Source organism: Nothobranchius furzeri, chromosome 13 (assembly GCF_043380555.1).
Source record: "Nothobranchius furzeri strain GRZ-AD chromosome 13, NfurGRZ-RIMD1, whole genome shotgun sequence".
Taxonomy (NCBI): Eukaryota; Metazoa; Chordata; class Actinopteri; order Cyprinodontiformes; family Nothobranchiidae; genus Nothobranchius; species Nothobranchius furzeri.
Genome location: NC_091753.1, coordinates 65,789,931 through 65,916,275, shown reverse-complemented (window position 1 = coordinate 65,916,275; position 126,345 = coordinate 65,789,931). Strand labels below are relative to the sequence as shown.

Genomic DNA, 126,345 nt, shown 5'->3' with positions numbered 1-126,345 from the left:
TATGAACGCTTGTTTCGGACTGGTGGGTAAAGTTAGATTAGCTGTCTCATTAAATACCTGAAAGAGGAGTGCCCTAAGCAGCTCCCAGAAGTGTCTGCAGAAATGAGCTTTTAACCCATCCGGACCAGGGGATTTGTGTAGTTTTAAACTCATTACTGCCTTGTCCAGTTCATCCATTTCAGTGTCTTTTTCACAGCTGTCCCTAAATTGGTTTTCAATCTCAGTTCATGCTCAGCAGCAGTTTGGGACAAACTTTGGACTCAGAGCTAAGGTCCAATGGTTTGGTAAAGGAGGCATGTGCTGGGGTGGTGTCCTTCCCAGGTTTTACTCTGAGGCATGGACGTAATTTTGGGGGGGGGGGGGGGGGGGGACAGGGGGGACATGTCCCCCCCACTTTTTCCAAAGTCAAGTTTTGACCCCTGCACCTTTTACCATCCAAAACCAACATTACGCTATATTAAATTGACACTGGTTGAGCTCTAGGACCAAGCGGAAAACAAACGTTTGTGTTGAAGCCTGTTTCCCATTAGAGCATACTGTAAAGATTACCCACCCCACCCACCCCCCCTCCCGTGTCCCCCTCACTTCTAAAGGGAAAATTACGTCCATGGCTCCCACACACGGTCCTCCAGATATTCTGGTCGTCCACGCTGATATGAACTTCTGGCTAGCTACAGAGGAACTAGCTTTGCAGAAACACAAAAACGGTGTCTGTCTGCATCAAAACCTGACAAGTTTCGTCAGATTCAGCCCTTTGAGGAACCAAGTGTCTTTTTCAAGACTGTGGACACCAGTGGAGGTTTAACATCCATCTCCAGCAAAAACTCCTCTGTTTTACGGGCTAATCGACAAGACCAAAGATATAAAACGCTGGCAAGGTACCGAGGAATTTCCTTAGTGGAGAAAAGACAGATGTCCTCTGTCCAACTCCAGGATACTCCTCGCATTCAGCTGTTGGGGAGAAGAAAGCGTTCGAGTGACGGAGGTCACCAGAACTCTGATTTCCCCAGCGCTGCTAAAAGGCCGAGGCTGTAAGAAGGCACACCTCAGCAGAAACGTCCCACTATGATCCGCCTCAAAGGTCGTAGGAAAGGGACGGATTCAGGACCCAAAAGTGTCTCCGAACCCCCCAAAACTGCATCTACCATCAAGTCTGAGCAGCCTCGAACCCCAGTAATCTGGATTATTGGATCCAGTTACATCAGACGGGGTGAAGAGGCGGCTCAGAAGCAGTTTGGGACATTTTTATTTGTATTTTTTAGTGGTCGAAGGTTACAATAATAGCTTACTGCCTATTTGTTATTATTTCTCTTCAAATTATTCTGGTGAGTGCTGGTGCTGCACTAACTAGTTAATTTCCCCACTGAGGGATCAATAAAGTCTCTTCTATTCTATTCTATTCTATATTAACAATAGCTTTCTGCTATGATTAATAATGTATCTTCCTTCAGTGCATGTAACAACTTTCAATTCAAGTTTATTTATAAAGCGCCAAATCACGACAAGAGTCGTCTCAAGGCACTTCACATAATAAACATTCCAATTCAGGTCAGTTCATTAAGCCAATCAGAAATAATGTTTCCTATATAAGGAACCCAGCAAATTGCATCAAATCACTGACTAGTGTCAGTGACTATACAGCAATCCTCATACTAAGTAAGCATAAAGCGACAGTGGAGAGGAAAACTCCCTTTTAACAGGAAGAAACCTCCAGAGAATCCTGGCTCAGTATAAGCAGCCATCCTCCACGACTCACTGGGGATCGAGAAGACAGAACAGGCACACACACACACACACACACACACACACACACACACACACACACACACACACACACGCACGCACGCACGCACGCACACACTCACAAAGACTAGTAATGTGTCTATAGTTATATTGTGATGTCTTAGTAAATATTCTATTTGGCGAGAGATAAACTTTATTGTATTTATCCTAGTGGATCTATAATTAAACAGATAAACTAGTATTAGCACATCCAACGTCAAGGAAGGCAAAAAGTTATCAGGAGCGGGATAATGTTTTAGTGGTTAGCAGCAGTGTGCTAGTCGATGGCCCCCTCCATGAGGCCACCGCAGCTCAGCAGAACATCGTTGTAGCTTCTTCTGGGGAGAAAAACACTTACAGAGAAAATAAAGTTAACAGCTGAAATTGCAGAAAATAATACTGTTAAAGAGCAGATTGTAGAAGAAAGTAGTAGAGTGTGAAAAGTGGTCAGTGTATCCTCCAGCAGTCTAAGCCTATAGCAGCATAACTACAGAGATAACTCAGGATAATCTATCCTATTTAGATGGAGGCATGTTGGAGTCAGGACAAGGGAGAGCCGTCTTTACCGACTGTACACTCCTCCTCCCTCTACTCCCCCACTTGTCCAGATTTAGGCTAACATCAGATCTTAACCACAGGCCCTATCAAATAAAAATGTTTTAAGCCTATTCTTAAAAGTAGACAAAGTGTCTGCCTCACGGACTAAGGCTGGGAGCTGGTTCCACAGGAGAGGAGCCTGATAACTAAAAGATCTGCCTCCCATCCTATTTTTAGATATTCTGGGAACCACCAGTAGACCTGCAGTCTGAGAGTGAAGTGCTCGGTTAGGAACATATGGAACAATCAGATCATTGATGTATGATGGAGCTTGATTATTAAGAGCTTTATATGTGAGAAGAAGGATCTTAAAATCTATTCTGAATTTAACAGGTAACCAATGTTGGGAAGATAAGACAGGAGAGATATGATCTCTCTTTTTAATTCTCATCAGAACTCTAGCTGCAGTATTTTGGACAAGCTGAAGACTTTTAACTACATTCTGTGGACTTCCTGAGAGTAATGAATTACAGTAATCCAGTCTTGATGTAATAAATGCATGAACGAGTTTTTCAGCATCACTCCTGGAAAGGATGCTTCTAATCTTAGCAATATTCCGAAGGTGGAAAAAGGAAATCCTACAAACCTGTTTAACCTGGGATTTGAATGACATGTCCTGGTCAAAGATAACACCAAGGTTCCTTACTTTGTTCTCGGAGATTAATGTAATGCCATTCAGGTCAGGTGATTGGCTAAGCAATTTCCTTTTCTGGATTTCTGGTCCAAAGATGAGAACTTCTGTCTTGTCTTGATTTAAAAGCAAAAAGTTTAGAGTCATCCAATTTTTTATGTCCTCAAGACAAGCCTGCAATCTACCCAACCGATTAGGTTCATCAGGGTTAATGGATAAATATAACAGTATCGTCAGCATAACGGACGTTTATCCCATGCTGTCTAATGATTTTACCAATTGGGAGCATATATATAGTAAAAAGAATTGGTCCAAGCACTGAGCCCTGTGGTACTCCGCAAGTAACCCTGGAGTATGAAGACGATTTGTCATGTACATTTACAAAATGAAATCTGTCAGACAGGTAGGATTTAAACCAGCCTAACGCTGTTCCTTTGATCCCTACAACATGTTCAAGTCTTTCTAAAAGAACATTGTGATCAACTGTGTCAAAGGCAGCACTGAGATCTAACAAGACTAGAACAGACACAAGATTCTTATCTGAGGCCATGAGAATATCATTTGTAACTCTCACTAACGCAGTTTCAGTGCTGTGATACTCTCTAAAACCAGACTGAAATTCCTCAAACAGAGCATTAGTGTTTAAATGCTCACATACTTGGATGGCCACTATTTTCTCCAGGACTTTGGATAAAAATGGAAGGTTAGATATTGGTCTATAATTCATTGGGCCATCTGGATCCAGAGAAGGCTTCTTACGTGAAGGTTTGATTACGTCGTCGTCGTCGTCTTCCTCCGCTTATCCGGGTCCGGGTCGCGGGGGTAGCATCCCAACTAGGGAGCTCCAGGCCGTCCTCTCCCCGGCCTTGTCCACCAGCTCCTCCGGCAGGACCCCAAGGCGTTCCCGGACCAGAATGGAGATGTAACCTCTCCAACGTGTCCTGGGTCGACCCGGGGGCCTTCTGCCAGCAGGACATGCCCGAAACACCTCCCCGGAGAGGCGTCCAGGAGGCATCCTGACCAGATGCCCAAACCACCTCAACTGGCTCCTTTCGATCCGGAGGAGCAGCGGTTCTACTCCGAGTCCCTCCCGAATGTCCGCGCTCCTCACCCTATCTCTAAGGCTGAGCCCGGCCACCCTACGGAGGAAACTCATTTCGGCCGCTTGTATCCGCGATCTCGTTCTTTCGGTCATTACCCAAAGCTCATGACCATAGGTGAGGATTGGGACGTAGATCGACCGGTAAATCGAGAGCCTGGCTTTCTGGCTCAGCTCCCTCTTCCCCACGACAGATCGGCTCAGCGTCCGCATCACTGCAGACGCCGAACCAATTCGCCTGTCGATCTTCCGATCCCTCCTACCCTCACTCGTGAACAAGACCCCGAGATACTTAAACTCCTCCACTTGAGGTAGGACCTCTCCCCCGACCCGGAGGTGGCAAGCCACCCTTTTCCGGTCGAGAACCATGGTCTGGTAAGGTTTGATTACAGCAACCTTAAAATCTTGTGGTACATACCCATTTACTAAGGATAGATTGATTATATTTAGAATGGGGGCAGTAACCAAAGGAAATGCTTCTTTAAATAATTTGGTTGGGATTGGATCCAAAATGCAAGTTGAAGGTTTAGATGTGATAGTGTAAAGATGGTGCCGGTGTGCGTGGCTTGCCGTCTGTCACTACCAGTGTTATGTTTGTTTGTTTTGATTTTATTGACTATTGTAGGAAATGCCAACTCTCTCTTGGTATATGATCGCCTAACCCTACTGGATCTCCGACCTTCTGCCAAAGGCTGGTTAAAATGGAACCAAACTGGACATAAAACTCTGCCCCCGCTAATATCGGAGATCTCGGCTCACCTGTGCCGTGTTCCAGATCCACCACTCCGGCATAAGTGCCATCGCCGGGGTCGCCGGGCCGGCTTCCTGGTGAAGCTGAAAGCTTCTTTAGGGTATTCTCACAAGCCCTTGTTTAGAAAACAAGGAGCGGTGCCAAACCTCCGCTTCTCTCGGCGATCGTTGGATCCTGTCTGTGCCTGGCTAGTACCTGTCTTCAGCCTGGATGGGACGTCCCAGTCCCGAAAACCCTGCTCTCCTCGTCCCCGCTGGCGTGGTGTGAATCCGCGAAACCTGCGGCCTCTGTGTCGGGCTTCTAGCGACAGGGACCCGCCGCTTACCGCCAGGTTTGGCCTGGTAAATGCTAGGTCTCTAACGAATAAAACATTTATTTTGAAGGATTTTTTTACTTCCCGAGGACTGGATTTTCTCTGTGTCTGCAAGACGTGGCTGAGCGCCGGTGAGTGCGGCATCTTCTCAGATCTTCTACCTGGCGATTGCTGCTATTTTAATTCCCCGCGTATGTTGGGCCGAGGAGGAGGAATAGCCACTATCTTTAAAAGTCATTTTAGATGTAAACAGCTACCAGCCCCGTCGCTTACCAGCTTTGAACTGTCTGTGTTTGAGCTGGGCTGCTTTCACACAGTGTTGTGTGCGGTGGTTTATCGGCCTCCTAAATACAATAAGGACTTTGTGGATGATTTTGCTGACTTTTTGGCTGAATTCATGCCAAAATATGATCGTATTCTTATTGTTGGGGATTTTAATATTCACGTGTGTTGTCCTGATATGCCTATGGCGAAGGGCTTTTTAAACCTCATTGATTTGTTTAATCTGGTGCAATGTGTGGCAGGTCCCACACATGAACATGGACACACACTTGATCTTGTTTTATCTCATGGCTTCCCTAGTTTTAACATAGAGATTTGTGATGCTGTGTTTTCTGACCACAGTCCTGTGATGTTTGAAGTTCCTCTTGTATGTGCCTCAGTTAAACCTCGCGCTGTTGCTCTGCGCAGACGTGTTTTTAACTCCTCCACTGCTGAACACTTTTTAACAGTCTTTGACCAGATTTGTTGGATCCCTGATTTTTTATGCAGCCAGACTGAGGAACTGAGCTCTTGGTTTGATTCCACCTGTCGGACTGCTTTGGACACTGTGGCTCCTTTAAAAACCAGGCGGCCTAAAACTAAATCTGAGCCTTGGCTGAACGAAATGACCCGAGCTGTCAGACGCGACTGCCGTCGAGCTGAGCGCAAATGGAAAAAGGACAAACTACAGGTGTCATTTCAGATGCTGAAGGACTGTTGGCGTCAATATCAAAGAACTGTGAAAGAGGCCAAAAGAAAACACTTATCGGACATTATTTTGTCTAACTGCCACAACCCGTGTGTTTTATTTAAAACTATTAACTCTGTTCTTAGTGCACCATATGCTGACTGTATCGAGCCCTCATTAGAAGCCTGTGAAAATTTGTTACTCTTCTTTATTGAGAAGGTCTCCTCCACAAGGGCTCAAATCTGTCCTTGTGCTCATGACCCCTCAGTCGTTGTTTCCTCCTCTACTGTCTTTGACAGGTTTGAACCTGTGACTCTGTCATGTCTACAGGAGACTGTTGGTCATCTTAAGCCTGCAGGGTCTCCAAATGATGCTGTTCCTCCTCGACTTTTAAAAGAGGTGTTACCTACAGTTGATCCTTTGGTTCTTGAGCTGGTAAACCATAGTCTGATGTCAGGCGTTGTCCATAAAGATTTTAAGCATGCAGTAGTCAAACCTCTGATTAAAAAACCTGCTCTTGATCTGCAGGATCTTGCGAATTACAGGCTTATCTCAAACTACCTTTTCTCTCTAAAATTCTTGAAAAGGTAGTTTATAGCCAAATATTGGCCTTCCTGGAAAAGCAAAATGTATTAGAGGTTTTCCAATCTGGTTTTAAACCCTTTCACAGCGCTAAATCAGCCCTTTTAAAAGTTTTTAATGACATATTTTTAGCAATGGATGCTGGGGACTGTGTTGTTCTTGTGCTTTTAGATTTGACAGCTGCTTTTGATACTGTGGATCATGCCGTTTTATTATCTCGTTTAGAGCACTGGGTGGGCATTAGCGGCACAGCTCTGGAGTGGTTCAGGTCCTATTTGGAGGGGCGAACATTTTGTGTCAGTCTCGGTGACTATGTGTCGTCCTCCGCTCCTCTCTTGTGTGGTATCCCGCAGGGCTCAGTTCTAGGCCCCCTCCTCTTCTCTTTGTATCTTCTTCCTCTCGGTTCTATATTGAGAAAGCATGGCATTGCCTTCCACTTGTATGCTGACGACTGTCAGATCTATGTCCCTCTAAAGAAAAAAGGTAGAAACCTCATACAGCCTTTACTTCAGTGTCTTGACGACATAAAGGCTTGGATGTCTGTGAACTTTTTTAAATTCAATGATAAAAAGACTGAGGTGATGATTTTTGGTAGTCCTACTGAGACCCCCAATGTGTTTGTAGATTCCTTGAGACAGTGATCCACGCTTTTGTAACCACTCGGCTGGATTACTGTAACGCACTCTACATTGGGGTCAGTGCATCATGTATTAGTCACCTACAGAGGGTGCAAAATGCTCGTCTTTTAACTGGCACTCGAAAGTTTGAGCACATTTCCCCTGTTTTAGCTTCACTTCACTGGCTGCCCATTTCTTTTAGGATTCATTTTAAAATCCTTTTGTTTGCTTTTAAAGGTCTTCATGGCCTCGCCCCCTCTTATCTCTCTGACCTGATACAGCCTTACACTCCCTCCCGCTCTCTCAGGTCTGCTGATCAGCTGCTCTTGATTGTACCCAGGACTGAGCGTAAACTTAGAGGAGATTGCGCTTTTGCTGTTGCAGCTCCAAAACTGTGGAACAAACTTCCATTAGAGATAAGACAGGCCAGTATCTTATCTGTTTTTAAGGCACTCCTGAAAACCCACCTCTTTACCCTGGCTTTTGATACCTTGGGAGATGTTGGTTTCTATTTTTTAATTTATTTTAGCTGTTTTAGGTGATTCAATGCGGTTTTATCAAGTTTTTATTTTTTAATATAGGGCTATTTTAATTTTATGTATCATGTGTTTTATTTATTTATTTATCTTTGCTGTTTTCTGTTTAGTCAATTGTTTTAATGTATTTTCTGTACAGCACTTTGTTCCTGTGCTGGGTCTTTTAAAGTGCTTTATAAATAAAACTGGATTGGATTGGATTGGAGATGAAACTATTATTTTTGATAACTCTGAAAGCTCAACTGGATCAAAACAGTTCAAGCACAGATGAGGTTCTACAGTCACCTCTGATGCTGCCTCACTTACTGAGGAAGAAGAGATCGCATTAGGGAGGATGCTAAAGATTTTGTTTCTAATAGAATTAATTTTACTTGTAAAAAATCCCATGAAGTCATTGCTGCTGAGGGCTAAGGGAATAGATGGCTCAGAGCTATGATTCTGTGTAAGTTTAGCAACTGTACTGAAAAGAAATGTAGGATTATACTTATTCTCCTCAATTAGTGCTGAGAAATAAGCAGTTCTAGTTTGTTGAAGCTTATTTTTATAAAGCACAAGACTATTTTTCCAGGATAGGTAGGCCTCCTCATGGTACGTAGAGTGCCATGTTCTCTCCAATTTCCTAGAATTTTGGGGTGGTTTTTGATTTTTTAAAAATTCATAAACAAGTTGACTCATGAGTCAAGTAGTTTTCATACCTCCAGATTTTAACTCAAGTTAAGCTCAGCTTTCAGCAGATGAGTCCAACAGGTTCCAGCTGAGAGCTGTTTTTATGTTTTGGTAACAATGACCAGCACAAATCATCACTTTGGAAAAGTCACACCGGGTAATCTAGAAATCTGATGGAGGACATGCAAGTGAAACTGGAAAAATGTAAATATTGTGTAAAAGTCCATCTATTTCAGTAATTCAACTCAGACTGAGAGACCAGGAGCGAGCCACCCCGATTATGTTGCCATGACATGTCGAGATGTGCAGCAAAACATGAAGTTAGGGGTCACGCTGACGTCACTCAGAAGACTCAGATGATTCAAAAGTAAGTAAGTAAATAAAAACATAAAATGAATAAATAATAAATTCAATCAAAATAACCCCTACCCACCCACTATCTCTCTCCCATGCTTATTTCTCAGTGTGGTCTCAGGGAGCTGCTACAGAACTCCATCAGTCAGTCCATCACGGGGACACGGGGACAGTCTAAGATCTTCTAGTCGTGGGCTGGTGTAGAAACTCCCACACCCGTTTTTCACACAACAGGAGATGTTTTAGAGCACTGGTCCCAGGTGGATGAATAGAATAAAACATTAATGTCAGAGTCAAGGCCCGCGGGCCAGATGCGGCCCGCGGAGCATTTTCATGTGGCCCGCGAGATAAATATCAAAAATATATTAAAACTGGCCCGCTGGCCGATTTTACCGCAAATACTACAACTCCCATGATGCTTTGCGGCGTCAGTGCGGAGCCGACGAAGCCCCCTCCTTTGTATTTTTTCAGCGCCTGCTGCCGGTGTCTGCAGCTCCGCTGTCTCGGACAAACTACACTCCTCTCACTCAGCGCCGAGTTCACTCAGCTATTTTCTGACATTGAAGCCCAGAAATGGAGATTCTAGCCGCTCAGTAACGTGTTCACGACTGACAGAGAAAGTTTTCCAACTAACGTCCAGACAGAGCTGATTTAACTCCAGTGACACGCTCAAACCAGCACGGCTCTGTGGCTGCTGTCGTGTTTCCTCCCCGACACACAACAACGTGGTCAAGCTGCTCAGACATGTTCATCAGCACAAACCTATGTGAGCACCTGTTGTCATCTAATGTTGTCATTATTATGATGAAGATGAACAAAACAACAGGAGTCTCCTCCTCAGCTCAGATCATCCCCATGATGCAGGTATCTGGCTGGAACAGGTGAGCATCACAGTAAACCAGTGGAGCAAACTGAGCTTTAAATATGTTGGTTTTATGCTCTTTTTCTGCTCCAAAACATGAAAGTTAACAGGTGAGATGTTGCATTTTCATTTAAGATGAAATGATATTTTTATTTTGTTGATGGCCCGTGAGAAAAGATTTAACCTACAGTAAACAGGAAGTGAGCCAATATTCTCCAAAACTGAACGGGGCAGCATGGAGCTCTACGGCATGCACCCAACACTACACCATAGTAGAAGTAGAAATGACTGTTTACAACATGGCATTCCAGCATTTTTAACAGCGTTCTCGTCTTTTCCGACAGTGCGAGCTATTTTTCTCCAAGAATTATTTACAACAACATGTTGATCACGGTGATCTCTGAGAGCTGAATCATACAAATGTCTGTATTTATGAAACTCTGCCATACTAGTTCTTGCCGGTCCGCCATGTTTTTCCGCGTCCGTCCGCGTGGTTAGAAATTTTCCGAGGTGTGCATTGCGGAAATCTTGGGCCGTGCGGAGACGCGGTGGAGGGGCGTGGTTGTTAAAATGACGCAAAATGACGCAACTTTTCCGCGCGGAGCCGTGCGGACCTCGCGGACGCGTCAAGCATAAACCAACCTTTATAGGGCAGGAGACAGGCCTCTGTACAAATCACTCAGGAACACGTTGAACAAGGAGATCAGAGCTGCTAAAATTAAGTATGCAGCAAAGCTGAAAAACCAGTTTACAGCCAACAACTCCACATCACTGTGGAGAAACATTCAGCACATTACCAACTACAGGAGACCATCCTTCATTTCTGATGCTAACATGGTTTGGTGTTTTTTTTGTTTTTTTTTTTTTTTTGGTGACTTGTACCATTTTGTTTGTTTTAATGTAGGTTTTGTGTTAGATTTAGTAAACAAGTAAAACTTACTTGTATAAAGGGGTAGGGACATATAAGTTCCCACTTCAGCCTACTCCTTTTCAAACAGAGAAGAAAGCCCTTTTCAGACAGACATTCTGGAACATTTGCGGACAATTCAATCCGGTTTTTAACCGGAACTGTGTTTTCAGACACACCACTTTTGTACCGCAACTTGTCCTTTCGGCTGCGTTCACACAGCAGGGAAAAGTTCCAGATGTCTGACGGCGGCGGGGGGAGAATCGGACTTATGTTAAGAAGAAGAAGAAGAAAATATCATTTCTATAGCGCCTCTCAAGATAAAAATCACGAGGCGCTTAAGCATAATTCTGCGCACACGAAGACGCATAAGAGTCCTGGATGATGAAGCTCATTGGTTAAAGGAATCACTGAAGCGGTGTGAAGCGCTCCGTCGCGCGTCTAGACGGTACCGTAGGAGGCGAGCTGCCGTGGTTCGCCGCATGCTACAGCAGCGGGCTATATAGGTGCGCACAGCGTCCCCCGGTCCCCTCCTCCTCCCCCTCCCTCTTGTCCGGAACTTTACCTCACCAGTCTGAAGCAGCCATCCTGTCCGTAACAAGTCCGGACTTGTTACTAGGGGCTTCGTCCGGATAAATTCCGGAACACGTTATCCGGATGTTTGTATTCAGACAGAAAGGTCTTACGGACAGATTCCGGAACATTTCCGTTTTTCATGGCCTGTCTGAAGGGGGCCGAAGGGATGATGATATGTATTTTTTCTGTTTGTGGTATTTAAAAAAAAATATGTATGTTTTCTTTGTTTGAAATAAACTAAACTAAACTAATCATGGCCTTGCTGAGGAGCTAAATGGCTTTTACTGTCGCTTTGAGGAAAGGAATGTCACACCCCTCCTCCACTCCAGCATAGCGGCAGCCGCCACCCCTCACCTGGACACTCTTACTCCTCTTTCCTCTAAATCACAAGCTGCGTTCCTTGTGAAGGAAGAGGATGTCTGCAACATCTTTAGGAGACAGATCGTACGGAAGGCACCAGGCCCAGATGGAGTAACTCCTTCCTGCCTCAGGACCTGTGCTGTCCAACTAGCACCTGTCTTCACAACGATATTCAACAGATCGCTGGAGCTGTGTGAGGTTCCACCATGCTTCAAAAGCTCCACTATCATCCCAGTACCGAAGAAATCCTCCCCTACCGAATTGAATGACTACAGACCCGTGGCTTTGACATCAGTAGTCATGAAGTCCTTTGAGCGCTTGGTGCTGTCCCATCTTAAAAGCACCACAGGCCACCAGCTGGATCCCCTGCAGTTTGCCTATAGGGCAAACAGGTCAGTGGATGATGCAATTAACATGGGGCTGCACTTCATCCTGGAACATCTTGATCAACCAAGGACCTACGCAAGGATATTGTTTGTGGATTTTAGCTCTGCTTTTAACTCTGTTATACCAGAAATCCTCACCTCAAAGCTTTCTCAGCTCACTGTTTACCCTGCCATGTGTCAGTGGATTTCCAGCTTCCTGACAAATAGGAGCCAGCATGTGCGGTTGAACAACGTTACGTCTGGCACAAGGTTGATCAGCACCGGTACACCACAGGGGTGTGTCCTTTCTCCACTGCTCTTTTCATTGTACACCAATGACTGCACCTCTAATGACTCAGCTGTAAAAATCCTGAAATTTGCAGATGACACCACTGTCATTGGGCTCGTCCAGGATGGTGATGAGTCTGCTTATCAGCGAGAAGTTGAGAGGCTGGTGGTCTGGTGTAGTCAGCACAATCTTGAGCTTAACACCCTTAAGACTGTGGAGATGGTCGTGGATTTTAGGAAGCTTCCCACAGTGCTGCCCCCCCTCACAATATCCAACAGCCCAGTGTCAATGGTGGACTCATTCAAGTTCTTGGGAACTATCATTTCCAGGGATCTGAAGTGGGAAACAAACATCAACTCCATCCTCAAAAAGGCTCAGCAGAGGATGTATTTCTTATGGCAACTAAGGAAGTACGGCCTACCACAAGAGCTGCTGATCATCTTCCACACTGCTGCAGTCGAATCCATACTTTGCTCATCCATCACTGTCTGGTTTGGGTCAGCCACAAAAATGGACAAATGCAGACTACAGCGTATTATTAAAACAGCAGGAAAAATCATTGGTGCCCAACTGCCCTCTGTCCAGGAACTGTACATCAGCAGGACCAGGAAAAAGGCAGTGAATATTGTCCAAGATGCCACACATCCTGCATCTACTCTCTTCCATCTCCTCCCATCTGGCAGACGCGATAGATCGCTGTACAAAAAAACTACCAGACACAAGAACAGTTTCTTTCCTTCAGCCATTTCTCTCCTGAATCTGTAGATTCTTTTACCGTCCTTTTACTATAGTTTTTAATACTTATTCAGTATGCTTATGGATATGTGTGTGTGTGTGTGTGTGTGTGTGTGTGTGTGTGTGTGTGTGTGTGTGTGTGTGTGTGTGTGTGTGTGTGTGTGTGTGTGTGTGTGTGTGCGTGCGTGTGTGGGTATGTATATATGTGTGTGTGTAAGTGAACATGTGTGTAGGTATACATTTTCTTATGTGTTTTAGGTATTTTTATTCTCATTTATTGTGGTTGTTGTATGTTTTAGAGAGCGAACATCTATCGAAGACAAATTCCTTGTAAATGTAATTTTACTTGGCCAATAAATCTGAAATCTTAATTTCATCTATGGTGCCTTAAGATTTATTGTGAAGCACTGTCAGTTTTTTAAATCCTGTACAAATAAATTTTAACACACGTGTCTCACTCCATGCTGCACGTGCTTGCGTCTGACTGGGCGCCATTAATGAGCAGTGAAAATGCAGACAGCGCCTCGCTGACCAGTGCGAGCCAGGGAGAGGAGATGTCAGAGATGGTTTTTACAACAGCGTGATGAAGATGTTAGGTTCATGGGTGTAATTTTAATTAGATCAAAACTGGTTTTCCAATCCAATTTTATTTATAAAGCGCATTCACAAGGCATTACAACCAAACAAGGCGCTGTACACTAAAAATGTTGGTTAATTAAACAGGCGTTATATAAACATGTCGAACACAGATAAAAGATAAAGAGGAAATACAACAAAATTCCCAAAAATAACAGCTAAAAATCATTAAGACACAGGGTGAAGTAAAAATAGGAAAAAATCTGTTTTATTACAGATGTTTCGTTTTCTTTCAGAACCATTAGAATAATGTCAACATTTTAGGTGCAGTACCAGCAAACAGCCACAAGAGGGGGCGACATTGGTCCAACAGACGGTTTACATTTACCTGTATGTAACTCTCCAAGCAGGGAGAGGAAGAGTGGGTTGATGATGAAGAGCATCTCCACAAGGGGGCGCCAAAATGTAGTAACCCAGAAAAGATCTAAACGTTCTGACCAAACCACATCTTCCTAATTTAGAAGGAAATCAAGCAAATAAATAAGAAATGTTAAAACACACAACAGTGATCAGAGTGAAAATAACTCTCCTGCTGGTGTTTTTCTGAAACTTGAAGCGATTTACTCTGACTGGCTGATTTGAGGATATCTGATGAAACATTTCATCAGCTCCATCAGGGTTTCGACTCGTTTCAGGAGCAGCTGAATACATCCTGGTGTTTGTATCTCTGGACTTTCTCAGCTCCCCGGGTTCCGTTCCCAGTCCTCCCAGTGCCTTAACTCACTGGTCCAGTTGACTGCATCATGGTTTATACCCGCCTGCTGCTGCGTTCCCCTGAAAGTTTTTTTTAATCATTAAACACAAAATCAGTTTTAACAGAATCACAGCAAAATGACCCAAAAGTCTCCTAAAGGGGGTCTGAGCCGAGCTTTTCAAAGCCGTGAAACTCTAAACTCAGCTTCCACAAAAGATGCTTTTATTGTTCATCATGATGAAAAGACTTTCAGAGCTTGGAAGAGGATCCAGCTCAGCCCGCTGTTCAGCTGGGGAAGAGAGGACGACTGGATCCCCCAGGGATCTGGTCCAGCACCACATGGTGTCCTCTGCCATTGAGTCTGTCACACCATCTGTTGACCTTCAGCCTCACAGCTGATGGTTTTGGATCCAGACGTCCTCCCTCCTGTTGGAGCGTCTGAAGCTGATCTGGAGTCAGCAGACTGAGGTGTGATGAAGAGGATGATGGATCCGCTCTTTTCTTTTCAAAAAGGGTTTTTCTGATTTAAATTGTTTATTTCTAAAGCCCCTCACCACCCCCAGTCAAGAAGGCACAAGGTGTGCAAGAGAAGAAAGACCAATAAGAAGAAACACTAAAACATGAAAGTGATCTAAAGCTTTGATCTTAGGGAGGGATGTGGCCTGCCTGGTCTCTGATGGGAGTCAGGTCCACAGCCAAGGACCAGAAAAAGCACCATCAGCCCTGGTCTTGCGTCTGGACACAGGCGCCACTAACAGGTCCATCAGAACTGAGCGTAGAGGTCTAGGAGGGACGTGATGGGTCACAAGTAAAGCTGAATATGGTGGCGCTGATCCAGATAAGAACCAGCATCTCACTGGTAACCAGTCCAGGGCAGCCAGGAGTGGGGGAACTGTGAAAACTAACCAAATAAGTAAGAAAAGTTCTCTTCTGATTCCGGATGAACCTAGTTGTACTTTCTATCATCCCTGATGTGAGAGCAGGGACGGATCGTGTCCCTGAACAGCCTCTGGAGCTAACGGCTAGTTTAAATCCAGCCCAGACCACGGAGCTGCTGCCAGCAGCAACAACAGCTGTCAGCTTTTACTGTCAGTCTCAGACTTTGAAGTTCGCAGTCAGGATCTGTCCAGCAGCTTTGATCCCGCTCCTGTTTCCTTCCACTTTCACACCCAGGTCCTCCTCTCCGCTGCCTCCTGAGCTCAGTAATCTAATTACTTTTACTCTTTTAATAACATAAAATGACCGAAATCCCGAACATGTGCTGCTCATGAGACGTAAAGGATTAGATTTTAGTAGAGTGCTTGTTTTTATTTCAGCAGCCTGCATTTGAGTTGACCCCCGTGTGAGGGGGGCCACTGAGCAGCCAGAGCCCCCCCGCAAAAAAGGATCTCACAGGAACCCGCTAACAGTATGAGACCGAGGTGAGACTGACGGAGAGCACACGGTTCAGCAGAGCAGAAAAAGGTCATTTTAATCTTCGATGATTCTAAATCAGCACAAAAATCTAGGAAACTAAGTCTTACCAGCCCAGAGCGCTTTAGTTTTCATTTATCCAACAAAGACATTTCTAAACACATCAGGAGCCTAAAGCTTTAACCAACTACAAGAACATGTTTATATTAATCAGAGGTGAGCCTCTCGTGTGCTAAAAAAGAGCTTTTCCAGATTCAGTCACACACAAAACAAGTGTTAAACCAATTCTCTGTGTCCATCGTTGGGTTGGAAGTGTTGGGTGGGGGGAGGCTTTCATCCTCCAGGTGTGAAAGAAGTCTGAGGAGAGGACTCAACGGTGGGAGGTGGGGGGGTGGGTCCGGGCTGGAGCGGACCACAGCCAGGGCCCGGGAAGCTCAGCCAAACAGTTTCATGATGTCCAGAGGAACCCAGGCTGTGTTTGGGTCACATGGTCGTGGACTCTGATGTCCCTCAGACTGGATTTGGTCCCTTCATGTTTCAGTTGGAGTCTGTGTGGAGTCCAGAGGTTCTGAGTCAGTGCAAGTCATCAGCTTTCCAAACTGGATCAAGTCCAGGAAGACTGGAGAAGTAGGAGTGTCTCTTTCTGAAAGAAGTCCTTGGATCTATCCACTAAAAGTCCACAGGTCCACCCGGCTGTGTGGAGACCTCAGTCCTACCACGGCCTCCACATGAACTGAGGGTAGGTGATGGTGGGAACCCCCACCACTGCCCTGCTCTCAGCTCCCTCCACAGAGCTCTGGTTGTGCTCTCCGTCCGTCTCGTCTAAGTCGGAGCACAAGTCCTCACTGAAGGAGGTGGACAGGGCCGGAGACAGTGCCGAGGCCTCGCCACTGGACGAGCGCCTCTCATCCGGAGAGGCTGAGCAGCTGCCAGAAGAGTCCGTGATCAGGTCCATCAGCATGTCCTGCAGGTGGTCCTCGTTGAGGGGCATGCTCTCAAGCAGGTGGTTGAGGAGCTCGGCGGCCACGGCTGCATCGATGCCCGGGCAGCTGGACACGAACATGTGGACCTCGTGCATGCACTGGATGTAGCCGGCTGCAAACCGCTCGCTGGCTTCCCGGTTCTGGATCTCAGTCTCTGTGGGAGGACAGACGCAGTCAGCCATGTCCACCTGAGACAGCAGATGTGCTCCTTTAACCCTGACAGGCCGACCTTAGCCTCCTTACCTGACTAAAGCGTCGACATGTTCAAAAAAGGAGATTTATGAGTAAAAATGAAACATTATTACCTCCATCTTAAACTTCATAATAATAATAATAATGACTTTTTCTTGATGTGAACTCGTGAAAACGAGTTTTTACAAATGTGAGTGAAACATCACAGATCAAGAGGTCGTGACCCTCTGAGTTAAGACCCCTTTAACCTTTCTGCTGAAAACACAGATTTTTGCACTAAATGCAGAACCTGAAATGTCTAAAACAGAAAACGGGTTTATGGAAATAATCCAAGGCTGGTTCGACATCAGTGTGATGTCACGTTTGAAATCTGTTTAAACTTTAAAGGAGCAAGTAACATGTTTGATGATGCTCCATGTCTCCTGGACTGAGGTGACCTCCTGTCCAGCTGTCCCGGTCCCAGGAGCCACTCAGAGTAAATCTGACCTTGGGTTCGGTTCTTCAGGATGTCCTCCACTCTTTTCACTGTCATCTCCAGAACTTCAGCGTTCTCAACCTTTGAATGAAGCTGTGGAAAAGATCAGGTGCGGCATTAGCAGATCCGTGGAGGATCCAGGGTCAGAACCAGGATCTGGGGGTATACTCACGTGTGTGTCTGCCAATAAGCTGCGCAGCTCCAGCAAACTCTCATTGATGCGAGCCCGTCTCTTCTTCTCCACCAGAGGCTTCCTGGTCTGCGGGGACAGAAACAGCTGGTGAGAGGCAGCACTGACACTTCCTCCATCCTGTTCTTTAAAGGATCGTTTCATCCGGACCAAAAACGTCCCAGACTTGCATCCATAGAGACGCAGCGGGACGCGCGTCTCCATCCGTCCATCTGTACCTTCCTGTCTGCTTTCTGGATCCCGTAATGGGACTCGTCCTCCTCCAGGCAAAGTCCGCCGTTGCTGGGCCGAGCAGAGGGGGCCATGACGGTCGGACCTCGGGATTCTCCGGGAGCTCAGCTGGCAAACGGAACCGGTTCCGTTTTGTTCCCAAATAAAGATGAGAATGGATGAAGCGGCAGGCGAGGCGCTGTGCGGTTATTGTAAGATCCAAGGGGGTGTGGGTGCAGCGCTGGGGGGGCTGCTGGGAGCTTTTATAGCGGCTCATTAACATGTGAAAGCAGGCCGAGGCGCTGGCGCGGGGCGCCACCGGAGCGCACACGGCCGGAGCCAATCAGCGCTCGGTTCCTTTGTCCCCGGGTCTGACCCGGTCTGAGCCCAGAGCAACTGGACCGGCTTTAATCACACAAAAGTGTTTTAGAGGCTTTTCTCTGCGATCAGCTGCTGGAGGAAGAACGCGAACCAATGTCCCCGAGTCAGAACTCGTCTGACCTCCGGCATCGTTTAACCAGGTAACACGCGGACGAACTTCTGGTTAAGCCTTTGTTCCAATAATAATAAATCAGATGTGCTGGGACCCACCCCCTCCCCCAGCCTCAGCAGCTTTTTTCCGGCTGCAGGCGGATGTAACGCGATGCCTTCAGCCGGCAGCTGCTCCCGGCGGCCCCTCCGCTCAGCCCAGCCAGCCGGGGGCGTTAAGGGCCCTTCTCCAAAGAAAGCGACAGGTGTTTGCCCCCCCCCCCCCCCCCCCCCCGCGTGGGGAACGGGGTCGATGATCACCAACAGAATTCCTCTCAACTGTTTAGGAAAAATACGTGTGTGTGTGCGCGCGCGTGCGTGCACCGCTGCAGAGCTCCAGGTAGGGACGCGATGCGTTTTTACTCGCGCGTACTTCCAAGAACCAAAGGCTTCCCAAAAGAAGGAAAAGCTGCAGATCTTTGAAGTGCAGTTCTTTGTTTTTGGCACCTCGTGACTGGTTTATAGTGGGTGGAGTGGGGAGAGAGAGCAGCTGTCTCGCTTTTGTTGGAGCTCCTCTGAGGGACCAGGCGTCCCCTCACGTCTCTCCCTCCTCCGTCTGGGACTGAAAACAACGTTAAACCAGAGATGAATGAGTCTTAACAACTCGCAGCCAGCCTGGAGACTCTTTCTTCATTTCTTTGGACAATCGAATTAATTCCAAATGTTGCAACAGAAAAGCGAACGAGACCCGTTCTTGTCACACATAATTATTCCAACATCTTTAATTCATGCAGCCTTTTGATCAAGTTCTCCCAGGTTTTTACACCAAAGGTCACTGAGGTCGGGTGCAGATAACCACTCAGAGACCTGTTGTTCCATTTAACTCTAAACAGGAAGGACTCTTGGGACTAAACATCTCATTTACAGGGGACTCATCATCTGATGGTCACACTTCAGTAAAAATAAAGAACTAAATGTAGAGGCGATTAAAGCTCTTCAGACTCATCTTCTTGATTGTGTCATATTTCCTCTGAAACCCTCTCCTGCCTGCTTTCTGCTGACATCATTATTTTCTTTGACTGTTTTGCTTCTGCTCTGTATTTTTGGCCTCTGTCATTCAAAGCTGGAGGGGGTCATCTTGCTTCATTTGATCTGATTATGTGGAGAACATTTAATTCAACATCCACAGGTGATGCACACACCGTCATGCTGGGGGAGGTGGAGACCCGGAAACATCCTCCTTCACTCAGTTAACTTCATAGTTAACCCCCGTCCCTGGTTTCTAGGGCAACAGTGTCTCCACGCTCACATCAAGCGCTCCAAGCACGGTGTCCTTCAGCTGAGTTGTTGATCCTGAGTGGGGTAATTCTTTCTATTCTTTCTCCGTCAAAATTAATGGTCAAATACGGGAACTATCCGGTCAACACAAGCCTTGCTTTTAACTGTTTTGTTTTCTTTTGAAAATTGTTGGAAAGAGATCAAATTTAACTTGATTAACACCAGAGCCAGTGCGCTGTTATCTCTGTGACGGTAAACGAGGGAAAAACAAATTGATCGGATCCTGCACGTCTTTTAACACATTGGTCAGGATTGACGCACTTTGTTTTCATTTAGTTGGTTAAAAAAAAGTCAGGCTCGGGTCGGGCCAGAGACTCCTGAAAACCTTTTCGGACCGGGTCGGGCTGGGCCTCCGCCCCCTCGGGCCGGGCCGGACACGGGCTCAGATTTTAGGCCCGTGCAGGGCTCTACCACTCACCCTCTTGGGCCGTTGTTATTCTGCTCTGGATATCACCCCGGCTCATTCCTCTCCATACCCCACCTAAACTTCCGCACCATAAGTCCCTTCTTCAAACATCCCTCTCTGATTTACAATACTCACCTCTGTTTTCCCCTAGACACCGCTTCCCATTTCCTCCATCTGCTGGACCTCCAGTGCACCCTTAGTTCTCCTTTTTAAAAAATAAAGAATTTTTTTTCCCCTTTAACAAGTCTCCGTCTCTGATTCTGCATGTCTTGGGTTAGACATTTACCCCAGAACATGACAATAATGACTGGTACGATGTAACTGTCCCAGAAATGAAAGCGTTTATTGCCTTTCAGTTCTGCATGGGGCTTGTGGAAAAGCCTGAGATTGAGGATTATATATATAAAACAATTATAAACAAAATAAACCAAAGAATGGATGAGTGAAATGTGTTCATGACGCTGAAGCACCAAAAACAGTGTTCTTGATTGATACGCAGTAAACACAAAATACCAATAAAGTAATAAATATTATATATATACATACATAGTTATATATGTCAACATAGGAATATATGTATATATGTATCATAAACAATAACAACACTAAGAAAATAAGACAAAAACATAACAAAACACATATCTGCAAATGTGATGCAATCCAATATGGCTGCCACCTGATGGCGTCACAATATGCAAATTATGTGAGTGAATTTGTTCCCATCACAAAATTTGGCTCATACTGAAGATTTTTCTAATTTACAATATACCTCTCTCTCTCCAACCAGATTTAAGCTACAAGTTATTTAAATAGTGATATAAAAAAACTCATATTTTACTGAAAAAACTGTGGCGCCTAAAGGGTTAACATCAAGAAAAGAGAATGAGTCAAGTTTTAAAAGTTTAAAGATTTATTACTAAACAAATTAAACAAGACTAACTTTAAACACTAGGTGTATAGTGTAACTAAGGTGAAGTAAGACTGAGAAGGGTGTATGTGTGAAATGTTCAGAACCAGCAGATCCGGAGAAACGATTAGTTCTGATGGGAGTGAAGATGATGTTTCGCGCTAAGCTTTGGTTTGGAGATTTATAACACACATTAAGACGCCATTCTGCCGGCCTACGTACCCTTGGCGGAAGTCCCCTTTAGATCAGGAATGTCGAGGTTCAGCTCATCAACATATATACCGGACAATTCATTTCCATAGGCTCCAATAACACATTTTTGTGCTAAAATGGGAGGTGGCCACCACCGCCATTTTGACCGTGTCACAGGTTCCGTCAAGCCCAGACAATTCCATAAAAGGGAAGAGAGGAGGAGCTGAGGGTGGGGCTGTAAGGCTGGGATCAACTGACGACACCCGGTCGAACTAGTTACATCCTAACCTGAAGCTAACCCAAAGCTAATGCGGAGGTGGGAGCTAAGCTAACGGAGGTAGCAACCTAGCTACAACCGGAGTTAACTGTGCACAACACCAGAGCTTCTGAGTCAGAGATACGCCGGGCTGACCGCTGGGTAAAACCGGGTGAAACACAGAGGTCTCCGAGAGCTCCACAAGCCGGCAGCCGCACAACAGACAAGCGCCGCTGCGCAGAGCTGCCGCTGCGCAGAGCTGCCGCTGGTGAGAACCGGGTGGAAAGGTTTCCATCCCAGAGCTCCACAAGCCGTCAGCCCGCCGCAGCACACAGAGGCCGCGATCAGACAGATGTGCCGAGCTGCGGGGAGAAGTGGCGTATTTTGGCGGTTCTGGCTTGCCATAAGAACCAGCCGTCAGCCCGCCACAGCACACAGAAGCCGCGGTCAGACAGCGATGCGCCAAGCTGCTGGGAGAACCAGCCGTCAGCCTGCGCAGCTAACAGAAGTCGCGATCAGACAGAGATGGACCGGGCTGCGGGGAGAAACAGCCGGCATTCCGGGTGGAAAACATCGGTCTCCCGAGAGCTCCACAAGCTGATAGTGGGAACCCAGCTCCACCAACATGTTATATTTCAAGTGCAGCATTATATTAAATGCACTGGGTTTTACCCTATTACATTTAAATTTCATGGTTAAACAGTACATGTTAAAATCTAAGCTCAGCTCGGCAGTGACCTAAAATACATAAATATAATTTTACTTACCAAAAAAAATGAAGTGGAGACTCCTTGGACGCTCTATTAGTGCAATTAATGCCACAGCAAGTAATTTTGTCCAACAGTTGCACAAATAATATCCAAACAAGAATACACAAACACAGAGACTCAAAATCCCGGAGCAGTTTCCAAGCCAGGCCGAGGCGAGAGACAGCAGGAGCGATTTGTGGCAGCGGCAGCACGAGTGGCACATGCAGTGGCAGCTCTGACCCTGGGTGGTGCCACGGCTTTTAGTGGCACCTGCCACTGCTGCCACAGACAGGGCCAGATTAAGACTTCGTTGTACCCTGGGCAACAATATTAAAGGGCCTCATCATCACGACCCAAGGATCACCATAATATGGTCACATACAGAATATTTTACTGTAATATGCAGTAAATATACTCAATACTTGAATACCTGACATCACGTAACCCACTCAGGGTAACCTTTGACCCACCTCGTGTGTACTGACCAATGAGGAGAGGGTCTTAACTTGAGGCCCTCTCTTCATTGGTCAGTCTGCATGAGACTGACTCTCAACCGCTCTCAACTGACGTTCAGTCGTAGGCAGCGAAGCGTCTCTGTGCAGCGCAAAAGCCCGGGTGGACAGTTTGTTTAATACAGGGTGATCATATTTCCATTTCCAAACAAGAGGACAGGGGATCTGTGCCTATGACGTCACACTATGGCAACGCTACACAAACCATGTTGGGACCCATTTTTTGTAAGAACTAAATTAATATCAGATTCTGCCAATTAAAGGGCTCCAAAACAATTCATATATAAATATTTAGCATATTTATTGCAAAATCTCATTTTTCTGCTTGAGTGCTGCAACAAGGTTTTATTAATAATAAATTATTATACCTTTTGTTTTACTACAGCATCGGTAAGCTTCCTGTGCACAGATTATTAAGGATGCTTGTTTCAGCTGTGAGATTAGACGATAGGATCAATGAAAAAATAAGTTGTCACACACTCCATGGAAACTTTCAGAGAATCCACAAATAGTGGCTTTCACATGGTTTTGTTACTTTTTGCAAGTTCAGAAAAGCAGCAGATGAGACAGCATGTCTGATAATTTAGTTTTTCATCTGATAATATTAGAACATGTCAGTGATGTCTGAGGGGCTTTTATGAACACTGTATAACTAATACTCCTGGACAGGGTATGAATTACACAGAGGCTTCTGGGGTGGGGGGAGGGGGGTTCTGTTTTGCCTTGGCCCCCAAAATGTCTTGAAACGGCCCTGGGTGTGTGACTGAGTTTTGAAGGTGATCTGAATTGTATCAGATGTATAAACATTACATGTATATAACTTGTTTTATACAGGTAAAAACGTGTAGTGGAGATAAATCTACCTACATTTTACTTTTTGTTTTGTTTTCTTGTTTTTATTGAACTATTTCCTGTCCTGTCTGTCTCTCGTCTTCCTGCATCTCCTCTAAACTCTCCAGAAAAAACTGCTGCCTGGATTCTTACTTTTTCACCTCATCAGTTACTTCTGAGCAGATCAAAGGGATCTCCTGACCGCAAAGCGGAGAGCGCGTTTCGATGCTGCGTCAGTGAGGTGAAATCACCGCAGCACAGGTGATGAGCTCCGCAGTAGCAGAGCGCTTCAGGCGCAAATAAGACAGAAAATAGAGAACATGAGCGGACACGAACGATCGTGTGTTAATTATTGTTTTTTGGTTGCGCCACTTTGAGAATGGACCGTGCGCTGGACGCTGCCTGGAGTGCTGCGCTACAACGATCAGCGCTCTGCTGCTCTCTGTGCTCTCTGCTCAAAAGAGTCCATAAATGATGTAATATAGGTAGAAAAGGTTTTTTCCGGCTCTCCTGTATGTGTAGGATAAACAGCTCCGCCATAATTCGATCCCTGCTCCTGGATGAAAAGCCGGACATTTTCATCAATACAAGAACCCCCAGTCAGGACGTCCCGGACAGAGAGAGAAAAGTGGACATGTCCGGGGAAAACAGGACGGCCACCCTAGTTTAATATAAAGCGGGAGATTACAGATACAGTACTTTGCTCGTGCCCTTGCTGCCCAGGGCCCTTTAGAGTTCGTGGGCACTGGACAATTGCCCAGTTGCCCATATGGTTAATCCGGCCTTGGCCACAGAACCTGCCACGGCTGCCACGGTACCTGCGGCTGCCACAGGCTGTAGTGACCTCAGTAATTGCAGCACTTATTGCATCATCGGCCTCATTATGTCAACGTTTTTTTTTTTACTTTATTAACAAAACCAAAGCACAAGGCTGTCACCGAAAATATTTGAAATGTAATGTAATGCAATCAGAAGCGTTATTTATTTTTTACATCATTTTTATTGCTCCCCCAGACGAATCCGTGGCAGCTCTAGTCACAAGCATCTGGCTGCAGTTGAAGACCGGCGTTGGGTCACCGGCCTCCGGTACGGAGTCAGGAAGCAGTGGAGCACCAGAGGCAGATGGAGAGCGCCAGAGCAGTTCTGAATTTCTGAAATAATTTATGACAACTGCTACCAATGTGGATTGTAGAATAAAAAGAGAAAAACTGTTAGTTTTCTCTGTATTGTCAGTGCAATCGGGGCAGATATCGTCATCTGCCGGCTTAAAATGGGTATTGCAGTACATTTTTAACTTTTTTTTTAAACTTTATTTCAATCTGGTTTTCACATACATTCAGTTTACAATGTAACCTACATTCAACGTACTGAAGAATAAGCAAATACAAATGACCTCAGTTGAGGAAAATAAAAATTGCATTTAGAACTTGCAACAATTACCGCATGACACTACACCATAAAATAAATTATGATGCAAACTAATAATAAAATAAAAATAAAATATCATCAACAAACAAAAAATGTTCAGAGGTTGATATTTCAGTTTGATTCATTGGACTGTAATTTAAAGGAAGACGAAGACGAAGACTGTAATTTAAAGAACAAGAAACTCAGACATTGTTTCGTACAACTCAGTTATAGATTGGTTATTTTCTGATAATACTTTTAGAGATGTTATAAATTGTTTTATTTCATTTTTAAAATGGTTAATGTTAGGCTTGCTGTTTTTCCATTTAGTTTTATGTGTTTGGTATTTTCCCATGATGAAAATAATGTTCACCATTTTGGATATCTTTTTTGGCAGAGCATCCATGTAGATCAACACTTTAGATTTGTTAAGCCATACATCATTTCTCTCAATATTTAATAATCGATAAACATCCTCCCAAAAACCAGTTGTTACTGAATACGAGAAGAAAAGGTGCTCAATAGTTTCACATTCTGTCATACAAAAGACACACTGGTTCACTTCAAAATTAAATCTTTTTCTTAATGTTTCTGCAGCAGGATTGATATTATGTATTATTTTGAATTGAATTTCTTTCAACTTGGGTGCAATTGGCCATTTAAGATAGCTGCAATATGGCTTTATTAATGTAGTTTCCTTTCCTGTGATTTTTATTTTCTTTGATTTGTCAATATCATAGAATAACTATGTTTAACATACTTCCAATTACTTTGTTATTACATTTTTGTTCACCTAATTTAAATTTGCCAATTTTCAACTCCGGAAGTTTAATCACCACATTTGAATTAAGCAAGGTATTTTTAAACATGAATTTTAAGGGAAGTGGAAGCTCTACTGATTTGATTAAACTCTAACGGAGCACTTAAAATTAAATTTTTCGACAAAACATTCAAATTGTAACAAATTGCCATTTTTATCCATCAAATCTGTCACATAAACAATCTTTTTGTCATACCATTCTTTTTTTAATATAATCTTCCTATCCATGCTTTCGTTCTTTTTTTAAACACAGAAACAGTTTTGTTTACCTGTCGAAAGCATGGATTTACAAAGACACAGCAAGAACACACCTAAGATAATCTTCCTATTAATTTATAAATTTATAATTTAGCTTTATAAATAAAGCTTTTTTTTTATTACAATGGCTCTATTATTCCACAAGGTAGAGCTGTGTGGTGTAAAGTTGTGGCTGAATATCATTTTCCAGTAGAGCAGTATTTGTTTATGGAAGTCAGATAGTTTGATTGGTAATTTAGATATTTCAAAGTCACATTTTAACAGGAATTCTAATCCTCCAACCTTTTGGAAAATATATTTTCGTATGTGGAACCATATAGAATGTGGTTGTCTTAAAAAAGCTTTTATCCAGTTTAGCTTAAGTACACCAATCATGGCTTCAAAATCAGCAGCCTTTAGTCCACCATGTTCATAGTCTTTTACCATCACAGACTTTTTAAGGTAGTGTGTCTTGTTCCTCCATATAAAATTAAAAATGATCGAGTTAACTTTTTTTTATCAATTGGGGGGGAACATAAAGAGACTGACAAGGATAGATTAATTTTGATAAGCCCTCTGCTTTTGTTAATAAGATTCTGCCAATCATAGAAAGATCTCTCATGAGCCAGTGGTTGAGAGATCTTGTCATACCATCTATTTTATTCTTTATGTTTAGTTCTTCATTCTTATTTCTGTCTTTGGACAATATTAAACCTAGGTATTGTACTTCAGTTTTGACAGGAATGGAGCCTATATTTATCTCAACACATGGATGAAGAGATAGTATTTCACATTTTTTTAAGTTCAGACATAATCCTGAGACTTTAGAAAAGATTGATATTATATCTAATGCTTTTTCAATTAATGATTTGTCTTATAAGAAGATTACTGTGTCATCTGCAAATTGACTTATTTTAAATTCATAATCAAACATAGTGATTCCTTTAATTTGAGGGTGGTTTATAATTAGGTGTGCTAGCATTTGTGTACATAAAATGAATAATTTTGGCGAAATAGGGCAACCTTGTCTAATACCACGTGAAATCTTAATTTTTGGTGTTATCCCAGGGTTGAGCGAGATGTAACTATGGATATCATTATAAAACATTTTTATAATCTTACAGGAACCTTTTCCAAATCCGAGTTTTTTAAGCACTGTGAACATAAATTCATGTTCCACTGTGTCAAAGGCTTTAAAAAAGTCTATGAACAGTACGAGGTTATCTGGATGTGTGAACGAACGGTAATCAATCATATCTAATATCCGTCGAATGTGATTTTGAATATATCTTCCCTTAATAAAGGCTGATTGGTACTCTCCGATAAGTTTTCCAATTACATGTTTGAAACGATTTGCACTAAAGCCAGAAGTTTATAATCGTTACATAATAAGGTTATAGGTCGCCAGTTATCTAGTTTCAGTGGGTCTTTGTGTGATTTTGGTAGTAGGGTTATTAATCCTGTTTTCATAGTGGGGGACAAACATCCTGTTGTAATACATTCCAAAAACGCATTATATAGCAGCTTTTTTATGTCTGCCCAAAAATGTTTTAGAAATTCAGTTGTTAACCCATCTATCCCTGGTGATTTCTCATTTTTCATTTGTTTTAATGCATTTTCAATTTCTATTTCAGATAATTCTTCTTCCAGTATGTGCTTATCTTCAATGTCCACATTTATTATATCTTCATCAATTATTTCAAGTAGAAGGTCACAGTCTGATTTGTTGAATTTTGATTTATATAAGTGGCAATAGAAGAAAGAGATTTCTTCTTGGATTAAGTTCTGGTTCTCAATTATGTTATCATTCGTCCTAAATTTACTTATTTTTTCTTAGTTTGTCTTTGCTTTTCAAGTCCAAAGAAATATGTTGAATTCTTTTCACCCTTTTCAATCCATCTAGCTCGTGATCTAACATTAGGCTCCATTTGCCTTTTTTATATACATGTCATCTAATTGGGATTGCAGGGACTTTAATTTAGTAACATTATCTGAGGATAGTTGTGTACTAATTGTTATTGAATTAATTTCATCCATTACATCTTTTAGTTTTCTTTTTCTTAAAGTTGCCAATTTTTTTCCTTTGTCTATTGCTATTTGTTTGGCTTTAAACTTGAACCATTCCCCTTTACTGGCACTGTTCATATCCAGCATTTTAAGAAGAAGAAGAAGAAGAAAATATCATTTCTATAGCGCCTCTCAAGATAAAAATCACGAGGCGCTTCACAAAAACAAAAACAAAAAATATAAAAATTGTAAAAATATAAAAAAGCATTTCGAAAATGTTTAAAAATATATTTAAAATGAGCAAGAATAAGCAATTGGGATTTAAAAGAAAAAATGTTAAGAAAGAGAGAGAGTGAATAGGAAAGAGGGAAATCAGTGGATCCTGAGGAAGGTGGAATAGGTGGGGAGAGCAGAATAAAGAGAGAGAGGTGAAGAAGGTCATACAAAAGCCAGCTTGAACAAGTGAGTCTTCAGCTGCTTTTTAAAGGAGACCACTGAGTCCACTGATCTCAGGCTCAGGGGGAGAGAGGTCCAGAGTCTGGGGGCCACAGCAGCAAATGATCTGTCACCTTTGGTCTTTAGCCTGGTGCTGCACAACCAGTAGGCTTTGATCACTGGACCTCATGGACCTGCTGGGGTGTAGGGACTAAGAAGATCACCAATGTAAGATGGCTCTTGTCCATGTAAGGCCCTATAGACCAGAACCAGGATCTTGAAATGAACCCTGAAGTTGACTGGCAGCCAGTGAAGCTGGAGGAGAAGTGGGGTGATGTGGGTGTGTTTGGAGGACTTGGTCAGAAGCCGAGCACAGGCGTTCTGAACCAACTGTAGACGGTTCAGAGAGGTTCTGCTCAGACACGTGAAAAGAGAGTTACAGTAGTCTAAGCGTAAGGAGATGAAGGTATGGAGAACAGTCTCAAGTTCAGAGCGAGACAGAATGGGACTCAGCTTAGCAATGTTCCTGAGATGGAAGAAGGAAGAGCGAATAAGAGAACTGACATGAGAATCCAGGGTGAGAGCTGGGTCAAAGGTCACACCAAGATTCCTGACAGAAGGTTTGGTGTGGGAAGCAAGCTGACCAAGAGAGTCTCTGACTTTGGGAACCAGCTTGTCTGGGGCACAGATGAGGATCTCAGTCTTATCTTCATTCAGCTGTAGAAAGCTCCCAGCCATCCAGGTTTTGATAGAGTCTAAGCAGGTGTGTAACAGCTGCAGCTTAGACATCTCATGGGGCTTTAAGGAGATGTACAGTTGGATGTCATCTGCATAAAGATGGTAGGAGATTCCTGTGAAGGAGCTCAGGATGTGCTGAAGAGGAAGCAGATACAGGAAGAGCAGAGGCCCCAGCACAGAACCTTGTGGGACACCATGGGTAAGAGAGGTGGTGGAGGACCTAAACTTGGAGACGGCCACAGAAAAGGAGCGCTCAGAGAGATAAGAGGAGAACCACTCAAGAGCAGTTCCTGATAGGCCTACCCAGTCTCTCAGCCTCTCCAGTAGCAAATGATGGTCAACAGTGTCAAAGGCTGCAGTCAGGTCCAGCAGGACCAGAACAGAACTGTCTCCTGCATCACTGTGGGTAAGAAGGTCATTAGAGACCCTAAGAAGAGCTGTTTCAGTAGAATGAGCTCTACGAAAACCTGACTGGAAGCTATCATAGATGTTATGTTCATCAAGAGCAGCTGTGAGTTGTTTAGCCACAACCTTTTCCAAGATCTTGGAGATGAACGGAAGTTTAGAGATGGGTCTGAAGCTGCTATGGAGAGAGGGGTTGAGACTTTGTTTTTTAAGAAGCGGGTGGATTACAGCGTTCTTAAAGTAAGCAGGGACCTGACCAGAAACCAGAGAAGCATTAATTATAGAAAGCACGCTGGGACCGATGGACTGAAAAGCACTTTTAAACAAAGATGAGGGTAAGATGTGGAGGGGGCATGCAGAGGTCTTCATAGAGTTAACTAGTTTGGTTAGCTCAGGCAAAGAAACAGGAGCAAAGCTGTCTAGGATGATGGGCCTGGTTGGAGTCGGGAGAGGCAGCGATAAGGCTGAAGGAGAGATGCTAGATCTTACCTTATTGACTTTGTCCAGAAAGAAAGACAGAAAGTTCTCACAGTCTGCAACAGAGTGGATGGAGGCTGTAGGAGAGGCAGGAGAGACGATGCTGCAGATGGTGTTCAACAGCACCTTGGGGTTCCCTTTGCTCTGGGACACCAGGTTGGAGAAATAGGAAACCCTAGCGTCTCTGACTGCAGAGTTAAAGGATGTCAGAAGATCCTTTAGGTGCAGCAGATGGACGTGGAGATGGGTTTTCTTCCACAAACGCTCAATTTTTCTGCATTGGCGCTTCAGGCTGCGAAGGCTGTCATTAAACCAGGGAGTAGGGTTCACTGCAGGAACTGATCTGGTTCTGACAGGACAGATGTTGTCCAGAATGGAGAGGCAGTGCTCGTTAAACTGAGAAGTTAAGGAATCTGGGTCATTATCAGAAGAACAGGGTGGATAAAAAGCAGCAGAAAAATTGCTAGCTGTGCTCTCATTAAGAAAACGAGAACTAACCAGACGGCGAACAGGAAGTGGGGACGCAGAAACTGACAAGTTAAAGAAAATGCAATGGTGATCTGAAATATAAACATCCTCAGGGCAAACACTGTCAGCATTTAGACTCAGGGTAAAAACAAGGTCTAGAGTGTGCCCCCTGGTGTGTGTGGGGCCAGAAACATGCTGGGTAAAGCTGAAGGAGTCCATAAGGCTGGAGAAATTCATGGCAAAGAGATCGGAGGGATCATCAACGTGGATGTTAAAGTCACCAACAATCACCAGTCTGGACAGCTTCACAGTGGAGGATATAAAGTCACTAAACTCCTGAAGAACTGTTTGGACCTGGTGGATGATAAACCACTTCACAGTAGAACGGGTCTGTACGCCCGACTTTAATCAGCTGCAGTTCAAAGGAAGCAAAGTGACCAGAGGTTGTAGAGCTACATGGAAGATGGTCTCTGAAAACAACAGCTAGGCCTCCACCACGACCAGAACCCCGGGGCTGGCTAAGAAAAGAATAACCACTCGGGCAGAGTTCAATCAGACCAGAATAGTCAGATGTTTGCTGCCAAACTTCAGTCAGAAACATAAAATCCAGGTTTTTAGAGAGAATTGGATCATTGAGCAGGAAGGACTTATTGTTAACAGAGCAGGTATTTAATAGAGCCATGCTGAGTGAGGTGGAGGAATCAGAAAGTACAGAAACAGCTGGAGTTAGTGGATGTAAATTAGCAGGGTTAGATCCACGGTGTTTGTAAAAACCACTTATGGAGGGAACAGGAGGAGAAACCACTGAGGAATGAGGATAAACCGACCTTAAAAAACTTGGACGGATGAACCGCGCCGCAAAACGGCCTGGCGGGAATGCGGAAGTGGCGCTCAGGTCACCAAACAAAGGACAAGAAGCTAGAAGATTGTGCCGATGTTTACCAGATAAACCACGCTTTAAGAGAAGTCTTATTCTCACCTGGATTCCTGCTCGTTTACCTCTTTTCCTCTGACGTTTTCCCGGAACCGGACAAACATCGCTAGAGGTGCGCAGCTCTGGATCGTCGATTGGTTCCGGGCCGGTACGCCGCTCAGGTAAACAAACAGGATGGTAAATACTCGGTGCATCTTGGGTGATCGTGAACGAACGGAAGGACAAAAGAGTCTGGCGATCATAGGAGATGGTAGCAGTGACACTACTGAAGAAGATCGCAGGCAGGAACAAGGTGGAAAAGAGGAGGTTAGTGGAGAAAAGTTTGAAAAAGTGGCCGGTGACTGCGGCTAAGCCAAGCACAGGCGCCATCTTGCTGACCAGAAGTGGGTGGGTGGGTGGCACCTCCGATATAAGAGATTTAATCTGATTACAAAAATCATCATTTTGTAGTAGATCATTATTGAACTTCCGTATAGGGGAAGACTTAAATTGTTGCTTAGATGTTCTAATATCAAGACTGATCATGCAATGGTCCGTTAGCTGGGAGGCTGTTATTTTACAATCTGAAATGTCATTGCATATCTCATGTGATATCAGCCAGTAATCTAATCTTGAACACTGGCCATTTCCTGCCGAATTATACCATGTATACTGAACTGATGTTGGGTTTTGTGTTCTCCAATAATCAATAATATGTGTTTTTGTGCATAAGGATAGTATAGTGTCACTATAAATAGGTTGGGAATTTCTATGAGGCATTCGGTCTAACCACGAATCTGGGGCTATATTATGGTCCCCTCCCAATATTACGTTCTCTGTATTATACGTTACTTTCCATTCATTTATTTTTTGGCTTAGTTTTGAATAGAAGTTTTCATTAATTTCTTGGTTGTTATATCCATACACACACGTCAAAATATAACGTTTATCATTACACTCCACTAACACCATTAACCAGTCTCCTTTGTGATCAATTATGTTCCCTGAAAATCTATTGAATAAAATCATGACTCCTGCTGAGTGTGATGTTCCATGTACAAAGATGACGTAATCTCACATTTTAAACAACTTGGAAGTGAAAAGGCTGTTTCTTTCAGTCGGCTGATTTAAACCTTAAAAGGCTTGCAATTTAATTAAACGCTTTCCATCAACAAGTATTATAGGCTATTATAGGAAATGATATACAAACATATTTTATACAAACATATTTTAGTCCTCACAATACCCCTACATATTAAATAAATAATAACAAGCTTGTGAAAAGAATGTGGTTATGTTATACACAGAAATTATAGTATTTCAAACTTTCTTTTCTAGATTCAACGTGAATCACACAAGGCAGTAAGCTTATCAACGTCGGTCTTCAACCCGGAAGTGTCTGTGGATCTTCCACTAGAGCTGCCACAGATTTGTCTGGGGGAGCAATAAAAATGATGGAAATGCATTAACGCTTCTGATTGCATTACACTGTATATGCATGGAGTGACTGGGAAATGTATTTGTAAACCGCTTGAAATATGCTCTTGGGGCTTGGTAACCACTAGAGGGGTGAGGTCGCCCTCTAGTGGTTACGTTCCGTGTTGCCGTTACAGCCAGCGGCCACGGGGGGGGCGCCACTGCCCGCTACAGGGACCGAGTGACACAAGCCAGGCAGGCAGCCTCCGCAAGAACCAGGAGGTAACAGGGAGCGCACATTCATCAACAGTTCTAGATATAAGGGGAGGCGACGAGCGAGCAAAACAAAGCAGATCTTGTTCCAAAGACCACCTAAGCTGCCACTTGCAGTCTTAATCATTTTGGAGGAAAACAATAGAAGTACAGTTCGCAAGGTATTATTCTCTCTGTGTGTGTGTGTGTGTGTGTGTGTGTGTTAATGCACTGAATGTAATTAGAAGCGTGTCTTTCTCTACTGGAGGTGAATCTGGCCTGCCGATGGGCAGGCCGGGCTAGCGTCAGGCTAAGGTAGCAAACTCACCTTACGGGTTTTCCGTCGTCATTTAATATTGGTCATTTATAGGATGATAGAGTGGTTATAAAATGTTCGTAAACAAGAGGCCCTGTCGTGGCGTCGTGTGTGTCGAAATCAGACTTTCAGAAGCTAACAGCAGTAGCATTGTGTTTGCTAGGTACTGATTGAGGGCCACGTTAGCTTCCAAACAAGTTATGCTAAACAGTAAAAGCAACTAAACCTGTTATTTAGTCAATTGTGTTAGCATTACAGTGACCTAGCACCACCACAGAGCAGACGTGGGGTTTTAGCTTCAGGTAGTTCCTGTAAAACGAGACAAATGGCGTACCTGTCAGTAACGCTATGAGCCAGGTGCTCAGCTGGAGATTTCAGTGGCTGTGGATTTGTGTCGGAGCAGTTTTTTTTTAGTTGGAGGTGGTGGAGAACCTGCAGCTGTCAGGGGTGAAAAAGTTCAGGCAGGGCTAACTTCATCTGGCGTTCCACCGGTGTGATGCTAAAATGAAGGTGTGTGTGTGTGTGTGTGTGTGTGTGTGTGTGTGTGTGTGTCAGAAGGCTGAACAATAACCTGTAGAATAAATAAAGTCATCATGCTAGAGCAGCTTCTCTGCGGTGGACCACACCAGCTTCTGCCACAATAAATAATAATAATAATAAATAACATTTTAATTTCCTTTCTGAACTATTTCTGTTGATAGTTTTGATGTTTAAATCTGTTAGGTTGTTACTGACAGCAGCTACGTTTAAGTTTCACTTCCTGTTTGTGACTGAATGCTGCTGCAGCATGGAGGTGTAGTTCTCAGTCATCCTGGACGTGATCATCCTGAGAGTTTTAGCTGAAAACAGCTGGACGTTTCTGGATATGTTGGAGATATTTAGCCTCTCATCCAGTGGCGGCTCCAGAAATGTTTTTCTGCAGGTGCTATGAAGGAGCAAGTCTTTTTATTGAGGGTGCTATGAAGGAAGTGGTCATGCGTACCTATAGCTCTCTAAAACACCTTCAACACTAGCAGATACACATGCGTGCACAACACCTGAAACAATCATTAATAAACATCATAAACATATGAACAATCACTGACTTTTCCATGAAATCATAAACACACACAGCCACACAGAAAACCATCTATAGTGTTGCAAGGTTGGCTAACGTTAGTGTTAGCATTTCCAGCGGCCAAACCCTGGACTGCTGCGGCGGTTGAGGGTTGACTCTCTTCATCCAGATCCGAAGGTTTTTGGGGGTCTGAGATCACTTCCAAACATTCATTCATTTCTGACTGAACCCGTGGAAATGTGGGCAACAAACCCGATCCATCTTACCACTAGCTCTACCTTTCACTCGTTCACAGGTGGAAAATGAGGTCAAAGGTTAACATCAATTTCCCTTTTTGGTTGAAGTTTTTACTATCTATATGATAATTTACTGATTATTTTTGTTTTGTATGTTAAATATTATCACATCCACACGTTAAATTAAAATTAAATTGTAAAAAAAAATCTAATATTTACTTGGGGGTGCAATCAGGGGCGCAGATAGGATTTTCAAACTGGGGGGGCAAAGTTCCAATGTACCCTCCCCCAAACACACACACACACACACACACACACACACACACACACACACACACACACACACACACACACACACACAAACTATTCAATTCAAGTTTATTTATATAGCGCCAAATCACGACAAGAGTCGTCTCAAGGCACTTCACATAATAAACATTCCAATTCAGGCCAGTTCATTAAGCCAATCAGAAATAATGTTTCCTATATAAGGAACCCAGCAAATTGCATCAAGTCACTGACTAGTATCAGTGACTATACAGCAATCCTCATACTAAGCAAGCATAAAGCGACAGTGGAGAGGAAAACTCCCTTTCAACAGGAAGAAACCTCCAGAGAATCCTGGCTCAGTATAAGCAGCCATCCTCCACGACTCACTGGGGATCGAGAAGACACACACACACACACACACACACACACACACACACACACACACACACACACACACACACACACACACACACACACACACACACACACACACACACACACACACACACACACACACACACACACACACACACACACCAAGTAGTGTTTCTATGGTTACATTGTGATTTCTTAGTAAATATTCTATTTGGTGAGAGATAAACTTTATAGTATTTATCCTAGTGAATCTATAATTAAACGGGTAAACTAGTAGTAGCACATCCAATGTCAAGGAAAGCAAAAAGTTATTATCAGGAGAGGGAGAAAGTTTTAGTGGTTAGCAGCAGTGTGCTAGATGATGGCCCCCTCCATGAGGCCCCCGCAGCTCAGCAGAACATCGTTGTAGCTTCTTCTGGGGAGAAAAACACTTACAGAGAAAAATAAAGTTAACAGCTGAAATTGCAGAATATAATACAGTTAAAGAGCAGATTGTAGAAGAAAGTAGTCGAGTATGAAAAGTGGTCAGTGTATCCTCCAGCAGTCTAAGCCTATAGCAGCATAACTACAGAGATAACTCAGGATAATCTATCCTATTTAGATATAGGCATGTTGGAGGCAGGGCAAGGGAGAGCCGTCTTTACCGACTGTACACTCCACCTCCCTCTACTCCCCCACTTGTCCAGATTTAGGCTAACATCAGATTTTAACCATAGGCCCTATCAAATAAAAATGTTTTAAGCCTAGTCTTAAAAGTAGACAAGGTATCTGCCTCACGGACTAAGGCTGGGAGCTGGTTCCACAGGAGAGGAGCCTGATAACTTAAAGATCTGCCTCCCATCCTATTTTTAGATATTCTGGGAACCACCAGTTGACCTGCAGTCTGAGAACTATTGCAAGCGCCTTAACTAGAGCTCAGTCAGTTTGTGTAATTTCCTCCATGGTTTACGTAAAAACTAACACTTTTATATGCGTGTTGGAAGCCGTTATGCAACAAAGCTCTGCCTGATCAACACTATAAATGATAAATGATCCACACTTGTATAGCGCCTCTCAGAGTAAGGACTCCAAAGTCCTTTACACTACAGTGTATCATTCATCCATTCACACACACATTCACACACTGATGGTGATGAGCTACCATGTAGCCACAACTGCCCTGGGGCGCACTGACAGAGGCGCCCCACTATTTAATTCAGTCGTTTGTTATTCTTCCAATCCATTACTAACCAAAACCTCATGCTTTATGCAAAACATGAAATGATTTTCAGCATACCAATCTTTACAGAAAACATAAAAGCCCTAAAAAACTGCACATAAAATATATTTAAAAAACAAAATTCACTTATCACTTAGAGCAGTTGTTCCCAAATTTTTCTGCCTGACCAACAGATGTTCCTTCATATTTTTACGTTATTAATAAATTTTCATTATTTTTGGAAAGTTTTTATTTACTAATAAATATATAAATCTCTTTTAAAATTTTATATTTGACCTTTTTTATGATTATGTGGCACACTTGACTTCCATATTAACGCATCGGCATCTGCCTCTTTTTTACGACTTTTTTTTTTTACATTGTCGCTACATCTGTCACGTTAGCGGTGTTTTCCCATCATTTCTACATCCACCACGTCCCAGAGAAGGTTAAACCAACATCAAACCCAAAGTTTGGAGCTTGTAAACTCCACACACCTCTCGTGCAGCACCAGCTGTCTGATGCTGCAGCAGCATCAACCTTCCCGGCTGGATGAGTGAATTTCTTCATCAGAGTCAATATTCTGCTTCATAATCAGAGTCAGTCACGACCAGACAAAGTGATCAGTCAACAAAGACCAGACCTGCTGGCAAATATACGTTTTATCGAATATCTGCGCTCTTCATGCTTCTCCTCCTCTACCCGACTGGGAGTCTCTCAGCGGGAGGCGATTTTCAAACTCTAAAAACTCCCAAACTTTGCTCAGCCTGAAGGTTCCACATCTCCTCTATCTTCTGGTGTAAAGTAGTAACTTCATGAGGGATCATATTTGTAGATGAGACTTGTTAAAGTCAGCAATGAGGCTTTGGCGTTTATAACGAGTAAGTCCCAACATGACAACAACGTACTGAAACTAGAACCAACATGCATAAACAGACAGATCGGTCCCGCCTGCTTACACTGTTGGTCTTTTTTAAATACGCAGTATTTGTTGCCTTTTTCGCTTCATCCTGCATCCTAGCAGCAACCACTTTGGCGCCTCTGGAGTCAGTGTTTGTTTACGTCATGCTGCATTCAGTGTAATTGGAAAAAGGAGCTTCAAGCGCTAAACCTCCGACTTTGTTTTCTTTCTGGCCTTAGTTGGGGGGGGGGGGGACGGATCGGGGTCGATCTGAATCTGGGGGGGACAGATCCCCCCCGTCCCCCACCCTATCTGCGCGCCTGGGTGCAATGACTAATCCAGTGGTAGCTATAGCGCCCCCCTGGCACCGCCACTGCTCTCATCCCAGAGGCTTCTTCCAGACTTTGGTTGTGGTCAGAAACAAACACACTGGTCTTTTTCGTTTTTCCTCCAAAACATGTTTGTGTCTAAATGAAGGTGATGTTGTTGTTCACAGAGTTAAAATTCATGTTGAAGTTAAGATTATTTCATCAAGTAGGACCTGTGGTTAGCTGACTCATGTAAAGCTTGTCATGTCTTGAAAGAACCGGAATCTGGAATCGATAGGAACCGGAATCGAAACAAGGAATTGGAATCGGAATTGTTCAAAATCAAACGATGCCCAACCCTAGCTTCGTGTAAACCTGAGCTGGTCACCTGCAGCTTGTGCAGAATCAAATGTCTCTGGGGAGCTTGCTGAAGAGGGTTTGAGGTTCTGGACCAAGTCCAGCGGACCGTAGCCTCAGACAGACTCTTGGATGTTTAAATGTAGTTCTGGATGGATCCGCGCTCCGCTGACACACTCGAAGCAGGCACTGAATAATGAGCGCTGCTTCAAAGTTTTAAATCCGGAAACATTTCACCAAATCAAATAACGAAGTCTTCCAGACTCTCTGAAAGATAGAAGGGTTTCCACTTTCCTCAACACCGCGCCACTGTGCACAGACGCTCTCCGAGCTCCTCCTCAGCGCCACTGTCAGCAGGAGATGAAGGTGCTCAGATACGCTGATGGAGATATTTTCTTGATTGTTACCTCCGCGATGTTCTCTGTAACGTGTAAAATGTTTGTCAATAACAAACTAACTCACGGGCAAATAAACAAATTGCCTCCTGTAAAAAACAACTAACGGCTCAGCCCATCGCTGATGGTCGATGCATTCGTCCCATCGCCCAACCCTCGTTCAGAGTTGAAAAAGCAGTAGATATGAAGTCTCACAAGGTTTTGCTGGAGTGAAGTCTTATTTCTGACTTTACTATATTATAAATACATGAATGGGTTCATCCCATATCACAAACAAAAAAAGAAACTGAACATGAGAACACACCAACAACACCGTCAGTTTCCCATGCCGCTGACGTTTTTTTTGAAGATCTCTATATTCTTTTGTGGAAATGCTGTAAAGCTCTGGGAAATCCGACACGGCAAGTATGAACTGAGAAGCATCTAGGGCTATTTTAATAGTCGACCAGTCGTGTCATTTATAAAAGTTTAGCTTATTGCACAAGGATGCGCTAATATACCATCATTAGTCTGAAGTGTGATCAGCTCTGGGCCATCTTACCAAACAACTTTAACTTGTAACCTGCTAACCGTCAGCAGTCAGGGGATCAGTGACAGCTCTGAGGGTGTGCTTCACCAAAAAGATAAAAGATATTAAAGTTAGTTTATTTACCAGATTAATAATTCTCTTATATAAAATAAAATAGGCTAAGATTTAACACAAAGAAAAAAATGTATGCTTTAATATTAGTTTGCTCGTCAGCAACCTTTTCATTTGATCATAAAAGGCATTTTATTCTAATGTTTGTTTGTGTCCAGAGAGTAACACACACACACACACACACACACACACACCTTAAATGTTGTTTCATATTTCCTTTTCATCATGGTTGTGAAGTGGGACTTGTGTTTCCTGGGTTGAACGGCTTGATCATCTCTTTGAAACCTTGATACCAACCATGGACAGGAGTCTCATGACCAACATGCTCACAATGTCCTAGATTAGATTTGTGCATATGTAACGAGATGTGTGTGTGTGTGTGTGTGTGTGTAATTAGATGTGTGTGTGTGTAACTCTTGAAGTACGTGTTAAAACAATGTCAAGCATATGATTAGGGCTGCAACTAACGATTATTTTCATAATCGATTAATCTGTCGATTATTTTTTCGATTAATCGATTAATCGGTTTGTTATTGTTTAGCTATTTAACCTATACAAGTGATGAATACATTTCAGTTAAGAAAAAGAAAAAACATAAGAGAATTGTGCAGTTGACTGCAATCTATTTTATTGCACATGAACACAGTCAGCAGTGTAAAATGAGCTAAACAGTGCAAAATATCAGTCCAGAATAATTTTTTGGCATCATAATATAAGAGGTAAATTCCATAAAAAATAATGTAGAATCTGGAATAGAGTTTGTAAGTGGTATGCATTGCTGGGGGTGAGTGTCTTGTTCCCCATGTAGTTGTCCATCGTTGCTTGTTTTTTTCTGCATAAGAAACACAAATAAACTGAATTAAGTACACATATAAAATAAAGCAGCACACACACTACAACACTAAATCAATATTACATTATTTGAATTAATTAACAATATACAGTGATCATTTATTTTGACAAAAATGTGTTGTGAGGCGTTTTACAGCGTTAGATAGTAAAACAGCCTTTTAATAGTTAAAAAAAGGACTTTCTGAATTTCTCCTGTATTTAAAAATTGAAAGCGTACAACTATGCTGCGTTATATTCACCTGGACACAGCTCGTCTGTATATTTTTCTCCGCGGAGTTGTCCTTTTTTGAATGAGGAACACAGTTATGGGTTTGTGCCGTTTTTCTCTTAACGAGAACATTCTTATAAACAGACGTGCTAAATTTGGCAAGCGCATGATACACAACACGGAGATTCACGATTGCATCTAGTCAATCAGAAGTAGAACACCGTAAACTGACGCGGCAAAAAAAAAAAAAAAACATGTTTAACATCCACTATAACGAACTCAGCTAACACTAAGTCCCAAATGTGATCTGCGTTAGCTTGTTTATTTTCTGTTACTTACCGGACATTCCTCTGCTGCATCAGCCCCCACGTTTTCGTCTCAAATGTTCACTTAGGGACGTCGTGCTTCCGTCGTGCCATGGTTTTTGCATATTTTGTAGGTCACCGGTCTTTTCAAGGCATCTAGTGAAGTGCTCCCATACTCGTGAGGTTTTTGTCCGGGGTTTCTCTTGTTTTGTCGCTTCTATTTTTCTTCCGTATTTGTTGTTGATCCGCCATCTCTCACAGCAAGATGCGCGTCAGTAACGTGATACGTCATGAAAACCGAGGGCACTTATTGGCTAATTTCTTCTTCTACGGCCCCACTGGTAGATCAGTGGCTCATTACTGCCACACACTGGCGGCAAATTTAACAGATTGTAACCGATGTCAGATTGTGGTAAAAAATAGACTTTATGCGGTAAAATATGATTATTAAACAACTAATCGATGACTAAAAAAGTTGTTAACTATTTTAATAATCGATTATAATCGATTAAATCGATTAGTTGTTTCAGCTCTACATATGATGTATGTGGCAGATTGGTTTCACATGCTGTGGAGTCTGGCTGGCCTATGGGCTGCAAGGAGGCGCTGCCTAAATAGAGTGGTGTTGGTTTGCTCGTGAGATCTGGGCGTCTCTGCTGGGGTCTCGTCGTTTCCATCATGGCGTCGATCGGCTCGGTGGTGTGCCTGTGTGCCCGCGGTAAGCAATGGTCGCCTGGTGTATTGTCAGCTTGGGAAATTGGTGGTAACATGCAAACAGTTGTGCATGGTTTGTGCTGGCCTGGAGGAGGATGGGGTTTGTGTTGTCCAGCCCGGGTGGGGGACAAGAGCTCCGCCGCGTTGAAGGAAGGAGTCTGGTCTACAGAGCTTCCTCGGTGGCGAGGGATCGTTGGTCCCTGGAAGCATTTACCACATGTTCAGCTTCCAGCTAACTGCTGCCTCTGTCAGGCTGAAGGAGTGGTCCCGTTCTGAGGGGACACACTGAGAAGTCAGGCCGGCTAAAGCCTAGTTTATACTTCTCCGTCAGCTCCATGAGGGAGAGACACGCACGCATGGAGACGATTTGCAGTTTTTAATCTCTAAACTCCACAATATTGAATAGAAACACCCAAAAGTGTTGCTCAGACTGAAGTTACACAACTCCACTAGCTTCTGGTGCTAAGTAATAGCTTCATGAGGGATTATATTTGCAGCTGTGGCGCGTTAAACGCAATATTGCGACTTTGGGGTTAATTTAATAAAGGGTTAATTTTACAGTCCTTATGTTATGGTTCTAATTATTGACATGGTAATTTATTTTGGTGTTTTGGTTTTCGGCCTTGGCTTCCTCATTTTTGGTCTTGGCCTAGAATGTTCATGTTGGTGCGTGTCTATCTGGACCATATATCCATCCTGCCAAATAAATGTTAAAAAGACCACCTTCGGTTTTTAGGGATTTGGAGATTTCTTCATACTAGTGCAGTTGTCACTATATCCTTACTAATAATTTCTATTAGTAACAACAGAGCTACATAAGAATGTATAAAAATACATTTAGTACTACGATCAGTGAAAGTACTTGTGTGTATAGATACTAGGAATTACAGAGAGGTCCAATTGCTTTGCTTTCTGATTTCTGCAGCTGTCAAACTGTGAGAACCTGTTCACTAGGTTTGGGCATTCTTTGAATTTGAACGATTCCAATTCCAAATCCTTGGTTTGATTCCAGTTCCTATTGGTTCCCAATTCCGATTCTTTCAAGAGGAGGGGTCCAAAAACTTTACATGTTTTAAATGAGCCAGCTAACCTGATGAAATCATCTGAATTTCAACATGGATTTCATGAACAGTAACATCCCCTTCATTTAGACAAAAACATGTTTTCAAGGCAGGAAGAAAAAGACTTACAGCAAAATCAGTGTGTTTGTTTCTAACCACAACACACACCAACGAATGGGAACTGAAAAAGCTTCGAGGATGAGAGGCAAATGACTGTTAAATTAATAGTCTGCTATTTTGTTACTCAACATCGTTGTGACGCGTTGACTAATCGTGGCAATCCTAACGATGTCACATGCACAAATTAATCGCCCATTGTCTTTTTTAGAACTGTCGATTGGCAGTGGGAAAAATTATGCAAATCGCCTAACCCTAGTAGGATCTGTAGTAGCATCTGTAGTGGGGTTTAAGAGTAACTATACTGAAAAAGTTACATTCGGTTATCACAATAGATTACAACCACTGTTTGGCGTGCCGTGGCTTTGCCTGTTGCATCTTCCTTACATAAAAAAACACTAGCTCACATTTGTTCAATAAAGTTCTGGGGAAAAAGTGACTTGAAAAGATGTCGCACAAGTGCTACGTCTAAAAATAATTTATCGTACGGTGAGTTTTTTTTATGACACGTGTGACATAAGTTGCGCTGTACAGCCCTGGTGTGATGTCGTTTAGTCCGTGTGCACCAGGTGATTTGTGTGTATTTAATGATTTGTAAGAGGCAAGGCAACTTTATTTATAAAGCACATTTCAAACACTGGCGCAATTCTATGTGCTTCAATGTACCAAGAGCTTAAGTTGCACACAGAAATGTAAACACAAGTTACAAATCAAAAATTACACTTGCACAGATCTAGTCACACACACACACACACACACCTTTTGAGACTCGTTTCTACCAGTATTATGGTAAAATGTCATCTTCGCTATGTAAAATGATTTGCTCCCTTTGAGATTTCTTCAGCTTAATTTGTCTTCGTCACGCTTCAATTTTCAGAGCAACAAACAACTTTTACTCCCAAAGATAACCTGAGTAAATACAGAAGGCTGTTTTTGAATGACAGGTTCACTTAATAAGGGAAGTAAGTGATCCAAACCAGTCTGGTACTGTGTGACAAAAACAACAGAATAGTAAATACTTTGGCCCAGAGTCTATTTCTGTGAGGTTGCAGTAGACTTTGTGTTTTTTTCCAGCACAGTCTGTGATTGCTAATGAAGTAGCTGTGGGTTAGTGGTGACCTAACCGTTTTGAACCCAGCAAATGTGCAGCCTTCCGGCTTGCGTCACTGATGCTGAAGTGGGCCAGGAGGAGAGATGTGGTTCTGCAGCCACCTGAACAAGCGTTAGTCGTTGCAAAAGGCGGATTTGGTCACCTGGTTAAGTACAAGTGTGTGTGGTTTAGTAAAGAAGCAGGTAAGTGCAGAGCTCTGTAGTGTTGCAGCTGCTGAGTTATTCCTGACAAATCACATATAAAACAGGGGGACTGGACTTCCCACTGGGCTGCCTGGTTTTCATTCCTGGACAGGGATTGCTCTAGCTGTGGAGTTCCTGCCAGGGCGTGAGATAAAAGTGTGACAGCTCCTGGCTTTACATTTAGTCTAGAAGGTTTGTGTCTAGCTTTAAATGTGCTTTCAGTTAAGTCTCTTTAGTCAAAATGAGTTGTGTAAAAGACTGAAATGATGGTTCTTCTGTTGGACTTTGTCATTCTTCTTCTCTGGTTAGGAATATTTGGCCTTTTTTCTGAATTGTTTGAAATGTGGTTAGGTAAGTCATCCAGTTGTGCAGGTGAAAGGCCTTCTATACACGGAGATGTGATTTAGTTGGGTGTGTTTACTAGTCTAAAGCTGCTGAGGTGCATCAGCAGGGCTGGATCTGCTGGTGACTGCAAAGGGGGTTATACAAAGGTCTAGTATGATGTCATGGCAGGCCTTGCGTGGTTAATCATTCACCTTTTATGATCAGAAGATTTTATTGCTACTCAATGAGGCGTTAAAGATTAGAATTGATGTGTGTCCAGGTTTTAAAATGCTGCCGTGGGCCTTTTCTCACGCTGGAGCATCCTGTTTTCAGTTTGATGAAACCTGACTCTCGGCCTAAAAGAGTTTTCTGATGATTTTTCTTTCCTGCCAGGTGGACAGACCCCTGCTTGGTCACCGTGGTAACGCTCTGCCATGCCTTTCCCTTTTGGCAAGTCCCACAAGTCACCGGCAGACATCGTCAAGAATCTTAAGGACGGCATGACCGTGCTGGAGAAGCATGACATCTCTGATAAAAAGGCAGAGAAGGTATCTTCTAGAGGTCGAGTGATATATATTTATTACTGATGTTGATGTCAGCCGTAGGTCGATACGTACTTCAGATTTTCATGGCCGACATCTAGACAGTTTCCCCCTTATTTTCAGGCTAAAATGTCACTAATAACATCAGTTGATGCAGAAAAATTTTAGCCTGGCCTGCCAGACTCACACTCTCTGGATACTCGGAGGCAGAGAGCACCAAGAGGGGCGGGGCTAGCCAGCTCAAATAACCAATCAGAAAAACACGGAAATGACAACTGTATCGCGCAACGTGGTAGTTTTTTAGCTGTAGTCAAAGATTTTGTCTGGTGACAGAACAAATGTCTTACTCTAGAAGAAAGGCTTTTAGTGCTGCCCGAGGATATGCCCAACTTTAAATCGGCTTTACTAAGGACAAATATCCGCCAATGTACAAAAATGGTAAGTATTGTCCAAGCAAAAGGCCTTCTTTATAAACCTACTGAGGATTTGCTTTCCTAAGTCACAGACATTTGGGTATTTCTCCGCTTTAAATGGGTCCTTCACTAAGAAACCATTTTGCTTATTATTTTTTAAATCAGTCGGTCATTCTGAGTTTAACATGTTGATGTTTATGTATTTAGCAGACGCTTTTGTTCAAAGCGACTTACAAGTGATAATCAGCATGTTGCCCTTTAGACTAACAACAACAACAACAACAAACAATTTCCAGTCAGTCGTAGGAGGCTGTGAGGCAGCATGATGAATCATGGAGAGGAGGGAACAAGGAGTGGACAGCAGAGAGAGGGGACAGGTGCAGGGAGGGTGCTAGTTTAGAAGATGCTCTCTGAAGAGCAGGGTCTTCAGGAGTTTCTTGAAGATTGAAAAGGAAGCTGCTGGTCTGGTAGTGCTTGGAAGGTCATTTCACATTGAGAAGAGTCTGGATTGTCCTGAACGTGGTGTAGGCACTGCTAGCCGACGATCCTGTGATGACATGCATGAACATGCAGGCTCAACATGAAAATGGTCTCCCACACCTATTTTTTGCATTAGCTGCTGATGGAATATGACCTAAAATCTATACGCAATGCATTTTGAAGCACATGCGATGACAATATATTTCACAATATAATCTTTTCTTCTGTTTACACATGTCAAAATGACAACATTCTAACATACAGTGGTGTGAAAGACTCTTTGCCCCCTTCCTGATTTCCTATTCTTTTGCATGTTTGTCACACAAAATGTTTCTGATCATCAAACACATTTTACCGTTAGTCAAAGATAATACAAGTAAACACAAAATGCAGTTTTGAAGTGATGGTTTTTATTATTTAGGGAGAGAACAAAATCCAAACCTGCATTGCCCTGTGTGAAAAAGTAATTGCCCCCCTTGTTAAAAAATAACCCAACTGTGGTGTTTCACACCTGAATTCAATTTCTGTAGCCACCCCCAGGCCTGATTACTGCCACACCTGTTTCAATCAAGAAATCACTTAAATATGAGCTGCCTGACACAGAGAAGTAGACCAAAAGCACCTCAAAAGCTAGACATCATGCCACGATCCAAAGAAATTCAAGGACAAATGAGAACAAAAGTAACTGAGGTCTATCAGTCTGGTAAAGGTTATAAAGCCATTTCTAAAGCTTTGGGACTCCAGCGAACCACAGTGAGAGCCATTGTCCACAAATGGCAACAACATGGAACAGTGGTGGACCTTCCCAGGAGTGGGCGGCCGACCAAAATTACCCCAAGAGCGCAGAGACAACTCATCCGAGAGGTCACAAAAGACCCCAGGACAACTTCTAAAGAACTGCAGGCCTCACTTGCCTCAGTTAAGGTCGGTGTTCACGACTCCACCATCAGAAAGAGACCGGGCAAAAATGGCCTGCATGGCAGATTTCCAAGACGCAAACCACTGTTAAAGGGACTTTATGGAGTTTTGAATTTGTATGCTCGCGATTGCCCCCTCAGGCCAAAAGCGTAACGGCAGCTTCAATAGTAGGCTCGTGCACGAGGCGCGCATGCTGTAAGTGCACACTCCTTAACGAAAATAACAGCTGAGACAGTCCCGTGTGTGTGTGTGTGTGTGTGTGGCCCGGAGGACAGGAGAACGCGCAGCTAATTAATTAAATAATTTGGTTCTGTACCTTTCTCTTCAGCACAGCCGACAAAGGTTTATGATGGGTCAGTCCTCCTGCATGCTCAGATCATTCCCTTCCCTTGCTTGAAAAATTGTTCCAAAATGAAAGTTGAACCCACATCTTTTTTATCTGTGAATTCAATGTCGTTCGGCGAGTCTCAAATAAAAATTTGGGCATCTTACTGTAAAAAAATAACATTAATGTAAATAACAAACTCTAAATAAACTATGTTCATGTCCAGAATCGAACCCAGGTCTTCTACACGAGAGTCCGATGTCTCACTAGGTGAGCTAAAGCACCAGTGATGTCTTTTGTGTCTGTAACATTTATATCCTTGATGACAGCTGAAACAACGTTCAAAGAATGGTTCGGAGTGAAAATGGCTATTTTGTTGCTAATTTGTAGGAAATATCTAGAAGAAAGTAGCTAAGGGTCCTCAGAAATGTTGCTAGGTTCATCACTAGGCGTTAGGAACAGCGACAAAGTCGCTGAGTTGGCACTACCTCACACTCTGCTGCTAAAGCTACTGATAGCAAACGCTACGGGCGATGCCTGAGCGTGAACGCGCATGAAGCAGCCTGCTCGACCCGAGCATCTCTCTTTTTCTGTGATTTTACAGAAAAACAGGCAATCACAGTAAAAATGCCAGGGCTCATTCTACAGGACCAGGGCATTGCAGGAGAATGTATGAAGAAGACATTTATTATTTCTATACATGTATTGGCTGTCAAACTTCCATAACGCCCCTTTAAGCACAAAGAACATTAGGGCTCGTCTCAATTTTGCTAAGAAACATCTCAATGATTGCCAAGACTTTTGGGAAAACACCTTGTGGACTGATGAGACAAAAGTTGAACATTTTGGAAGGCAAATGTCCCGTTACATCTGGCGTAGAAGTTACACAGCATTTCAGACAAAGAACACCATACCAACAGTAAAATATGGTGGTGGTAGTGTGATGGTCTGGGGTTGTTTTGCTGCTTCAGGAACTGAAAGGCTTGCTGTGATAAATGGAACCATGAATTCTACCGTCTACCAAAACATCCTGAAGGAGAATGTCCGGCCATCTGTTCGTCAACTAAAGCTGAAGCCATCTTGGGTGCTGCAGCAGGACAATGACCCAAAACACACCAGCAAATCCACCTCTGAATGGCTGAAGAACAACAAAATGAAGACGTTGGAGTGGCCTAGTCAACGTCCTGGCCTGAGTCCTATTGAAATGCTATGGCATGACCTTAAAAAGGCGGTTCATGCTAGAAAACCCTCAAATAAAGCTGAATGACAACAATTCTGCAAAGATGAGTGGGCCAAAATTCCTCCAGAGCGCTGTAAAAGACTCGTAGCAAGTTATCGCAAACCCTTGATTGCAGTTATTGCTGCTAAGGGGGGCCCAACCAGTTATTAGGTTCAGGAGGCAATTACTTTTTCACACAGGGCAATGTAGCTTTGGATTTTGCTCTCTCCCTAAATAATAAAAACCATCATTTCAAAACTGCATTTTGTGTTTACTTGTATTATCTTTGACTAATGGTTAAATGTGTTTGATGATCAGAAACATTTTGTGTGACAAACATGCAAAAGAATAAGAAATCAGGAAGAGGGCAAACAGTCTTTCACACCACTGTACTTCTAAATACTTCTAGAAAGTATAGAATGCCATTTATAAAACATTTAAAGGAGACCTAGAATATTCTTGTTGTTTTTGAATGAAGACGGCTTGGGTGGTCAAAAGTAGCATGCCAAAGTGTGTGACCTTTCTTGCAGCAATGCTGTTTGAATGCTGTATTCTGAAACTGATTGCTGAAGCTGAAACTAAGCTAAATAGTCAAAATGAGCTGAATGTATGTGAAGCAAAAATCAGTAATAAGCTGAAATATTTTAACAGCTGGTGTTTGAGTAGGACTAGATAGAAATATTTGTGACTTTAGCAGCATATGCTTAACAGCATTCAAAAATAAAGGTGCTTGTGGGACATTTAAGAGTGAGAGTGATGGGTGATTTATTTATTTTTCTTTCTTGGGCCTGGATCGTTTCAATGAAAAGAAATGCAACCATCTAAAAATATGTTTTGGTTTAGGGTGATCAGGAAGTGAAACAGACTGGAGACTGTGGTGGGGGGGTCAGTGCTTCCTAAACCATGGCACAAACACTAGTGCAAGTGTAGTGGTTTTAATATCTCCAAAAATGATATTGAATGTCATTTCAGTCATAGTCCAGGGTAGGGTCCTGTGGGTCAGTGCCGCATTGCAGGGCTTTGTGATAAACTTTGTTAACATTTATGCACTTTATCAAGGCACTGCAAGGGAAGGGCTGTTTACCTATTGGGATAAACTGAGTAGTGTTAATGCTGGGGAATGTGCCGTTCCGGGTGGGGATTTGAACTGTTGTACTAATTTTACTCTAGATAGATCAAGGGTAGGGATGCACCGATGGATCGGCATTTGATCGTAATCGGCCGATAGCGCCCCTATCGGTTTTGATCGGAATTTTCAAAATAGATCAAAGCAAACCGATCAGGTAGGGTTGTCACGGTAACCAGTGTAGCGCTAAACCCCGGTAAAAAAAAAAGTTGACAATAATAACCGTCTTGTTTTTAAAAAACTATATTGTCTTGGTGGGTTTACCGTGGCTGCGGTGTAGGCGCGTTGACCCTTACCAGCCACCGTATCACCTGCTGAAGTTGCCGGCGGCACATGCACGCTTTGTTTACAACAAAACTTTCTTGAAGCTAAAGCTGAAATAATGGTCAAAGGAGGAGACGGCAGCGCTCAGGAGGACATTTATTATCCCTCAAAGAAGACAAAGTCAGAAGTACGGGCATATTTTAGATATTTGAAGAATGCCGAGGAAGTTTATAGAAGACGGGCGGCTATCCTGTTTGCAGCACGAGCAGAAAAAGTGTCTGTGAAAGGCAGAAACGCTTCAAATCTCATGACACATCTGCGTGACCATCACCCACAACTCTACAGTCAACGCAAGGCAAGCTAACGTTAGCGTTTTAGCTAAAATGCGTGATCCGAGGATTTGGGTTGAGGGAGAACGCAACGAGTCGCTATATAAAGCAGCCGCAGCGCCGCTACCTGCATGTAAACCGTGTCGCGGACACCCCCATATTGAAATGACGCTATGCATTACGGGGCTTCCAGGGGCAGATAAGAGTTGGTCTCTCTCCGAGAATAATTATGAATTTAACAATGATTACTGCCTGATGACATTTTCCCACATCTGCAAAGCTCACTGGAAGGACACAAACCGAGGACAATATTTTCCTGAAATACGGATTGCTCAAGTAAGGGTAAAAAAAAAAGTATCTGAGTAGAAGGCTACTTGAGTACTGAGTATCATCTGGTCTAATATTTTTAAATGATGACATCAAACAGACATAAAATACGAAGTTATGGGCAAATATAGGTGTTTTAAAGACTAAAGGGGAAAAATGTAAACAAATAAACAACATAATTACAAATTAACACATTTTAGGCTAAATTTAGACACAAACTGAGGACAATATTTCCTGATATACAGTGTTTATTTAATTGTGTGAAAATGTAGCACGTTTAAAAAAAATACCGTGATAATACCGAAAACCGTGGTAATTTTGGTCACAATAACCGTGAGGTTAAATTTTCACACCGTGACAACCCTAATACAGACCATTTTAGATTAGGTTACATTTCCTTTATTCCCAGATTATGTAGTTTGTAGCACTCATTATAATGTTGTAGAAAATTTCTGGCCAATCCACGTGATCGGTATCGGTGATCAGCATTCTTTGATATCGGTATCGGTGATCGGCAGCAAAAAACCTGATCGGTGCATCCCTAATCAAGGGAGGAACCACATCTTTGGCCCGCTATTCCTTTGTCACAAATAGCGACAGACAGATGTATCTGATGTGTGGCGATTAAAAAAATCCATCCAGTAGAGGGTACACATGGGTTAAAAGGTCAGGTGGTAGGTAGTTAGTGCTGCTAGATTAGACATGGTTAGGGTGAGAGCACACAGCCCTGCTCCAGTTTGGTGCACGATTAAAGAAGAATGTGGAGATTGTAATGTGGACGGACGTGTTCTGCATCAACAGCAGTTAACTTATCACTGCTACATAAACAATAAGCACTGCTGAGGACAGCTAAGTGATCTCTTCTTGTCTGCTAACAGCTGCCAGCACTATACATGGTGAAAATCACCAGTAAACTCAGTCACATGTTAGAGCAGAACACCGGTTTGCTCATATCTGCTTCAACCCCTCCTAAATATGGGCTACTGCTTCTCCATTTGCAATAGTTTCTGTTTGAAGGTCTGTAAAGGAAATGTTCATTTGTCTTTTTCCACATATTGACTTATGACAGCTTAGTTTAAATAGTCATTAGCCTATTGGACTGCATGGTGGCGCAGTGGTTAGCACTGTTGCCTTGCAGCTAGAAGGTTGCAGGTTTGAAACTCGGCTGCAGCCTTTCTGCGTGGAGTTGCGTGTTCTCCCCATGCATGCGTGGGTTTCCTCCGGGTACTCCGGTTTCCCCCACAGATCACAACACGCCCTATAGGTTATAAATTGTAAGCTGCTTTGGATAAAAGCGTCTGCTAAATAAATAAACATAAACATAATTAATAGGGCTGTAGCGAAGCCTCGACGAAGTCGACGGCTCGATTCTAAAAATTTGTCGACGTCAGATCCGGAAGTCGACGCACCGCGCCCACTTGTTGCATCCCCAGGAGTTTGTAAACAGAGGTGAAATCTGCCTGCTTTTCCTCTAGTTCGCCCTCTTCTCCGCCTTCACTAACATCTCCGCCAAATACCGAAGACCCGGAACAACGTCCGTCCACTACTAGATTATTTTCCTGTTTTGCCCGCCTTCATCTCCCGGCAACGGACAACAACTTCCGGGGTCAGATGCGCTGCTTCGTCTCTACCGCACATGTAGAAAATCACCGGGAGCGCTTCTCCCTTCATTAAGGAGCTTCTTTCAGACATGAGGAGAGCTGTTTTGGTGGTAGCAGTCTCTCCTCCGTGCTGGTCTGTTTGCTGCTGGGTGTTTTTGGTTTATTTTAACTTGGTAACTTGAACTTAACGTTGGTAAAGCTACTGTTAGCATCTTCGCTAACAGCTTCTTGCGTTGGGATAAGCTGTTACGTTTTGGTTTAGAGTTCATCTTTTTTGTGGTGCAGATCTCCCTTTTATTACATTTAGAGTGTTGTGGGTTTTTGGTTTAGTGTAAAATATCACCTGAGTTTGGTTTAACCCGTAAGACCACTCGCCTCACGCACATAAGTGACCAAAACAAAGCAGCATGGAGACACTCCATCTTCTACCACCTCTCAGGCAGCAGCCTGCACTCCCAAGTTCTACACGTCACCAGAACATAACCAACCGCAACACAATAAACGCAGTGTTATACAAAATGGAAGGCCTGTAGTGTTTATTCTCTTACAGTAAGAATTTATCAATTTTTTTGAGGAATTTATTTGAGATTTTCTGGTTTTTGTTAATTGTGCAATAGAAAAATAATCATTAGATTAATTTTCTAAATAGTCATTAGAATAGTCGACTATTCGATAAAATAATCGTCAGAATAATCGTTTTAAAAATAATCGTTTACCCCCAGCCCTAATAATTAACCCCTAACAGCATACCACTAGAGGGAGCTCTCACTCTACTATTAGACAATGACTGGTCTAGCTGCTGTTTGTCTTTTATGTCATGTTACACTTTACCTGAAACAAGGTGAGCTCTGCTACATCTTACTGATCAGTAACAAGTCCATATGGGCTAATCAGAACTTCTTACAGGCTCCTTCTTTTGATTGTGATGGCTACTTTGTGTGTCTGTAATGTGTGTGTGTGTGTGTATGTGTGTGTGTTCCTTCAGGCTGCAGAGGAGGTGTCAAAGAGCCTGGTGGCCATGAAGGAGATCCTGTATGGCACAAATGAGAAGGAGCCTCAGACAGAAGCAGTAGCCCAGCTGGCCCAGGAGCTCTACAACAGTGGATTACTAAGCACCCTGATAGCAGACCTGCAGCTTATTGACTTTGAGGTGACACGTGCTCCAGACTAGAAATTATTCTCTTAAATGTGTTAATTTTTCACATAAAAATTTCATGTCTTTTTTTCATAGCAGATTTTAGCAGTTCTATTGAAAAATCTCTAAATGTTCATTTTAAAATAGAGCAAACAATTGTCATGTTGTGGTGTAGAAATCTAACCCACGACCTACAGAATCAGCATAGAGACGGGGGTAAAGTGTTTAAATAAGAATTTATTATAAGGGAACCCAATGAAGCAGCATAAACATAGCAGAGTTCTTTCACAAGGGAGCCGGTGCGGGAAATCTGTGGACAGTTGGGAGTTAGATCCAACTCGAGGAGGGAACAAGGAATCTGAATTGTGCGGAGGACTTACAGTCTGGAGAGGAGGGACCTAGCTCGAGGGAGGAGTGGTCCGGTCTGGGCTGAGATCCAAAAGGTGAGATGTGGAGGGAGCCGAGTTTGTGGAGATCCGGGGAGCTTAGGTGGGCAGCTGGAGGTGGCTCTGGCCAGGGAGAGGCTGAGAGACAAGCAGGTTGGAGTTCCAGAGTTCAGCCAGTCAGAGATGAAGGTGGAGGTTTTATCTGGTGAACGAGAGCAGGAAGGGTAAATGCAAAATCCAAAACACATCTAAAATCTTGAAAGGTCCAAAGAGCTCGAATATAATATGAAGAGGTGGCTTACCCCGGCTTTCCACCGGAGCCGTCAGCAGCACGTTACTGCAGCAGCGTGTCATAGCTGCTGATAGGAACCGCTGTGGTCAACAGAACCTTTTCCACCGGAGCCGTCAGCAGCGCGAGTCGGCCGCGTCTCAGGAGCAGCATGTCGCGGCCTTTACGCGCCGGTTCTATTTTCTACGAGCGACGCCTCTGAAACGGGTCAAGTTCGACGTTTTTGGGGAAGGAAAGACAGGAAATCGGACGCGGAAACGGAGCAAAGCTCCCGAGATTTTCAGAATAAAGAAACGTACTGCCTTCCGGTTGCTTTACTTTAAAAAAGTTACTAACTGTGCGGCCCCGTGAGAAGTTATCACCTAGCTAGCGGTCTCCTTTGTTTTTCAGGTCCGTATTGGCGATTATAAAACGGACAGAACATAAAACACAAACCATGTTGTAGTTTTCTCCTGCTTGTTGTTGTGTTTACTGACGTGCTCGGTCGGTGACAGCTGCTCCCCTGCTGCTTCGCGTCTCGTGGGAAGGGCCAAGCAGCAGCTTACGCGAGCAAGACGTGCTGCTGCAGTAACGTGCTGCTGATGGCTCCGGTGGAAACCCGGGGTTAGAAGGTACCCGGGTAGAGTAATCATCCAGCGAAGTGTAGAAGTCTCTCAGCTGCTTAAATACACCTGGCCGGCTGATGAGCAGATCTGCTGCAGCTTGGTCAACCTCCAGACACGCCCACCTGCAGAGGGAAAACTCAGAGACAGGGAGTGACAGCAGGAACACACCTCAGACCGTGACAACAATTAATGCTTTATTAAAGTGTTTAAAAGTCTACCCATAGATTATTAAACAAAACAATAAGCAATGAAATCATTATTATTATATTTTGTATCGGCTTTGCCCTTTAAGGCTGGATTGGGTAAGCGATTCTTGATACGCCTCTCACTGACGAGCTTCTAAAGGTGTAGTTCACTAAAAACATTTCTTCAGGATTATTTCTGATTATAATCAGCAGAGCTGTGGAATATTCGATGCATCGAGATGGAGGCATAAAGATTATGAATTGTTGAAGAAGCCCACCATAGGCAATTATTGTCGAATGCAGTTTGGCTTTTTAACCAATTCTCAAGCCATTATATCAGAGTGGGATGTGACATTTACAGAGTGGGAAATGTTGGTCCGCCTTTATGTAGTGTTGCAGGGCTCAGCGCTGGAGTTCTAACCTGAGACCTAGGGATGGGTACCGAATTCAGTACTTTCTAAGGCACCGGCCGAATCCCACAGTACTGACCGATTCACGCCACGTAAAACTGTGCCTTGTTTCGGTACTCGTGCCGCGCGGCGGCGCAAGAGTGTAATGTCAGTCACTGTGGACGAGCTGTAAACAAAGCAGCATGGCAGAGAGGAAGTGTTCTGAAGTTTGCGCCCACTTCACTAAGTGGGATGAGTAACTGGGTGATGATGAAACCAGCAACAACCATCTAAGTGAGGCATCATCATCTTAATTTGCTCCGGTAGGTAAATATGACTTCGTATTTGAAGTATTCCCATTTCTTCCCCGTATAATCAAGATGAGGATTTTCTGTGACAGATAAAAGGAGTTTCTTAATCATTTCACAGTATTCTTCATCATTAAAAAATAATACATTAAACTTCCAGTACCCATTTCTACCTATATTTTCTTCGTCTTCGTCTTCGTCTTCCTCCGCTTATCCGGGTCGCGGGGGCAGCATCCCAATTAGGGAGCTCCAGGCCGTCCTCTCCCCGGCCTTGTCCACCAGCTCCTCCGGCAGGACCCCAAGGCGTTCCCGGACCATATTGGAGATGTAACCTCTCCAACGTGTCCTGGGTCGACCCGGGGGCCTTCTGCCGGCAGGACATGCCCGAAACACCTCCCCGGGGAGGCGTCCAGGAGGCATCCTGACCAGATGCCCAAACCACCTCAACTGGCTCCTTTCGATCCGGAGGAGCAGCGGTTCTACTCCGAGTCCCTCCCGAATGTCCGAGCTCCTCACCCTATATTTTCTGTCTTAGGAATTAATTTTATAGAAACAACACAATGATCCGTAACAGGGGCTGCCGATATTTCAGCGAGAGAGATAAGACCTAAAATATTTTGAGATACTAGCCATAAACCAATTCTTGACTTATTATTACTATTTGTACGTATCCATGAAAATTGTCTAATATACGGGTTAATATGTCTCCAAGCATCTGACAGAGAGTTGTTTGCACAAAAACTACTCAATGTTCGATTATAAAAATGTGTAGAGAATTTAGTGGGATATCTATCCATCCATTCATCAGGTACGCAGTTATAGTGTCGTTGTCCCCCCCCCCCCCCCCCCAAACCAGTATATTATCTGTTGGGTATTTAAGTTTAGATTCTCCAATAATTTTTGTAATTTCATTTATGAATATTTTGTTTTCTGTGACCGAACTATATCCGTATACATTACAAACAATCCAAAAAAACACCATCGAAATTCAAAATCGCAATTATCCAATGTCCCCTTGAGTCTGCTTTATATTTCATAAGCTTACCCGGACAGCTGTTAAAACGGATCGCCACACCTCCAGATCTGTTGGATCCATGACTAAAAAGAACAGTGTCCCCCCACTGAATCTTCCAGAATGCCGTGTCGTCTTCACATGAATGAGTCTCTTGAAGAAAGATAACTTGTGCCTTTTGTTCCTTACAAAATAGAAATAATGCCTTTCTTTTGGTAATGTCCTTCAGTCTGTCACAAACTCCTCCCGCTGACTGCATTCCAATCATTCCTGCCACCAACGTGGTCGCTGACGTCATCACGCCGACACTACTTAAAGAAGTGCCGGCGTTTCATTCATTGCTAGTCATCGTTCTCACCAGACTTTGTATCGAGTCTCCAGGCTTACCAGCCCTCAAAATCTTCTAACTACACCTTCAGGAGATAACCACGCTGGTTACCTCCGTCACTCCGCGTCTGGGCAACAGAAACTTTCAGTCACGCTTCAGATCTGCCAACGAACCTGACAGGATGACTGAGCCCCAAGTTGACCCAGCGGAGTTCGCGCGTCTGCGTGTCGAAGTGGCTCAACAGCGCGCAACCTTGGATCAGCATACGGCAGAAATGAACCAGCTCCGTGCCGTAGCTGATCGCCAAGCCACCAAGATCGAGTCACTCACCGAGCTAGTACTCCAGCTGACCACCGCTCTGTAACGTCAGATCGCAGCTGTTTCTGACAGGATGGAACCACGCCTCAGCCTTCCAGAGAAGTGGGATGGAACCAGGGGATCCCCGGAGAGCATGTTGGCGACCCTGGCCATGACTTTTGAGTGCCCGCCGGCACGCTACCCCACATCCTGCTCTCGTGTCACCCTGCTTACCTCACTGCTGACAGGTCGAGCAGGTGAATGGGCGGCGGCTCTTTACAATCAGAAATCTCCTGCCTGCAGTGACTATGAGACTTTTGTAAAGGAGATGAAAAAGACTTTTGTGCACCCCAGCAGCGAGGTTTCAGACGAGACTCGGCTGCTTCAGCTTCGCCAGGGCTCCCAGACGGCGGCTCAGTACACCTCTCGCTTCCGGACGACAGCAGCTCGGTTGAGTTGGGATGACGCCGCCCTAAAGGCCGTTTACCTGGAGGGACTGTCACCGAGAATCCGGGAGGGCATGATCGGGCACGAGGTCCCAACCTCCCTAGACCTGGCAGTGGATCTGGCTCTCCAACTGGACCGCTGCATCCTGAACCGGCCGAGCACCATGTCGGCCCCCGTACACACCAGGACGTCACCCCGCCGGCCGGCTCACCAACCGACGGAGGAGCCGATGCAGCTCGGACATCTTCCCCTTGAGGAACGGGCACGGCGCTACCAGGAGGGAAGATGCGCTTACTGTGGGGATTTGGGTCACCACCGTGGCACGTGCCCAAAACAACCGGGAAAAGGTCCCTCCGGGTCGGAGTAGGAGCTGTCCCGCCCGGATTCTCCACTTTTCCGGCTCCACACCGAACCACTCTCCCGGTCTCCCTCCACCTGGACCAAGGCCCGACCAGACTGGAGGCACTTTTAGACACGGGGGCTGCGGAGTGTTTTATCGATCACAGACTGGTTACTTGGCTCAAGATACCCCTCACCGCCCTCGACCGACCCATTCCCGTGACCTCTGTGGACGGCCGGCCCGTCATGCCGTACCCTCTCACCCACCAAACTCAGGGTCTCCACATGACTATTGACCAACACCGGGAGACCCTCCACTTCCTGGTCATCCAGGCCCCGGCTATGCCTCTCATCCTGGGTCATTCCTGGTTCTGCCGCCATGAGCCTCACATCTCCTGGTCCACCAGTAAAGTCCTGGCCTGGGGCACGGGTTGCCATAACCACCGGGGCTCCCCTGCACCTCGGACTGGAGCAGCCCCTCCCACAGACGTAGACCTGACGCTCATCCCTCCTCAATACCACGACCTTGCTTAGGTCTTCGCTAAAGAACCCACTACCAGGTTACCTCCTCACCGACCCTACGACCTGGAGATCAGGCTCCAGCCCGGCACCCCCCCCCCCCCTCGGGGTCGCCTGTTCTCCCTCTCTCCGGCGGAGACCCGGGCTATGGACAGTTATATAACTGATGCCCTCCAGAAGGGATTCATCCGTCCCTCAACATCCCCCGGGGCCGCGGGGTTTTTCTTTGTAAAGAAGAAGGAGGGGGATCTCCGGCCCTGCATAGACTATCGAGGGTTAAATAAAATAACGATCAGGGACCGTCACCCTCTCCCTCTCATGGGCACCGCCCTGGACGCCATCACACAAGCCTCAGTGTTTACTAAACTGGATCTGCGCAGCGCCTATAACCTCATCCGTATTAAGGAAGGTGAGGAGTGGAAGACCGCTTTTATCATGCCCACTGGCCACTATGAATATTTGGTGATGTCTTTTGGCCTCTGCAACAGCCCTGCCGTCTTCCAGCGGTTCATTACAGATGTGCTGAGAGACATGTTGGGCCGCTGGGTCTTTGTCTATCTAGATGACATCCTCATCTACTCCCGCTCGGCCGAAGAGCACATCCGTCATGTTCGAGCTGTTCTGTCCCGCCTCCTGGACCATGGAATTTACTGCAAACTGGAGAAGTGTGCGTTTCACCAGGAGTCCACCTCCTTCCTGGGTTTTACCATCTCCTCCCGGGGCCTGAAGACTGACCCCCGGAAGGTTCAGGCAGTAGCTCAGTGGCCTCTATCCACGACCCTGAAGCAGCTGCAAAGCTTCCTGGGTTTCTTGAACTTTTATCGGAGGTTTATACGCAACTTCAGCTCCCTCGCAGCGCCACTGACCTCACTCACCAAAACCACCAATCAGCCTCGCCCTTTTCGCCTTACTCCAGAGGCTGTCCGTGCTTTCCATGAGCTGGTCGGACGTTTCACTAAGGAACCCATCCTCCTCCACCCGGACCAGACCCGGCCTTTCGTTGTGGAGGTGGACGCCCCTGATGTGGGAGCGGGAGCCGTTCTCTCGCAATGGGGTCCGGACTCTAAGCTCCACCCATGTGCCTACTTCTCCCGGAAGTTTTCCCCCACCCAGCAGAACTATGGGGTCGGCGACAGAGAGCTGCTGGCAATAAAAAGGGCTCTGGGGGAATGGAGGCAGTGGCTCCTGGGGACCACCGATCCCTTTCTGATCTGGACCGACCACCAGAATCTCATTCATCTACAGTCTGCCCGCCAACTCAACCCTCGTCAAGCTCGGTGGGCCCTCTTTTTCGAGCCGTACCACTTCCATATCGCCTACCGGCCCGGCTCCAAGAACCTCAAGGCGGACGCTCTCTCTCTGCGTTTCGCACCAGATGCCGGCCCCCCGGAGCCTCGGACTGTTCTACCGACCCAACGCTTCCTGGCCTCCCTCCAATGGCCGTTGGAGCAGTTCATACGGGCAGCACTTCCTGGCTATCCGGCGCCGCCGGAGACTCCACCGAACCGTCTCTACGTTCCCGCCTCCTGCCGACAAGAGGCGCTCACGTGGGGGCATTGTTCACGGCTCGCGGGACATCAAGGACGAGCCCGTACCCTCCAGTTCCTCCGTCGGGCTCTCTGGTGGCCGTCCATGAGGAAGGACGTCCTCGAGTTCACAGCTGCGTGTGATGTGTGTGCTCGCTCCATGTCCTCCAACCGACCGGGCGCTGGAGAGTTACAGCCTCTCCCTGTGCCCAAGCGGCCGTGGTCACACATCGGGCTGGACTTTGTCACGGGACTGCCGGCGGTCGACCACCTGGACACCATATTGACTATCACGGACCGTTTCTCCAAGGCCGTGCACTTAGTGGCCCTAGCCGGCCTCCCCACAGCCAAGAGGACGGCCGAACTGCTCCTGGAACAGGTGGTGCGTCTCCATGGTTTCCCTCAGGACGTGGTTTCCGACCGAGGACCCCAGTTCGTCTCACGCTTCTGGAAAGCGTTCTGTCGCCTGGTCGGTGCTTCCACCAGTCTGTCCTCTGGATACCATCCGCAGACAAACGGTCAGACAGAGAGAGCTAACCAGCAGCTTGGACGCTACCTGCGCTGCTTCGCTTCGTCCCAACCTACCACCTGGCCCCGCTTTCTCCTGTGGGCGGAGCTGTCACACAACCTCCAGACCTCCTCTGCCACGAGTCTGTCTCCCTTTGAGACCTGTTACGGTTATCAGCCTCCTCTGTTTGACCATCAGGTGCCAGAGGTGGAGGTCCCTGCTGCCCAGACGCTGGTTCGCCGCTGTCGGCTCGCCTGGATCCGGGCCCGTGCGTTCATCACCCGGGCCAACACGGAATATGCCCGTCAGCATCGCCACCGGCCTGGCCCCATCTTCTGGTCTGGCGACCAGGTGTGGCTCTCCTCCGCTAACCTGAGGATGCCGGCTGGCTCCCGGAAGCTCACTCCTCGCTTCCTGGGTACGTTCCCTGTCCTCAAGGTCATCAATCCAGTCACCTACCGTCTGCGCCTCCCGGCTACTCTCCGGATTCACCCGGTCTTTCACGTCTCCCAGCTTAAGCCTGTGATCTCCTCTCCTCTCCACCCTCCACCGGTCCGGGTGCCTCCGCCCCGCGGGGTTGAGGCGGATCGCACCTACACGATCCGCAGGATTCTGGACGCTCGCCGCCGGGGACGCGGTTGGCAGTACCTCGTGGACTGGGAGGGGTACGGGCCTGAGGAACGTTCTTGGGAGCCCACAAGCTCGTTTGGCGACCCTGCCCTGCTAACTGACTTCTGGGCCCGCCGTCCTGGGACTTTGGGAGCCGTCCCTAGAGGGGGGGGGGGGGGGGGTCCTGTCACGAACTCCTCCCGCTGACTGCATTCCAATCATTCCTGCCATCAACGTGGTGGCTGACGTCATCACGCCGACACTACTTAAGGAAGTGCCGGCGTTTCATTCATTGCTCAGTCATCGTTCTCACCAGACTTTGTATCGAGTCTCCAGGCTTACCAGCCCTCAAAATCTTCTAACTACACCTTCAGGAGATAACCACGCCGGTTATCTCCGTCGCTCCGCGTCTGGGCAACAGAAACTCTCAGTCACGCTTCAGATCTGCCAATGAACCTGACACAGTCCTCTTGCATTTAATGAAATAAATGATAATCTTGAACTCATAAGGATTTCAAAAAATGACCTAAACACAAAAAAAAAAACATAAAAATTTTAACTTTGATTTAACAGGAATGTAAGGCTTCACCAAAGACTAGCTTAGTGAATAATAGTTGAACTGTCCCTCTAAACGTCTTCACAACTCATTCAGAAAGCCACCACCTCCTTCTTCAGGGGAAAATCTGGGTGTTTTCAATTAATGCAAACGGTCCTCTGAAGTACGCTCTCTTGTTCTTCTCCCGCGCCTCCTTCACCTTCGGCCACAGCAGCCTCCTCGCTTCCCTGTCTTCCTGAATCAGATCTTCTGCAAATCTTAAACCATTTTTCTTGCAAACTTCACAGTTCTTGGAAAGCTTCCAGATGAGGTCTCTGCACTCTCTCTTCACGAACTGGATAATTAATGTTAAGTTACATTCGCTACTCGCATGTGCATTCAGTGCAGTGTGTGTATGTGCGTCACTCATTGTGGTCCGGGTGAAACATGACCCTTTGCAATTCCAAAGCCATGAATTAATTAAACATGAATTTAACAAATTCTTGAGGCAGAGAATTTGAGGCTTTCTTGTACTCGAATTATTCGAGGTACTCGAGGAATTGTTCAGCCCTAGAGACCATTGAGTCCACTGATCTCAGGGGGAGAGAGGTCCAGAGTCTGGGGGTCACAGCAGCAAATGATCTGTCACCTTTGGTCTTTAGCCTGGTGCTGCACAACCAGTAGGCTTTGGTCCCCGGACCTCAGGGACCTGCTGGGGGTGTAGGGACTAAAGCCGGGCGTACACTGTGCGACTTTTTCACTCGCAGCGTTCAGCTTCAGCTCAAACTGTACGACTTCCTCGCAGAGCAGATCTCACGAGTCATGCGCTCACACTGCACGACCCAGTTCTCGCATGCGACCTGACTGCTCACACTGTACGTCTGGTAGCAACACGTCGGCCCTAAAAATATGCTAAAAATAGCAGTTTTTACTCAACACTTCAGACTTTTTTTGTCTTGTTTTCACTGTTGTCCTTCGGGAGTGCTGCAGGAGGACACACAGGGATTTATGGGGGTTGGACGAGGAAAACGAAATAAAGAAAGTAAATCTGTGTTTTGTGATCAGTTTAATTTGACATGAACACGACAAACACGCTTTCTTGACAATCTTTGTGAGTAAAAAAAACGTGTAGAAATAAAAACGAACAGCGTGTGTTATTAGGGAAATAGCGAGCGGCGTTGATGCAGGATTGCGCATGCGCCGTAAGCGGTTCTGATACATTTTGGGTCGCAGCTGCTCGCAGCGCCGCTTCAACAGTGCGATACCCTCACGAGGGACGAGCGAAATATTAAACACGCCAGAAGTCCGTGCGAGCTCACGACTGCTGATCGGCAGCTGGTCACGTGGTGTTAATCGCCTCTCGTAACCCGCTGTACACTACACGACCGCTCGGCGCAAAACTCGCCCCGATGTCGTGGATTCTCGCACGAGTGGAAAATCGGCTCAAAAAGGACGGGCGTAGTTCAAGCCTTTTATTGTTTCTAATATTGATGATTTTGGCATACAGCTCATGAAAACCCAAAATTCCTATCTCACAAAATTTGCATATTTCATCCGACCACTAAAAGAATGGAGATGTCAGAACGTTTGGAAGTCTGCGTGAGTTTATTGTGTTGTTGTGTTGTATTGTGAGCGGCATTTAAGGGAATTGGTGTTGACAAGCTTTTACTGAGGATGTTTTTCTGTTCAACGTCACACTCCCAAAACCAAAATTAGGTCAGGATAACTAACATTACTGGATCAAGTGCATCTGAAGCCACGTGCTCCGCGCTGCAGCAACAGTCTCTAGTCCAAGGCTGACACAGCTTGAAAAAATTCCTGCACAGTTGCTAAATAGATGATTGCTAATATGACACTGTGCATTACTTTATTTGCATATTCATCAAGCATAACCCATTAGCCCAATGTTTTATTATTGTTTTTTACCTGGACACAGCCAGTGCTGTCATCATCTGGGTAATGAAATATACATTTTTCTGCGTACCCCTGTAATGCTCTCACAGACCACTAGGGGTACGCGGACCTCTGGTTGGGAATCACTGCACTAGAAGAATCATCTCCTCTATGGCGCTGTGCAGAGGCATGTCGGTGGTGGACATTTGTCTAGCTTCATCTTGGTCCTCCCCTTGCTCATTTGTCTACTTTATCACTTTTGTCCCTGTGGGACATTTCCTTCTCTCACTCTGTGCTCAGGGTTATTATGAGCTGATTTCAGCGCACCTGTTCACATTGTGAGTGCCTATGGATCATGCTGACATGTCAATTGGAGTTGCATGCCTTCGTCACCATCCCTGATGGGTTTACTTTTTCAGATAATAGCCTCCATTACTCCCCTACTGTTTTCGCTAGGTCTTCTTCTCTGCATGCTTATCATCTTACCCCCTGTGGAGTCGTGTTAAATACCCTGCTGGGTCGGTCACTTGCTGCCAGCTGTTCCCCTGCTGTGTGAATACCAATTGTGACGTTTTTCACTTTCATCACCCCTTCGCTTTGGCTGCTCCTTTTTCCTTCTGCCATTCGCACAGCAGTCATACAGGAGGGGAGAGATTTTTCTGTGGTTTGGCAAACAGAAGCCCTTTTCAGACAGACATTCTGGAACATTTGCGGACAATTCAATCCGGTTTTTAACCGGAACTGTGTTTTCAGACACACCACTTTTGTACCGGAACTTGTCCTTTCGACTGCGTTCACACAGCAGGGAACAGTTCCAGATGTCTGACGGCGGTGGGCGCGGGGGGGGGGGGGGGGGGGGAGGAATCGGACTTATGTTAAGAAGAAGAAGAAGAAAATATCATTTCTATAGTGCCTCTCCAGATAAAAATCACGAGGCGCTTAAGCATAATTCTGCGCACACGAAGACGCATAAGAGACCTGGATGATGAAGCTCAATGGTTAAAGGAATCACGAAGCGGTGTGAAGCGCTCCGTCGCGCGTCTAGGCGGTACCGTAGGAGGCGAGCTGCCGTGGTTCGCCGCATGCTACAGCAGCGGGCTATATAGGTGCGCACAGCGTCCCCCGGTCCCCTCCTCCTCCCCCTCCCTCTTGTCCGGAACTTTACCTCACCAGTCTGAAGCAGCCACCCTGTCCGTAACAAGTCCGGACCTGTTACTAGGGGCTTCGTCCGGATAAATTCCGGAACACGTTATCCGGATGTTTGTATTCAGACAGAGAGGTCTTACGGACAGATTCCGGAACATTTCCGTTTTTCACGGCCTGTCTGAAGGGGGCTTAATATGGTCTGATGATTCGATTTGAACCAGTGAGACGCAGTGACTACAGCCAGCTTTGCCTTTAACCCAATCCAGCCTTAAAGAGCGAAGCTGTGGTTACGTACTTTTAGGTTACAATTGTGAAGATTATGGCTTACAGTTTATGAAAACCCCAGATTCAAAATCTCAGGCAATCAGAATATTGTGAAAAGTTTCAACATCCATTACTTCTGTTGTAGCCTTTATATTTCATTTTGCCTTCTGGGCCACCGTATTCCTCTGAGTTATGTTTTTTATGAGATCATCAAAATTGGCACCAAATGCTGCACATTTTCTTTTGGTTTACTAAACTAATCACAAAGAAAGTGAAACACCTGGGGTAAACATGCATTCTACGTTTGATCCAGTTGAGCACCGGTGCAGAACATCCATGACCAACAACTGAACTAACGTCAGAGACAAAGACACCACTGTTGAAACGTTAGTTCTTTTATTTGTACTGAATCAATACTTTTTAAGAGTGCTCAAGCCTTCTTCTTCTACTTCATAAATAAAACACTGACACTTTTCCTGGTTTCCACCCTTATGTGCTGCTGAGTTGGGAGTGAAATACTAGGCCCATTGTCCACTCGTTCATTGACGTGACTGTGTTATCTGTGTTACCAACAGGGTAAAAAAGATGTAGCACAGATCTTCAACAACATCCTGAGACGTCAAATCGGCACCAGAACACCAACTGTAGAGTACCTCTGTACCCAGCAGAATATCCTCTTCATGTTGCTCAAAGGGTAAGAACACACACACTATTCCTGTTTGCTATAATATTCTGTAGGTAAGTTTTCTGAATGTAGTTGGAGCTTTGTTTATTGTCCACATTCAGCACTACAGAAGCGCAGAGCTTTCATGACTCATGTGTGCGGTTAAGGCTGGGCAATAAAATGATAGCAGTATAGATTTCAAAGTACATTTTCCTCGATAGACCTTTGAGAACGGGTCTTTAGAACCTCAGTATAACTAGAATCCCGTAGCTCAGTAGCAGCCAGATGGGCACACTGCTAGTGACTAATGTTAGTGTAGCATTAAGCCGGGCGGACACTGTGCGACTTTTTCACTCGTAGCACGCAGCTTCAGCTCAAACTGTACGACTTCCTCCCAGAGCAAATCTCACGAGTCATGTGCTCACACTTAGGGCTGTCGCAATATTCGCAAGAACAATATATCGCGATATTAAGAAACCCACCGCGCTGCATGACGTGCCACCGCAATTACCGCACTTGATTAAATCTCGCGACAGCGCATGCTGAGAGGTAAAGTCCGCGCTGATCGAGGAGACAGTAGGGCACTTTTTTTTATTTCTGTTAGATGTTGCAGCCAAATTTGCATTTCAAAGTTAGACCTCCTGAATGTTGTTTTTAAGTTCAGTCTGAGAATGCCGTTACTGCCCTTTGATCTGCATTCAATAAAGTGTTAAAAATGTATTTTTTCTAACATTTTTAAATGTGTAAGCACAATGTTTCAAAGGAAATATTGCCATGAGTTTAGTAATTAACAAACAAATTTGCTAAGTACATAAATAAAAACGGGGTGCAATAATATCGCATATCGCAATATTGAGCTGCCCTGACTCACCGTAGGGGGAATTCCTCAATCGCGACAGCCCTACTCACACTGCACGGCCCAGTTCTCGCATGCGACCTGACTGCTCACACTGTACGTCTGGTAGCAACACGTCGGACCTAGAAATATGCTAAAAATAGCAGTTTTTACACAACACGTCAGACTTTTTTGTCTTGCCTGTTGTCCTTCGGGAGTGCTGCAGGAGGACACACAGGGATTTATGGGGGTTGGATGAGGAAAACGAAATAAAGAAAGTAAATCTGTGTTTTGTGATCAGTTTAATTTGACACGAACACGACAAACACGCTTTCTTAACAATCGTCGTGAGTAAAAAAAAAACGTGTAGAAATAAAAACGATCAACGTGTGTTATTAGGGAAATAGCGGGCGAGCGGTGTTGATGCAGGATTGCGCATGCGTCGTGAGCGGTTCTGATACTTTTTGGGTCGCAGCTGCTCGCAGCGCCGCTTCAACAGTGCGATACCCTCACGAGGAACGAGCAAATATCAAACACTCCAGAAGTTCGTGCGAGCTCACGATTGCTGATCGGTAGCTGGTCACGTGGTGTTAATCGCCTCTCGTAACCCGCTGTACACTACACGACGCTCGGCGCAAAACTCGCCCCGATCTTGTAGATTCTTGCACGAGTGGAAAATCGGCTCAAAAAAAGTGAAAAAGTCGCACAGTGTACGCCCGGCGTTAGATAGCTGGTAAAAAAATAGAAAATACGAATGCTCCGAACTGAAAAAAAAGATGGAAAAAAGAGACAGAGGACACAAACATGGCATTGTTATAAAAAAAAGGGGGGGGGACCAAACAGTTCAGACGAATGGACGCCGTTTGGCTAGCGTCATAGCTACGAAGCTAATGTGGCGTATGCAGGTTCTAACAAACTCAGGGGAAACCATTGATATGTTTGAGGTCATAAACCAGCTCTACTGGCTGGAGCGGCAGGATGTAAAACTTAATAATCCCAGATTAGAGCGAGTGTGAAGAGAATTACTTACCATGCATTTCATTTTTATTTCACTCCCCTACATGAGGCTCTCCTAAACCAAAAGTCTTGAGTTTAAACCAAGCCCCCAAAAAGCAGCTCAAAAATTGGTCCCAACCCGGAAGTACCAAAAATTGCAGTTCCACCCTCATCCACTAGGGGCTGGTGTCAGAAGCGAGCAAATCCTCATTGACTCCCATGTTAAAAATACCAATTTCACAGCAGAAATAAACATGTTTACAGCCTGGTACCAGAACATGTTTTAGGTTTAAATGATCTAGTTTACACTCATGACAACTCTGAGGGGGGTGGATTTTTTTCTCACTCTTCTGTTTAAGTGTATTAAAAGTCTAAAATTCTGAATAATTAATGAGCATCAGACCCACGTGACCACAGAGCTAGCTCCGTGGAAAGGCCTCAGTAGAGCCTCGGTCTGGCTTGGAAACTGCTCCGGGGAATTTTGAGTCTCTGTGTGTGTGTATTCTTTTTTGGATATTTTTTGTGCAATTGTTGGACAAAATGACTTGCTGTGGCATTAATTGCACTAATAGAGCATCCAAGGAGTCTCCACTTCATTTTTTTCTGTAAGTAAAATTATATTTATGTATTTTAGGTCACTGCCGAGCTGAGCTTAGATTTTAACCATGAAATTTAAATGTAATAGGGTAAAACCCAGTGCATTTAACATAATGCTGCACTTTAGAAAATGGGTTGAAATATAACATGTTGGTGGAGCTGGGTTCCCACTATCGGCTTGTGGAGCTCTCGGGAGACCGATGTTTTCCACCCGGTTCTCCCCTCCCCGCAGCTCGGCGCATCTCTGTGTGATCACGGCTCCTGACTGCTGCGCGGGCTGACGGCTTGTCGAGCTCTGGGATGGAAACCTTTCCACCCGGTTCTCCCCAGCGGCAGCTCTGCGCATCTCAGATCGCCGCGGCGCTTGTCTGCTGTGTGGCTGCCGGCTTGTGGAGCTATCGGAGAACTCTGTGTTCCACCCGGTTTTACCCAGCGGTCAGCCCGGCGTATCTCTGACTCAGAAGCTCTGGTGTTAACTCCAGTTGTAGCTAGGTTTCTACCTCCGTTAGCTTAGCTCCCACCTCCGCATTAGCTTTGGGTTAGCTTCAGGTTAGCTTGTAGCTAGTTCGACCGGGTGTCGTCAGTTGATCCCAGCCTTACAGCCCCACCCTCAGCTCCTCCTCTTCCGTTTTATGGAATTGTCTGGGCTTGACGGAACCTGTGACACGGTCAAAATGGCGGTGGTGGCCACCTCCCATTTTAGCACAAAAACGTGTTATTGGAGACTATGGAAACCCATTGTCCATATATGTATGTCGATGGTTTAAACCAAATGGTAAATGGCCTTATTTGTATAGCGCCTTGTTAGGGTTCTACAACCTCTTATGGGAGAGGACTTCTCAGAAGTCCCACCCACCCGAAAGGGTTGTGTCAGAATTGCAACCAAAAACTCAGGGATTGCAAAGGAGAAAGCCAGACAGTGTAAGTGCAAATCTGGTAGAGCAAAGCTGTGAGTAGCAAGAATGAAGCAAAGGAAACTGATAACAAAAACACATAGAGGCAAACAGGAAAAGGAAACATACTTTGTTACTCATTTTAAGAAGTTGATTCACATAGTAAGTTTTACTTTTGAAACGATTTTTTTCTTTAGTCAATATTTTTGTTCTGTCGATTTCTTAATATTTGTTTGATCTTCAAAGTGTTTTTCTTGATCTTATTGGCACAAATCTAATCCCATAGAACATCTGCTCGGCTCTGAAGCTCAAATTTCTTTTATCAATGTTAGCTTGAAATCTGTGTGTGTGTGTGTGTGCGTGCGTGCGTGCGTGCGTGTGTGATGAATATATGAGGAAAATTGAAAAAAGCATTTGGGTTTTTACAGTTTCTTCTAAGAATGAAACAGTTTCTCTTAGAGCTGCACGATATTAGGAAAACCTGCGATTTGAGATAACAGTGATTAATGCTGTGATGATGATATTACTTGTGATAAATAAAAACTTAACTCCGGAACAAAAATAATCAAAAACAAAGAAATAAAAAAATGGCATAAAAATCATAAAAATGAGAAAAACAAAAGATGCGAGTGTGATCAGTGGATCCCGGGAGAAGCAGAATCGGCAGAAAGAGCAGAACAAAGCTAACTCAGGTGTTTGCTAACCATCAAAAGTGTCTGACCCATGAGAACCCTCCCAATTGGCCAAATGGGTGAAGAGCTCTATTTGATTTGTTAAAAAAAAAACATGCTTCCGTTTGACAGAATAAATTATGTTTAGTAAACATTAGAGCTGACCATTCATTGTGATATTTGTCTGTTCTTTGTGATATGCATATTGTGCATGCTGATATCGCAACGACGATATATTTGCGATATATTGTGCAGCCCTAGTTTCTGTAAATGTTAGAAAGGATTTGTGTCTTGACACAAGTCCAGCAACAGTTTTTTTAATCTAGATTATGACTTTAGTCTTTGGGCATCCGTCTGCTCCCGTGCACCAGGAGAAAAAAGAAGCCACAGTTGAAGCCTCACCACCATACAGGTTTGTTGTTTGTGTTCATGCTGTGAATCTGATGGTTACAGGTACGAGTCTTCAGACATTGCCTTGAATTGTGGAATCATGCTGAGGGAGTGCATCAGACACGAACCACTGGCCAAGATCACACTGTCATCGGAGCAGTTCTATGACTTCTTCAGATACGTGGAGATGTCCACTTTCGACATCGCCTCAGATGCGTTCGCCACTTTTAAAGTAAGACAGCTGTTGGAGTCTGGAGTTGAGTGTGTGGAGTCTCTGTGACTCCCTATGTTTTCATGTTCCTATCCCGGAAAATCCCAAAATTCTAGATGAAACGGGATCTAAAGAACATGGTGTGATGGAGCCGTGTTCATGTAGTTGGAGGTTTGTGACTGAGGGTGGTAACACCTGTTGGAGTAAAATCAACAACACTACGACAGCGCAGCTGCTGTTTGTTGCTGTCTGAAACAACAATAAATCTGATGCTCTAAGCGTTTATTTCTCATGACTCTAGTTTTCCAGGAGCACTACTCAGAGTAACTCAGACCGGTGCAGCTCGGCCAGACCACAGGTTCCAAAGGCACGGTTCAGTGTTTTTTCCTCTACTTTGTCCCACATTTTTAGTCCCTGCTCTGTTGACGTACCTTTTTCTACAGTCGCTGGGTACCTGGCAAGGTTGAGTCGAGCCAACGTCGTGATTCTGGCCGCTGATTGGCTACGGGGTGTAGACTGGTTCCTCTGGAGTTCTCTGCCTTCTGCTTCACTGCCTTCAGCCATGTCCTGGTTCAGAGTCTGGCAAAAAGCCATAAAACTGAGCAAAATGTCCAGCTACACCAACGTTTTTCAGCTGAGTTGTGTTTCTGCGGAGCATACGGGTCACTTCACACACTTTACTGATCAGCAGTGTTGGGCATCTTACGGTAAAAAGGTAATTACCGTATTTTCCGGAGTATACGGCCTAGTCCACACATAGCCGTTTTTTATTTTAAAAACGAATATCCCCCCCCCCCCCCCCCCCCCCCCAAAAACTTGCATCCACACCACCTCGTTTAAAAAAACAAACTCTGTCCACACGTACCCGGATAAATACGTTGTTAAGGACATGCCAGACCTGTAGGCGGCAGTACTTCCCCCGTTCTTAACCTCGTCCTTCGTCTGTGGTCTTCCGCAAGGAGCAGTAATTCCGCTTGCAAAAACAAACAAGCAAAAAGCGCTTGGACGACTGATAAAGCGAGCGCAGCTCTGAGGGCATCCATGCTGTCGGCTAGTGTAAACACAGGTCGCACACGTGATGTCAGCATTTTTTTGTCGCGGAAAGTGACGTTGCGGACCTTAAAACTCCGGTTTTGTCTGTCCACACGCAGACACCCAAAACGGAGAAAAGCAGATCTTCACTTTGGCCGGAGATTTTAAAAAGATCCGTTTTCGTGTGGATGACAGGCCAAAACGTAGAAAAATATCTACGTTTTGGCAGATCCCCAGCTACGTGTGGACAGGGCTTAAGTCACACCATATTTTCCGGAGTATAAGTCGCACCAGCCATAAAATGTATAATGAAGAAGAAAACAAAAACATATATAAGTCACACTGGACTATAAGTCGCATTTTGGGGGGAAATTTTGGCATTTTTCTTACAAAATCTGAGACCAAGCATTTCACAATGCAAGACAAGTACCAGTAATAATAACAGAATAAACAATCAGGGTGCAACAGCGCACCACGGTCTCCAGCAGAGGATGGCGGTGTTTCAAACCCTCCCAGCGGGGCAGAGGAGCTGAAACCTGGACCGGAGCGGCCCGCAGCAGCGCGGTATACATAATTTGGTATATAAGTCGCAGGACCAGCCAGACTATGAAAAAAAAGTGCGACTTATAGTCCGGAAAATACGGTAGGTATTACTTAATCCAAAAAAAAAAAATTGAGTTACCTCTCGGTTACCACATTGTATAAGTAATTAGTTACCTAGCAAAGTAACAGTGACATTACTTGTATGTTCTGTAATGCAGTTACAGTCTATAATATCTAAAACATGAAAGATGATTCTTACCAGTGTTGGGAACGTTACTTTAAAAAAGTAATTAGTTATAGTTACTGATTACTTTGTCAAAAAAGTAACTCAGTTACTAACTGAGTTACAAGATCATAAAAGTAACTAATTACCAACAAAAGTAACTACTTAGTTACTTTTTCATTAAAGCATGCAAGAATTACTACAATAGTAAAATATAAATGACTAATGACTGAACATAATAAAATGTATGTCCAAATGTTTTATATAAACCTGAATAATTAAAACAAATAGGCACTTAACAGGAGGAACTACTAATAGGAACATTACACTAATCTAGACTATTAAAAGGTCACTGTGTGATATTTAACAAGACCCCAATCAGCTCAAATTTAAAATTGCAAATAGAAACACCTGTAAAGGTTCCCAAGCCTTTAAATGGTCTCTCAGTCTAGTTAAATTACAGAATAAATGTAATTTTGCACAGCATTCTAATTTTTAAAGCTTCACATAATTGTGTCTTTTTAGTAGCATTTCTGTTGCTACTAATCTAGTATCGGTTAAATAAATAAATAAATATCCTTTAAAATGACACTAGAAGAGGCACAAGCCTAGGACTTAAATGTACTAACATGAGTCAGACCCAAACACAGAAGAGCTGAAGCTGGGTGGTAAACACACACAGGTAGTTCTAATAACACCTGAGCTCCATGACGTCTGAGACTGATGCATCAGTGTTACAGCGGGACTAAAGACATGATCAGAAACAGGTTACAGCTGGATGATCTAGGAAGGCAGAAGATCAGGACGTCTGAGCGGTGAACAGGTGAGCGGACCTTCGGGACGTCCCGCTGTCATGCTAAGGGCACGGCTGCAGACCCGCAGATTCGCTGCTGCAGCAACAAATCTGCGGGTCTGCAGCCGTAGACTATTCATCACGTCTTCCTCGTTCTTCACGGGCCATGATGCTCTTAAACATCTGCCTCTTTAGCTCCTGATCAGCTGATGATGACAGCTTCAACACACCGCACTGCTTAACGCACGCATTTCCTTACCAGTAACAGGAACGACGTTTTGATAAAAGAAGCGGGTAATTAATTAGTTTGCTTGTTACAGAAAGACATATTTTTTATTAACGCGGTTATTTTAAACGGAGTTATTACCGTTGTGTCTACAGAATGCAGTGACTGAGACCGTGAGGGTCTCCGCCCACCCGGCCAATCATCATCGTGTTTGTAAGCGCGTTACCGACACCTCTCTCTCCCTGGCTGCAGCTGAAGTGTGGCGGTCGGAAAGCCTCACACTGTTGCTCAACGTTCGACAAGCACATAGTAACGCACAACCTTCCGTCCCCAGTAACGGTAACGGCGTTGCAACGGCAGGAAAAGTAATTAATTAGATTATTCCGTTACCTATAAAAGAACGCCGTTAGAAACGCCGTTATACTTAAACGGCGTTACTCCCAACACTGATTCTTACTATCTAAGAATGTTCTTATGGACCTCTGGAATGATCATTTCTACCAGAAAAATAGAATTATAGATATCTGGAATACATATCCAGTCTGCCTAATAAATGTTAAGTTTAGCTTTTTAAGGATTAGGAGATTCTCAAACTTAATTCCTGCTAGTGCTGTTGCTATCCTGGATATCCTTAGTTGTAATTTCTACTAATGACAACATAACTGTTGATGTCTTCAGTTGCAATTTAGACTGATAAGAATACAATTAGTACTAATCTAGGATAAATTAAATTATTGCTATATAAAAAAGGCAATTATAGAGGTTCGATTGTTGATTAAATGTTAAAACAGCATGCCATAACTGTATTGTCCTGCCTGTACTGCTTTCACTCATCTCCTCACCTTTCTGAAGTGCTGTTTATGCTTCTTTCTTCATCATTTACTGATTTGTCCACACCGATATTTACACATCCATCGTGTTAGTGTAATAATTGTCCCAGTCATGTTGTGCATGTCAACCTCCTGCCTGCTTCTTAGCAATCGGAGCGGCGAGCATGTGCAGCGCCACACCCTTATGTGTTCGGCACTGTGTGTTCCTTTTCGCCATTTGTAACACCGACTCGGGGCGGGATGGCGGATGCCGGTAAAGCCGGTGTCATTCAAAGCAGATTTGAAGCACCTCGTGATTTTTATCTTGAGAGGCGCTATAGAAATTATATTTTCTTCTTCTTCTTCTTCTTCTTCTTCTTCTTGTTCTTGTTCTTGTTCTTGTTTGCTCGAGCTGTTTCATGCGTGCATCACTGGTGTGTGTGGCTGTCAAACAGCCCGATAGTGATGGCAGTAACGCGCCACTTGGCGTGCCCAGTAACGGTAATGGCCGTTACCTAAAAAATAATGCTGTCATACTTATGCGCCATTACTCCCAACACTGCTGATCACATCTGCTGCAGTAAGCAAATAAATTCTTTAAAAATCCTGCCATGTGAATTCATGGATTATTTTATCACATTCTGTCTCTCACAGTTGAAGTGTACCTATGATGAAAATTACTGACCTCTGTCATCATTTTAAGTGGGAGAACTTGCACAATCGGTGGCTGACTAAATACTTTTTTGCCCCACTGTATATATATATATATATATATATATATATATATATATATATATATATATATATATATACATACATCTACATATATAAGGGCTGCACGATGTTAGGAAAACCTGCGATATTCGATAACAGTGCTTAATATTGCGATATCGATATTACTCACGATAAATGAACAAATACTAAAGTATGCAGTGTTGATGTCGTCTGGCGTGTGACGTTTGCTCTGGGTTCAAAGCAAACAAAAACTAATGCATGAATTCCATTACAACATAACATTTTTATTGCAAACATATGCAGCTGCGCCTGCTAATGTATTAGCAGCTGCGCCTGCTACTGTATTAGCAGCTGCACCCGCTACTGTATTAGCAGCTGCACCTGCTACTGTATTAGCAGCTGCACCTGCTACTGTATTAGCAGCTGCACCTGCTACTGTATTAGCAGCTGCACCCGCTACTGTATTAGCAGCTGCACCCGCTACTGTATTAGCAGCTGCACCTGCTACTGTATTAGCAGCTGCAACTGCTGCTGTATTAGCAGCTGCACCCGCTACTGTATTAGCAGCTGCACCTGCTACTGTATTAGCAGCTGCAACTGCTGCTGTATTAGCAGCTGCACCCGCTACTGTATTAGCAGCTGCACCTGCTACTGTATTAGCAGCTGTACCTGCTACTGTATTAGCAGCTGCACCTGCTACTGTATTAGCAGCTGCACCCGCTACTGTATTAGCAGCTTCACCTGCTACTGTATTAGCAGCTGTACCTGCTACTGTATTAGCAGCTGCGCCTGCTACTGTATTAGCAGCTGCGCCCGCTACTGTATTAGCAGCTGCACCCGCTACTGTATTAGCAGCTGCGCCTGCTACTGTATTAGCAGCTTCACCTGCTACTGTATTAGCAGCTGCACCCGCTACTGTATTAGCAGCTGCACCCGCTACTGTATTAGCAGCTGCGCCTGCTACTGTATTAGCAGCTTCACCTGCTACTGTATTAGCAGCTGCACCTGCTACTGTATTAGCAGCTGCACCTGCTACTGTATTAGCAGCAAAATAACAAACTGCATGCATGCAGTTTCTCAGTGACTTTAAAACATCACCTCCACCATAAAACTTTTTCTGATGCTCCAAATACAGAAAAACATCCCTTACCAGGGTTTTTAGAATAAATATGTTTAAATGTTAAATAATAGTTAACATCACTTAAATGCAACAGCAAATTCTCTCATTGCTACTGAACATTTTCTCCACTTATGTGGTTATGATATAAGGCTGTTGCTGTATTTGGGAAGTGAACTGTGCTGGGCCAAACTAGGAGAATATTAAGATTTTCTGAGGGAAAGAGAAAAATAATTGTCTACCTTTCAGAAGAGGAACTGGCAAAAAAAAACTATATGGAAAATATGTGAAAACGTTTGTTTTTAACCCCAAATTGAACAAGTTTACCTAGATCTTAAAAAGCAGCTCAGATGATGAAACTGCAACTATGATGCTGCTAGCAAATTGAACTAGCTCCTCTTAAGATAACCGGTGTAACGTGAGGAAATATGGGTTTTCTGTGCCAAAGGTCATTTGACTCGGCTGGGTCAAGAGCTGGGTCGCTGAGAACTTTCACCCACAGATTAAGACCTGAACGCCAGCGAGTCTGGGAGAAACCATAACATCTGAACACCTGCAGTGCCAGAAGATGTTGTTCCCATAAATGTAGTCATAACATAACAAGTCTTAAACTTCCTTTTCTTTATTTTAATGTTAAAGAATAATCATTATCAATTTGCTCATTATAAATGTGTTTAATCAAATGAATGATTATTATGCTTTGGGTAGTCATAACTAGAATGAATCCATACTTAATTAAATAATGTTTGAGGATGTTTGGGGATGACCTTCACACTCGCTCACACACATCTGCATTCACAGTAAACTCCAAAACACATTTGCTCTGACGCACACGTTTTGCTTTGAGAAGAGAACTGGGTTTGGTAAGTTTCAGTCTGATAGTTCAGTTCGAGTTTGACAACGAAAGAGGGAGGACTTGTAACAACGCCAACGGGGAACGGAGCTGCGGCTCCTTTCTTTCGCCCCCCTCACGCTATTCCGGTCAAGCCAGACAGGAATAGCTGAATTGCAACCGCTAACGCAGACTCGTCCAGAGTCTTTGATTTTCTGAGTAATTAAACTTAAGAAAGCGCATCTGCAAACGCTTCATCACGTGTACCGAGGTCATCTCTAGACCGGGTCGCAGCACACCTTCGTCTTCTCTGCCAGCCGAGGTGTCACCCCTGGATGAAACATCGTCCTTTGACGTCTCGGGTCTAAAAGGAGGGTCCGAATACGGTGAGGCAGTCCACGAGAGATAGCGTCTGATGCATCTTTTCCAACAAAACCTAAGTTTATTCAAACCATCACTTTTCACTCAGACACCTGTTTCTTCCTGAAGCAAAATCAGATGCACACACGCATCCATAATCACATCACATCACTCTCAATCTTCAGCACCTCCAACACAAGGTCTATTTGAGCAAGTTTACAATATCAACTGTTAAAGATTGTTCAACAAAGTTGCCAATGTTGATTGTTGTTTCCTCTGCTTGTTATGTCAAAATCATTAGTTTAATTTGAAGAATTAAATCTTTTAACTTTCAACTTGTCTCTTCATTGAACTGAAACACAGACCCACGGATATTATCGACAGTTTATCGATGAAAACAACCTTTGAGTCTTCTTAAAACTATAAAATATGTAGGATGGTTCCTCTTTCATAAAAGAGCATAAATCATTACTCTACAAAATTAAAAGAGCCTAATCAGGTTCACTACACCGGCTAGCAGAGCTTCTGACTGACAGTTTGTGTGCAGCAGCAAATCAACTATCCTGATTAACAAGGTTACAAAAGCTCATAAATGAAAAATCACTTTGATGTGTGGGGGAACTTTTCCAGGCCCTCTTTAGCAGGGTGGGACTGGGAGGAGAGTGCTGTAGCCTTTTAGCTGGAAGCTAACCGGAGCCAGGGGCTAACGGTGGGTTGGTTCACCGGCACGTGTCGGAGTCAGCCCGGTAAAAATGATCAACGACACCGAGCGGAGTCACGTTCACGTTTGAAAGCAGCGCTGATTCCAGAAACCTCAGCACAAAGTGCGTTTGTTGTTCTGAGCCAGCATGACGAACAAGGGAACTGCGCCGCTAACTCTGTTCGGGTGTTGCTTTCCAAAAGGGTCTATGTAGGGGGCGGGCGTATTACGTGAACGGGGCCATCTGATTGGCCGCATATCAGAGGGACTACATTTGATTGGTGAAATAATACTTCCGCGTAAAAAACAGAGCTGATTTACAAAAAGCTGATGCATGACACGGATGGAAATGTTTGAACCAAACATTTATCGCCGTTTTTGCCGTGTTTGCGACGGGCCTATCGCACGTCCTGTTATCGCGATGACGATAATTTTTCGATATGTTGTGCAGCCCTAATATATATGTATGTATATATATAATATAATATATATGTATGTATATAATATATAATATATGTATGTATGTATGTATGTATACACACTTTAAGGCTAGTCGCGACACCTGTGGATGATTGGCAGCATATTTACACCAGAAAAGTGCGTTGTTGTCTCTTTTACTAACAGGCTCCAAACAGCTCCGGCTCGGACCTGCATCTGTCCTGTCACCTTTTGATTGCCTCACCAGTGGTCACATGATCTCCTTTCTTCTCCGTTCTCCGTTTTCTTCAAACTCAAAGTACTATGTTTTTTTAACCAAGTCAGTTGGTGCCTGACCTGCCATTTTTCTCCCCGTCTCTCGGTGCGTCTCCTTCGCTGTGTCGCGTGATGATGTTATAAATTTTATGGAACAGCTCTAAACGTTGGACAAAGCATTTGTTTTATACATGAAATGAGTTTTATTTATCTTTATTGGTGTATTTTTGTTTTTTATTATTTTAATACTTGTCTCCTAAGTGCACGGCTTTATTTCATGATGGTATTGGAACTGATAGTTACTATTTTTAAACACAGCATGTATACGGTATTACCGCAACACTGCCCAAGCCTAATGCCGACCCAGGTCAGCCATGGGAATCTCAAGGAAGCGCGAACTGGAAAGTAAGGGGGGGGGGGGAATACCGAAGTGTGTTTTTGGGAAACGCAGCGAGGCCGAACTGCGCCGATCTGAGAGATGCTGAGTATTGCTGTTTTTAGTGCAGTATTTCTGTTAAGGGTTTTTACTTCAATTACAAATAATTTCTGCATTTCTATTTCAAAGTTTGTATTAAAACGACTTTCTTCCTCTGGATAAAAAAAACCCTTTTATTTAATTTATTTTAAATACATTTTATTTATTACATGTAAAGCAGGCAAATTAAGCTCTTTTTAAAACTCATTTTAACTTATATTTACTTAATAGCTCATTATCACCATTTTCTGATTCCAGGACCTCCTCACAAGACACAAGATCCTGAGTGCAGAGTTTCTGGAGCAACATTATGACAGAGTAAGTCCACCTTAGATCAGACCTTAGACCTTGGGAAGTGGGTTCCACAGAAACACGTTTGGGTGGATTTCAGTTTTTAATGTAGTCCTACCTAGAAAGACGTGTGGTCTTACCTTACTGCATGTAACTTAGACCCTTTTGATGGTTTCTAATCTATGATGTGAAAAAGCTATTAGAACTGTTCAACGCTTAAAAACATTCTGTATCTTTCAAAAATCAATAGGTTCCTTCCAAAAGTCATTTTTTTTCTGAATACCAGCTGATTGGCTTTTCCAGGTCTGCACAGAGAGCTGCAGACTGCAAAACTTCAGGCGCGGGTATGATTTGAGCGTTTATCCGTAACACAGTAAGTGTGAGAAGCTCTTTGCCAGCTGTGTCGTCATCACTGCGGTCACAGTTAACCTTTTCTGATGGTATCAGAACAATGTGGTTGGGAAGATTTCATTTGTAAGACATGTAAATGATTTTATCAGGATATTAAAGTAGCGTTCAGATTCATGCACTGCCATTCCTGCAGTGCCCCTCTTCAACAGTAGGTGTCGCCACTGGGAAAATATTACAGCTGCCTGAATGGTAGCAGGAGCAGAGATAACAGAAAGCACATTCCTAAAATAAAAACATCACTTAAAAGGGTGGGGGTTAAAATAGTTGGACTTTTTAGGGAAAGCGTTAAAAGAAATGCTGTTGCTACTTCCAAACACCGTACGGGAGCCTAAGTCTCCTCCCTCTCCGCTCGGCTCATGGGTCCCCGGAAGAAGGAAACAATGAATGCAAGAGAATGGAGCTAAAAAAGCTATTTTCTAATCCGCTTTGCCTTAAGCCCTGAATCACACATACGTTGCACTGCAATTTAAATAAAAAATAATGTTTCGACCATACCAGTCATGTACTTAGAGAGTTATCAGCAGTAAAAATTCGTAATTACTATGACTACAAATCAGACGTCGGCACATTGAATACGTCGTCACCACAACATCTCCTCTGCTCTGCTGCTTTCCACATGGCCAGATTTATGGCGGTTCTTTTATCCTGAAGTGTAATTTTGGTTAAGGGTATGTGTCTTTAACTCATTCACTGCCAATGATGACTAAAGTCATCATTTGCATTTTTTTACTGTGTGGGCGTCGGAACGAGCCCCGCGCCGAGAGAACAAACATCTCAGCTCTGAAGCCGATCGTCATCACTCTAAATTCCCTCTGGGATTAATAAAGTATCTTTGAATTTAATTGAAATCCGCGTACGTCACACTGTAAAAAAAGTGAGGCGTGAACCGGAAAAGCTTCTGCTGATCACAATTCAACAACGGATTACGAAAGAAGGCGCTATATCAAATACAGGCCATTTACCATTTTACCATTTGGCCGCGCTCGGGAGCTATTTGGTGGTTTAGCCCTCCAATCCAACCCCTTAACTCATTCACTGCCAGCCGTTTCCTGATCGCTAACGGCCTTCGCTGCCAGCGTTTCTCACCCTTTTTACTGTTTTTTTTAAGAGTCACAGAACGTTGCGCGCTAGCATGATGTCGATGCCAAAACAACCAAAACAAAGAGTAGACTCACCTCTTGCATCAGGAAGAAGCCGCGTGTTTCGAGCGTTATCCGTTCTTTCATAATCCGTTGTTGAATTGTGATCGGCAGATGCTTCTCCGGTTCGCGCCTCACTTTTTTTACAGGAACGGCCCAAAACGATCTCCAAACACATGGATGGTCTGCTTCCTGATCATGTGATCTGTGACGTATGCGGATGAAGATCGGCTTCAGGGCTGAGATGCTTGTTCTATCAGCGCGGGGACTCGTTCCAATGCTCAAACAGTAAAAAAATGCAAATGACGACTTTAGTCGTCATTGGCAGTGAACGGTTGGATCTAAAATGACGACTTTAGTCGTCATTGGCAGTGAATGAGTTAAGGCTGAGTGTCAAGCAGGGAGGCATTGGGTCCCATTTTTTGGTCTTTGGTATGACCTGACCAGGATTTGAACCCCGATGTCTCCGTCCCAGGGCGGACATTCTTCCACTATGCTACTGCGAAGGTTGCAGGTAAAACAGCAGGTTACTGAATTGTATTCGGGCCCGGATGTAGCCATGGGCAAGGAGGGGCAATGCCCCTCTAAAAATAGTGATTGTCCCCCCAAATGCGATGACATGTAGAAATCTCAAATTTGGAAAGATCTGATGAAAAAGGGTCAGAGTGCTCTCTCTCTCGCTCTCTCTCTCTCTCTCTCTCTCTCTCTCTCTCTCTCTCTCTCTCTCTCTCTCTCTCTCTCTCAAAGTAGCTGCTGATTGGTAGATGCATAGGGAGGGTGTGGCCAGTCACTGCACTTCGTTCTCTGTGTCTCACTCAGTGTTGCCAACTCAGCGACTTTGTCACTGTTCCTAACGACTTTTTGACCCCCCTCAACGACTTTTTTTCCAAAAAGCGCCTAGCGACAAACTTAGCGACATTTCTCAGGACCCGTTGCTACTTTCTGTAGAACTTTCATGTAGATATTCCCTACAGATTAGCAACAAAGAAACCATTTGCACTCTGAACCGTTCTTCCGGGAGTAAGGAAAGAGAACGATAATCTGCGCATGTGCACGAGGACTGACCAATCATAAACCGTTTTCGGCCGGGCTGATTTGCTGAAGACAGAGTACAGCTGCAGAGCTGGAGACGGCCGATTTACGTCTGCTGCTTTCATATTGCTGCAGGCTCACGCTTCTACTAGAGACGGCGCGGGCGTCAACCTGCCATCTCTGGTTCTGCAGCCGTCAGACACTTTGGTTTTTCCTGCATTTGGCAAATAAAGTCATCGGGAGTTTCAACTACCGTCCCGTTTACACACGCAGCTCTGTGGCTCATCTGAATTTCCTTCAGAGACACAGGGATGGTTATACTATGAGACACCCGCTCCCTTTTGCTCGGTGCACCGTTATTATCACGATGGAGAGAATACACAACAGAGAAGTTGAGAAACTATGAGGTGTAAAAAAAACAGCTTTTTAGGAAAATGTCTGTGAGAATGAGGAGAGCAGGAGGTCTGAGTTATATCCTACAACAGAACTGGTTGGATCACCACACCATATCTGTTTTAATGCCACTTTATTGGTAGTTTTGGAATTTATTGTACATATCAAAGCAATTTGGGCCATTTTAATCATACTAATTAATAACTGTAACATATAACATAGTTTTTATTTTCCTCCCTTTTAGTCCTATTATATATATATATATATATATATATATATATATATATATATATATATATATATATATATATACAGTATATATAAGTAAAATAAAAAATAAAAGGAAGGAAGGAAGGAAGGAAGGAAGGAAGGAAGGAAGGAAGGAAGGAAGGAAGGAAGGAAGGAAGGAAGGAAGGAAGGAAGGAAGGAAGGAAGGAAGGAAGGAAGGAAGGAAGGAAGGAAGGAAGGAAGGAAGGAAGGAAGGAAGGAAGGAAGGAAGGAAGGAAGGAAGGAAGGAAGGAAGGAAGGAAGGAAGGAAGGAAGGAAGGAAGGAAGGAAGGAAGGAAGGAAGGAAGGAAGGAAGGAAGGAAGGAAGGAAGGAAGGAAGGAAGGAAGGAAGGAAGGAAGGAAGGAAGGAAGGAAGGAAGGAAGGAAGGAAGGAAGGAAGGAAGGAAGGAAGGAAGGAAGGAAGGAAGGAAGGAAGGAAGGAAGGAAGGAAGGAAGGAAGGAAGGAAGGAAGGAAGGAAGGAAGGAGCCCCAATAGGGAATAAGCCAGTGTCCCATTTGTGCCGGTCCCAAGCCCAGGTAAATGCAGAGGGTAGTGTAAGCACTGGATCAAAGGAAAAGATAGATATATGGATAGAAGAACTGTAATGATGATAGCATAGTTTTCTATGCATTTTAGGGATTTGGAGGTATGTGACACCCGAAAATCTCCCAGACCTGTCCCCCCGATATTCTACCTGAACCCCTTTGTAGGGCTGGCTAAATCCGGCCCTGATTGTATTGCTGCAGTATTGAAGGTTCAGTACACAAAAATGTTCAAAAGTGTTCAATACAAACAGTCTGTGAAAACCTCTGATTGGCAGATGGGCGTGTCTCAGACTGGACGGTTTTGAACGAGCTGCTCGCCTCTTTAAAGAAAACGTCCTCCTCCCCTTTTTTTAATGAAGGAGGTGAACAGGAAATCCTCCTTCCTGCCTTCAGTTTCTGTGTCTGCTCTTCTCCTGAGCGGTGAGTCTGCTGTTTGTATGTGCTCGTGTGCACGCACGAGTGTGCGCACACTTGTTAGCAACTCTTGTTTTCCGACTGAGAAACTCCGAGAGAGCACGTGGGGAGGTTGAGGGGAGTGCTGCCAATCATTGCCTCAATGCCGCTTTCTCAGTCCTCCAGGCAACGCCTTTTCCCAGGTATTTTTCTAACAGGAAGTCTGGTTGAATTGATTCTCCACCCATGCCTTGACTCCCACTTTAATGCTTCAGCAGGCAACCAATCAAAGAAGACTTTTTATGAATCACTGTATCAATGTCTACAAGGATTCAACAGGTTCACAACAGTTTGTGGTTTTCAAAATCATTTTTAATGGCAACATATTTGCATCGTTGCATGAATGTGCACCCCCACCCCCTTCACCCACTCTCATGGATGGCACATGGCAGCAAAACAGTCCCGAGCTCGCACCCCCCCACTCAGACAGATGCAGATGACGGGGTTAGAACATCTTCATGTTTCATTTTTGGTACTTTTTTAAAACACAGGAAAGGATTCTCTTTACCTTGCTTGCTAACAGTTTCGTTTGCGGCTATAAACTTCCTCAGAGCTGACGCTGATGGTGGCGTCACTTCCTACTCCGTTTATTCGCGGGCAGCAGAGGACGTTGTCGCCCTCTGCTGCCCGCTCTCCCCTCTCCGATGATGCAGTCCCGTGCACGATCCAACGTGTAAACCCCATTGTCTCTGTTCATGGTCCCACATCCACGTCTCCTTATCTCTTTAGCTTCCTTTATCCATCTTTTTTTAAAATTAAAATATTGTTTATTGCATGTTTTATCAACTATGATTTATTTTTTATTTGTTTAAACATGTGTTTATTTGGTTTTTTTTCTTCCCCTTTTTTCCCTTACCCCCCCCCCTTCCATCAACAGTATCCAACACAAAAATATAATGTACATATGGCAGGTATTAAAATACTAATAATAATGATAATAATAATAATAAAAATGTTAATTCTAACAGATTCAAGGTAAGTGAATAATAATTTAAGATAACAAACAATGCAAGCAAATAAGAGAAAAAAATAATAAAATAAATAAATAAAAATGAAAATGAAAACTAATAAAATAAAAAATAAAAAATAAAAAATTTTTTTAGGTTACACAGTATATTCCCAACAACACGTCAGATATTATTCATCATTGTCTAGTTATATTATTCACCCCTCACCCCCCTCCAAATCCCCACTCTTCAGTAGATCCAGAAATATCTTCCAAATGTTATAAAATTCAGAGGACTTCTCTTTAACAATATAAGTCAGTTTCTCCAGAGCTAAACTCCATGTTACGTTGTTTAACCAGTGGTTAAAGGAGGGGCAACCAACATTCTTCAAACATAATGCAATACAGCGTTTGGCCTGTAACAAACAAAGATCGATCATTTTTCTTTCCACACGTGACAGAGTACAGTCATCTGGGTTCCTTTATCCATCTTTTGTATTTCTGTTGTTCTGTTTATGATCCTTGTGTTGTCCCGGTCCATTACATGTCCATTGCGGCCGCGAACAAAGTTGTCAGCAAGCAAGGTAAAAAGAAACCTTTTCTGTGTTTTTAAAAAAGAGCCAAAAATGGACTTAGAAATCAAACAGAGCAAGAACGTACCAAAGATCTTCATGTTCAACATTCATATTCAGCTCAGAGTGACCAACAGAGAACATGTATGACACAGAACTTACGACCTAAGTCTACCACAGCATTGTATTTCTATAGCACGTATAAAAACAGCTGGAGAGCTGAACAAAGTGCTGCACATGACATCATCATAAAAACAATAAAAGGACATTACAAAGGGATAAAACCAGTCGATATATACAACCACAAAAACAACATTAACGAGTCACTTGCCAAAAGTCATAAAACTGAGTCTAGATGTGATTTTAAAAAATTGCATTAGAAGATGCCTGTCTAATTGAAAGCTACTGAGATTTTTTTTAATTCAATGATTAAATGTTTAATAAAGTGAATAAAACAATGTAAAAACTATTCAGACTGCTGTGTGTGGAGGGCCTTTTAGGGCTGGAACCATGTGTGTTCACTAAAAACTACAGACAAACGCTCCGATCGGTCCAGCTGCTCAGCCTGTTGGCACGCACTTCCTTCTCACAAAGACAAACTCACCATTTGGGGCTCAAAGGGAGACTGAGAACACCAAGAAACTGTCAGCTTGTGAGTGGGAAAGTCGTTTGATATCAAACAGAGATGCTGTTGTGAAAAACTGCTTCTTGGCTGTAATCATTAATGTTTTATTCCCGATTTTTCTCCTCTTGCTCCAGTTCTTTAGTGAATACGAGAAGTTACTCCACTCTGAAAACTACGTGACTAAACGGCAGTCGCTAAAGGTAAGAAGTTCCTCCCCCAGTGAAAAGATTGTGAGGAAGATGTCATTTCCTGCAGTCTAGTGTATTTCAACAGGTTGTTAAATGATAATGATGTTGTTTTTAAATTAACTAGTGAAATAAGTGATTTTTAAAAACAAACTAAATTATCAATAGGGCTGCAACTAATGACTATTTTAATAGTCGACTAGTCACAGACTATTGAAACGATTAGTCGACTAATCCGATAATTATTAAAATTTTCTTAAATTTAGCATGAGATTGCTTTAATTATGTGAAAAATGATAATAAACACAAGAAAGATGGGTACTTCAATGGAAAATGCATATTTTTATTGAACTCTGATGCTGATAGGCCGATTCACACTAAAGTAAATAAAAATGTCTAACACCAATTAGTCAGTATAGACATAAATGCATATATAAAATTAAAATACTTTATTTCAGGCACAGTCGGGCACAACATTAAATCTCTTTTTTAAAAGCGAAAGTACGTTTACAAAAACGTACGTCCAAAACAAAACGTGTTGGCTTTCGTGTTATTTAAATCTTACCGAGGTGAGTCAGACTCTGTTTCGTTCAACTGTCCGACGTGCTTTCTCTTTAGGTGTTCATGCATCACCGAGGTGCTGCCGTGATACGCGAGGACTGCTTTACAAATAACGCAGGTCATCTTTTTATTGGCCGAATCCCGGCTAGAATGCTCCCAAACTTTAGATGTTTTGGTTCGCGTAGCTGCTGTGTTGGACGCCGCCATTTCTGTTAGTTGGCGCTCAGCAGAGAAGCTATGCGCATGTGCAGAGGGTGGTGATGATCGCACCAAAGCCAGCTTGAACTGGTTAGCTTTCAGCTGTTTTTAAAGGAGACCACTGAGTGCACAGAGCTCAGGTTCAGGGAGGGAGGTCACCTTTGGTCTTCAGCCTTGTGCGCTGCACAACCAGTAGGCTTTTTAACCCAATGATCTCTTATTGAAGAGGAGCCATGTGTTGAAGCAAGAACCAGGCTATGTTTAAAGAAGAGAATACTAAAACATGAAAAAAGTTATAAACTTCCAATAAAAATGTTGAATGTTTATTTTATCGAGATCACAAAATTCCTCGCGAAAGGTCACTGTTTGTTTAGGCCATCCGCCATAAACCAAGAAGAAGAAGGAGATCACGTCTGATATGTTTGATCTCCATTGCCAAGATTAAAGCCATGAAAAACACACAGTTGCACTTTTTAAAGATGCCAGGAGTAAATAAGATGTTAGGTCACATGGATAAGAAATTGCATCTCTGCAACATTCTTTTATTTTGAACATTACCGGAAATTTCACACTGAAACCGTGTGCGATTCCCTGCCTAGCCCAATGTTAACTGCAAATTAACTCGTCTCAGAGAATAAAATAGATCCCCGTCCTGTCTTTAGCAGTGCGACGAGCCATTTCTGGGATGCACCTGTTTGAATCAACCCATAGTCTATGGCGTATTCTATTTGAAGCAGGGATGTTCCGCTGCCGTTCCGTGCTGCTGTGGACTTGGAGTAAACCGGTTCTCCCAACGCGATCGCATGCAGTGGTATGGAAAGTTTTTTCAGACCCTCGTCCATTTTTCACTCTGTTATATTGCAGCCATTTGCTAAAATCCAATTAATTTTTTCCTCATTAATGTGCACACAGCACCCATATTGACAGAAAAACACAAACTTTTAGAAATTTCTGCGGAGTTATTGAATAAAAACTGAAGTATCACATGGTCTTAAGTATTCAGACCCTTTGCTCGGTATTTAGTAGAAGCACCTTTTGAGGTAATGCATCCACGAGTCATCTTGGTAAAGACTTGGGGATCCTCTGCTATTCCTGCTTGCAGATCCTCTCCAGTTCTGTCAGGTTGGATGTGAACTCACCATCTCGGGGTCCTTCAGGTGTCTTTTAGCGAACTCCATGCAGGCTTTCATATGTCTTGCACTGAGGAGAGGCTTCCGACGGGCCACTCTACCATAAAGCCCTGACTGGTGAAGGGCTGCAGTGATGGCTGACTTTCGACAACTTCCTCTCATCTCCTGACCGCATCTCTGGAGCTCATCCACAGTGATCTTTGGGTTCTTCTTTACCTCTCTCTCCAAGGCTCTTCTCCCTCGGTTGCTCAGTTTGGCCAGGCGGCCTGCTCTAGGAAGGGTTCTGGTCGTCCCAAACGTCTTCCATTCAAGGATTATGGAGGCCACTGTGCTCTGAGGAGCCTTCAGTGCAGCAGAGATGTTTTTGTCAGATCTGTGCCCCGCCACAATTCTGTCTCTGAGCTCTTCAGCAGTTCCTTTGACCTCATGATTCTCCTTTGCTCTGACCTGCATTGTGAGCTGTAAGGTGTTATACAGACAGGTGTGCGGCTGTCCTAATCAAGTCCAGTCGGTATCATCAAACACAGCTGGACTCCAGTGAAGGTGTAGGACCATCTCAAGGATGATCAGAAGAAATGGGTTTATGTGATATTTCAGCTTTTCTTTAAAAATAAATCTGCAGAAATTTCTACATTTCTGTGTTTTTCTGTCAACATGGGTGCTGTGTGTACGTTGAGGAAAAATAGAATTTGATTAATTTTAGCACATTGCTGCAATATAACAGAGTGAAAAGTTGACGGGGGTCCGAATGCTTTCCGTACCGCCCGTACAAGTCCAATTGAACGCAAGTTCTTTTCATTGTTTGCTTGTTTACAACACAGAACACACCATGAAGAAATATGAAAGCATCCACGGTTTCAGAGTCAGCCAGCCTCTGTCTCTCTCTCTCTCTGTCTCGCTCGCTCGCTCGCTACAAAGCTGAGGCGGCATCAGGGAGCTTTTGGTCGTTCGTAAGAAGTCAGACCGTGGCAGTAATGCGGTGCAGTTATGTCCATTTTACACAAGATTATGTGATGGCGGTAAAAACGTGATCATAACTTGCTTTTTATTGGAATCAAATCCGTGCTCCTTACGTTTTTTCACAAGCCGCCCCTAAACATGTCTGTCCTCCACGGCCACAATGAGTTCACTAGTAGGCGTGGCAATATTACTATCATTACTGCACCACCATGCTGCCACTGCGCGTTCAGAAGACATATTGTGGCAGCAGTATCATGCTGATTTGCTGGCATGGTGTGTCTTCTAACCCCCCCACTAATTATTTGTGTTTAGAGGAACTGGACTAATACCCGTCTGACACATTTTCCCTATCACTTTGAAATGATTTAGTTACTGGGGGAGCTGCTTCTTGATCGACACAATTTCACCATAATGACGAAATACATCAGCAAGCCAGAGAATCTCAAACTGATGATGAATCTGCTGCGGGACAAAAGCCGCAACATCCAGTTTGAGGCGTTCCATGTTTTCAAGGTAAGACGTGTTCTTTTGTGTTGTTTAGCATGTAAAGAGATGAATCTGGTACTTTAAACCTTAGCTGGTTATTGAGAGGGTGGATTGTGATTCTGTTTCAAACACATTTTTGTTATGCCACCAATGAATCCTTCATGAACCTCCATAAAAACTGGTCCTCTGGGATGAAGATGCTGTCAAGCTTAGAAAGTTCTGAAATGTGTTCCGGTGGTTAATTTTATTTGTTGGTCGCTGTAGGAGGGTGTTCGCAATGAACTTGATAAATTTGCCACCTAGAGTGTTTGTAAAAACTGAGGTTATGATGACTCATGTCCACACAAATGTCCAACTCTCCTCAAGTGGGAACTCTGTTTACAGAAAATAGTTACGATCAATACCGTCCATTACGGACGGGGAAAAGAACAAGTCATTAAATGAAGCAGATCAGAATTTCACTCACATGTAGCTAAAACTGCATTTTCTATTGATCACAAATCATAAATCTTTCTGTGATTCATTACAAGAAGAGGCATAAAGGCCGTCAGTACATACCAAGGGTACATTAAAGCTGATGCAGGACTGTGGGCTTAAAGAGCAAAGTGCAGGTTAATTTTTTTTCGTAATTCACATAAAATGCTGTCCAAAAATAGAAATGCTTATTGTGGATATTTTATTTTAAAATATAATACATACAATAATACATATATAATACCTAACAGCAGAGTTTTTCTAGTAAAATTGGCCCTTGTCAGCAAAGCTTCTAAAAAGGCTCTTGTTTCTAAATCTGAACGTCTGACGTAACCAAAGGGAGTTAGAAGCTAGGCTGCCTCAGCTCAGTGTGGAGAGTGGCTAGTTTTAGGGTAGAGAGGTCATGTGATCCAGTCAGTGTGTGTGTTTACTGTGTTGGATTGTGTTCATGTTGATAAACTAGAGTGTGTGAAGGCTGTACCAACTCCAGCGTGTCCGGACATCGAGTCCACAGGTTTCCAAAGGGGAGTTCTGCGCCTCAGGTAGGTCCACACTGGCCTCCGGAGACCCATGGAGGGTTTTAAAAAAATGAAATGTGAATTTCTGGAGCTCAGATCACCGTCAGAACCGACCACCAGAAGAGACGCGTAACTCAGCAGGCCAGTCAAGCTGGTTTCTGGGTCAGAACCAGATCAGAACTGCCGCCTGGACCTCCAAGAAAAGATCATGCACAGCTTTTAAAAATACCAGCTGGACTGGCTCGCTGGTGTCTGGGTCAGATCCAGCTCACAGAAGCCCGTATGAACTCCAGAACCGGAGTTCTGGCCGGCGTCTCTCTCCCCTCTCTGAGCTAAACTACGTTACGTGAACAGACATTAACGAGTATGAGAATATTATATTAACTGATCGATACTATTTTAATTGTCTACATGATAGTAGTCTGTACAATATTGTGATGTTAGCACACGAGTTTAAGCTAACATCGTTAACTAACCCCCACCCCCTCCACGATCACTGCTTTGGCCGATGGTTCTCCCTCTGATTTGCCTCTGCTCTCTGTGGCGTGCAGCAAACTCATAACTTTATGGTTTTGGTCCATCAGAAGTAGAACTATAAACATTTAAAGGTTCCTCTGTGTCAGAGCCGCATTAGAATCCATATTTTTCTCTGGTTTAAGCTAACAGGACTCCCTCAGCTGATGTCACTTGGCTTGGCAAAACAAATTAAAATAAAAAAAACTTTCTCACAAAAATGACCAAACGCCTCGTCTAAAAGTTTGTGTAAAAAAAATTAGAATGAGTTTCTATTATATTTCTTTAAACATTGGTTCATGGGAGTCTCTAACTGGCAGTTTACTCTTTACGTTGTGGTTTCTGCAGTAAGCCGATGTATTAGAAGATAAATCAGTTGTTAAGGGGCCATGGATGGATTTTATGTTACATGATACCATTGTGAAAGTTACCCTGAGAGTAGAGTGTAGTGGTGAATGAAGGGCTCACATCCTGTCATGAATCTGAATGCTCCATGGTAGAGGTCTAACACAAGTGCAGGGTTTTGATGTAGGGGGGGCTGCCTGAATGTTTTTCCCACTGTCTGAAACTTGTAGTGAAAAAAAGTTATTTTCATTTGGTGAAGCAGGGATGCTCAATGGGTCTGTGGCAGCCAAAACTCATGTTAGACCTGGTTGTGGTACTAACGCCAGGTCAAACATTGGATTTCTGCACTCACAGTCACCCCCCCCCCAAACACACACACACACCGGTGAAATTGCAGGTATATTGCTACCACCTTAAATTTCATGACCGGGGGAAACCCTGGTCTGACGTTATTTATATCTGGAAAAATAACCCAGCTCAGTTGGTCTTTTGATGGCTCTCAGTTTGAGAGTTACTGATTTCAGTACTGAGACATTTCTGAGGAGACCCTAAGCCATTATCAGTGCTTTGTGTGGATTTAACAGCTACCATAACAGCTGGGATTTTGAATATCTTTAGTTTCACTAGTACTTACCACCAGAGTGAGGAAGGCCACATGTGATTGGACGATGCAGACCTCAGTTAATCGAAGATACAACAGTGACAATAAACAAAGTTTTAATCGGCATAAAGTTCTGTTCCACAAATTATCATGAATTGTGACGGGAGTGAGTCCAAATAGGACACGGAGGCACACTGTTGGTGTATTTAGGTAACTGAAAGGCAGATAGATAACTATAGTCAGCCAAACGTTTAGTTTGAAAGGCTTATGTAAAAAAAATAATAATAATAATAACAGTCAGATATGCTTTTGTATTCATCATGAACATTCGATTCAGTGCATATCCCTTTTTTGTCCACTACCAGGTGTTTGTGGCCAACCCCAACAAGACACAACCTATCCTGGACATCCTGTTAAAGAATCAGACCAAACTCATTGAATTTCTCAGCAAGTTCCAGAACGACAGAACAGAAGACGAACAGTTCAACGATGAAAAGACTTACCTAATCAAACAGATCAGGGACCTCAAGAGGCCTGCACCCCAGGACGCCTGAGAGAGAGGGGAGATGTGCAGGGGAGGTGCCACCAGGACCAGGTCTGGAGCTTATCCAGATAATGTCTAACTTAATGGACCCATCAACAGCTGCAGTTCTGGTTTTTGAACAAAAAAATGAGGAACAAATTAAAGCAGGCATAGCCACATCAGCTCACCAGGATGTTGCAAGCTCCTTTGCACCTCAGAACTTTTGTTTCTTTAGTTTTCACTTCAGAATAAATCAGAAAATATTTGTTTCTGCAGCTTTCTTGCACAGTAACAGGTATATTATTTTAAAACACCAACAATTGTGAAATAAAATTCCCATGCATTAAAACTAAACAGTTAATGCTCAAATGCAGCATGCATCAAAGGTGTACAAACACACTAAAGTCACCCAGGACACTGTGATGTAAGTGGTACGATTAGAATGAACACCTGTCTGGTTTACGTGTTGAGATGCGACGGCTCCATTGCTGAAACTTGTGTGGGCACTGTGATGGTGTCTAGCACAAAAGCTCAGAGTCATAGACTCCGAAGTTCATGTGCATCACAACAGCTGCTATAGTCTGTGTTTTGGCCTTCAACTATCAAATCTGCAGCAGTCCGTTTACCAGAGGACCCACTCAGAGAGCCGCTTACCTACGAAAGAGCGACGGGTGGAAGGTGTGAGTCTGTTAAAGCCCAGGTGATGGGGATTCACTTTAGTTTTAACTTTGTGGGACAGGGTGAACATGTACATATGCCTTTTTTTGATTAGTATATTTTTTCTTCAACCTTGACATATGAATATATATTAAATATATGACCTTAAACAACATGTTTTTGGTTAACTGTAATCAGGTTACTTTCTGATCCATGAGTAAAGTGAAACTGTTTTAGCGTTTTTATTTGCTGAAACAATTGCTGGTGGGTTTGTTTGTACATAACTTAAAACGCCGGCTCACCTTAGCTAACCTATAGGATATTAATTTGTACTGCAGAGGAATATCATTGTAAAAACTCCTGATCTGTTCATTTCTTCCTTTTTTAAATGCATCTACATTTTCATATCTGTTGAAAATGTGCAGGTGGTGTCTGAAGAGGATGTGGAAGCATTAACAGAAACATTAATGCCAGTGTGTTTGCACTTTGTGAGGTGTTGGGTGACCCATGTCACCTGATGTTAGTGAGGAGTTTCCCATTCTTTAGTTGTTTTTCACCCTCTCTCATTCTCACCGCCCTGTTTAGTGACTGTAGAGTGCCATGCTGGTCCACAGTTCGTGTGCTTTAAGTGGGACCTGAATATGATGCTGAGAAAATGGGAAGTAATATCACCGCCCACCTTGTAATGCGTGTGAGCCTTCTTCAGAGGGTTTGTGATTCCAGTACAATGGGAAGTGTAATGCATTGTGGGAAACTTTAGGTTTTACATCTCCTTCACGAGGCTAAAATGATCAAACTCCAGATTTAGTTCATTTGCTGTGACTTCTGTTCTCAGTGCAGAGTGACGTGTTTGTTTAATAAAACCTTAAAGCACCTGAGTGCTGATAACACTACAGAGCTCAGCGTCCCTCCACCCACATTAAACAGGCATGTTGCTCTGTTGACTGACTGCATGATGCTATACTAAAATGTTGTACTGGAATTGTTTCTTTCTTACCCTCCAAGCATTAAAAAGCATTGCAATGATGTGTAGAACTCCTGGCTGTGGCTGAATGCTGACTGTAACTCCAGGTTCAGTGTAAAGCGTGTGGGTGCTTTCAGATGTGTCAAAGGCCTGGGCCCAACTAATAAAATCCAACATTTGAGATAAAAGAAAACAGGTGTCATTTATTTTGTCAGTGCATAATTTGACTTTAATAATGTTGATTTCACTGCAATATTTGGTTTATTTATGTGACCAACAGATGAGGCCAAGCTTAATGTCTGAAATGTCCAACAAAGACCTGATGTAGGACCCACATTACTGTGGAACTAGGATTCAATCAATCACTCAAAGCTTTATTTATAAAGCGCATTCCGCAACCCTGTCAGGAAGCCCAAGGCGCTGAACATGGTACAGTAGAAGTACAAATATAGTGAATAAATCAAAAATAAAAGCAATTCAAATTACAAATTACAAAAAAGGATGAAACATTCTAGTACAGGACAGATGGGTAAAACAAGGGATAGAGTGAACCAATCAAAACTGAAAGAAATTCAACGTAAAAGAGGGCCGAATGAAACATGTTCAGGAAATGCCAAGTGGAGGAGGTGTGTTTTTAGGCGACTGTTAAAGGCTGGCAGAGATGGGGACAGCCTAACTGAGGGTGGAAACTGGTTCCAGAGTGACGGTGCTAGGACTGAGAAAGCCCGGTCCCCGTGAGTACGACACCTAGAACGAGGGACAGCGAGCAGGCCTTGGTCAGAGGAGCGCAGAACGCGTGATGGGGAATGTTTGTTCAGGAGAGTGGCCAGATAGGGGGAGCACCACCCTGGAAGAAATTGTAAACAAAGACAAGGATTTTGAATTGTGCACGCTAGCAAACCGGAAGCCAGTCCAGCGAGGCCAGAACCGGACTGATGTGGTCCCGTTTCCTGGTCCCAGTCAGGAACCTGGCAGCGCTGTTCTGCACACGCGACGCAGTGATGACTGATACAACCCTGCATAGAGAGAGTTGCAGTAATCAAGCCTAGAAATAACAAAGGCATGCAGTACCCGCTCTAGGTGGTCTCTCGACAGCATAGGCTTGATATTTGCAAGGCGTCTCAGGTGAAAGAAACTGGACCGGATCACTGAGTTTATGTGAGCCTCAAATTTAAGTCCAGCATCAATTTTCACTCCCAAACTGGTAACAACTGGTTTTGAGTAGGGAGAAAGAGGGCCAAGATCAACATAACGACCCACATTCCTGCTGTTGGGGTGAAAAACAATGAGCTCTGTCTTTCCCTCATTCAGATGCAGAACGTTGGCCATTAGCCAAGACCACCTCGTTAACACAGGACACAAAGGACTGGATAGAGTGACCTTTCTCCTGACACAATGGAGAGTAAATCTGGCAATCGTCAGCATACAGATGGAATGATAGGCCATGTTTACGAAAGATTGACCCCAGAGGTAGCAGACAAATGGCAAACAAAAGAGGACCAAGGATCGATCCCTGCGGGACCCCCCAGCGGAGCCCCTCCCAAGAAGAAAAAACATCACCCAGTTTAACACAGAATGTCCTGTTGTGGAGATATGATCTAAACCAATCCATAGCAGACCCTTTGATCCCAACCCATCGTTCCAAGCGATCGAGTAGAATCGCGTGGTCAACTGTGTCAAAGGCTGCCATCAGATCTAACAACAGAAGCACCACAGATGTACCCTGATCTAGTGAAAGATAGATATCATTTAAGACCCTCAGTAGAGCTGACTCTGTGCTTCAGAGCTTCGACATTGAGGTACGCTACGCTCAAAATCACCAGTCCTCTTGGCATGGGTCTGGCTGCGTGCCAGCATTGCTCGGACGACGCTGCTGCGTCAGTCCTACCAGCTAACCCTCCCCAGACCCTGCTGAACCCCAACCACTATTACTTTGACCAAGCTCTCTGTGTGGATTTGCCAACTGTGTACGTTGATGGCAGTTCCTTTCGACACAGTGCTGAACCTAGTTCAGTTGTGGGTGTTATTTGGTTACACGCTAACCAGAAAGACTCTTGGTGCTACCAGTTGGTTCCTAGGACCTCACAGTTTGCAGAAGTGGCTGGGACCTTGATTGTGCTACAACTTACTGCTGACCGTGGTGTCCGCGAGCTGTTGATCTGCACAGACTCCGATTACGTGCATCTCAGTTTCACTTGTCATCTACCCTCTTGGAAAAGTAACGGGTTCTTAACCTCTAACCGGAAGCCCGTTAAACATCAAGACCTTTTCATGGCTTGTGATGCCCTAGCGACTTCACGACATGCAGATCTATTGGTGTAAAGTCAAAGGACATTCCCGTGCACCCGGAACTGATAAGGAAATGAACGACCTTACAGACTCTCTTGCCAAAGAAGGTGCAACTGTTGGTACCCCATGGTCCTTCAACCCCTTGTGGCTCCCTGATGATGTCTTCTCAGTTGGACCCACCCCGCGTGTGTGTTATGACTCGAGCTCAGGCCGCTAACGCGTCCACCCCTCTACCATTCGATGGATTATTGTCTGTTCAACCTGTCTTTTCTGAGAACTACCTCATCAGTCTTCAGTCCCAGGACCCTGCTATCAGCAGGATGATCCTGTACCATTCTGATACAACAGCTCATGTGCCTTCTTCTGCCGAGCTTGACTTCGCTCCTGAGCTCTATGCACTCTTTCGTGTTTGTGTCATGCTAAGAATGGTTGAAGGGTTGCTAATGCATGTCTCCAAGCCTCCTTCATCACCTGTTCTTGTGGTGCCCCACTCCCTAAGGCAGGGTAGGGTATGATCACGCAAGCTCATGACTCTCCTTCTGCTGGTCACAAAGGTGTCAATGCCACATTCGGTGCCCTGAGCCAGTTTGCTTATTGGCCGGGGATGCATTGAGACTTCTCAGACTACATCCAGAGCTGTTTGGTTTGCTGTCAATTTCAGCCAGCAAACCCCATCCACAGAGCTCCTCTACAAAGCAGGGGAATGTCCACACCATGGTCAGACCTGCAATTTGATTGGGTGGGGCCTCTGACCAAGCCCAGCAGAGGTAACAAATACTTCTTGACCGTGACCTGTACATTCACCAAATGGGTTGAATGTTTACCAGCACCTAACGACACGACACAGACAACTGCTGTCCTTTTGATGAAACGCATCATCTCCCGGTTCGGTCTCCTCGCACGTGTTAACTCAGATAGGGGAACTTACTTAACCTCTGAAGTGATGGAACACCATCGGCAGATGTTGGGGGTAAAAGCCAATTTCCACATTGGTTACCGGCCCCAGTCGTCTGGCCAAGTTGAAAGGATGAACCAGACGGTTGTCAGCATGTTAAGAAAATACGTGTCCTCTAATCACAGAGACTGGAATGTGAAGCTTCCGTTGGCCCTCATGGCCATACGGGCCACTCCTCATGAGTCTACTGGTGTCTACCCATTTGAAATGATGACGGGTAGACCAATGACCCTGCCGCTTCACCTGCTGTATCAGTCAGCTTAGTTCAGTGCCGCTCCGGCTTACACTAGTGAGCAGTATTTGCAGGACCTGAAGAACCATCTGCCTGCAGCGTTTTCTTTTGCACAGACAAATCTGGAGAAATCAGCTGTGGGTAGGAAGGCTTATTATGATCAAAAGGTCTCACATTCTGAACTCAACGCAGGTGATGAGGCCTGGTTCTACATCTTTGCTCCTAATTCCGGTCGCACAAAAGTCACTCTGGGAAACTGGCTAAGAATCTTTTGCCAAATTGGTCAGGTCCATTCTCCATCTTTCAGTTCTTTTTAAAACACAGAAAAGGTTTATTTACCTGCAATGTTTCGTTTGTGGCTGCAAACATCATCAGGCAGCAGAGGGCATCATCAGGCCCTAGTACAGGGGTGGGCAATTATTTTTTCCATGGGGCCACTGAGAAACAGAAAATATTGTGGAGGGCCAGGCCAAAAGGCTGAAGTCAATTATGCATAATATTAATGGTATTTCTTCATAAAAAGCAGTAAATACCATTGTTTTTTCAAGCTGGTAAGAGTAGACTATATGTTATAAATGAGCAAAAAGGAAAAAGTGAGGTTGGCTTACAAAAATGTGATTTATTCAAATTTCCCAAGGCAATGGTAAACAAAGTGCGCATTTGGTTTTTGTTAAACATTTGTGACTTATATTAGTTACCAGTTTTAGTCACATTCACTCCAAAACACATTTTGAGTTTCAAATATTGTTGGAAAGAGGTTCTTAGCATTCTACAGACACACAGTATTGTCTGTAAAATAAAATCACTGAACTGTGATCTTGAGAAAGAGGTTTCAAAAAAAGTGTCCCAGTTCACTGCTAGTTGCCTACATTTGTGGTCCAAACACCTTATTTTGTGTTTTTAAGCGATTTTTTTCTTATTCAGTGAGAGAAATCTAGTCTCTGCTGGGCTTTAACGAGTGCATCAAAGTCAGGTTGAATGTCTGAGGTGGAGATGCGAAGCACAGCTGACAAATGATCATCAGTGAGAGAGGATCTTTACCTGGATTTTGTAAACTTCATCATTGAAAATGTTTGTTCACAACTGTAGGTAGAGCCGAAGAAAACCAACATCTTCTGAGCATGTCTCCTCAGGTTTGGAAAGTTCTCCTCCTTAAGAGAAGAGTAGAAATCCAGCAGAGATCCTGAATCTCTGCTTTCAAGTCCCAAACCCTCTTCAGCACTTTCCCCAGGCTGAGCCATCTGACAGCTGTGTGGAGTCCTCCAAAAGAGCCACAAACTGTCTGTGATTCATCGCCCGCGCCCTGATGAAGTTTATTATTTTAGTAACAACATCAGTAAAATGGTTGATTTTTAGCACTGACTTGCACAACACATGTTGGTGTATAATTCAATGCAAAAACACCTATTTTTGATCTGCATCGATTTCTGTCACTTTATCTTGCATGCGTTTCAAAAGTCCGACATTTTTCCCTGTAAGATTTGGACAACCGTCTGTTGTGACACCTGACAGTCTCTCCCATTTCAATTCCAGAGAGTCCATGCACGCATTTACCTCTGTAGAAAGATCACTCCCTGTCGTTGTCCCTTTCATCGACCGCATTGCTGCCCGCTCCTCTGTGAGCTTGAAGTCCGTTATCCCCCGGACAAATACGAGCAGCTGGGCTGTGTCGCGGACATCACAGCTCTCGTCTAAGGCCAATGAGAAAAAGTCAAAACTTGCCACTTCACGTTGCAGCTGAAGCTCCAGGTTCCCCGCAATGTCCTTGATCCTTCTGGTCACGGTTCGCCTGGACAGCGGGATTTGCTCAAATGCACCTTATTTTCGGGGCATATTAGTGCGGCAGAGTCCACCATGCACTCTTTGACAAACTCTCCCTCCGAAAACGGCTTGCTGTGTTTAGCTATTTTGTGGGATATCACAAAGCTGGTCCTGGTTGCTGCATCCCTGGATGTGTGAAGCTTAGTAAAAAAGCATTGCTGCTTTTGCAACTTTGCTAGCAAAGCTTCGGATGTCCGTGCCCTCTCAGCATCAGACAAGTTCTCGTATTTTTCCGAGTGTTTCTTGTCGTAATGCCGACTCAAATTGTAGTCCTTAAACACGGCAATCTCCTCCCTGCAAACCAAACACACGGCTTTACCTCCGACTTCAGTAAAAAAATACTTAGCAGTCCAATTTTTGTTGAAAATCCTGCATTCGGCATCTATCTTTTTTTTGCATGAGCGGACATTTCTGGGGCTACAATCACCATGTCAACCGCGGGCACTTGTTGCTGTACGTATTGCGTCATTGTGCACGTAAAAAACAACTTCAAAATAAAAGCAATGCAGCCTTAGTCCATGCATGAGGTAAAATGAGAAAATACATTTATTTTGTAATTTCCAATTAACCTTACGCGGGCCGGTCAAAGTCAACTAAAGGGCCGTATGTGGCCCGCGGGCCGTAAAATGCCCAGGTTTGCCCTAGTAGAATTTGAAACTCAACACAGCAAGAACACACCAAAGAGGTCAGGTCCATACCTGATAACTGAGAAACACTCTCTGGTCGTGTATCAGATCAAGGTCACCAAAGGAAACAAAGATTCCGTCTATAAGTAGGGATGGGTACCGGTACTCTGTACTTTAATAGCACCGGCTCTGACATAAACGGTAGTAACCAGGCCGAAAAGCAACGCAGATTTCGGTGCTTCATTTCGGAGATGTCAATCATTTTGGACTCTAGTAGCCACTCATTTTACTTTTCCGGTGATAGTAAGCGGGCCCAGCCAAGTGCGTATTTGGTTAGAGCGGACCTACATTATTTATCAAAATGCCGAAGGCGAAGCGGTCGAAAGCTTGGCTGTACTTCACAGCAAAAGATGCAGACTCAGCAACCTGCAACAGGTGCTCCAAGGTGATACTCAGTAAAGGAGGTAACACCTCTAATTTAATGAAACACCTGGTGACGCATAGTATTTTTTCAAAAGCCGAGACATGCACCGTGTTTGATAGCTGGCCGGAGACTGGGACCAGAAGAGAGCGGTGGCGGGCTGGAGAGATGGCGAAAGCTGGAAGAGCAACAATAGCGGTTAGGCACAGCTGTGCTGTGACTGAGAAGGAGTGGGGCGATTTTGTAGAAAGTGGAAGTGATATGGAAATGAGTTTTGGACAGGAACAGGTAAAGAAAAAGAGAGCATATCATGTTGAAGGAAGTGAAAGTAGAAAGCAAAGGAGAGTGATGCATGGTGATGAGGACAGAGGTACAGAAGAAAGGAAGGAATTTAAAGTTATATTGCGATTTCGAGAGGGAAATGGGGTTCGGGCTTTGAATCCAGTGAAGTTGACAACAATATTGAAAAATCAAGTAGGAGACATACAACTTGCTAAAGTATTGAGAGATGGAAACTTGCTAATACTGTGTAAAAGTAAAGAGCAGAGTGAGAAAGCCTGCAAAATGAAGGAAGTGGGAAAATGTCAGGTAAATAGTGCTAGTAAGGTGGGAATGGTGAGAGAGCGGAGCAAAAGGGGTGATTTGGGGGATACCGCTGGAATTGTCAGCAGAATAAATCAAAGCTAATATAAAAGGTGCTAAGATAAGAGGCAAAATGACTCACAGTATTCAAAGCTGGAGTGAGAAGAGAGACAGCGAGTATCCTATTGGAATTTGAGGGAGAAGTTCTACCTGCAAAAGTGGCACTAGGGTACTTAGCATACTCGGTGAGAGAATATATACCAAAACCGTTAAGATGCTTTCGGTGTCAAAGGTTTGGACATACTGCAGGGGTTTGTAAAGGGAAAGTGAGATGTCCTAGATGCGGGGAGGATCATGAGTATGAAAACTGTGGAAGAAAGATGAACCCAAAGTGTTGTAGTGGTGGAGGAGAGTGTGATGTATGCAGGATGCCAGATAATGAAAACGGAAATAAAATACAGCAAGTGAGAGTTAAAAACAAGACTTCATATGCTGATGCAGTGAAAATGGTAACTCGAAGACCAGAGGATAGTAATGAAGGAATAAGGGAAGAATTTACCAGGAGGGTTGGGGAAGAGGAAGGAAAAGTATTGGTGGATCTAAAGAAACTTGTTACATTCATAGCTGGAGTGGTAAATGCAACAATGGAGACCAAATCAAAAACTGAAAGAATTCAAATCATCGTAAAAGCAGCAGTGAACCACCTAGATGTCAGCAATCTCACATGGGAGGAGGTACGAAGTACTCGAAGTACTCAAGCAAGTCAGGACATGGGAAATGTGGGGTGATAAATGTTGAGGGTTTCACAATGGAATGCACGGAGTTTAATAGCTAATGGACAGGAGTTTAAAAGTTATATTGATAAATCAGAATTTAATCCTGATATAATATGTATTCAAGAATCCTGGCTAAAAGTAGGGGTTGACTTTAAAATTCATCAGTATGTAGAAGTTAGGTGTGATAGATCGGGGGAGTAGGTGGTGGGTGTGTGACATTTATTAAAGATAATGTTCATTTTAGAACTGTAGAGATCGGAAAAGGAAGAATTTGTAATAGTGGAGGTGTTTACAAATCAGGGGAAAGTTATTATAATAAATTATTATAATCCATGCAAAAGATTAGAAGTTGAGGGAATAAGGTCAAGAGTTGGGATTACTGGCAGACACTTCATTGTGTGCTGTGATTTTAATGCACATAGTACTGTGTGGGGGGCTAGGAAAACTGATTTAAATGGGGAAATATTGGATCAAATTATGGAGGAGGCGAAACTGGTATGGCATAATGATGGGAGAGGAACTCGATTTGATGTATATACAGGTAAAATGTCAGCATTGGACATAACTTTAGTGTCTAGTGTGTTGGCAGGAATAAGTGAATGGGACGTACTAGAAGATGCAATAGGAAGTGATCATTGTTTAATTCTAACGAAACTTTTCGAGACTAGAGGGATGATGATGGAAGGAAGGGAAGGGAGGTGGATTTTTAAAAGGGCTAAATGGGATAAGTCTAGAAATAATTGTGAAAAATTGAGGTCAAAAGTAGTGATATCAGATAAAGTTGAGGAAATGGAAGAAGTATTTAGAAGTGTGATAATTGAGGCTGCAGAGTTAGCGATACCAAAAACTAAAGGAAACACAAGGGAGAGGAAGATAAGATAAGATGACCTTTATTAGTCCCACAAGTGGGAAATTTGTTTCGTTTACAGCCAAGCAAAGTAAAAGTAAAAGTGCTGCAGAGGGAGAAAAATATTAAAATACAATAAGACCGACCGCAATAAGATAAAATAAACTCAATACAATAGACAGTTTATACCTTAAGAATGGGTTAAAAAATAATAAATAATAACCATACTAGATACAGATAGAAATACAGAGTACACTTCATCCAACAGATTTGTTGTAAAGTCTGACAGCAGTGGGGAGGAAAGACCTACGGAATCTCTCTGTCCCACACCTTGGGTGCCGCAGTCTCCCACTAAAGGAGCTGCTCATAGCTGTCAAAGTCACCTGCATGGGATGGGAGATATTGTCCAACATGGATGACAGTTTAGCTGTCATTCTCCTGTCACTCACCACCTCCACAGGGTCCAGGGGGCATCCTAGAACAGAACTGGCCCTGCGGATCAGTCTGTTCAGTCTCCCGCAGAGATGCTGCTGCCCCAGCAGACCACACCATAAAAGATGGCCGAGGCCACCACAGAGTCATAAAAGGTCTTCAGGAGAGGGCCCACTACTCCAAATGACCTCAGTCTCCGTAGTAGGTACAGCCTACTCTGCCCTTTTCTATACAGGGCATCTGAATTATGAGTCCAGTCCAGTTTATTGTTCAGATGGACCCCAAGGTACCTGTAACTGTCCACAGTCTCAATGTCCATGCCCTGTATGCTCAATGGTTGAAGCGAGGAATGCTTATGCCTACGAAAGTCTACCACCAGCTCCTTAGTTTTGCTGGCATTAATCTGTAGATAGTTCAACTGGCACCAGTCCACAAAATCCTGAGTCAGTCTCCTGTACTCCTTGTCATCCCCATCCTTGATGAGACCCACAATCGCAGAGTCATCCGAGAACTTCTGCAAGAAGCACTGATTTGAGTTATAGGAGAAGTCCGCAGTATAGATGGTAAAAAGGAACGGAGCCAGAACCGTTCCCTGGGGGGGGGGGGCCGTGCTGCAGATGACACTATCCGACACACAGCCTTGAGTCCTCACATACTGTGGTCGGTCAGAAAGGTAGTCCAGAATCCAGGTAGCGAAGTGATGATCCACTCCAGCGTTCACCAGTTTGTCCTTTAGAACCGAGGGAAGAATGGTATTGAAGGCACTGAATGTACCATGGTGGTCTGAAGTCTGTGAGAAAGCAATTAAAGCAAGAAATAAAAGCCTAAAAATACTAAGGAAAACACATAATATGGAAAATTCACTGAAATATAAAACGTTGCAAGCAGAGGTGAGAAGATTCCATGCTGTCGTTCTTTTTTAAAACACAGAAATGGTTCCGTTACCTGTTTTTTCGCTACGTTTCATCTGCGGCTGCAGACTTCCTCTGAGGAAGTTCATTCAGATTCCATTTTTTTTTCTACTTACCAATCTCTGATTCCTTATGGGGTACATTCACTTATAGGTTGATTACTAACATCATTGATTTACATTGTAGTGTTCTTCTTCATTCACATATTTATGTACATTTTTGCATTATTTTGCTTACAACTGATTACTTTTGAAATAACTTTATGATTTCCTTCAGTTTTAATTTACCAGTTGTGGGCTATGATCATTTTTGATGACGTTTTTGCTTAAAAGCATCAATTGTCCCTTACATATATTATAGGGTTTTGTTAATTTTGTTCTTTTTGCAACACTTCCAGTACACGTAGTTTACTGCATCCATTTCTTTTACCTGGACACTGTTCACATAATATGCTCCACACAGCACATACATATAGTGCTAGGTTTCTTTTTATTTGTTGTTTTACATCAGATGCAATCTATGTGTGTCTACATTCAAGTGCCCTGCGTGTGTGCTCTGCTCCTCTCCTGAGTTTTGCTAGATGTCCTCGCTTCCTGGGATATCGTCTCTGCATCATTGCTTGATTCTGGATGTCCTATGGTTTTCCTGCTATGGTCTCCTGGATTTCCTGGGTCTCTACGAATCGCAACAGATCATGGGGGTCTGGTCTGTTTCCTGCTCATCTGCTTCCTGCCCAAGGATTACGCTAAGTGGGATTATTATTGCCTCTTTGGAATTATTACTTCCTGCTTGGAGTACCGTTGACTATTCTCCGTTGTGGGAGGTTGCTTTTCCTCACCTGATGCTTCTGCCTGGGAACTAACCTTTCCTTCCTCTACGGGCCTCTGGAATTATTCCACGACTCGTGGTTTCTGCCAGGATCCCGTGTCCTTGAAAAGGGGGGATATGTAACGTCCAGAAATGGTCAGTTTTCACTTACATATTGACCTGCATGCCACCGGTCATCTACAGACATGATTCCATTCTCTAAAGTGGATTTTAAATTCTATCTCCCAACAAGCCAGAAGATTCTGCAGCTCTGAACACATGATAACATATTGTCAACAAACTGTTCCCGTTTCAAGGCCTTAAGCTTCCCCTTATCGCTTCTACAGGATTCCTCCTGCCTCTGAATAAAAGTGAACATTTTCAGCTCATACGAGTTAATAAATCATGAAATGAAATGAACAATATGGTTAAATGAAATGTTTTGATTAATCTGTGCCTAAGTTAATAAGGTTGAAATGAATATTGTCCTGCAATGATCCATTTGTCTAATAATCAGCGTACGTGACTTGACAAGCTAATCAGCCATACACTTATACACATGACGAGATGATAAAGTTAAAGTAATTTCATGCACATAGATATGTTCTTACCCACAAATCAGAGAACCTTCTATCTGAAAGAAGGCGTGATGTTCTGAGGGTTGTTTGTTAACACCTCTTAACATGGCCAAGATTGGCCAAGTAAATCGTAATATGGGAATTTTTAAACAGAAACTTGCTGAGTGATTCAGTTAGTTTTTGAACTCCGGACTGGCCACCGGGGGAAACACTCTAACCAATAACTGGCCTAGTGGTAGAGTATCCGCCCTGAGACTGGGAGATCAGGGTTCGATTCCTGGTCGGGTCATACCAAAGACTTTGAAAATATGGGACCCAATGCCTCCCTGCTTGACACTCAGCATTAAGGGTTGGATTGGGGGGTTAAACCACCAAATGGTTCCCGAGCGCAGCTGTGTCTGCAGCTCACCGCTCCCCCAGGGGATGGGTCGAATGCGAAGAACAAATTTCGCACACATCAGAGTGTGTGACAACTAATGGGACTTTAACTTTAACTTGACAAGCTGTCAAAACCTACACGCTACAGCTGACACAGCAAAATGGTTCCTTCAGCTATTCAGAAACAGCTGTTCTAGACGCAAACGATTTCATCTATCTGTTGTGATCCGGGAGACGACTCTGGACCGACCTGGTCGTACTGCGGTCTTTTCTACGAACTTTGGTAACTTTGGGTCACCCAACCCCCCGACATCTCGGATCTGAAAGAGAGTCTCCCCAGGGGAACGTAGAACACAGCCAGATTGCGTCTGATGCTGTTTTGATAAGAACCAACTTCATAGTTTAATGCAAACCAAATTCTTTTCACACCCAGAACTCTTTTCCTTCTAGATACAAGGTTCTGCTAAACACACACCATTCAATCACCATACATCACATCACATCCACTTATATTCATCTTTCACACTCGTCTTATTTACTTGTCTTGTTTTTAATTTGTTTAGAAAATAAATGTCTTATCTTTTATAAGCCTGACTCTGTCTGAATTAATACGAAGTGTGTTTGATCCCTGAAAAAGCAAAGAATCCTAGAATCTTCTGATTAAACATCCAAAGACCAACCAGGTTGATATTCTATATTTATATAGAATATCACAGCCTATTGGTCATAAGGTGCCTGAGAACTAAATCTCTCTTCCTCTGCTGAGTCCTCAGGGCCTCTAAGATTGTCCAACGACCCGTGGTCTTCTGCCATGAGCCTGTGACCTTGGGGGGGGGGGGGGGGGGGGGTAACATAGGGTCATTTTCACCTATATATTGATCAACACAATAACCTTTCATCTACAGAAATAAATCCACTTTCTAGTTGGCCTTCCGAACCCAGAAGGTTCTGCTCAGTGCTTGTTGACATACCGTGAAGACAAAACATTCAAACAAAAATTTTCTCCCAAGGTTCCTGCACTCTCTGCGTAAAAGCCAGACTGCTGAATTCCTCCCTATCTACGTGAAGCTTCTACAGTATTTTTCAGTTATAAGTTAAATAATCATATGTGATGAATGAACAAGATGTTTAAATGAAAAGTTTGAATAATCTGTGCTTAAAGGGAATTTTCAGACTTTTGAATTTTTATGCTCGTGATTGCCCCTTCAGGCCAAAAGCGTAATGGCAGCTTCAATAGTAGGCTCGTGCACGAGGCGCACATGCTGTACGTGCACACTCCTTAACGAAAATAACAGCTGAGACAGTCCCGTGTGTGTGTGTGTGTGTGTGTGTGTGTGTGTGTGTGTGTGTGTGTGTGTGTGTGTGTGTGTGTGCATGGATGTAATTTTCACTTTAGAAGTGGGGGGGACACGTGTGTGTGTGTGTGTGTGGGGGGGGGGGGGTCTTTACAGTATGTTCTAATGGGAAACAGGCTTCAACACAAATGGTTGTTTTCTGCTTGGTCCTAGAGCTCAACCAGTGCCAATTTAATATAAAGTATTGGTAAAAAGTGCAGGGGTGAAAACTTGACTTTGGAGAAAGTGGGGGGGACATGTCCCCCCTGTCCCCCCCCCCCAAAATTACGTCCATGTGTGTGTGGCCCGGAGGACAGAGCACAGGAGAACGAGCAGCTAATTAATTAAATAACTTGGTTCTGTACCTTTCTCTTCAGCACAGCCGACAAAGGTTTATGATGGGTCAGTCCTCCTGCATGCTCAGATCATTCCCTTCCCTTGCTTGAAAAATTGTTCCAAAATGAAAGTTGAACCCACATCTTTTTTATCTGTGAATTCAATGCCGTTCGGCGAGTCTCAAATAAAAATTTGGGCGTCTTACTGTAAAAAAATATACCATTAATGTAAAAATGAAACTCTAAATAAATTATGTTCACATCCAGAATCAAACCCAGGACTTCTGCGTGGGAGTCAGGCATCTTTTACAAGGTGATCTACTCACCAGTAAATTTTAATCTATCTATAACTTTTATGGCTGTGCAGTGGCGCAGTGGTTAGAGCTGTTGCCCGGTCTGGGATCTTTCTGCATGGAGTTTGCATGTTCTCCCTGTGCATGCGTGGGTTCTCTCCGGGTACTCCAGCTTCCTCCCACAGTCCAAAAACACGACTGTTTGGTTAATTGGTCTGTCCAAATTGTCCTTAGGTGTGTGTGTGTCTGAGTGTGTTTGTGTGTGTGTGTGCATGATTGTTTGTCCTGTGTGTCTCTGTGTTGCCCTGCGATGGACTGGCTCTGTCCAGGGTGTACCCCGCCTGATTGCCCGTTGACCGCTGGAGATAGACACCACAGGTTTTAATCACAACAACACTCTAGTTATAAACAACAACAAATTATTTTACAGCCCAGATTTCACATTTTCTCTCAGATACAAAGCTTCCATCACATTTCACACATCACATTAAATCACTCCATATCCATCACACCACATCTCTTTATTCATATCTTGTCATGTATACATTGTTAGTTTAGGAAAAATAATTAAATTCATTTTATAAACTATATAGTGACTCTGTCTGAATTAATGTGAAGTGTGTTCATGGTCCCTAAAGAAGCAACGAACCCTAGAATATTCTGTTTAAACATTCAAAGATCAGGTTGATATTTCATATTTATATGGAACTATCACATGTTACTGGTCATAATTAACAAATGTATTCCACTACATGCTAGACTACAGGGCTGCCAACTTTTGAACATTTCAAAGAGTGAGACGGGGTCACGGGGTCGGGAGCGGACAATTCGCCGACCTTTAGAGGGGGGGGGGGGTATTAATATTGACTTTATTTATTTATTTCTACTCTGTACGGAAGAGGATTAGAGCCACTGACAAGGAAAAATAAAGAAAAGAAAGAGAATTCTTACTTTTTTCTCAGAATTCTGACTTTTAACCTCGGAATTCTGACAGGGAATTCTGGGGGAAAAGTCAGAATTCTCTTTCTTTTTTTTCTTTTCAGTACCTCTGACTTTACAGAGGGAACTGACCTTTGTTTAATACAAATTTTCTTTTCGTGAGGAAAATTTAACATTCAACTCTCCTGAACTTCTTCACTCTGTCTGTCTGCAGTAAAGAGTTACAGGAACTTTAATGAATGTAAATGATTTAAATTCCATCGTGTCATTCATAATATTACCAGTTATTATTTCCTGCCAAGAAAAACGATCTGTCATGTTAAGCTAACTTCATGATGTAGTTGCATCCATTAAACAGAGGATTATGTTCATGTGTTCATCAGCATGAAGTTATTGAAGTTATCAAAGTAAACATGGCTGGAATCAGTTTTACTGTAATCTGTGTCTCTAAGTGTGTGTGCTGCTGTAATGAGTGGATGTCCCCACTGTGAGACTAATCTTCTATTAATTTATATCAGCCAGGAGGGAAAAAAACGTTTGAGGAGTTTTGGCCTTTCCAGGCTTCCATAACAGTAGTTTTCGTCTCACAAACAGGAAAAACACGCGTCACGAGCTAATGAAGGAGAGGGAACGTGTGAGTGAGTCACCACGGTAGGAAGCCCAGTTTGCTGTGAGCGAGTGAGCGATCTGTGGTTGATGAGTGAAAACAAAAGAAAAACATTCGGGACTGAAGCTCCGTCAACAACGGCTGCATTTCTAAGTAAAGCATGTCATTTTGGTGGCGCGCGCAACCGCATCTCACGGTTCTGGAAGAACCGGGCATGCCCGTCCCATCAACAGCAGGTGGAGCTCACCACTCCGCCCATCTCACAACCTGAGCAGAAAAAAACACATCAGCTTGGATTATGCAGATGGGATTGTGTGAAATAACGCCAGTTAAATTATTACTTACATGTTGTTTGTGTGCATGCTGTTCAGTAGCTAATGCCATCATTAATATCATCTGGTTTTTTCCTAAGTCTACACACAAGGCCAGATTATAATATGGGCAAACTGGGCACAGGCCCAGGGGCCCAGAGCCACAAGGGGGCCCATGCAAACAGCAGTTTTTATTTTTTATTTTTGTGCAGCAGTCTTAACGTTGGAGAAAAATGTTGAGAATTAATTAAAATTGCGCCCACATTTTCTAAGTTAACACACATTTCTTTTAACAACGGTAGTTTTTGCATCTTTACTGTTCCCGCTTCAGCCCCCTCCCCCCTCCCCCTGCTTCAGCCCTCTCCCCCCTCCCTCTGCTTCAGCTCTCTCCCCCCTCCCCCTGCGCAGCCACCGCAAACTCACTGATGCGCCTGCAGGCTCTCAGAGTTCCTGCTGCTCTAAACATTAAAATAATTATTTCATTTTCTGTTCCTCACTTCTGATTACCTTCAGTGGTGTATGTTTGTTGCAACCACCAGGTACAAAAACTAACTTGTTTTTATTTGACTATTTTTCTGTCCTGCCTGTTTATTATCTTCCTGCATCTCCTCTCAATCCTAAAGAGAAACTGCTACCTGGGTTCATATATATTCACCTCATGAGTAACCTATGAACTGCAGTTCTAAAAGATCTACCGACCGCTAAAACAGCCGAGTGCGCACCGGCCACACCGGTGAGGTGAAATCACCGGAGGACGAAACAGGTTATCCGCCCTGCAGCAGTAAAACACGTCAGGCACAAATAAAATACAGAAAGCATGAAAGGATATGAGCCGATGTAAAGGATCGCGTGTTAAATTTGTTTTTGAGGTGGCGACACTTTGAGAATGTTACTGTGGCCGTTCTCAGGACGCATCTGTCTGGAGCGCGTCAACGATCAGAGCTCTGCGCCTCTCAGATCTAAATAATTCAATTCAATTCAAGTTTATTTATATAGCGCCAAATCACGACAAGAGTCGTCTCAAGGCACTTCACATAATAAACATTCCAATTCACAGTTCTTTAAGCCAATCAGAAATAATGTTTCCTATATAAGGAACCCAGCAAATTGCATCAAGTCACTGACTATACAGTTAGTGACTATACAGCAATCCTCATACTAAGCAAGCATAAAGCGACAGTGGAGAGGAAAATTCCCTTTTAACAGGAAGAAACCTCCAGAGAATCCTGGCTCAGTATACAGTGGGGCAAAAAAGTATTTAGTCAGCCACCGATTGTGCAAGTTCTCCCACTTAAAATGATGACAGAGGTCAGTAATTTACATCATAGGTACACTTCAGCTGTGAGAGACAGAATGTGAAAAAGAAATCCATGAATTCACATGGCAGGATTATTAAAGAATTTATTTGTAAATCAGGGTGGAAAATAAATATTTGGTCAATAACAAAAATTCAACTCAATACTTTGTAACATAACCTTTGTTGGCAATAACAGAGGTCAAACGATTACTATAGGTCTTTACCAGGTTGGCACACACAGTAGCTGGTATTTTGGCCCATTCCTCCATGCAGATCTTCTCGAGAGCAGTGATGTTTTGGGGCTGTCGCCGAGCAACACGGACTTTCAACTCCCTCCACAGATTTTCTATGGGGTTGAGGTCTGGAGACTGGCTAGGCCACTCCAGGACTTTCAAATGCTTCTTAAGGAGCCACTCCTTTGTTGCCCGGGCGGTGTGTTTGGGATCATTGTCGTGTTGGAAGACCCAGCCACGTTTCATCTTCAAAGCTCTCACTGATGGAAGGAGGTTTTGGCTCAGAATCTCACGATACATGGCCCCATTCATTCTGTCCTTAACACGGATCAGTCGTCCTGTCCCCTTAGCAGAAAAACAGCCCCAAAGCATGATGTTCCCACCCCCATGCTTCACAGTAGGTATGGTGTTCTTGGGATGCAACTCAGTATTCTTCTTCCTCCAAACACGACGAGTTGAGTTTATACCAAAAAGTTCTACTTTGGTTTCATCTGACCACATGACATTCTCCCAATCCTCTGCTGCATCATGCCATGCTCTCTGGCAAACTTCAGACGGGCCTGGACATGCACTGGCTTCAGCAGCAGAACACGTCTGGCACTGCAGGATTTGATTCCCTGCCGTTGTAGTGTGTTACTGATGGTGACCTTTGTTACTGTGGTCCCAGCTCTCTGCAGGTCATTCACCAGGTCTCCCCGTGTGGTTCTGGGATTCTTGCTCACCGTTCTCATGATCATTTTGACCCCACGGGATGAGATCTTGCATGGAGCCCCAGATCGAGGGAGATTATCAGTGGTCTTGTATGTCTTCCATTTTCTGATAATTGCTCCCACAGTTGATTTTTGCACACCAAGCTGCTTGCCTATTGTAGATTCACTCTTCCCAGTCTGGTGCAGGTCTACAATTCTTTTCCTGGTGTCCTTCGAAAGCTCTTTGGTCTTGGCCATAGTGGAGTTTGGAGTCTGACTGTTTGAGGCTGTGGACGGGTGTCTTTTATACAGATAATGAGTTCAAACAGGTGCCATTAATACAGGTAACGAGTGGAGGACAGAAAAGCTTCTTAAAGAAGACGTTACAGGTCTGTCAGAGCCAGAGATTTTCCTTGTTTGAAGTGACCAAATACTTATTTTCCACCCTGATTTACAAATAAATTCTTTAAAAATCCTGCCATGTGAATTCATGGATTTTTTTTTCAAATTCTGTCTCTCACAGTTGAAGTGTACCTAAGATGTAAATTACTGACATCTGTCATCATTTTAAGTGGGAGAACTTGCACAATCGGTGGCTGACTAAATACTGTTTTGCCCCACTGTAAGCAGCCATCCTCCACGACTCACTGGGAATCGAGAAGACAGAGCAGACACACACACACGCGCGCGCGCGCGCGTGCGCGCACACACACACACACACACACGCGCACGCAAACACACACACACAAACACACACACACGCACACACAAACAAACACAAACACACACACACACAAAGACAAGTAATGTGTCTATAGTTTTATTGTGATTTCTTAGTAAATATTCTATTTGGTGAGAGATAAACTTTATTGTATTTATCCTAGTGGATCTATAATTAAACGGGTAAACTAGTAGTAGCACATCCAACGTCAAGGAAAGCAAAAAGCCATTATCAGGAGAGGGAGAAAGTTTTAGTGGTTAGCAGCAGTGTGCTAGATGATGGCCCCCTCCATGAGGCCACCACAGCTCAGCAGAACATCGTTGTAGCTTCTTCTGGGGAGAAAAACACTTAGAGAGAAAATAAAGTTAACAGCTGAAATTGCAGAAAATAATACGGTTAAAGAGCAGACTAATAAAATAAATAAATAATCCCAGCAGAGTCCACATGAATAATGTAATATAAATAGAACAATGATCGTTTACGGGCTAAAAAATAGTCTACAGTCCATCTTCCCTAATGTGTTTGTGGCCCTGCGGATTTTTCTAACTCTACCTGCACTTCTTATATGTACCTCTCACCGTTCATAAGGGTACCGCACCATCAGCTACGTCAGCCTAGACAAGAGCAGAGAAAATAGAGACAGAATAGAGGATAATTCTGTCTGGATGTGGATGGAGATTACATTTTACAGCAGGCTGATCATCATTTACAGTTAGTCCTTTGGTTCTTGAGCTGGTAAACCATAGTCTGATGTCAGGCGTTGTCCCTAAAGATTTTAAGCATGCAGTAGTCACACCTCTGATTAAAAAACCTGCTCTTGATCCGCAGGATCTTGCGAATTACAGGCCTATCTCCAAACTACCTTTTCTTTCTAAAATTCTTGAAAAGGTTGTTTATAGCCAAATATTGGCCTTCCTGGAAAAGCAAAATGTATTAGAGGTTTTCCAATCTGGTTTTAAACCCTTTCACAGCACTGAATCAGCCCTTTTAAAAGTTTTTAATGACATATTTTTAGCAATGGATGCTGGGGACTGTGTTGTTCTTGTGCTTTTAGATTTGACAGCTGCTTTTGATACTGTGGATCATGCCGTTTTATTCTCTCGTTTAGAGCACTGGGTGGGCATTAGCGGCACAGCTCTCGAGTGGTTCAGGTCCTATTTGGCGGGGCGAACATTTTGTGTCAGTCTCGGTGACTATGTGTCGTCCTCCGCTCCTCTCTTGTGTGGTGTCCCGCAGGGCTCAGTTCTAGGCCCCCTCCTCTTCTCTTTGTATCTTCTTCCTCTCGGTTCTATATTGAGAAAGCATGGCATTGCCTTCCACTTGTATGCTGACGACTGTCAGATCTATGTCCCTCTAAAGAAAAAAGGCAGAAACCTCATACAGCCATTACTTCAGTGTCTTGACGACATAAAGGCTTGGATTCTATGAACTTTTTAAAATTCAATGATAAAAAGACTGAGGTGATGATTTTTGGTAGTCCTACTGAGACCCCCAATGTGTTTGTAGATTCCTTGAGACAGTTTGTTAAGCCAACTGTCACCAACCTGGGGGTCAAAGTGGACTGTGATCTGAAGTTTGAACATCAGATTAAGGCGGTGGTAAAATCTAGCTTCTTTCACCTCAGGCAGCTGGCAAAAATAAAGCCAATTCTTTCACGGCAGCACTTTGAGACAGTGATCCACGCTTTTGTAACCACTCGGCTGGATTACTGTAACGCACTCTACATTGGGGTCAGCGCATCAAGTATTAGTCACCTACAGAGGGTGCAAAATGCTCGTCTTTTAACTGGCACTCGAAAGTTTGAGCACATTTCCCCTGTTTTAGCTTCACTTCACTGGCTGCCCATTTCTTTTAGGATTCATTTTAAAATCCTTTTGTTTGCTTTTAAATGTCTTCATGGCCTCGCCCCCTCTTATCTCTCTGACCTGATACAGCCTTACACTCCCTCCCGCTCTCTCAGGTCTGCTGATCAGCTGCTCTTGATTGTACCCAGGACTGAGCGTAAACTTAAGCCTAGTCCACACGTAGCCGGGGTTTTTTAAAAACGAATATCCGCCCCTCCAAAAACTTGCATCCACACCACCGCGTTTTAAAAACAATCTCTGTCCACACGTACCCGGATAAATACGTTGTTAAGGACATGCCAGACCTGTAGGCGGCAGTACTTCCCCCGTTCTTAACCTCGTCTTTCATCTGTGGTCTTCCGCAAGGAGCAGTAATTCCGCTTGCAAAAACAAACAAGCAGAAAGCGCTTGGACAATTGATGGATCGGGTAGTGACAGAGCGCAGATCTGCGGGCTTCCATGATGCCGGCTAGTGTAAACACAGGTCACACACGTGATGTCAGCATTTTTTGTTGCGGAAAGTGACGCTGCGGACCTTAAAACTCCGGTTTTGTCCGTCCACACGCAGACACCCAAAACGGAGAAAACGCAGATCTTCACTTTGGCCGGAGTTTTTAAAAAGATCCGTTTTCGTGTGAAAAAACTCTGTTTTCGTGTGGATGACAGGCCAAAACGTAGGTAAATATCTACGTTTTGGCAGATCCCCGGCTACGTGTGGACAGGGCCTTAGTGGAGATCGCGCTTTTGCTGTTGCAGCTCCAAAACTGTGGAACGAACTTCCTTTAGAGATAAGACAGGCCAGTATCTTATCTGTTTTTAAGGCACTCCTGAAAACCCACCTCTTTACCCTGGCTTTTGATTCCTTGGGAGATGTTGGTTTCTATTTTTTATTTTATTTTAGCTGTTTTAGGTGATTCAATGCAGTTTTATCAAGTTTTATCAAGTTTTTATTTTTTAATATAGGGCTATTTTAATTTTATGTATCATGTGTTTTATTTATTTATTTATCTTTGCTGTTTTCTGTTTAGTCAATTGTTTTAATGTATTTTCTGTACAGCACTTTGTTCCTGTGCTGGGTCTTTTAAAGTGCTTTATAAATAAAACTGGATTGGATTTAAATACATAAACCATCACCTGTCTTCTAGTCCATGCTATCAGCATTATTTTAATGTGTGTGTGTGTGTGTGTGTATGTGTGTTTTCCACTTCAAACACTAGTCTAACCAACCAGACCAGCGTGCCCAGTAACATATTAATGTTACAATTAAACAATTTAAACCTAAGCACATTGTGCCCAGGGGCCCCTGCAATGATAATCCGGCCCTGCCTACACACTGTGCGTGATGCGCGTTTGAGTAGCGCAGGCACTGGTTTAGCGTGAGATATTGGAGGTGTGGTATGAGAGCGTGTGAAGAGGGTCAAATGCGTGTGTCTCACGCGGCCACTTTGCTGCTAGATATCTTCAGCTCTCTTTATGTGTTTGAGGCCGCAATGGCGGCACTGGCGTCCCGACCAAGCACAAGCTTGCGATCTCCGTCTCGTCAGATGGATGCTTAGAAGAGAGCTTGACTCCGTCCGTCCTTGCGAGCCTGCTGGAGAGTCCTCAAAATGACACATATTGGTGTTGCACACATCCATTCTGACGCAGACGGAGAATTATAAATTAGGCTTAAGTCAAGCCCATCTACTTCCGGACCACGGGTCCCTGGAAGAATGAAAAAATGAATGCAAGCCATGCTGTAGTTCTTTTTTAAAACACAGAACAGTTTTGTTGCTCGTTTTCCCGCTACGTTTTTTTTTTTTTTTGCGGCTGCAAACTTCCTCAGGCTGACGCTCTGCATGAATGCAAGCCATTGGGGCTAAAAAGGCTATTTTCTATTTCCGCTTGTTATGTACCATGGATTTCACATATATGTCCGTGAGTTTTAAAAAAGATTTTTGATACTAAGAAAGCGCTTATTTTCTCACGGGGGAAACGCTATTTTAGGTTTTTTGTGTTAAAATAGGTCCAGGACTACAAATGCGCTTCACGAGAGTGATTTCATCGAACCAGACACTAGAAGAGCAGAGGGAAAATGGCTGTAAGTTAAGTGAACTTCAAATCCTCCTTCCAGGAAAAATGAACCATCATAAATCTGGCCATGTGGTGAGTAGCAGCTACGTTGGGGGAGAGGAGATTATGTGGTGACGTCACAAATGCAACAACGTGCCGATTTCTTATATGAATGAAATGATGGTTGAACAGATGATGAATGAAACGATGGAATGGAAGCTAGATGTGTTAGCAAAACCTTTTGAGTATCTGAGATTGAGCTTGTGAAGTCTGGGTTGTAAATCAATTTAGCTGTATGGTTTCATAAGCTAAACTTTATTTATAAAACCATCCGATGCCAGTGTGCGGAGTCTACAATACCCTTGCATGTGTCGCTCCCGGCGGTCCGGAGGAAAGGCAGCCCGAGTGGTGAGTTCACCGGTGTCAGGACAGGATCTGCAGGGCCGGCTCTATGTAATTTGGTGCCCAAGGCGAGACTGCCCATTTGCGCCCCCCCCACCCCCGTGCCAGCACGCCTCTCACCCAAACCCAAGCCCACCCACCCACCACACATTGGAAAAAGCAACTCCACAGTTATTCCTTGGTTACTAATTTTTTATTTTAAATATTCACACAGCAACTCTTTAAAGTCTACAGCATGAAGAATAAATGTAAGCTTGAAAGATAAGAAACCTGAGAATATTACAATAACCAACAACTCAAAATGTTGTGCAAATGTCATTGGGGGGGATGCAAAATCAACAGCAGCATTAAACTGTTAAATCAAAAGCAAAACTCAAATATCAGTGTCATCATAAAGAAAGTTCTACTTCCCATTTTGTTCAACTGCTGTGGCCAGTCAGCAGGATCCATGGGGCCAGCAGCTCCTACATGTTCACACACATCTGTTGAAGCTGATGATGGTGTCTCTTCAGACTGTTGGATTGGAGCACTGAGTCTGCTGGTGTTGGGTTCTTCTTCTGTGAGAGAAGACACACACACACACACACACACACACACACACACACACACACACACACACACACACAAAGCAACTTAACCCTCTGATGCATGAATTAAGAACAGCGCCACTTTCACATTCAATATTCCTCAGTCATGTTCAGTGATGCTCTTCATTATTTTTAATGTTACTGGACTTTTTATTTTATTGATCTTTTTTTAATCTGTTCTATGAAAACATGAATAAAATTACCAAAAACAGGTGGAAGTGAGAGCAGGTGCTCTTCAGCATCAAATATATCGTAGAATGTGAGGAAGAAGAACCGGTGATCTGAGGCACTCTGAGGATTTCATTTATTAAACAAGGAAACACCGACGCGTTTCGGTACGACCTTCTTCAGGGCAAAAACCTTTATGCCTTGAAGATGACTCACTATGTCACAAAAACTAATGTCCATCCTTTTTTACAAATTTACCGCCTAATTGACAATAACATCTTAAGGAGACAATTTCAGATGTGTGTGTTGAGATTAATATTCTCAATGCTAAATCAATGCTGCACTCATTGTGCCAAAAACAAGTATCTGGTGTGGATTTAAATAAATTAATTTTGCATATCGATATATGTGTTAAGCCGTTTAATTTGAAAAAAGCCCGTTTCTACTGCTGATTACAAATAGCCTAACAAGTGACTTACTCACCTGGTTCTAGATGCTGAGACTGTAGCTCAGTAAATGTGCTGCTGCTGCGTGATGCCTGGATGAAGACGCTGCAGCGTAAACAAGAAAGAGACGGCGTAAGATGTCATGCTGTGTTTGGGCAGTTCTCACTCCCCGCCGGGCCCGGCAGCAGCGGGGGAGTCCCCGCCACGGCCACGGCGGTGCCGCCCGCCCGATGTGAAGGACAAATTTGAAATTTTGCTACACCCACACCTAACGTTCTTCTGATATGAAAATATTAAATTCATATTGTATGCGTACTTAAAACTTGAAACAAATTTCATAAAAAGGCTGCAATCATACTCCAAAAACGGTAAAAAAAAAAAATCTTACATTCTTCATCATCACAGTGAGACTCAACAGGTGTAGAAGACAGTCCCACCCCCGTGGTGTCAACAGGTGCCTGTCGTGGCTGCAGATATTGTCTCACTCAAGGGCGTCAGTTTGTTTCCAGAATTGCTGGGGACAATAACCATACACTTGAGTGGGGTTTAAAAATTGCTGGGGACAATAAAGTAGGCTAGCACAGGGGTCGGCAATCCGCGGCTCTGGAGCCGCATGCGGCTCTTCCATCCATCTGATGCAACTCTCTGTGCTTGTAAAATAATAAATGGATATTTAAATAAAATGCTTTATATTTTACTGCATTAATTTTACACCTGTATGCCAATTCTAAATGTAGATTGTCTGCGTAAACCTGAACAGGTCCAACCCGGTCTGCGGTGGTTGACCGGTCACGCTTGTGCGTAATCATATCGGCACTTTATGAGCTGAAGAGGATGTGAGATTCTGGGCTTCTCCTCAGACGGCTCCTGGATGTGTCGCCACATTGGAGCCAGGAACAAGCGCTATTCAGCCAAAGTTTCATCATCAGGGAACATTTTCTAAGTGACAAGTCTCTCTGAGAGACAGGGTTTGGAAAACACTCGCTTCAGTGGGAGGAATCTTCCCGCATGCGCACTGCATGGTTCTCTGCGTGGCTCTGGGGTTAATCAAGTTTAGTTGTTTCTCTTTGCAACAATCTTCACAGGAAGGCAAAACAGTTAAACGGCAGGTTACATATATTTCCATTTGACTGTTTATTTTGACAGATGAACTCAAGGATGTTGCTTGGTTTGAAAGAATTACCCCCACGCACACTTGCACATGGATGAGCTGACATTTTAATCGTTAACGCACACGCGGAGGTAAAATATTCCCATCAGAACATCAGAGCTTTATACTGGACACTGTGTTCAGCGCGGCTCGGAGCGCCCACGGTGGACAGTGAGCTGAAGATCTGGGGTTCGCAGTGCAGAACCACGGTGCATGCGATGATTTCCTCCCACTGAAATAGTCTGGAAATCCGGTCTCTCTGAGGGATGTGTCACTTGGAAAATGTTCTTTTTATGAAATTATGAAACTTTGGCTGAACAGCGCTTGTTCCCGTCTTCCGCATGAAGTGTAGAGACATTTGATCACGCACAAAGTTTATGTAGAGCAGAAGCGGTCGGGCCACGGCAGGTGAAACGTTCCTAGCCTACATGAAGTGAAACTGTTTAATTGTAACATTAATGTGTTACTGGACACGCTGGTCTGGTTGGTTAGACCAGTGTTTGAAGTGGAAAACACACACACACACACACACACACACACACACACACCAATTCAAATATAAAATAATGCTGACAGCGTGGACTAGAAGACAGGTGATGGGTTACGTATTTAAATGATGATCAGGCTGCTGTAAAATGTAATCTCCATCCACATCCAGACACAATTATCCTCTAGTCTTTCTCTAGTCGCTCTGCTCTTGTCTGGGCTGATCAGCTGATGGTGCGCGCGCGCCTAACTAGCGGCTGATGCACATTTTACGCATTTGGAGAGGTGGACTGGATGCTGTGCGTTTACTGGAAGATGGTCCACTTAACGCACGGGTGTAGACTATGACAAATGAATGAAAATTAAATTCTGAGTTTTAACTTCATATTTTATAAATAAAAAGGACGGGGGAAAACATTTATGATGTCTTTTTAAACGAAATTTTCTAGCGCGACCTGCCTGCTTCACTTAAGTCACTGCTTATTAAGGTCCGTCCAAAATTACCGTGGGAAACGGGTAATAATGGCTCTTTGATGGGAACAGGTTGCCGACCCCTGGATAAGATCTGAGCTGGTAAAACAAAAATCCTCATCAGCAGGCGTTTTTGAAAGTGGGGGGGACACAGCTGCCAATCACAAATTTTGCCGGGGACATGTCCCCGGCGTCCCCGGTTAAAATGACGCCTATGGTCTCACTGCATCTGGACACGACGATTCAAAAGTAAAATTAATTGGTTAAAGTTATAAGATACTGTAAACAGCCAGCGAGGGTCCATCTGTGGACCATGTGTGGCAGGAGAGGCGGTTAGCTAAAATTGTAACGCAAAAAGTTCCTTTGCCAAATGTTTGAAGTCTACATACCTCTGCTTTGGGCCCGTTTTTTTGTCTTCCTCCTTCCTTCGCTTTCGGAATGCTGATCCCGATGGCTTAGGTGTTCTTTTCATCGTAAAATATCAAAAGTTTAAACGTGACAACAACAGGAAGTCCTTCTACAGCGCTACCCACGCACGTGATCTACGGCACCCTTAACGGTCAAATGCATCGGAGCGGTGGCCCAAGCGGGAGCTCGTCATGCAGCCAGATCATTAGAATTTAAATATTGATGTTTTAATTTCATGTCATTTCAGAAGGGAATTTTGAGTATGTAGAGAGTGCATTTCATATTACAAACATAAATTTAATAAAGTTTTTTTTTTTTTTTTTTTTTTTTTTTAATTTTGCGCCCTATCCATCAGATGACGTCCCAGGCGGCCGCCTGTGTCGCCTGTTGGCAAAACTGGCCCTGAGTAAGGTCTAGCTGCGGACATTGCCTAGGCAAAACACGCCCCAGCAAAACACGCCCCTATGTACAAAACACGCGTGCATGTACGAAGACGAGAACTCGCATGCGTGTTGCAAGCGGTTGCAAGAGATGGAAATGACGGTTCAGGTAAAGACAGATTTATATTTTTACAACTTGCGAAGATTTTGTACTAGAAATTTGAACATTTAAGACATAGTTTGATAGATAGCGCAATGGGTTAGGGTTAGGGTTAACCCGCCCCCCTGTTGAGCTCAGGGGCAGCTCAACAGGGGGGCGGGGGCGTGTTTTGTGTGTGTGTGTGTGGGGTGGGGGGCGTGTTTTGGCCGGGGGCGTGTTTTGCCTGGGCAATGTCCGCAGCTAGGTATTATTGGAGTATCTGCTCGGGTGCAGGTTCGGCTTGGGGTCCTTCGACTGCAGATGACGTCAAAGTAGTTGATTGGCTGAACATGAAGCTTACGGAAGTGACTTTATCACGTTATGATTTTGATTGGTCAGAACAAATTTGCGGTCGTAGTCTTAGCGGTTGTAGTCCTTGTTATGTTATGAGATAGTTCAGGAAGAACTCAATTACCCAGAAGGCTAGACGACAATGGAGGGAAACTGTATGGAGGATACAGGAGCAGTGGCTAGTGCTAAATAAAGATCTGAAAAGGAGTTTTCACGCCTCGTTTGCTTATTATAAGATTAAGCAAGACAACACATGGTGTCAGAAGTGGCCGTGAGCAAGAAGAAGAAAAGATTTGCCACGGGGGAGCCACGAAAGACGGATATAGAGAGAGAATCTAGGAAAGCGTGAGTAATGGCGCGCCACAGAGCAACATGCTAAAGACCTGCGCTGCATCGTGTGACACCCGTGAGCGACGGTAAAAGTGAAGCAGATCGCGTGTGGTCACTTAGAGCAAACAAAAGAGGATTCAGTGCCTGTGAGAGCGGATAGACAACAGTAAAGAGCTGCAGTGATCGAGATACCCTGACGTGCTGCCATGGATAAGCTAAGCCCGCCCTCATCCATGCAAGTGACTGGTAACCTTGCTGAAAACTGGAAGTGCTTTAAGCAGAGGTTTAATATATATTTGACTGCAAGCGGAGCAGGTGGAAATGATGAAAAACTGAAAGCTCACATCCTTTTGCATGTTATAGGGGAAGATGCATTGGATTATATAATAGCATTCAGCTGGATGAAGCTGATTTGACTTTGGCTGACGTGATGAATAAATTTGAAGAGTACTTCGTACCTAAACAGAATGTGACCTACAAATTTTTCACCCATGATCAGAAGCAGGGGATACCTTTTGATCAATATTTAGCAGAGCTTCACACATTAAGCAAATCGTGTGAATTTGGGACCTTGAGAGACTCGCTAGTAAGAGACAGGATTGTCTGTGGAACTGTGGATAATGCACTGAGAGAGAGGCTGCGGAGAGAGGGACTGGACTTACACTGGATAAGTGTGTCAGCATGTGCAGAGCGGCAAAAACCACAAGAGCACAAGCAAAGGAGCTCCGGAGAGGTGAGACGTCAGTGCATGCTCCAAATAAAGATGGAGTAATAAAGAAAACATTTACCAAACAAAAGCACCAAAAAGGGAAAGCTACAGAGTTCAGATGTGGTAAATGCGGAAGCAGTCACAGACCAAAATCGTGCCCAGCATTTGGGAAATCCTGTAACAACTGCGGGAAAATGAATCACTATGCCAAATGTTGTAAAGCAGCTCCAAAACAGAAAGTTCACACAGTTGATGAAGAAGTAGAGGATGAGGAGGAGTTCATTGTAGATGAAGTGCACACCTCTACATTAGAGAAAGAGGAATGGGTGGTGCCAGTTGAAGTTAATGAGACAATCATTCCATTCAAGTTGGACACAGGGGCCCAGGTTAACTTGGTTTATGTTTATTCATTTCGCAGACGCTTTTATCCAAAGCGACGTACAATTTTTTTTTTATATAACCTATAGGGCATGTTGTGATCTGTGGGGGAAACCGGAGTACCGGAGGAAACCCACGCATGCATGGGGAGAACACGCAACTCCACGTAGAAAGACGAGTTTTGAACCTGCAACCTTCGTGCTGCGAGGCAACAGTGCTAACCACTGCGCCACCATGCAGCCCATGGTGGTATCATGGGAACATTACAAAGCTATGACGAAAAAGAGCAAAATGCATCCTGTGAAAATAAAAGTCACTGGATACACAGGAGAGAGAGTTCCTGTTAAAGGTGGATGTGTTGCGACATTCAGACACAAAAAACACCAGATAAGAGCACAGCTGCTGATCATGGATAAGAGTGTACAACCAGTCCTAGGACTCAGTGCATGCGTAAAGCTCAACCTGGTTAAAAGAGTGTCTCCACACCAGAAGCCCCGAATGATCAGGATTCCCTCATGGAAGAATATAAAGACTGTTTCGAAGGACTTGGATGTCTCCCAGGACAACATGAAATATGTGTGGATAAAAACGTGCCACCTGTTGTGCATCCCTGTAGGAAAATCCCATTTGCACTGCGGGAAAAACTAAAAGATGAACTGGCACTAGGGCTGCAACTAACGATTATTTTCATAATCGATTAATCTGTCGGTTATTTTTTCGATTAATCGATTAATCGGTTTGTTATTGTTTAGCTATTTAACCTATACAAGTGATGGATGCATTTCAGTTAAGAAAAAAAAACATAAGAGAATTGTGCAGTTGACTGCAATCTATTTTATTGCACATGAACACAGTCAGCAGTATAAAATGAGCTAAACAGTGCAAAATATCAGTCCAGAATAATTTTTTAGCATTAGCTGGAAGCCTGCTCCTTCCACCATGGATAGTGGCCTCATGTCTTTTACCAGCATGTTTAGAATAGAGTTTGTAAGTGGTATGAATTGCTGGGGGGTGAGTGTCTTGTTCCCCATGTAGTTGTCCATCGTTGCTTGTTTTTTTTCTGCATAAGAAACACAAATAGACTGAAATAAGTACACATATAAAATAAAGCAGCACACACACTACAACACTAAATCAATATTATATTATTTGAATTAATTAACAATATACAGTGATCATTTATTTTGAGGGTTACGTTCTACAAAATAGCCCGCAACAGGAGATATTCAGAAAAAATTCTAATTTTTTTACTATTAAAAAGCTCTAAGTAAGAAGCTCATGAGGTTTTTACTTTGAGTCGGGAGTGTTTAAATTAGCTAGAGAAATGTGAAAAATGTTTATTTTGTGTAATACTGTTTAAGAAACATGATAAAAATGTGTTGTGAGGCGTTTTACAGCGTTAGACTGTAAAACAGCCTTTTAATAGTAAAAAAATGACTTTTTCTGAATTTCTCCTGTATTTAAAAATTGAAAGCGTACAACTATGCAGCGTTATATTCACCTGGACACAGCTCGTCTGTAAATTTTTCACCGCGGAGTTGTCCTTTTTTGAATGAGGAACATAGTTATGGGTTTGTGCCGTTTTTCTCTTAACGAGAACATTCTTATAAACAGACGTGCTGAATTTGGCAAGCGCATGATTCACAACACGGAGGAGATTCACGATGGCATCTAGTCAATCAGAAGTAGAACACCGTAGACTGACGCGGCAAAAAACATGTTTAACATCCAGTATAACGAACTCAGCTAAAACACTAAGTCCAGCTTGTTTATTTTCTGTTACTTACCGGGCTGGCTCTTCCAAATGACGGCTCACTTGACCGCGGTGCTCTTCCTCTGCTGCATCAGCCCCCACATGTTTTCGTCTCAAGTGTTCACTTAGGGACGTCGTGCTTCCGTGCTATGCTAGATGGTTTTTGCATATTTTACAGGTCACCCGTCTTTTCAAGGCATCTAGAGTAAAGTGCTCCCATACTCGTGAGGTTTTTGTCCGGGGTTTCTCTTCAGTTTTGTCGCTTCTATTTTTCTTCCGTATTTCCTCTTGTTCCGCCATCTCTCACAGCAAGATGAGCATCAGTAACGTGATACGTCATGAAAACCGAGGGCACTCATTGGCTCATTTCTTCTTCTACGGCTCCACTGGTAGATCAGTGGCTCATTACTGCCACACACTGGCGGCAAATTTAACAGCTTGTAACCGATGTCAGATTGTGGTAAAAATAGACTTTATGCGGTAAAATATGATTATTAAACAACTAATCGATGACTAAAAAAGTTGTTAACTATTTTAATAATCGATTATAATCGATTAAATCGATTAGTTGTTTCAGCTCTAACTGGCACGCATGGAAAAACTAGAGGTCATCAAGAAAATAGATGAGCCAACTGAATGGGTCAGCTAACTGGTGGTTCTACAAAAGAAAACAGGTGCTCTCAGAACATGTTTGGATCCCCGGGATTTAAATAAAGCTATTAAAAGAGAACATTTCAAGCTACCAACCAGAGAAGAAATTATGGCACAGTTTGCCGGAGCTAAATGGTTCAGTAAACTAGATGCCTCATCAGGTTTCTGGCAGCTGAGGCTGGACGAGGAGAGCTCTAGACTTTGTACTTTCAACACACCTGAGGGCAGTTACAGGTTTCTTCGTCTGCCATACGGCATCTTGTCAGCTCCTGAAGTCTACCACAAGATTATTCATATGATTTTTGAGCACATTCCAGGAGTCGAGACCATGATGGATGACATCATAGTTTGGGGAACCACTAGAGAAGAACATGGCCAAAGACTGAGACAAGTACTAGACAAGACAAGAGAAGTCAATCTGAAACTAAACAAAGATAAATGTGAGTTTGGAGTGAAAAAACTGACATTTGTGGGAGATGTTGTCAGTGAGAACGGGGTGAAGCCAGACCCAAAGAAAACGCCAGCAATATGTAACGTGGAAAGACCAAACAACAAAGACGATGTCAGAAGGTTTCCAGGAATGGTCACCTATCTGGCAAAGTTTGTCCCTCAACTGTCAACATTGTCAACACCTCTCAGGAGTTTGCTTGAACAAAAGAATGAATGGATCTGGTCCCATGAGCAAGAACGATGTTTTCTAAAGTTAAAAGAGATTCTCACACAAGAGCCAGTGCTGGAGTTTTATGACCCAGAGAGAAGCACCAGGATCTCAGCAGATGCATCACAACACGGACTGGGTGCAGTGCTGTTGCAGCAACATGAGGAACAGTGGTTGCCGGTAGCCTATGCATCCAGAGCTTTGACGAGTGCAGAGACACGGTATGCTCAAATCGAAAAGGAGCTGTTAGCGAGCATGCATGCTTGTGAACGTTTCCATCAGTATGTCTATGGCCAAACTTTTGAAGTGGAAACTGACCACAAACCACTGGTGTCCATCATGTCCAAACCACTCAGTGACAGTCCAGTACGGATACAGCGCATGCTAATCAGGCTACAGAAATACGACGTGCACATGATCTACACAAAAGGAAAGTACATGTACACAGCTGATACATTATCAAGAGCAGTGGAAAAGAAAGAGCATGAAGACCTCGAGAAAAGTCTGGACATACAAGCATTTGTTGACATGGTGATGACATCTCTGCCAGTATCTGCTGACAGATCAGAACAGATAAAAATAGAGACAAATACAGATGAAGTCATGAATGAACTTAAGAGCACAATAATGAAAGGATGGCCAGAAAACAAGAAAGAGTGCTCAGCGAAAATCCAGGACTACTGGAACTGCAGAGGAGAACTTAAAAGTGGTGGATGACATAGTGATGAAAGGGAGCAAATGCATCATACCATCCTCATTACGCAAACAGATGCTCCAAAAGATCCACGAAGGTCACCTCGGAGATGTCAAGTGTAAACGCAGGGCAAGAGAAGTAATGTACTGGCCGAGAATCAACCAAGACATCAGCCAGACCACAGCTTCATGTGAACAGTGCCGCATCTACTGGCCCAAACAGCAGGCGAAGCCACTGCTGGCTCACCCAGCACCACACAGACCTTACTATAAGGTAGGAACGGACCTGTTTGATTTTGATGGGAAAAGTTACATAGTGGTGACAGATTACTTTTCAAACTATCCAGAAGTTGGGCTGCTGCAGACAACTTCAAGTAAAGCAGTAATTGCTTATCTCAAGACTGTCTTTGCCAGGCATGGTGTCCCATGTGAACTTTTCTCTGATAATGGGCCCCAGTTTTCCAGCTGTGGGTTTGCCGCCTTTGCTAAGGAATGGGGATTTCAACACTCATCATCAAGCCCCCTATATCCAAAGTCCAACGGCTTGGCGGAAAGCTCTGTCAAGATCATGTGATAGACAGAAGACGGAAGCTGCCGAGCTCTGAGGGTGTGGTGATTGGACACCAGCTGGTCCTCGTTATGGATAACGAGGCCAGGGAGGATAAAAGGGTGACAGGCCTACTGAGAGGTGTGCGTGGTCGACCTGTCATTGAGGCATCGGACTCTGGGGGGTGGGGTCGTTCGCAGTCGTTAGGGCTGCCGGCGACGAAGACAGCTAAGCAGGTGTTTAGAGTTCCAGCGTCAGGAGGGAAGGCTGGTCGCCTTCTTTAGGCAGCTAGGGCTGGGCTTAGGTGGTGCCAAGACCACGCCGACATCTGCCGCTACGGACTCTGGCAGTGGATTTACTGGTGGATTTACTTGTGGATTACCCGCCGTCCTTGCAAGCTACATCCCGGGGCGTTGGACGGTGCTGGAAGCTCAGACCCCGGGGAGGGGGGTCACACCATCCGTGACAGCTAAGTACCGCAGCTTGTGTGACTCATGCCATACTGTGATTTTAGGAGGGGAGACTTTGGCCACAGTATTTTAGTATAGTGTTTT

The 126,345-nt window shown here is 43.9% G+C and overlaps 2 protein-coding genes across 2 annotated transcripts; one reads left to right on the top strand and one right to left on the bottom strand.

The window, feature by feature from the left end:
- Positions 1–15,746: 15,746 nt before the first annotated feature.
- Positions 15,747–18,467, bottom strand: LOC107395910 (transcription cofactor HES-6). Its single transcript, XM_015975385.3, has 4 exons — positions 17,773–18,467; positions 17,537–17,623; positions 17,376–17,457; positions 15,747–16,851 (listed from the first exon to the last, which is right to left on the bottom strand). The coding sequence occupies exons 1-4, from the start codon at positions 17,857–17,859 to the stop codon at positions 16,427–16,429; spliced, it is 681 nt and encodes a 226-aa protein (XP_015830871.1). The 5' UTR covers positions 17,860–18,467; the 3' UTR covers positions 15,747–16,426.
- Positions 18,468–33,008: 14,541 nt separating this feature from the next.
- cab39 (calcium binding protein 39) lies at positions 33,009–92,967 on the top strand. Its single transcript, XM_054743457.2, has 9 exons — positions 33,009–33,180; positions 44,319–44,473; positions 52,455–52,619; positions 64,765–64,883; positions 69,299–69,467; positions 78,243–78,302; positions 84,794–84,859; positions 88,063–88,206; positions 90,996–92,967. The coding sequence occupies exons 2-9, from the start codon at positions 44,360–44,362 to the stop codon at positions 91,182–91,184; spliced, it is 1,026 nt and encodes a 341-aa protein (XP_054599432.2). The 5' UTR covers positions 33,009–33,180; positions 44,319–44,359; the 3' UTR covers positions 91,185–92,967.
- The last annotated feature ends 33,378 nt before the right edge of the window (positions 92,968–126,345 follow it).

What these genes read in the sequence shown, in the direction of transcription:
- LOC107395910 (XM_015975385.3), bottom strand. Translation starts at nt 17,859, where the DNA reads ATGGCCCCCTCTGCTCGGCCCAGCAACGGCGGACTTTGCCTGGAGGAG. An exon ending in GCTTATTGGCAGACACACAC is followed by an intron (nt 17,458 to 17,536) that starts GTGAGTATACCC and finishes TCTTTTCCACAG; the next exon opens with CTTCATTCAAAGGTTGAGAA. An exon ending in CCTGAAGAACCGAACCCAAG is followed by an intron (nt 16,852 to 17,375) that starts GTCAGATTTACT and finishes GTCCTCCCACAG; the next exon opens with AGACTGAGATCCAGAACCGG.
- cab39 (XM_054743457.2), top strand. Translation starts at nt 44,360, where the DNA reads ATGCCTTTCCCTTTTGGCAAGTCCCACAAGTCACCGGCAGACATCGTC. An exon ending in CTGATAAAAAGGCAGAGAAG is followed by an intron (nt 44,474 to 52,454) that starts GTATCTTCTAGA and finishes GTGTTCCTTCAG; the next exon opens with GCTGCAGAGGAGGTGTCAAA. An exon ending in ATGCGTTCGCCACTTTTAAA is followed by an intron (nt 69,468 to 78,242) that starts GTAAGACAGCTG and finishes TTCTGATTCCAG; the next exon opens with GACCTCCTCACAAGACACAA.